Genomic DNA, 144,179 nt, shown 5'->3' with positions numbered 1-144,179 from the left:
GAGCAATTTAATTGATGCTAACATGTATATGTGGCCATGCCCACAACATACACACAAACATACATGTGTTAGGGCAATGTAGTTGTATCTTACATATGTCTGTTTTACTTTTTTAAATTTTATTTAACTTCTTTTCAATGTGTAGTTTAAGAAAAAATACTAATTATCCCACATATCCACTATACTGATTAACATTTCAATTAGTGGGAATTAATAAGGATGCTCTTAGGCATCAGGCATCAGAGACATCAAATTGTAATAGCCTTTTGAAATGGTCTCCACTGCTGTGGATGCACAATGATTTGATGAAATGCTAGCAAGTGTCTGAAATAACCATGCCCGGATAATCCATGTGTTTTTATAAATCAGCTTGTCTCCTTAACTTTGTTTCGTGTCTCAAGTCTGGCTCCCCACAAGCTGACCTTGAGATGGGGATTCATAGATTGATTTAGGAAGTGAAGAAAACTGTGAGAGAAAGGATGAAACCAAGAAAACCAAGCAGGGTACAATCCTAGGCAGAGGTCCAGGCAAGGTGGGGGATCTTAGTCTGATTCTGCTGGAGAGCTGGGAGTGTCAGTCACAGCTGAGCTGTTCCCATTGTAGGCAAGGGACTTGGGGCTGTTGTATTCCTGCTCATCAGCCACTGGTATATAAATGCTGTGCGAAGACAAAGGCATTCTTTAGCCTCAGGTTAACCAATGAAAAGCCTAACTCTGTTGGAAGCAAAAGCACATCGAGGAAGGAGAGGATTCAGAAATAGTACAAAGGAATACATAGACCAGCCACACTGTTCTACTTCCAGGGACTCTTTGCAGGTTTTTATCAATTCATACTTGAAGTCATATGGAGAGAACGTCACCCGGACTTTTCAATTATTGTTCTTGGTTTTCTATAATCAGTTTAATGTCTATTCTTCATCAATTCTAAAAAGTTTGTTTTGCAAACTCGCCAAAATTTGTCAGTTGGCCTTCAGAAATTAAAAAAAAAAATCTTAAAGGAAAAAAAAAAGAATTCCTTGCTCCTTGGGCTATATAGGTCAGGAAATCTAAAAAGCTATATGAAGTCCTCCTGGTTCCTTGGTTTCAATCCACAGACTGCTTGGTGGCCTTAGAAGGTTCCCACCTATCGTATGAACAGGGAATATTTCTCTCTGTATTATCAACCTTCAATCCTGATATATATATAAATATAACTGTCATATGATAATCATCTACATTCAATGAATTTTTATTGACTGGGTGATTTATCTAGTTTTTCAGCTTTCTCAAGACATAACATTTAAATATTGGTTCTTTCTTACATTCTCTCTAGTTACTCCCAAGTACTAGTACACGACAAACCTGTCATAACACTTCAATGTCAGGGAATAATAGGTAGGCATTCCTCCACTACCAGAACAACAAAAAATGCTAATAAAAAAGCAGTGCTTGTGAACAATAAGAAGCCCAGGCTGCTCACCTTCTCGCAAAAGTCAGTTTTCCAGATTTCTTGATTCTTTTAGTACTCATTCACCCCTCCTTCTTAACCTTGTAACTCCACCCCAATACTGACCAACAGGTTTTTCAGAACTCAGAAGAAATTTTAAATGTTTTTCTCACTGTTCTGTTGTATTAAAAAAAAAATGCACATTAACATAATTTTCTGTTAAAATTACAATACATACATATTGCACATTATTATACATTAATAAAACTATAGGTAATATTAAATTTATTAAAAGCATAAATAATATTATAAATTATAATGTATAAAATTATAAATATAATCGTAACATAATTTTATATTCAAGTGTATTATTTTATGTTTTCATAAATATTTTATATACATCCCTCTGGTTGCTGACCAACACAAAATGTCACTAGGCTTACATGTGTTTTCCTGGTACAAACTAGAATGACCAGCAGATTTCAATTGCACCTAAGCATTTAGGAGCTGTTCTGAGCAGGGTGCTGAATTGTTTCCATCACTGAAGGAACTACATTCATTCCTCAAAATGTGGAGACATTACAATGTGCTCCTCAAGCTAAAAGCTGTCAGGATGCTCTATGAGTGTCCTCTAAAACCACATCCACAAGAACATAATTTGCCAGTCAAACTGTGGCAGAATACAAATCTCAGGAAAACATGCATCTGGTTGATTATTAGGTTCAATGCCAGAAGCAAGGAAACCCAAACTCCATGGAACTTTGGATCCTATCCTACTCTGCTCTCTGAAACCAGGTATTTTTGACAAAGCATACTAGCTTGATGCAAATGCTGCCATCCACTATGATTGACTTATTACTTTAATCATAAGAATGTGCTTGTTATTGACTTCCACACCTTACAATTTTCTTCCAAGGGTGGAAACTATAGAATAAGTTAAAAGATACAAAAAGAAGTTCAGAGAGTGCACATTTATCACATCAGACCTTAAGCCATTGTTCAGTTGGCCTATTAATTTCACCTGTGCTACCTAAACTAGTTGAGTCAGTCATAAAGAAAAATAAGTTACAGTTTGTTACATGAGAGGTAGTGTGTTTGCATGTGTGCCTTTTAATCTTAGGCACAATTTATCACCAAATATGCCCTAGTCCTTTCATAAGTACTCAATGCCTAAACTAAATATGTAATGATTATCCCTTCTTTTGTAAAAGTAACCACGTCAAATATGACCTATTTATACTTTTCATAATTTTAAATGCTTAATTAGTGTCAAGTCATTTCAACACCAAAAGATAATATTTACGAATTTCAGGTTAATAATTATTTCATCCAACTTTCTTTTGGATCAACATAGACAATTCTATGTCATTATTTGAGTAATAGTTTTCCCTATTTACACAGCCCCTTTAAGAAGTATAAAGGGGAAAACTCATTTGCCAACATATATTTTAGGTAATGACACCTAATCCTCCTGTTAACATTCTCAGGTCCGGATCCTTGATACAAAAAGTACTTTTTCCATCTGTCTTGTTAAATTCAAGGCATTGGTCCAACATGTCTGTGCTTAGCCAAAGAAGACTCTTTTCCTCCTGGTTATGTACATCTGTATCCTGAGTTTTAAGTGCTGCATCTTTCAAGTCCATTTCACATCCTTCCTTGGGGCTCTCAGACTTGTGCTTCCCTGATGCTATAACTCTTGTTTACTGGTTTTATGCTTGACTCCTAGAATTTATGGTCTTGCAAGAGTTGCCAGCTAAGATCCAATCCACTCTCAACTCACTTTCAATGAAGAACCAAAAAGCCATTCAGAAATACCACATCTCATCTGGTCTCTTGAAAGCATTTTCTAAACGTACTGAGGGTAAATAGTAGAGAAAGAAGTGACCCAGCCTAGAAATCTTCATGACTTGCCTATTTTCACTTTATTAAGGATCTACATGGATACAAAAGATCAAATAACTGCAATATTTACTTACCAGCTTGTTCACTAAAAATAAGTCATGTTACTCAGAAAATGAGTTTCCAGTGCTCAAAACTTATGAATATTGAAATGAATGCATTGATCTTTAGGGATCAAATTGGGCTCATGTAAATATCTTTGGTGTGTGCTATTTTTTTAATGAAGTAAATTCTGAGTGAAAATATGCTGCTTAAATTTGAATGCCAGTTTTAACCCAGTTTGGGCATTCATAAATGTTTGATTAATTAATGTCAAGAGTGTATCTTCAAAAAGACTTCTCCTGCCTCTGTCCAAATCCCCACACTGTGATTTCACCTTGATCGCCCTTAACCACACACACTGCATTAATTGACTCTGAGACTTTCAAAAGCAGTATAGACAGACCACAGGTAAAATTGAGTGGACCTGGTATTTCAGTACACTGTCCAGTGTTGAAAATAACCAAATTAAAGAAAAAATGGAGCTAAAGTCATCACTTCCATAGCAGTGAGGGGAGAAAACATAATTGGGCCACCAGTTACTAATTAACTATTTTTTTTCATTTACTGTTCTTGAATTTCCTTACTTGTGAAAGGGATTTGTCATTAAAGATTTGCTGCTTTATTTAATTAGTGTGATGAGAAAGCTTCAGAAGGGAGGTAAACTGGATTGCCTGATTATTCCAATTATACTAAATAGCACCACGTGGTAAAGTCCCTTCCCCCTTGACACCCTTCAATTCACATTCTCTCCAATTAGCACTTTCTTTCAGCTCCAAAATCCTCATGAAGGGAAATCTCAAATGCCCAAATATAGTCTTTTTCAGTTATGCTCTCTTAGCTTGACCTCTAGAGGGCGATCCTTCCTAATTTTAATAGGATCTGATTCTGCAGAAAAGAGCTGGGGAGTTACCTGAATCCCAAACTAGAAAGAAATCTCTTGCAAAGATACGGGGGAAGAGAAAACTAGTATTACTGCTTCCAAGTTCCCTGTGACTTGCCATCGATCAAATCTTCGTTTCTGGCACTAGGACTTTTTCTTTTTATTTCTTCATCCATAAAATGATGAATCACCTTAAATTATCTTGGTTAAGTAATCTCTGAAAGTCCCTTCCAGCTAAATATGGAATCCTACTACGTTCTTTATATGATTTTGTTTCCCAGAACCAGAATAGTAAATGCTGTTTGCTCTCTATTAAAAATTAACTAATTAGGGGCTGGAGTTGTGACTTAGCGGTAGAGCGCACGCCTAGCACATGTGAGGCCCTGGGTTCCATCTTCAGCAGCACCACATAAAAATAAATAAATAAAGGTATTGTGTCCAACTACAACTGAAATATATACATATATATTTTAATAATGAATTAGGTGTCTCATCTCTAGCTTCCTCTTCCTGGTTTTGTTGTTTTGTTTTGTTCTATTGTTTTTAAACACAGGGGTTTTGCTGCATGGAACAACAACAACAACAACAAAATGTTACTAGTAAGAAATGTGCTAACTAATAAATTATACAGGTAGCCATATGTTGTGGACTTCTACAGTTTATAATATCTGTCCTTTATAAAAGAATTTGCAAAATCTCAAATCATTTTTCCCAAGGGCCACCTTAATTCCCCTTGGCAGAGACAGAATTTAATCTCACAGTTTTAAAATGTTTATCAGAGATTGGCTTGCTAATCCTCCACCTTTATAATTCCACCACTAGGCTCCCTAAACACACACACACACACACACACAGTTACTAAGCACTTTCTACAGACCAGGCCCTAGGAGGTACTTTACCCAAAATACATCCTCTGATCCTTACAACGTCTCAAAGATGTGTTATTGACATGTTAAGTAATTTGCTCAATATCACTCAGCTAGCAGGTTTAGTAAACACAAAACCTGTTTTCTTATCTACTGCTACTTCATTACCCTATGAAGACTGCCCTAAAATATCCCCAAACCTCTAAATTTGTAGGTATGTATTGTCCTTTCTTTCAAGGATAATAAGGAAATTCAAAGAAATCTCAGGAAAAACAAGGATTACATTTATTTCAATATCCCCCCTGGAAAAATGGATTCAGATGACTTAGAAAAATTCTAAATTCTGATTTCAGTCTATACTAACTACAGTCTAGTTTAAGTTACAGGTTGTGCAGCTAGATCACCTGGATTAAAATTTCAGTTCTTCACTTGCCTGCTGAATTACTTTGCAGGTGAGATTTGTATAAATAGCTATATGTGAAGTGCTTACAACACATTGGTAAGTACTTGGTAAATACAAATTCTTTGTATTTTTTTGTTGAGGTCAAAGGAGAGAGAGTTTTAATAACCAGAACTTCAAGAGTGGGACACCCAACTTGGGGGAAAAAAAGGTTATGTACATCAATCAATCTCACAATTAAGACTCTTTAAAGATCTCATGTCAATATTCTAGTCTGTTTTGGTTTCTGCTGGGGTCTTCTAAGTGATATGACTTCCATGGGTATACAATGGGATAGTTTCTAGACACAGAAAAAAGTCTACTTCATTTATTAGGCTATGTGCAGATGTCATTCAGAAGCCAGGCTCCACTCCTGTCTCCTTGTAGTGAAACCAAAATGCCCATTCCTTTAAAAATACTTTAGAAAAACCCAAACTGTCTTTGTGGAAAAAGAAAGAAATCTATCCACCTACCTTGCTTCCTTCCTCTTAAACATTTCATGAAATCCAGAATTTCATTTCAATAGCTCTGATTCCCAGGCTCTTTCAGTCACCCTCCATCCTTAGCAGCTTAATCTGAACTTCAGGGTAAAGCCTCTCCTTTGGAAATAATGACCCACATCTTCAGTTCAGGGGGACCTCCCAGCAAACAGTATCCTTGACACACACAGAGTCCACAACACACTACTACAGGATGTAATTGGTGGGTCCACTTGGAAGGATGAGGGACTCTTGGTTTTGCTCTTCAAGTTCTACCTATTTGTATGATTATTGCTTTGTGTGTATCACCACATTAGCCTTTTGAAGAGGGGCTTCCATGCACATCTCTAAAAATCCCCTTTGTAATGAAAATAGATTTTTTGAGAGGGAGGGGGAAGAAATGGGGGATTGAACCCTGGGGTGTTTAACCACTGAGCCATATCCCCATCTCTTTTTCGTATTTTATTTTGAGACAGGATCTTGCTGATTTTCTTAAGGCCTTGCTAAGTTGCTGAGGCTGGCTTTGAACTCATGATCCTCCTGAGTCACTGGGATTATGGCTGTACATCCCCGCATGTAGCTACTGAAAATAGATTCTTGATATAAGAGCCAGGTGGGTTGCTTTCTGCCTGCATAATTCGTTTGATCCAGCTAAAATTTCCTACATGGATGGTAGTTTCCTATAATCACACATATACAGACCTGTAACCTAGTACATGGCAGTCTTTAATTTATGCCCCTCATTTCATTTCTAAAGTTATCTTCTTATATTGACACTCATATGTGATTTTAATCTTTCAAACTACAGTGGGTTTCTCAGCCTTGCCATTGTTGGCATATCAGACCTGTAATTCTTGGGTGGAGGGATGTCTTGAAGCATCCCTGGCCAAACATTACTAAATGTCCTCTGGCAGGACAAAACAGTCCCCTAATAAGAACTACTCATTGCTGGGTGTGATTGCAGAGCACACGTTTGTAATCCCAGCAGGTTGGGAGAACTGTGAATTCAAAGCCAGCCTCAGCAACGGGGAGGCACTAAACAACTCAGTGAGACCCTGTCTCTCTATAAAATACAAAATAGAGCTGGGGATGTGGCTCAGTGGTTCAACTGATATTGTCCTAAAACTTGTAGAGAACATTCAATGTGTGGGTCTCATTTTAATATTAGCAAAAGAATATTAAGCTTTCTCTCTCTCTCTCTCTCTCTCTCTCTCTCTCTCTCTCTCTCTCTCTCCTTTGCTTTTTCTCTGCCAGTGGATGGAAGACTATTATATAAATATCATAAAGCCTTAATTAGGCCTTGTTGAGCTATGCAAACTATAAACAAAGAGCTGTGTGATAAGCCAGGTGGTCCATTAAGGGGCCACAGCATCGTCTCTGCACCTGTTCTGTCATTCAGTTCCACTTACTGGCTCCCATTACCTGGCTCTGGTGAAGTCTTCCTGCTTACACTCCTGAACTTCAAAATGCCTGCATCAGGTAAGCCCCTAGGAGACCGCAGACAAAAGCAAGCAGTTACCTAACTGTGGATGATGCCATAGCTGCGCACAGCAGGTGCAGTTCAGGCCCCAGGAAGCAGTGGGAATTGAACAATGCTGCCTCTGTGTAACTGGATTACCCAGGAAGTGTAAACAACCTGTATATTCAAGGTGCAGACATCTGTGACACTGGGGCCAGCCCTAGATTGGGTTGTGAAGTATGCCCTGGTCACCGTGGGTCATATGCTTCACCTTCAATGCCTTCCTCACTCCCAAGTCCAGTTTTTCTCCTGCACCAGAGCAGGTTCTGAGCACCACCTCCCTGGTCCTATCTGCCCTAGGGCACCTGGTGCTTAAACCATCCTTCCATTTATACTGACCTTTCCTGGATCCCATTTCTGACTGATCTCACAAGAATCTAGATCAGCATTTCTAAACTGGTGGTCCAGGGTCACCTCCCTAAAATATGCATTTCATTAGAGGCAAAGGGTTTTAAAGTCTTTGGTTTAAATGCTGATATTTATAACCCCAGAAAGTGTATCTAGAAATTCCAGATTTCCAGCTTCTCTTGAAGAATTTGTATGTGCCACTGTTGGCATGAAACTGGGCGCTGTGGCTGAGACTCAGTGACCTGGCAGATCAGACTGTGTGCTCCCTGGCTTAGCCCAGGGCTGCTTCCCTGCTCTATTTAAGTGACCTGCCTAACCCCAGTAGGCATCTGAGTTTGTGATCTCTCATTTGGATCCCAGCAATTCACATGCTAAAGTAGTAATTACTTCTGGAAAACAAAATCAGCATAGATAATGGAGGATGTAATAAAATTTTAAATGATAACTAACTTTTTAATGGTATTACAGCACTTTTCATAGACATCATTTTTCTTATTAGATATGCATCAAGTGCCTCTAATCTGGTGTTGTTTTTGAGTACCATAGTCAAATGCCAGGTAGAGTCTGAAGCACTTTCCATGCATTATTTTATCTAATTCTCACAATAACTCTATGAAGTAGGAACCATTATTATCCTTCCATTATTATGGAATCTGGGTACAGAGAGGTTAAGAAATGTGTTCCAATGTCCCACAACCAAATATTCAGATTTTAAGGAAAGCCAGGGAGCTGACTCCAGACTGGAAGCCAACTTCCCTGGGTTCTTAACTGCCTTTCAAATTAAGTCATAATAACTCTGAGTAGCAATTATTACTACTATCCCCATCTTATGGATGAGGAAACTGAAGAACAGAGAAGTTAAGAAATTCTTCTAAAAGTACCTGTCAATGCATTGCAGGTAAGACACTGTCTACACAAAGTTGTACCAGCTTCCCACAAAATCAGCCCAAAGCAGCAGGGCTGGGCTTTCAGTACCATGAACCACCTGGGCTGCAGTTTTGTTTACCCCAACACCCAAAACTAAAAGAGGCATAAGCAGGGCCTGCTCTGCTCCTGCTCCCAAGCCTTGTTTTCGTGTTCAGGATCAGCACACGAGGAAGGCACTGTGTACTCACCAAGCCAGGAAAAGGGCTTGGGATGTGGCTCAGTGATAGAGTGCTTACTTAGCATGCTGAGGCCCTGAGTTCAATCCCCAGCACTACAAAACAAACAAATAAACAGAGGAGCACTAGCGAGAGTCCTAGATTTTCCTACCAACAAATGCTCAGCCCAAAACTCCCCAGAGTCTTCTTTGCCTTATCAGCTTCTCTTCCAAACATATCTCAAATTGGTTCTCTTTATCTCAGCAGCTAAAACACTTGGCCAAACCACAATCATCTCACCTGCATGACTGCAGTAGGCTCCTGACTCTTCCTCTACACTCTCCCTTGCCACTTTAGGGCCTCAATCTATTTTCCAAACAGCAGAATGAATATATCTTATAAAACATAAATCAAATCTCAATATTCCAACGATTCAAAACCCTCCCGGTGAATTTGGAATAAAGCCCCAATATCCTGCCATGTCCTGAAAACCGTAATTTCTATCTGGTGTCCCATACCCTCCCTTTTGTTTGCTAAGTACTGGGAACTCAGCAAACTGAATTCTGCTCCTCAGAATTCAGGTTCGTTTCAGCTGTGCACCTTCTGTCTGGACCTCTTTTCCTACATATTTCTACAACTGCTTCTTCTCTCCCTTCCCATTTCCTATCTAATGCCACTGTTTTAGAGGCTGCTTCCTGGACTCTTGTTTATAAAACAGCCCTATTCATCATCTCCCCTGCCTCATCCAGCTGTGTGTCTTCTCACACTGCCTTGTTTCACCTTCTCCAACCCTGGCTGCCAGCTCCTCTTAGCACTTACCAGTATCTGAAATTCACTAGTAAATGCATTCACTTACAGTTTCTTGTTAGTCTCCTTCTGCTAGAATATAATCTCCGCTAGAACACAGTCCTGTTCGGGGTTTTATCCTCAGAAACTAGAACTCTGCCTGGCATATGGTAGCTATTCGATAAATATGTGATGAATAAAAGCATGAAGTTGTAAGCTCACCATTCTATTTTTAGCTTTGGGAAGATAACAAGACAGTAAGAAGAGAAGACAAAGAGAAATTAGGAAGGGGGAAGAGAACATAATAACACTTCTTAAATGCCTACAGAAAACTGAGCCCAGCCCTTCATGTGTTATAAGCCCGGAAAAATGGTAGCTGTGATTGTTGATATTATGTGTCTATTGATTCCCATGAACAATTGTATTTAATACTCCATGGGTCCCAGGAGGTAGCCAGTAGTATTCACGTTTTACAAAAAATGAAGCTGAGGCTGAGAGGTACTGAGTCATATGGTCCAGTCACATGGCTAGAAAGTGGCAGAACTGATTCTGAGGCCAGAGAAATTTTCCCTCCTAACACTTTGTGACCTCCACTGCTGACTCTGAGATTCACTGGGTGACTTTACATCTTTGCACATCTCCTTTAAAAAGTGGAAACTGAAGGGGCCAGGGTTGTGGCTCAGTGGTAGAGCACTTGTCTAGAATGCGTGAGGCACTGGGTTAAATCCCTGGCACCACATTAAAAAAAATAAAGAAAGAAATAAAATAAAGGTATTGTGTCCATCTACAACTAGGTCATAAATAGAAGAGACAATAGAAAGGCTAATGATTTCTTTTCCTCTTAAATGTATAGTGAGTCCAGAGATAGATGTGCCCTGCAAGAAATGAAGCTGAAGTTTTCACATTTCTCCCTCTTCAAGGACTTCGCTATATGCTCATTGATCAAGTGTTTTGGAAAAAAATTGTTAAAATTTGTAAAAATAAAATACTTGTTTAAGTTTTCTTATACCAGGACTCCAAGACTGTATATCTTTGTAAACTGTGGGCTTTTGAGCTCCACGATATTGAGAACTACCTCCATTTTTGTGCAATTATATGACAATTTCATTCCAATTTCCAAGAAATATTTTTTTTTAAATGGAACAGAGAGCTTGTCTCCTGAATCTTAGGAATGTAGCAGAAGCAAAAAACTTGTTTCAGCATTTTGGAAGACAAGTGCCCTCTAACAACACAGTGGCTCATGGTTATCTAGACTGCCAGAAGGGGTGGGGTCGGTGCTTATAAAGTGGGCAACAACGGGAAGCTGCTGGCTGAGGTGTCCACTCCTGCTTGCATCCATCCAACACAGCTTCCCTGTTTGCTGGTCTATAGGTGGACCTTGATCTCAGATTCCCCATTGATCATGATGTCTGGCAAACGGACCATGATGTTGTCAGGATGCTTACAAATATATTCACAAATAGGCATTTCCCATTTGAAGAATCTTATCAAGAATCATTTTCCACACACACTAAGGTGGGAAGGGAAGAATAGAAGTTCACTGAATTAGACAAATGGGAATGAAGGGAAGGGAGGAAGGATGGGAACAGGAGAGCAGAATGAATCGGACCTAATGTTCCTTTGTTCATATATGAATACACAACTAGCAAAGCTTCCATCATTTACAACCACAAGAATGAGAAGTTACACTCCATGTATGTATAATATGTCAGATTACACTCTACTGTTATGTATTTCTAAAAAGAACAAACAAACAACAACAACAACAAAAAAGAACTGCATGTCACTGAAGACATTGTTGCTGTCATTCTTTTGAGCAAAACGTTTTATTTTAGGTCAACTAAGAATGAGAAAAAATTTTTTTTTAAATTTTATTTTGCTCCCAAATATACATTTAAAAAAAATTTAAAAACCTATCAAGAATACTTGGGGTGGGGGGTGGGGGAAAAGAATCAGTTTCTAAAGGAACTACTCTATTTTTCAAATTTAAAAAATTGCACACTGGGAATCTAAAGTGACACTGCCACTCTGAAAAAGTTGGGTAGTTTCTTATAAAAGACTAAGCACATTTAACCATATTATCTAGCAATTGCATTTATTCCAGGAAAAAAAAAAACCCTAAATGTATGTCCACATAAACCTGTACATGATTTTTCTTAGCAATTTTATTTGAAATAGCCAACAAACCATGGTACATCCTTATCATGAAACAGTACTCAGCCACAAAAAGGAATGAAAAGATGATATAACATGATGGATCTCAAGGGCATTATGGAGAGTATAAATCCAATCTCACAAGGTCACATAGAATACAAATCCATTTATATCACTATCTCAAAATGACAACTGGAGAGAAATGGAAGACAGGATAGTGGTCGCCAGAGTTTCAGAATGGTGGTGTGCAGGACCAGTAGCCAGAGGGCAATTTTTGTGGTGCTGGAATGGTTCTGCATCTTAATTGCAGAGATGGTTACCTGGGTCTGCAAATGCGGTAAGGGACAAAAAACCATCCACACACTTTATACCGTGCTCAGTTTCCTGGTTTTGATGTTGTTCTATAGTTATGTAAGATGTATCCATTGGAGGGAACAAAGGGACTCTCTGTTCTATATTTGCAACCTCTTGTGGGTCTTTAATAATTTCAAAACAAAATGTTCTCTAAAATACTATGCTTAAGGGTTGGGGTTGTGGCTGGATGGTAGAGTGTTTGCCTGGTATGTGTGGGGCACTGGGTTCAATTCTCGACACCACATATAAATAAATGAATAAAATAAAGGTCATCAACAACTAAAAAAATACATGTTTTTTAAAAAATACTATGCTTAAGAGGCTGGGGATTTAGCCTAGGGATAGCATACTTGCCCAGCATGCTCAAAGCCCTGGCTTCTCTCCCTAGCACCATAAAACACAACAATAACAAATGTTTGACTCACTTTGGACATCTAAGAAACCATTGGAATAAAGCAGATCACTTATCAAACCAGAATAACTAAAGTTCATATGTCATAAGGATCTATGACATTTTTCCCAAAGTTTTTCATCTTCAGAAATGACCATATTTCCTAAATCACTAACTTACAACATTGGTCTTTGTTTTTCAGAGGTTCTCAATATTAATGCCCACTTGTTAGGCAAGGGCTGGTACAACATGCCTTAGAAAGTACCTGCACACATCACTGGCTAAACAAGAGCTGGCTGAGTTGTATAAATAGATATAAAATTATTAAGAGTAAGAATATAGGGCTGGGGTTATGGCTCAGCGCTCAGTGGTAGAGTGCTCACCTAGCATGTGTGAGGCCCTGGGTTCGATCCTCAGCACCACATAAAAACAAATAAACAAAAATAAAGGTATTGTATACCTTAAAAAGTTTTTTTAAAAAGAGTAAGAATGTAATCATATAAGAAGAAAAAACACCAGGGAAAACTGCCTGGGAAATCTGGAGAGCAAATTAATAAATAAAACCAATTATATTGTTGGAGAGTAAAGATCTAAGTATGGTAGAGGAGAGCATTTCTCACTTAGAAGTAGAGTGTTTTAAGCACATACTGAAAACTTTTCTTTCCCACAAATCTGACATTCCAATAGAAACAACTGAGATGAAGTAAAGTTTTAGGGTAGTCCCGGGAAACTCCATTGAGTGCCAAGTCATGCCAAGGTCTTAGTTCTGTGTAGTCAGAGGTAACCATAACCAAGCCTCGAGGGTCCTTCCAACACTAGTTTCACCACAGTTCTGGAAGCAGTGATTGAAAATGCCCATGACTGCATTTATCCTCGGATGTCGAAAAAGTCTCTTTTACTTTATACTTTGCCCTGCTCAAACTAAATAAGCTCAGCCTCTAATCCCCTTTCCTCCTGCGGCTGATGCTGGGTGGTGAGGCCAATGCCCACAGGTACCGGGCAGGTAATGGGAATGTGAGAGTCAGATAGGGGGTAGTGAGCCTCACCTGAAGCCTTTCACATTTAAACATAAAAAGCAAACAAAACACATTGTGCCAACCCAACAGAACTCTCTCATCTGCCAACTGGGCCTCCAGTTAGACCACGAGGGCCCAGACTCACCTTTTGCAGGTGTACAGTGACTGAGGTGGAGGCCAGGCATGTTTGTTTTCTTTTGAATCAGGGTGAGGAGGCAGTCATAATAAGGAAGTGGGTGACCTTGCAAGAACCAGGGCTCCTCCCAAGACACCCACTTGTTGAACTGTTTACATTATAAAGAGTTTGGTAGAGAACTTCATGTATCACCAGTGAAATGAAATAGGCTACAGTGCTGAAAAATCATAGCAGTAGGCCCAGCACATTGATATCTAAAGGCTGTCACAAGGTATTCATTAACAACCCCCAACTCACAGTAATCGAATGCTGGGAATTTATATTATCGAAATTGTCCTGAGGAGATTGTGAGAAAAGAAGAAGAAAACCTGCACTAACAGAGAGTAGCTCCTTAAGGCTGGTGTCAGTTGCTTTCTATAGAGTTCTGTTGAGCACAATAGCGCTAAATCCCAATAATCATAAAATACCTGCAAACCACCGACCTCAGGGTCTACTTCCCCATCTCCGAGCAAAATAATTACAACTCTATTATTAATGTAGGCTGAACATCTAGAAACTTCCTTTATATGAAATTTGGAAGCTCATTTGATTCAGGATCCAAACTGTTTATTTTAAAATGTGGCATTTATATCTGTTTACTGTCATATGTTATCAAATAAATGGTTGATATCTGGTATATTATAAAATTCTATCTGAGTCCTGATTATATTATTGGATCTTCTTCTGTATTTTCCAGGGAGGATGCTTTTACAAATGCTTTCCTGTTGAATTTCAGGAAACCAGTAATTACTTAGACTTTTTTTTTTCTTTATAACTATAGGACAAATATAGATCAGACTTGCTACCTTTCTGGGTATTCGCTTATTATTTATTTATTTAATGGTATTTATTGAAAAACCACTAAGTACCATCCAACAAGATAGATACCAGAAATAAAACAATAAGCATGAAAAACATGATACACATCCTCAGCAAAATCCAGCAGAAATAGAGTACGTGGACATTAGCTACCTATCTAGCACTTCCCCACTTGGGCCTTCCAAACAGAACTTAGGGCTGCAAGGTAAATCATTCCTCTTATTAGAGATTGGGCAGGTGAAAATTGTTGCCAATGAATCATAAGAAGAAGTATTCCAGGAGCTCCTCCCTTACTCTTCAGAAGTTTTTGTCTTCCTCCAGATGATAATGGTCATGGATTATGAGTTCTGCAACCACCACTTCCAATTCACCATCAGCCTGAGAATGGAGCTGACACATTGAGAAGTATAGAGTTAGCTGAAAGAACCGCAGAGAAATGAAGCCAGACTAAATGGATTAAGATAACTGAAAATCTACCCTATGTTTGGGCTTCTGATTATGGGAGCCGATGAATATTTACAAAGAACTTAAGGCAATTTCACTTGGGTTTCCCTGAACTTGTAAACAAATGTATCTGATATACCTGCACCAATAGTTGACCCGTCGGGATGGTTTGCACCAATTGTTTTGCATGGTGTGCACCAATTGTTTTCTCAAAGATGATAGTGGCATGCAATATCACAACATTTCATAGCAATTGTTAACTGTGCTTCTTGGTGAAGACATTTGAGGTGACTGGACACTTTCTCTTCTCTCTCTTCTTTCTCCTCTCCCTCTCCTCTCTCCCCCTCCTCTCCTCTCCTCTCCTCTCCTCTCCTCTCCTCTCCTCTCCTCTCCTCTCCTCTCCTCTCCTCTCCTCTCCTCTCCTCTCCTCTCCTCTCCTCTCCTCTCCTCCTCTCCTCTCCTCTCCTCTCCTCTCCTCTCCTCTCCTCTCCTCCTCCTCTCCTCTCCTCTCCTCTCCTCTCCTCTCCTCTCCTCTCCTCTCCCTCTCCTCTCCTCTCCTCTCCTCTCCTCTCCTCTTCTCTCTCTCTCTCTCTCTCTCTCTCTCTCTCTCTCTCTCTCTCTCTCTTTCTGTCAAAATGTTCCTTCCCTTATTCCCACCTGACTCAAGTCAAACTACAACATGAAAAACTACAAGTTAGGCATAGGAAAATTTCTCAAGATATGTTTCTGCACTCCTATTTTCAGCCATGAAAACTTTTTTTAATAAAAAATGTCTTTTGAAATAGCTCTTGTTATATTCATCTGGCATGGTTTAAGGGTAGTTGAGCTCTTAACCACATCAACAGGGGTCAAAAGGAAGCATCTTGCCCTGACCTCTTCACTTCCAGCAGGATCAAAAAGGAGGCCCAGGTACAACTGTTCAGCAACCCCTGACATTCAAAGGCTCACCACCAGAGCCTTGAATGCCCCAGGAAAATCTCATTAGGACCCATGTATTTATGCATGTCAACCACGTTAAAAAGACCCGGAATCTCAGCTGGAAACTTCCTCACTCTCACTGCCGTCAAGTTCCACGTGGCCTCTATTCAGCCCCATCTTCTACTCCGTCCCACCTTTGGGGCCCCTTTTCCATCCTTTATAAAATCCTGATATCCTGGAGCTGTCTCTAAATGTCCCCTTCTTTTTCTTGCTCTAAGTGTAACCTGGCTGCTCCCTGGGGACACTGTTTCCCCTGCAGCCTCTCAGCCAATGGTCTTTTTTTCTGCCACAGTCTTGTATCACTTGGTGCCTAGAAGACACCTCAACTGTAACGTGTCTGAATGCACTCCTGAACTTCCTTGCTCAGACTCCTTCACCACAGACTTCCCTATTTTATTAGCGGCCGCTCCATCCTTCTAATTTCTGCTCAGGTCAGAAAACTTGGAGTCATCCTTGATCCCCTTTTTCTCTCACACTCTACATTCAATCTGTAAAGAAATCCTGTTGGTTCTACTTTAAAAATATATCTAGAATCCAGTTTCTTGTTCCTGGCATCTCACCCCATTGGCTCACTTCCATCCAGGCCTGGATGACCACAATGGTATCTTTAAGTCTCCCTGCTTCTACAAGAGTCTTTTCTACCTGACTGCTGGGTCTATTCTCCACCCAGCAGTCAGAGTGATTTTTGATTACATAAATTAGCCCATGTCACCACTCAGGCAAATCTTCCAAACACTCCCTGTTGGAACAGAGTAATTCAGGCCAAAGTCCTTACAATGGCCTGCCAGGCTCTATGTGATCTTGCCCCTTGGCCCACAGATGCTTTTTTTTTACTCTCCCTGGTATTCTCTCCTTGCCACCACATTCCCCTGTGTTCCCGGGAGGATCTAGAATGCATTGTCAGGCTCAGAGCATCTCAGCTGACAGTGTCCTCTGCTTAAAACATATTTTGTCCAAAAACCTCCCACCCCAACCCTCCTGAGCCCCTCCCGCGGCCCTGTGCTTTCTCCTAGTTTCTACCCCTTCTGACATTTATTTACTTTTCTCATGCATTACATTTTTGTCCTCACCCTCCACAAGAATATAATGGCAGGACTTCGATCTTTCTTTATTTTGTTCACTAAAATGTCCCAAGTATCTCTCCAGAGCAGAGTGACTGCTTCCTGATCACTTCCCACAACCTGTCCACCACAGATCCTCCCATCTCATTCAACAGCAACTCCACCCTTCTAGTGTCCCCAAACACTGTTGGCATCCCTAACTCCTTATCTCTTACACCTACATCCAATCAGGAAGTCCTATTGGCTCCACCTTCAAAATAATTGTTCAATAATTTTATGTCGAAGGAAGGACTGATGGATCCATGTGAGGTTAGCTAATAACATGACCCAATCTCACTACCTCTAATTCTTTTACAAATTCTTTTATGGTCACCCCATTAATCACATGCATATGTATTGGAAGTCTTGCTTAATATTAATATTAAATCTACATTTGTCTAGCTTGACTTCCACTTTGTTTAGAATTCATTAACTTCCTAAGTACTAGGACTATGTACAAAATAGTGTACACATCTTTCAGGTCCAGTCTAGTCCTTTTAGTTCTGAGGGCTCAGTAAGTGTTGGCTGATGGTAATGCAGAGAGTGATTTCACAATCAGCAAAGTCAGAACTCAGAGTTCCTGAGATCCTATTCAAAAAATCAGTCCACATTTATTGTACAATGACACTAGGAATTCTACTGGAGACTGGAGATGAACCAAATACACAAGTCTCAAGATATTCATCATCTAACAGAGGACACACACCTTTAAAATTGTGTAATAAATGGAATATAAGTATTGATACACAGTGAGAGCAATTAACTCTGCCAATCAGCAAAGGGTCAGGACAAGTCAGAGTTCATAGAGAGTATAACCTGGGGGAAAGACATTCCCAGCAGGGAAAAACTGGAGAAATCTTTTTTTATTATTGTTAAACTTCTGTCTTTTGATATGTAATACTGCTGTTGGCCCTAAGAGGGAACGTGAAGAGGGAATATTCAATTTATGGCCCAAAGTACACACACTATGTGAGAATTTGGGTTAAACCATTTCCAAAACCCCCTGTAAAATGTTGATGCGTGATGACTCAAATGATCAAAAACAAGGACTGTATTAATTTAGCCGAGTTTTGACTCAGAATGGTTTGGCAAGGTTTGCGTGAATAATACTATTTCATGTGTCCAATGCCAAAACTGAAATATTAATAGACTGTGTTAAGATTTAAATCTAGTCATACACATGTCTCCAAGATGCATGCTAATTAGGAGAAAAAAATAATCTGAAGCCATTTCTTTCTGCGAGGCATTAGAACTGTGAACAGCGACAATCTGTCCTTGCATTTTCCTTGAAAGTAAAGTCATCAAACAACAAAGAACAAAAATGCCTGTTCCTATGCAACAGTCCAGGAATAATTCTGTTTTAACTCTGTTTTAGGAAATTTTGACCACTTGTTATGGCAACATTTTCTTTTGGTATCTGTAAATTAGTCTAGACACTGCTTTTCTAACAGTCATGGGCAAATGTATTCACATTTAAAAACCAAAAATATACAAGCAATTTCACCTTTTCTTAGGGAGGAATTGTGTACTCGTTTTGACTTTCTTTAGGCCATTTTAAAAAATAGAACTGGATTAGGGTGCTGATTCTAGCAGGAATCAGGCAATTATGTCTAGGAGCCCATTCTCCTCCCTGTAAAATGGAATAGGAAGACTTGTCTTATCTCAAAAAATATTCATGAGACCCAATGAGACATCAGGTCTGAAAGTACATTCCAAATATTAAAATATCATATGGAAACAACAACTTGTATATTAATGTTTTCGGCAGCATTATTCATCATAGTCAAAAAGTAGAAATAACTCAAATGTCCATCAATGGATGAACGGATAAGCAAAATGTGTTATAGCCATACAAAGGAATAATATCTGACTAGGAAAAAAAAAGAAGAAGAATGAAGTATTGATACACATTATCATGTGGTGAAGCCTGAAAACATGGTGCTAAGCAAAAGAACCAGACCCCAAAAGCCACATTCATGTAATTCCATTTACATCAACTGCTCAAAGTGGGATAATCCATACAAAAGGGAAGTAGTTTAAGGGTTGTCAGGGGCTGGTGGGATGATCAGAAAGTGACTACCAATGGGGGTCAGGGGATAGAAAGGTTTTAAAATGAGACAGTGATGTGGCTGCACAACTCTATGACTCTACCAGACACCACTGAGCTGTACCCGTTAAGGAATCAACTATAGTATATGACATGTCTCAATTTTAAATTTATGTGATACAAATACAGTATACAAATATTTTATTATTGCTGTTATGATTTATGAGTTTTGACTTCTAGCTTTGAGGTTTTTTTCCTGAGAATATGATACAGTTCTTCTGTTTTCAAAGAGAAAAAAAAATCTCTTTTTAAATACTTGGAGATTCCACACCAGGCTATTCACAAACTATTTTTAAACAAAAGGGAACATAATTTTATTTAGTTGGGTCAATTGGAAGAACAAATAAACAATATCGATCAATCCAAAAATATATTTGGTAAAAATTACAACGTGAGTTTTTAATAGAGAATTAAGTTGTTATTGAAGTAATAAATGAATAAAGAACTTTTTAAAGTGAAATTAGCTGAAGCATATTTAATAACAGATATAAAAGTGAAAACAGGTTAAAAAGCAACAAACACTTATGATACATTTCTGTTTTTAATATGAAAACAGGAAAAGAAGAAGCTGTGGAGGATAATTTATAGGTGTCTGTAAAATAGTGGGTGATGGGCCATCTTAGCTGTGTAGACTCATCTTTGTCTGGGGACTGTCTTGCAAAAAGGATCTTTTTACAATCAGAAAAAAAAAAGTTGATTGCAAATAAGAACACTGTCATTGTTACCTCAAACTTATTAAAAAAAAGTTTGTTAAATTGTTTATACTGTTTGACTAGAGTTTTTCCTTTTTCAGCTTTTTAGTTTTCATTAGGGACTCAGCCTAAATTACTGAATGCTTTTAGAGAAACACTTTTTTCATTTTATAATGAGATTTCAAAAATAATTTGTAATTAGGACATTGCTTGCAAACAGCAGATGACTTCAAGTTTTTTTTTTCCTTAAGAAAGTAGAATCTTTTTGTTTACACAATTATTTGCATTAGGAAAATCTATTCTCATAGAAAGCACAAAAGTAAAAAAGTGCAGTTTGCCATGTGTGCAAATATAGTAACTGCATCTGATTCTTACCTATATCAAGCCAATCCTCCCTGGAGTAAAAAAGAATTTCTCCTACCTGGAAGGCTTTGAACTTGCACGTAAGATTTCTTCCTGCATTTTGGACTCAAACTGAAACATCGACTCTTCTTGGTCTCCAGTCTCCAGGTCTTCAGACTTACATTGCAACATTGCTTTTCCTGGGTCTCCAACTGTGGACTCACCCTGCAGATCTTAGAACTTCTCAGCCTCCATGACCATGTGAGCCAATTCCTCATAACAAATCTCTTCAGGGGTGTGTGTATGTGTGTGTGTGTGTGTGTGTGTGTATGTGTGTGCGCGCGCACCCGTATGTGGGCATGTGCGGGTGTGTACTGTTGGTTCTATTTCTCTGGAGAACCCTAATATACAGAGGAGTCAAGGAAATATGATCCCAGCCGAGCTGGAACCCCAGATCATGCTATTATTATCCATTCTTAGAAGTAAACCACTCCTGACAAGTGTATCAAGGCTGGGAAAATCATTTAGACATACTCTCCCCACCTTAACATTACTCAAGAAATCTGACTCTGCTAGCTTTTCCTCTTTGTTTTGCATATTCTTAAGTGAACCTCCAATTTGTCATGGAAAACAGCAGCTAGTCTTTACTGGATTTCCTTCCCTTCGGTGTATACGGATATATGTGAATTGTATACAAAGGACTGCTTATCAGTAAGCAGATCTGCTAGATCATGTGAAGAGATGGATTTTTGCATATCTTTCTAGCTTTGCAGTATCTGTAACCATGATGCATTATGAATGCATCCTGCAGGTAAGTGGCAGATAACTGCAGTTGGGGTAGATGTTTCAGGCCTGGGAATTGTTTTTGCTTAATTCAATTGCAATTGAGAAAGGAAGGATTTTAATAAGCCTCAGAATGTATATGTGCTCTTGACTTCTGAGTAAGAAAACAGAAGGATATTAACAAAAATAATCTTATCACTTATGAGGGAAATAAAAGACATCATAAAATATCTGGGAAATAAGCAATTTTTTGAAGAGAACATTAAGAGTTGAACTTAAACTTGCAGGGAAGAAACAATTTGGCAATAAATTCTAAAGGGAATATATGCAGACAGAGTACATAGGCTAATAAATGGACAATGGAAATGTAAAAAAAAATCATAACAATGCTTTCATATATGCAGCCTCATTTGATTAGTAAAACATCTGAACGACAGTAATGGTCCTGTTTTACAAACAAGAAATGTTAGGGGCTTGGAGGCTTCATTAATTTTAGAATATAAGACTACAAATCAGGGCAAATGCTTCCTTTTATCCACATTTCTTGTGTGTTCTGCTTTTCTTGTGTTCATTGCTCTCTACACAGTTCCAAGACAATAGAAATTGTGGTTTTCCCAATATAAGTGAATTGTTATGTGACCTGTGGAATGAACTTGTCCTCTCTTTTTGTCCCATGAGGTATTCGTTGTCCGCAAGGTGCTTCTTCTGGACTTCAGGAGCACCTGGTGAGGGCCCCATGTGGGTAGGAAGCAGCTAGGGAAGAATCGGGAGCTGTGTCTCTGCCTCATATAGACACTTTCTGGGGCCCTATGGCTGAAGGGGCCATACATAGGACTACTTGAAAGGCCAAGCAAAGCTTGCAACCAAAACTAAAGGTATTCCAAATCATCTGGTAGGAAAAGCAACTTTTTCTTTTTCCTTTTCTTTCCTTCTATTTTTTTTTTTATTTTGAGTCTTTAGGTACATACAATTGGATGCCTCTGACATTTGAGATAATTCTAGCGCCTCTAAAGGCATTTCAATCTGTAGCTCCAGAAACAGGTCTGTACCACCAGAGGGTAGGTTATTCCAAAGCTGCACTGAATGGAGGTGGAGGGACACGGGGTGAGGGGGCAGGAAGGAAGATCAAACACTGCATCCAAGGGCTCAGTTCTCATCACTTCACTATGGTTAAGATTTCGGGTCTCACTTTCCCAGGAGGGAAGCTTTCAGAGGGTGCCCTGCCTGTTTTCTTATGTCCTCTCTCACTCCCTTTAACCCCTTCCACTACAATATCCCATTCCCTAAACTTTCCCCAGGATTTTGCACCCCTCCCTAAAGCAATAGCCAATTCTACAATCCTAGATACAGACTGCCAATGACAATGACAACCATTTGCATGGATAGGGTTTATACTGTGTGCCAGGCACCATGTGCTAAGTCCTTCAGTACGTTGTCTGATGCTCAGGGGAATTATTCACTCTGTTTTATGTAAGAAAAAGTTGAAGTTCCCGGCACAGAATGACATTATTGGTGCCACCAGGCTATGGGATTCCAATCCAGACCTCTTGTCATGTCCCAGGATCTCACCCACAGCACTACCTCTACCCGATGTCCTTCTTTTGAGGAAAGAGGGCTGGACTCTGAGGCAAGCTAGGGAAGTCTTTTTCAAGGAAGGAAGAATCAGGGAGGAGAACAGACAGAGGATGGGGAGGCAAGGGTCTGTCTTCCAGGATAAAACCCCTCTACCTACTTCTCCACATCTCCTCTGCAAAACCAAATACATCAGTAACATAAAGGCTCATTTCCTTCCAAAACTCGGTCTGATGGTCTAGCATGGAAATTCATGTTCTTCCCATTATCAAAAACTTGACTTTTTCCTACAAATTCATACTCTAGTCTTCTGCCTTGAGAACATTGCCCTGACTTTTCCTGTGGATTACATTATGAAGTGTCCCATAATACAAGGCCCAAATCACCTTTCCCAACAAAGAATGTAGAGAAAGGGAAAACAGAAGGAGGGAGTAGTCTCAATGTTCCCTTTAATAGTTTAAATGTATGATACATTTTGATTAACCTTTTATGTCTTTATAATATTATGTCTTTACATCTCTACATATAAGAGGGAAAGACACCTAAAAAAAAGGGAAATGCATCTTGAAATAAAATCCTGGCAATCCAGAAATACACAGACATCTCAAAGCTGGCTCCACTCCTGTGCATTACAGGATGTTGGCCTGTGTTCACAGAGGTGAAGATGTGTGGAGGGCTGTTGTGGGCCACCAGAGAGTGGCCTGATAATGATTCGAACCTCCCGTGCTCTGAAAGTCATCCATGTGGTAGTGACTACAATGGCTTATAAAAGTTAAGTAAAGAAATAAGAAAAATAAACTAGGCATACACGCATTCATAGATTTATAATGTATTCAGGGTGGAAATCCATTCAATGCTAATTGCTAAGCAAATTAACAGACTAACTGAATTGCCAAGAAATTGTTATTTAGTTATGGGTAACATAATGCAGTGTGTTAAATACAAACTATTGCTGACCCTAGAGGAACTTTTATTTAGGAAGAGGGAGAAATTAAGCCTTAAAGCATTCACTTTTTAAGCTCTCTGCCATCTGTTTGGGTGAAAGACTATATAAAGGCCGGTAATCACCATTATCACTAATTATCTGTCACTAGAAATCTTTTTCAGTTTACCATTAGCATTAAATTTGAAGCAAGAGGAAGGCTTATTAAATCCTAGAGTGGATTTTTATTCTCCTCAGAGACATGTAGTTTACAAAACACTTTGATATTCTAATGTGGACTCTCAGGCCAAAAATACATTCTCCAAGTCAACTGCACCTCTGTATATAGCTCTGCAGGTCTAGTCCTCAGGCTCAGAGGGCTGTGTCATCTGGAATCTGCTAAGATCTAGGTGGATGGCTAGTTACCTGGAAGACTCTGATAACTGCTAGGAGTCTAACATGGAAGTTTAGGGGGTACTCTGACCCAGACTGAGTGGCAGAAGAATAGAGACTTTAAGGCTGAGCTTATTTAGGTTAAGGAAGGAAAAGTATAGAGTAAAAGACTTTTTCATCATCCTCGGACAAATGTAGTCATGAGCATGTTCAATCATTGCTTCCAGAACTGTGACAAAACAGTGTTGGAAAGACCCTTGAGGCTTGCTATGATTACATCTGTCAGATAGAACTGAGATTTTGGCATGAGTTGAGACTCAGAGGAGTTTCCTGAGACTACCCTAAAACTTTGTGATGCTACCTCATTATGATCCACCTGCTTTCCTATTTTTTTTTTGAGCAGAAAAACTCTATTTTTTTACAATGAATTGTCACACAGAATTCCAATAAGAAGAAAGAAGGAAAAAAGGCAATACTGAAAATAATTCTTCCATGAACATTAAAATCAAACAAAATTGTATCTGAAACACCTCCTCTTACCCCCTACTGGGTGATCATATTAATGAAGGAGAAAATGTGTAATCTTAAAATCGAAGCACAAAAATTCATTCTCAAAATGTAAGAAACAAGAAAGGATATCCCCATGATCATAGCCTTCAATCAACACAGTTCAGGAGAGACTAATTTGTTTCTTATCTCCAAAGATGAGAAACAAATATCAACTTTCTTCAATATCTATTATGAAGTATAACAAATAATACAAGAGAATTATTTTAAAATATTAAATTTAAGAGATAAATAATAGAGACTTCCAAAATCTTACTTCCTAGAGATAACCGCTATTGAACTTCATGTATTTTACCTCATTTTTAATTTTAATTTTTCTAAATTACATTAATAAGTACATTGTAAAAACTATAGATTCTAACAATACATTGAGAAAAAGGGTAAAAATCCCTCTTGCTCCTACCTACCATTACTTACCCTGTGTATGCATTCACAATGTTATATGCATTCTTCCAAAACTCTTCTGCATTTTATATATATGCAAGTACAATATTTCTTAAATATATTCAATCAAATGTGATCTTCCTATTCTTATGGTCTTGTAGTCCCTGCCTTACATAGAGACTTAATAGCCTGCTAGCCATAGAGCAGTGGTTCTCAGCCTGGAGCGATTCTGCCTCCAAGGCATATTTGGCAATGTCTGTTGTCACAGTCAGATGATGGAGATGTGCTACTCACATGTAGTGGGTAGAGATCAGGATTGCCACAAAACATCCTACACTGCACAACAGAGAAGTATCCAGCACCAAATGACCATACTGCAAAAGTCAAGAAATCCTATTAGAGTACTAGACAAATGACCTTGAGCAAGTTGTTTAACTTTATGCTTCAGAATCTCCTTCCATAAAAATATAGGCATATTTCCCCTAGGGATGTCATAGTACTTGTAGTGTCTGTATAGCTTTTAGTACTCTGCCATAATTGTTAGCACAATGGAAAAAATAACTTGTTGAACTACTGTGCTGTTATGGAACTATTCTTTCCTTATTTTAGCTATATCTTAGGATTGAAAAAAAATATTTTGAGACACAATCTTGCTAAATTGCCCACATTGGCCTCAAACTTGGGATTCTGCTGCCTGAGCATCCCAAGTTGCTAGGATTACAGGGGCTGTGCCATCATGCCCAGCTGAAAATATTCTTGACAGTGATGTATTACGTGTTTTCTAATCTAAAGTTTCAGGATTCTGAAGGCTTTGATCACATCCACTTGAATTTTTAAATCATTTTTAAATGAAATATTTTATTGTTATAAAATACACATAACATAAAAGTTGCCATCTTCGTGATATCTAAATGTACAGTTCAGTGGTATTAAGAGCATTTATATTATTGAGCACCCATCACCACCATCCACCTCCAGAATTAGCCTCATCTTGCAAAACTGAAGCTCTACGCTCCCTATTTCCTGCCCTCCCAGACTCCTGGTAATCAATTGTATTTTCTGTCTATATGAATTTGACCTAGTACTCACATACACAGAATCATGTAGCATTTGTCCTGTTGTGACTGGCTTATTTGACGTATTAGAAGAATGTCCTCAAGGTTCATTGACGTTGCAACATATGTCAGAATTTCCTTCCTTTTTACAGCTGAGTATTATTTCATGATTTCATACGAATAACATTTTGTTCATCCATTCACCTGCAATGGATGCTTGGTTACTTCCATGTTTTAGCCATTGTGAATAATGGTTCCAGCAACATGGATGTACAAACATCTCTTCAAGACTCTGCTTTCAATTCTTTAGGGTACATCCTCAAAAGTGCAATTGCTGGATCATATTGTAATTCTATTTTTAATTTTTTGAGGAACAGTTGGTATGTCATTTTACATTCCTATAAACAATGCACAAGGGCTCCAACTTTTTCATATCCTCTCCAATAGTTGTTATTTTCTGTTTTGTTTGTTTATCGTAGCCATCCTAATGGGAATGAAATGATTATCTGCCTGTGGTTTTGGGTTTTTGCATTTCCCTGGGGACTACTGATGTTGAACATCTTTTTCTGTGCTCATTGGCCATTTGTTTATCTGTCTGTTCAAGTCCTTTGCTTATTTTTTAATTAGGTTGTTTGATTTTTTGGTTGTTGAGTTTTAAGAGTTCTCCACATATTTTGGATATTAATCTTTTATCAACTATATGGGTTGCATTGAACTTGCAATTGAACCCTGTTGAGAATGTCTTTTGATGCACAAATGTTTTCCATAAAGTCTAGTTTGTCTACTCATTGCCAAATCAATATTGTGATGTTTTCATCCTTTGTTTTCATCTGAGAGTTTAATAATTCATTCTCATTCTCCTCTTGATTTGTTTTAGAGCTTTAATTTTTGAGATAAAGTCTGCAGCTTAAACATGCCCTGGGTAAAAATATCCACAGATATATTATATGTTGACAAAACCCAAAGGCAGTGATTGTGTATGTAGGTGTGTGTGCACACAGTGTGCACTCTTATGTACACATGTGCATGTTTTAGGGTATCACTTGCTACCAGAAAAAGCTTTTAATAGCAGTATAGAGAAATACAGGTATATTATATTGGCTAGACTAATTTAAAAACCTAAAAATATATAGTGGTTCAAACAAAAAAAAGTTATTTCTTGCTTGATGTCCAAAATGAATAGTAATAGGCTGTTCTCAAACACTGATTTAGAGACACACATCTTTCTCTCTGTGCTATCTTTATCACAGGGCTTTAAAGGATGCCATGTCTTTTCCCACAAGCTGGTGGAAGGGACTAGGGAGAGTAGAGAAGTTGTATCTACTTCTTCACCACCTGGTTTTGGAAGTGACACACATAGCTTCCACTCCCAAATCTTTGGTAATAACTAGCCACCTCGCCATTCCTAGATGCAAAACAGACAGGAAATGTGGTCCCTGAAAGCATGGTTGTTTTCCAATGACTGCTCTTTCCCTGTACTGTGCAATATGGTAGCTACTAGCCACAGGTGGCTGTTGAGCAGTTGGAATGTGCCTTGTCCCAAATAAGATGCATTGTAAGTATAAAACATACTGCAGAATGTAATGACTTAGCATATAAAAATAAGAATGCAAATGTCTCATTGATAATTTTTATATTGATTACATGTCGAAACAGCAATACTATGGATGTATTGAACTAAGTGAAATATATTGCAATTTATTTCATCTATTTCTTTTTTTTAAGGTGATTACTAGAAAATTTTAAATTACATATACTGCTATGGAAGTTAACCTTCTCTGTTATACAGAATATCTATCACACAGGTAGAAAGTGCATCTAGGCCACTCACAGACCTGGAAGAAAAAATAGGGAAGCTCTTTGGAATCAAGATATGTGTTCTCTCTTTTTCTTTCTTCCTCCCTCACTGGAGTCACATGGTCACTGTTTTCTGTCTTGCTACATATTGGCTTCGTTTTGCCTTCCTTTTCTCTATCTCTCTGTCTCTTTCTTGTCTGTCTCTTGTCTCTCTTTCTTCTCTATTCCAATCAGCTGTGGTCAGAAGGGTAGGGTCATATGGCTTGCTATCCATTCACCAGAAACAATGGGAACAGGTTCTCAAGAAGGGAGCAAGGGCAGGTCAGACAAACTGACTGACATATTTGCTCAGCATGTAAAACTTGTAAACACTGTATGGGTTTGGCCGCTGTCAACATTCCCCAGCTTTTACACTTAATAATCTATATTTGCTTTCAGTTCTTGTGTAAGAACTTTGTGTCAAATAGATGATATATTTAATCTGAAGTTATATTATTTAACTCATGTCATCATAAAAGAAAACATGCAACTAATCTTTCTTTTTGTGGCTTGTACCAGTGCCCAGAAATAATCAATGTCACTGACACGCCTTGACTTTCCAACCCTGCACGTTGGGTTCAATGCAACTCATATAACATCAGATTCGACCCATAGGACAGGGTTCATCAAACCACATGCATCAATTATAAAAAGTAAATAAGTGGGTAGTGTACCCTCAAATCTGACTGTCTTGATGGTTTGAAGCTTTTACATTTTATTGCTATTCTTTGTAGTTTAAGAAATGAGTCAAAGTAGCCCCAGTTAGAATGTATTTAAGTGTCCTAGGGATCACCAGATGTTTTATATTCTCGGGAAGAATTATGTGGTAGACGTGTTGTGCTAAATCTATTATCACAATTAATTGTTTATCATAAATAAATCATTCTGAGGTATTGGGGATCAAACTGGGAGCACATTCCTTCTGAACTACTTCCCCAGCACATTTTAAATTTTATTTTGAGACAGGAGCTCACTAAGTTATCTAGGCTGGCCTTGAACTTGCCATCCTTCTGCCTCAGTCCCCTGAACAGCTGGATTACAGACATGCTCTACCATCCTAGCTAGAAATAGATATTTTGTTATCTTTCACCCCAAGAAAAGACAAAACAAAAATGGGGTCCATAAGGAATGGAATAAAAGGTAGTAACTTTTGTTGAAAGAAAGGATTTGGTTTGTTATAGACTATGTCTAGGAAAGATAAGCTTTAGTGGAAACTTACAGTAAAATATAGGACAATTAGGATCTGGACTGGAACGCTTGGTATTTGGGAGGGATATGAGGTAAGGAATGTTGCATTAAAAGGAGAACTTGAGTCTTGACAGTGATACTGTTCTCTGCTAGTCCAGTTTCATAACCCTGCCTTGAGGCTTTGGTCTTCAAGTCATTAGGAGACTCCAAAGGTCCTAAGGTTCTTTTGGGCTGACCTCATCAAATGAATGATCTTCTAGAAATGAGCTGACAATGAGGAAAGAGACAGAATTCAATCAGTTATTACTGATACGTTATTTTTATAATTACATAAATACATAAAAGACTATTTAAAATATTTTAAAACAGTAAAATGTTTCTTAATAACCATAAATTTGTAATTCAATTTGAACTTATTTTAAAATCTTGATTTATTACATGTTTTATTTATAAAAGCATAGGTTAAAATATGCTGAATTTTGCTTGTTTTCTTCTCTAATACCTAAATAGGGCTGGGGATGTAGCTCAGTGGTAGAGCACTTGCCTAGCAAGTATGAGGCCCTGGGTTCAATCTCCAATACTGCAATAACAACAAGCCTAACAGCCTGAATATTCTAAGACAAAATCATTTAATTCATCATTATCTAAATATACATGTGTATATATATATATATATATATATATATATATATATATATATTCATGTGTGTGTATCAATCATACGCTTAAAATATGTTTTATTAAACTGATATTCAGCATGGAGGGAAATTGTAAGAAATAAAATTAGTGTCATATGGATAAAAATTGTAGAAAACTATCCTACCTTCTACTTAGAAAACTTATATAGGTCAATAAGACATCAAAAGTTTGAAAAGAAAGTTGACTAATGGATGGAAAGAAACTTTACAGGTTTTCCAACTCTTCTTAGTCTGTAATAAAAATCAAGCACTATTTAATAGAGTTCAAATGTAAGACATTTAATATAGAAAAAATAGTAGCTAGAAAGAAATGTTTGTTAAAACTGTCAGATTTTTAGTGTGGAAAATTATGGATAAATTGCTTTTAGCCTGTATTCTTATAAAATATTTATAAAAAGATTATTCTCTTCTTTACCTTCTCATTTATGTCTGTATATTATATATATATATATATATATATATATATATATATATATATAATATATGAGGGGCACTCAACCACTGAGCCACATCTCCAGCCCTATTTTGTATTTTATTTAGAGACAGGGTCTCACTCAGTTGCTTAGAGTCTCGATTTTGCTGAGGCTGACTTTGAACTGAGATCCTCCAACCTCAGCCTGCCGAGCTGCTGAAATTACAGATGTGCACCACTGCACCCGTCCTAACTGACATCTTTATGTTAGGGGTCAAGAGGCAAGGCAGAGCAAGCCAGGAAAGGCTGTTGGGTTATTAAAATTAAAGAAAAGAAAAGGAGGGGAGGGAATAGAAGGGATGTTATTAGGGTGGGAAACAGGCAAACTTATATGCCTCTGTAGAGTTAGTTTCCATAATACAGGTCTTGCTAGTAGGTTGTGGTTTTCTACTGATGTTTGTTTAACAGAGGAATTTTATCTAAATCAAAAGTGAACTAGGGGGATGCAGTTATGGCTCAGTGGAAGAGTACTTGCCTCATATGGGTGAGGCGCTGGGTTCAATTCTCAGCACCACATACAAATAAATAAAATAAACGTCTAACAACTAAAAACTATTTTTTAAAAAAAGTGAAATAGGCTTACTAGAATTTTTGATGGTGAATCCCATTGTTACCATGATGTTGATTCAGAGGAGTCTGACACAGATGATACATAATGTTAGAAAATTTAGTTTAAAACACCCTTCTCTTTTATATTCTCATTCCCATAATAGAAGAACAAAAAACTAAATCTAATGCTGCTGTGTTAGTGACACTTCAAATAAGATTTAATTAGTTTCTCTGACAGAGCAGTAAATCTTTAAATTAAAGAGTTCAGGAGTGCTTAGCCCCATAAATTCTCTAAGGAAATTTAAATAGGAATAAGTTTTAAATACATCTTTCTTGATGCTTCCCGTGTGGCACCAATGTTGTCCCTTGACAAATGTCAGATATAAATACACCTTGAATACACCTTGAATATATGAGATCATCCCAGGCATTTAGTAAAATAAAACTTCACAATGTTAAGGAAATATCAACCAACGAATAAGCTTTATGTTCTTCTAGAACAATAGCTGACATTTACTAAGTGCTTATGAATTGCTGTGATCTGTTTTAAGTGTTGTGCATGGACTGAATCTTTAATCCTTCTACCAACCCTATATCATTGGTGGTAGTGCTGCTGCTGCTGCTGCTGTTATTATTATTCATTTGTGGCACTGGGGATTGAACCCAGGGCTTAGCACATTCTAAGTAAGTGCTCTGCCACTGAACTACATCTCCAGTGGTTTTCTTTTCTTTTTTTCTTTTTCTTTTCTGTCTTTTTTTTTTTTTTTTTGAGACAGGGTCTCCCAAAATTGTCTAGGCTGTCCTCAAACTTGTTATTCTCCTGTTCCAGCTTCCTGAATAGTTGGGATTACAAACATGTACCACCACATCTGGTAACTGGTACAATTTTTGTTCCCATTTTACAGATGAAGAAACAGAGGGAAAAGCCAGGTTTGAGTCACTTGATAGGAATATACTCCTGGAGGGTGTCTGAAACAAAGGCTATGTGTGTGCCAACTATATTCCCTTGGGACTTAACAATGCCAGGTACAACCAGACCTCATTTCAAACTGCCAGAGCCTATTGCAGCCAACTTCCGCATGAAGGACAGGCCAGAAATTCCAGGACCTGAATCAGCACCTGCCCCACCCCAGGAACCCTCAACAAATGACAGATGGCATTTGGGGTATAGTATCCTAACTCCCTACCCACTCAGGTAGGATAACTCTGAGGCTCACATTCCCTATTGGCTGCCAACAGTTCCCGGGTAGAATTAAACTTTAAATGCCCACAGTCATAACTTACTTGAAAATCCATCATTTATTGTCTACTTTCCCTTTTCTGTCTCACTTTCTCATTCTCTACCAATGAGTGCTAAGATCTCTTCACTCCTATCCTTGTCTCAGGGGAATCCAAACTAAAAGAGACCTCTAGCCAGAAGAACCTAGAGAGCCTGGCTGCAGAATGTAGGTGCTTAATTACTAAAATATACTGCCCATTCTCCCCAAAAGCTGATGAAGATTTTCCAAAAATTGTCTCAAGAAATAATAGGAGGAAGGATCTTTGTCTCCATATTATATCTGAATTTCTTGTAAAGAACTGTGAGGAGTAGAGTTTTTACTTCTTGGCAGGTTAACAAATTAGCCTGGTGCAGTTCAATAAAGGCTGTTAGAAGACATGAGACTCCTGTGACAGAGACAAAAGGTTTTGTCACACTCTGTAGTTGAAGTATCAGCATTTGCACTGGTATTCCAAGGCCCATTTCCCATAGAGTGATGCAGAGGGGGTCAGATAGATAGCTGCACGTACAATGGCTTGTGTTTAGTAGAGAAACCCTGAGTTAGGGAACCCAAATCTTTTAAACAGACAATAGCATATCTGCTCTTTGCTCCAGAGAAAGACCCTACCTCTATCATTCAAGGCTATTCTTATCCAAAAATCCTTGAAAAGATAGTCCATAATAAAAATAATGGGTGCCTCACAAGCTCATGGAAAATTGTCTTCCAATCCATCTATGTTCTGAAATCAAGAAAGATGTTGTTCATAATATCATTACACATTAAAACTATATCACTGTGCTTGACAGAAAATGGTAAAGATAAACATATGTTAAGATTTTAAGTGTTTGTTGTATTGGTTCTTACTTTTTATGCTTTTATTTTTTGTTTTCAAAACAAAAACATATTTGCCTGTGATGTTCATGATAAACCTACTGTTAACTATGCTATCAGGTCAGAACTTTATAGTTGATGGGAAAATTGCTCAGAAATGCTCTTTTTATTCTTTAATGCTCAACTTTCCTTTCCTCTACCCATGTGGTTTTTTTTTAATATTTTCAGTTGTAGATGGACGCAATACCTTTATTCTGTTTAGTTTTTTTTAATGTAGTGCTCAGAATTGAACCCAGTGCCTCATGCATGGTAGGCTAACACTCTAACACTGAGCCACAACCCTAGCCCCCTTGTGTTTAAGGTGGTTTGTACCATGTAAGTCAGTCACTACTAAAATTAAACAACAATGAAAAGTCACAGGACTGTAATTGAGCTATGAAAAAAAATTCAGAATTATCTGAATTATAATATTTTCACTCAAATGAGTATAATATGTATTTATTTCAGCATTTCATGCATTTTTTTCCAGTAGGAAAATGCGCACAATGAGTGCATTTGAAAGCATAAGCTACTGTTACACTTATGGACCTACTGTTTATAGCATCAGGGTGCCCACATTTGTGGCATATTTCATACCTTAAAAAAGAATATAGATCAAATTCTATATTCTATTAAAGTGCTTTATGGAAATGATTTGCTTAAAAGAATCCTAAAGTAAATTCATTTTCTAAAAACAACTTTACTTAAAGAAACACCATGATTAGTGGGAAGAGTCTTGGTCAGAATAGAAATCCAGGATTCTATTGCTACTGAAACTTTATGTCATTTGTAGTAAGAGTTGGGGAAACGGAACCAGAAAAATCTCTTAAGTTCCCTAATTCAAATTTCTCTTTTGTAGAGTGCGGTGGCTAACAGTATTGGCTATACACTAAGAATGGTATGGTTTCAATCTCAGGTGTGTCTCTTGGTGCACACCATCCTGCAAATTATGTAACCTTTTTATGCTCATTTCCAAACTAATAAAATAAGGAAAATAATACTTCAGGTGATACTTGTATTAACTTAAATTAGATAACACTTACGTACAGTTTCTGGCATACCCTGGATGCTGGATAAATTGTAGCTAATTCTATATTTTAATGTACTGATTTCATTTAATGTGATATTTTTTATAATATAAGCATATTCTGAACTCTTAAAATCTGACTCTAAGCAATTTACTTAGGTATTCATGTTTTCTCTAGCATAGTACTGAAGAATTTCAAATCTACCCATAAAATTAAGAGAACTGTTCAATGAACACTCATATACCCACCACAAAGATTCTGTTATTTACATTTTTACCTATTTGTGTTAGCTCATTTGTCTACCCATTCTTATATCCACCCAATAATCCTCCTTTCTCTGATGCAATTCATGTTTAGTTGAATAGGTCAGTGCACTTCACTGTGCATTATTAAATAGATTTCACAATTTTTGTGGCTTTTTTTTTTTTGCCTTTGGAGCTAAAATCTAATATACAATAAAATAGTGCATTTATTTTTGCATTTTGGAATTTATTTAAATATTAAAAATGTAATCAAAATTATATTTAATATAACAATGCATTGGAATACTTTTAAGATTCTGATGTTGAAGGACAATCTTACTCTACTAGGTCAGTGGAGGCCGACCTGTCATTTGCAATAAGGGTTGGGAAAACTGAACCAGAAACTCTCTTAAGGTCCCCAGTTCAAATTTCTCTTTTCTAGAGTGCAGTGGCTAACAGAATTGGCTGTATACTCTGACCGATACGGTATCAATCTCAGGTGTGTCTCTCGGTGCACACCATCCTGCAAATTATGTAACCGAGGCCTTATTACAAATGTCAGCCGAGAGAGAACATCAAGTTCCTTCCTCTTTGATGGTTGTCCAATTTGAGCATGTGCAATTTTACCCAGAGTATATCCAAATCCATAAATAATAAAATTTAATAAAAATAATAAATTGTGGTACAAAAGAAGCTCTGCTATAGTTACTGAAGATTAGTTAATTTTAGCTGGGACATTCAGATATGTTTAAATTGTCTGACAAATTAAGGAAATGTATTTTTCTCCAAAACTTATGTTGAAAGTTTAGTTCCTCTCTCTAAAATAGTAAGAATACATTCAACAAAACTGAATCTTTCTTTGCTAACTTATGTCTTTTTTTTTTTTTTTTTTTTTTTTTTTTTGGTACCAGGGATTGAATTCAGGGGCACTCAACCACTGAGCCACATCCCCAGCCCTATTTTGTATTTTATTTAGAGACAGGGTCTCATTGAGTTGCTTAGTGCCTCACTGTTGCTGAGGCTGGCTTTGAGCCTGCAACTCTCCTGTCTCACCCTCTAGAGCCGCTGGTGTGACAGGCATGTGCTACCACGCCAGGCTAACTTATGTCTTAAACTACAAAAAAAAGGGTCTTCATTAGTAAAGATGATGTAATGTGGGTAGAAATAAAGAAGCTGCAGATGGCATGAAAATTGACTGACTACAAGACCCCTGCCCCAACCCAAATCAAGCCCTCAAACGTATTACTGTTTTCAGTCCATCACTCAAAATTGTAGGCAAGTTTGTTAGGATCTTAAACATAGATATCCCATTTGTTGTTCATTCAGTTAACAACCACTTAGTGATTTGTAGGTGCAGAACACTAAAAATGACACCAAAAAAAATTTTTTTGATACCCACTTTTAGGAGCTTCATTCCATTGTCTTGTATAATTGGAATACGGTGTCTGGAATGGATGACTGAAATGAAAAATGACATAATTGTGAAACATACAGACTCTAGAATTGGAAGACCCAACATTAAATAAAAGGGTTCAAATCCCTCTTAGATAGAGATCTTCAGCAATATACTTAACCTTTCTCAGTTATGTTTTTTAATGTGTCTGAGGTGATTTTGGTGTGTATAAAATGAAGATAATAATGAAACAAGAGTAGACGTTTGCTAAGTGCCTAGTATTTGCGAGGTGCTGATCTAAGAGCACATAATGTTTCTTGGCTCATATAATCCTCACAACTATCTCACAAGATGGGTATTGTTATTATCTCTTTTTCTGTAGGCACATCCAGGGTCATTCAGCTAATTAGTAACAGAATCTAGCTTGAACACAATGCTGTTCATCATGATGCTAGCAATATTTAGTTGCTCAGGATCATGTGAGGAAGAAGGTGATGATGTCATGGTGAAGACAGGCATGGAAACTTCTCTAAAGATACTTTTGTACATAACTTTGATTTTTGAAGTATGTATGCATTTTGCCTGTTTAAAAAGTAAATAAAAAATAAGCCTAACTCTCCATAGACAAAAATGGCTAAGAAAATTGTCACAAAGTTGGGCTGAAGCCTAGATGTAACATGCCTGGATCCTATCTTAACTCTGTGCTTCTTGTTATTTGAGATAATACATTTGATTACTGCTAATTCCAATTGTATTTGCGTTTTTTGTTACCTGCAGTGAAAAGCAATTTGGCTGATTTGGATGCACCATAATTTTGAGGCCAAACTTAAATGTTAATGGTCATCAAATTTCTTTTATATTTCTCCAGTCATTCAGCTACCCTATGGCTTTGATATAACTCTATAATAATTGCTAATATTCTTTAAATTCAAAGAATGCCAGTATTGATATAGAAGAAAGTCTCATAGCTTGTTTTAAAAAGCAATATTTCCTGTATTCAATTAATTCGTAATCCTTCCCTATCCTTACCCATGGCAACTCCTTACGATGCAGCACTGTAATTAGGTGGTAGCTGTGGAATTTCACCAAAAACAATGGTGAATAAATTGACCAAACAAGAGTGACATGGATTGTTCTATTAATTACTTCTAAAAGCTTCCCTCTCAATAGAGATGAAAAACATCATACTTTTGATCAAATTCTTAAAGAATTTAATTTGCCATGTACTTAACATTTGAGGTGAGACTTGTAACTTTTCTGTTCTTGTCATGATAGGAAGCCCAGCTTTGTTGGCCTCTTGTGCATGATAAAAGTGCCATTACAGCGGGGACAGAAATGCAGGAGCACTAATGACCATGCATTGTATCACGTATAATATACATACCCCAAAGTTTATAGTTTTTATGTTTAGGGAAGAATAAAAGAATAATCATGGTAAGCAACAGTTTGAGTTCCAACTATGTGTCAGGTGTTGGGCTAAAAACTTTATCTACATTATTTTATTTAATCTTCACACTAGCCTTGTGAAGCTGGTACTATTATTAACTTGGTTTTAACTGATGAGAATAAATGGGGTTCATTCAATACATTGAGGAGTCTAGGTTAGAACCCAGGCCAGGGTGTGATGTCACATACCTGTAATCCCAGAAGCTCGGGAGAATGAGGCAGTAGAATTGCAAGTTTAAAGCCAGCCTCAGCAATTTCGTGAGGTGCTAAGCATCTTAGCGAGATCTGTCTCAAAACAAAATGTAAAAAGAGGGATGTGGCTCAGTTGTTAAGCACCCCTGGTTCAATTCCTGGCACCAAAAAAATAAAAATAAAAATAAAATAAAATAAAAAACCAAAAACAAAACCCAAGCTATATGACTTCAGGACTGACCCTCTAAACCATGGTGCTATAGTATTTTGTAGTTTAAAATAATAGTGTGCTGGCCACTAATATTAGTTGTGCACAGCTACTGTCAGTTTATATGGTGGCTTTGTGCAAATTAGAAAAAGATTCCCTCCACCCAAACAAATGCAGCCCTGCAGCATATAACACAGTTGGCATCTTTGATCAAGGAAATAGGAACTCCTTCCTATGTGTGACAATAGCACTTGCAGGGCACATGCCTTGAGCAACAGCCTCTGCTCTCCTAGTTACCTCCTAGCTAGACACCTTATTATACTGCACAGACCCTACAACTGTATGAGGGCTTTAAAAGAATTTATACATTTGTGTGCATATGTGTGTGCACGGGTATACACACATACACACACATTTTTATCAGTCAAAGGTCTTGTTTGCAAGCACTCTACTTGGATAATCCTTGCTATCCTCTTAGGATCTAGTCTCCACCCTTCTCCACCCAATGCCCTGCTTGGGTTTTTATGGCCTCCATCAATGACTCCCTCACCCTTTAATTCATCCAGTGAGAGGCATCAGCCAGAGGTCCAAAGGAAGAAGGAATGTGAGTTCAAGGTATTTTGTTCCTGCCTGTCTTCCTACTTCCACAGAGCTTGTCAGTAAGTTCTCTCCTAAGGCCTCAGATTGTCAGGCAGCCCTCTTGTCTGGAGACAGCAAGAATTTCTGGCGGTCACTCTTCTCCTTAGTCCCTGGAGCCTAGATGTGTCCTGCTATTGCTAGTCCTGAGATGCTTCATCATCCCTTGATCACTGCCTAACTCTGCTGCTTTTTCTGTAGATAGTCCCTTAATTACACTGCCCTCAATGTCCCTCTTACAGTGAACCATCTGTTTCCTGCCAGGACCCTGACAGATACACAGCACAAACAAACTTTGACTATTTTTAAGCAAAAATAGAATTTGGGGAAGAAACATTGGGGGTCCCAGAAACAAGGGGAGAAGGGAAGGCAATGGGTGGAAAACAAACAGGGATTAGAGGACAGTTTACAGGCTGAGGAGGAGCAGTGAAAATCATTCAGTGCAAAGAGTCTAGGCCACCTACTGCCACTGCCTCTGAATGCTCAACTGACCCAGATCCATCACCTCCTCAAGTCAGTTTCTAGACAATTTGATTGCCTGTGTTTCCACTATACATCTACTCACAGAGCAAGCTGAGAAGTGGAGAGAGAGGATCAGGCCCCCTTGAGTATGTGCTTGGAAGTAGAAACCAAGACCTCACTCAGTGGGGGACTCTGAAAATAAGGGTCAGGGTGCTAATAGGAAACACTTCTCTACCTCTAAAAGGACAAGCACTGCTCTAATAAAAAAATGTGAAAATGCCTTAACAATCCAAGCACCTAAATTAGTTGTTTGAAAAAAATGAAGATTCATATGGAGATAGGCGATACTTAATAAGAATTTCAGTAACAGAGAAATACTATTTCTAATAGTTTCACAAATTAAAAAAATTTAAGAAGTTTTTAACTGGGTTAAATTTAAAGTTGCCAGTTTCATCTTCACAAAGTGTTCATGGTGCTACTGTCTAAGAACTTACCATTTAAATTTATTGCTCAATAGCCAACCATGTAAGAATTAGAGGATTCAGAAAATAGTGACTAAGAATCAACTTATCTCTAGAACTTTAATTCATCATATCAATTTGTGGCTAGAAATAGGTCCTAACAATTTTTATATCTTTTGTCATCTTAAAGATTATTCTTGTCTTTTATCAGAGTTCCTTTATCTTTCAAGATTATGATGTCTACCATTTCAAGATCTAAGAATTAAATATAAGGTTTTATTATGAACTCAAGACAAACAGCTTATTGAAGAAGTTTAAGCATAATACTATTTTATTACATTTGTTGATGGTTGTAGTTATAATTCATACAATTACTAAATTTCTTATAAAATTTAAACCATTTACTTTTATGACTCTTTGATCCCATGCTTTATTTCAACTCCAAAATTAACTTAATTCACAAAGACAGAGTTGGTGAATTACAAATTTCAATGTATACTTTACTTGTCACGAATGAAAGCGGTACATATTCATAATTGTCCCCTGGAGGCTTCTTGATACAGTTAGTGTTATAATGCTATGAATAAAGGGAAATTCTTTTCCTTGAAAATAAAATTACATGCAACAATGCCTATAATTTTTAATTGAGAATTTATATTCTGTTAAGCTAGTTGGTTGTGTATATATATATTTTTTATTTTCAAAATATTTAATTTAATGAGTACATGTGGAATAAACAGAACTACCCAAGTCAACTGGGAAGTGTCAAGAGCTGTCAGTGAGATGATTTTATTTGTCATGGTAGTTGATGAAAAATTGAAAGGAGGAATCTATGATATAATCAGACATTTAAGATTTTTAAAGATGGAACTGTCTCATACACTTCATATGCTTTTTTTTGAGAGGGAATTTTTTTAATATTTATTTTTTATTGGTGGACACAACATCTTTATTTTAGATTTATGTGGTGCTGAGGATCGAATCCAGTGCCCCGCGCACGCCAGGCGAGCGTGCTACCGCTTGAGCCACATCCCCAGCCCCTCATATGTTTTTGTTCTCAGTGACATAAGGAAATGGCAAGAACAAAGTAGAAACAGCACACAGAAAAGGCCTAAAGTTTTCATATGTTTAAGTGTTTATAGTTAAGTTCTCAATGGTCCACTTACTTTCCTCAAATAACATCATCTTATAGTGCATATATGTGTCCTACTACCCCACACATATATAATTCCACATCTAATGTCCTATAATATTTACCAGTTGCCTGGTGGGAACAATAAAGAAAATAGTAGATCCAGTCTTTCCATTCAAGGAGCTGGTAATATCACTACATTTTTTGTCTTCCATCTGAAAAACAGCCAGTTTTCCCTAACACAGTCTTGATCTATTCAAAACTATTGAACAAGTCTTTCTAATTGAATTGGTAGGCTGTGAGCTGATTTAATAACTAATATCTTCACAATCAAATCGGTGGGTCTGAAACAGTGATTAAAGTGGCTTGGTATCCTGGATACCTAGAAATTCATGGCCAAGAAGAGGCTATTATTCCCTTTTGCAGTCTCCTCATACCTCATAGTGCCCCCTTTACAGAAGGGATAGAAGGAAAGAACACCACCCGACCTGTCTGACTGCACGTGCTCCATGTAGATAAATGAAAATGGGGCCACCGTTTTCCTGTGTCAGGACAATGTCAGCATGAGTAGGAATACCAACTGTCAGGCATGCAAGATCTAGTGAGTTCCTATTCCAGGGCTGCTTTCTCTGCTGGATCAGTTGGCAGTCTGCAGAGAAGCTAACATTCTGAAAGTTCATTTGTTGTTTGCAAGTCAGGGAAAACCACTGGGCATAGAAAAATAGGTTCACCTCTGCTTTAGAGGGTAATTTCATGTACATTTGAGAATGATGCTTCTCTAGAATGGAAAATTCCTGGTTTCTGGACAGAAATATATGAAAAATTGTTTGCTAACTCTATTGTGGTTTCCAAATTTTGAGATGTAAAAAAGGACTACATGTTCTGTGATGGCAGGTCTCATCTGCCTTATTCACCCTAGTGTCTCACACATGTAGTGACATTCAGTAAATGTTTCTTGAATATATGAATAATTAAGTGAAAAGTAGATTTTGAATGAAGAATTCATCTTGAAGCATTTTCCTACTTCTTTTTTTGTTAAAAGCATAGAAAATAAACAGTTGATAGTGATTCTTTTAAATGCAGCCAAATTTTGCTTAGACAACACAAACATGAAAATGTGTGCTTGTAAAACAAAATGAATTAAATGGTGATTATACTGATTTACAATTAAAAAGAAACATACCTAAATGTAGTGGGTTCTTAAATGCTGGTCCAGGGTGTCTTCTTAGGTTCATAGTGAAACAAGAATAATCAGTGCAATGTGTTGTTTATCATAAGGCTGAATTATCAATTTAAAGAACTGCCCTTTATTAAAAATATACTTTTGAGGTTGACATATTAATTTTTCTTTCATGAAATGATGGGGATGATCTACAATGCTTTTTTTTTTTTTCCCTTCCTTTTCTCATTACTGGGGAAGTAACATGGAGTTACATGCCTGAACTACATACCTGGCCCTTTTTATTTATTTATTTATTTATTTTTAAATTTTTGAGACAGGGTCTCCCTAAATTTCCCAGGCTGCTCTTGACTTGCAATCCTCCTGCCTCAGTCTCTCCAGAAGCTGAGATCACAAGAATGTACCACCACACAGCCCCCCCTTCATTTTTAATTTTTTTGAGATGCGCAGGGCCTTGGGCATGTGAGGCAAGTATACCACCACCAAGACACATCCCCAATCCCTCCTTATTCTTCTTTAATGTCCTTACTTGCCAAAGTAAAATTATCAACTCTCTATTGACTCCCTAGCTTATCTTCTTTGCTTTGTAAAATTCAAATGGAGACTGGCTTTCAGATATAATCCATTTTATGTAAGTATATAAATACTTCTTTTAGAAATCTACATATTGAGTAAAGGACAATAGTATAACTTTGACCTAATGCCCCATAATCCTCATCAGAGGTTGAGTGGATGCTCTATGCTGAGCATTGCTCTAAGGGCTTTTAAAATATATTCTCTCATTTAAATTTCACAGTCATCCAAGGAGAAGTTATTCCTATTGTCTCTATTTCACCTTTGAAGAACTCTGTGGACAGTCAGGTGTTTGGCCCAAAGAAATATAACACAGCTAGTAAAGCAGTAAGGCTGAGATTCAAACCAATGGTTCTATAACATAGATTCTTACATTACAAAGAAATTGAGTTAAAAGTCAAGAGGACCAATGAAAAAAACACCATTATGATATTCTAATGATTATGCAAATAAATGTTCGATTAGCATACATATTATAAACTCCCATCCCAGACTTATTCTTATATACAAGTCAGAGTCCCTCCCAATTTTACATTATCAACCTATTGTTGATGACCTATTTTTAGCTTCAGTATTTACAGATATTGCCTTAAATAACATTCTCCTTAAATTCCTGTTTTGATTAGCAAATACACAGCAGGAAAAAATAAATTCCACGGGGCATTTTTACCAAAAGGGACTGAAAGCACCATCATAATAATGGTGTTTTTTCATTGGTTTTTCCTGTCACATAGCTGAATTTCTTTATAATATAAAAAGCTTAGACATCAGGATTCAGTTAATTTAGGGCAAATTCAACCTGATAGTCACTAATAAAAAGTACCCCTCAGTTTACTTATTAAAGTTTGCTATTAAAAAACATATCAAAAGTCCAGTTTTTAAACGTAGATATTTACCCAAACAACAGCTTCTTACTTAAAATGGGAAAATCAGAAACTTTAGTAGGAACTCACACATTCTCCAGCAGACTTGAAAACCCAAGTATAGCAGCAGTTGCGCAAGCAGGTAAATCGGGAAGCAAAATGCATAATAAATGAAAGTCAAACAAACTGGACATTTTGACTATATGATGATTAAAAAAAATAAAAAATTCTTCCAAATTCACAGCAAACTGAATCCAACAGTTACTTTGGTTTTAAATATCTACCGTGCTCTTGATAATGGTAAAAATGACTTATTTGGCAGGTTATGGATAGATTCTATTTAACATAATTTACCAAATATTGCACTACATTAAGGAAGCTGTCATTTTATTTCAATGGAAACAAAAATCAGATTTCAATAGTAAGCCCTGGGTTCCTCATAAAATATCAGTGAATCAAGAGGTCCTGGTGCTTCTCCAATTTAAGGAAACTCTGTAGATTAACATCTCCACCCCTCAGACCTGAGAGCTGAGGTGGAATTCTTGTCAAGAATACGAGACACTAATTTCCAACAGTTCAGGTAACTCTTCTTTCGAGTCTCTGGCTTCTGCTCAAGTGCCCATCCCTAGTCCAAGATGCCCTAGAAAAACACAGGAACCAGTTCTAGGACGTAGTGAGCCTTCTAGCACCCCACGCTCATTGCAGGTCTACCCTCCGCCCGCTGTAGCCCAGCCCAGTCCAGCCAATCCGGCCCACTACACAGTCTTACTCTGGCCCTGCGAACTTCCCCCGCCCACTGTCCACGTGACCAGAATCCCTCAACCCCACTTCGCGCTCCACCAATCAGCAACCATTTCTGCTCAGAACCGAGTCTTCGACGCTCCTCTTTCAAAAAAGCTTTTACTCCTTCTGCCTTCAGCCCCGCCCCTTTCCCTCCTCCCCGCCCCGTCGGCCCCTCCCACTTCCTCTCTTTCCCTCCTGCTCCCCAGTTTCGCCCCACCCAGCCCGGGGCTACGAGCTCGCCCTCTTCTCGCGAGATCTGAGCGTCCCCGCCGCGGCCGCCCGCCTCCCCTCCCGTCCTCCCACCCCCCCTCCCCCCAATCTCTCCACTCTCCGGCTCTCCTCCCTCCCTCCTCCCCCCTCCACCCTCTGGGCCGGATCTCGTCTCGCTGAGGCGGAGGAGGAGAAGGAGGAGGAGGAGGACGTTCGGCCTGCGCAGTGAGATGTTTGTCCGTCGCCGTCGCCGCCGCCATCGCGGAGGAGCGCGATAAAGGGAGCCGAGCCGGGCGTGAGGGGGACCCTGCGGAGCCGCCGCGCCAGCGCAGCCCCCAGCCGAGTCCGAGTCGCCGGAGCCCGAGCCGTCGCCGTCGCCGTCGCGGCCGCCCAGGGGCCGGCCCGCTCTCCAGCCCAGCCCGGGGGCCGCGCCGCCGCCGCCCCCAGCGTCGCCCCTCGTCCGCCCGCCCGCCTTAAATGTGACACCGGCGCCTCGGAGTGCGACCCGAAGCCGCCGCCGGGTAGGGGACGAGCACCATGTCGAATCTGAGCAAAGGCACGGGCAGCCGGAAGGACACCAAGATGCGGATCCGGGCCTTTCCGGTGAGTCCCTCCTCGGCGCCCGGGACCCCGGGGCCGGGGCCCCGGCCGAGAGCCGCACGCGAGGCCCGGGCTGAACTCCCCCAACAGGCCGCAGGCCCGCCTCCCCTCCCCCACGCCGCCGGCCGCGGGGCGCGAGCCTTCCCGGCAACGGGGCTGCGCGGGGCCCGGCGCGGCCGCCCTCCCGGGCCGTTCCCCGCGCCCGGCCCCCGCCGCCCCGGGCGTCGCTGCTCGGGGCCCGCGCCGCCTGGCCCTCCCTGCGTCTGTGGGGTGTAGGCCCGGGCCCCCGCGTTTCTCCTGCCGCCCGGCTCAAGCACTCCAGCCCTCGGGGATGGAGACCGACCGGAGTCCTCGGTGTGGGGCGTGTGTGTAACTTTTCACGTGTGGTCTAGCTGCGGCTTAAAACATGACCCAGCCTCGCTTTACTGCGACCAAGGGGGCTGTGCCCGCCTTCTCCCCCCTCCTCGGCAAGGGTTGTGCCACCAACCTGTCCCCGACGCAGTGACAGTGGTTCCACGAAATGCTCAGTGGCAATATACTCATAACATGAAGCGTATTTATAGCATCTTTCATCCCACAAGCCTCCTAAGCACTTCACAAACTCTGGTTCAGGAACTGTCTGGCCACTCGTAGGAGGGCCGGCGGGAAGGAAGCGAGACCCAACAAATTGGACAATTAGTTTTCCGTTTCTTAGCCTTGGAAGTCTGAAAGAACGAGTCTGGTCACCACGCAGAGCTGCTTTACTTTTCTGCTGTCACTTTTAGCGACAACAAACGTATTCTGTTTAAAAACGTTCTCTTTTGTCATTACATGGAGTCATACACTCTTTAGTGTATAGGGTATAACTCTGGATGTCACACTTGATTCAAACAGCCAGTGGCAAGCAATTAAAATATATTGTTGTAACAGAAACTGGACGTACTTGCTCACGTTGCTACAGTAACAGGTATAAGTCAAGATAGACAAACTAGCAATCAAACAAGTTTTTGGAAGTAGAACTAGAGAAATATTTTAATTTTGCCTTAGATTCATAAATACATTATATCAGGTGTGAAATGGCGGGTTTGTATTCACTTTTTAAAGCATACTTTTTCTGAAGTTTAGTTGTGATGAGGAGAGTGACCCACCTTTTAATGGAATTGTCCTAGTTGAGTGAGTAGCTTGGTCCTAGAGAACTGAGGATCACTTTAAATTCATAAAATTTAAAACAAAAGAATATACTTGGTGAAGAATTTTGAAATTGCCTGCACATAAGTACTAATTAGTGTCAATGTGTGGAAACTTCCGGCTTTATGTAGATAAGTAGGATATGTATTTTTACGTTATATTAAGGAGGGTTGGATGCGCGAAATATTTTCTAAATATTTGTGACAAACTACATCAGAAACTGAGAAGTACTGACAAAAGAGCATTAATAAGTTCACTAGCACATTTTTCTTTGTAATTGGGCAAAGAACTGGGTTTATGAATTTGCGACCTAAATCGTCCAGTTGACTATCAAATCCATTTTTTTTTTTTGCAGAAGTGAGATTATTCACAATTTTGTCAAGTCACTAGTTTTATATAACAGGTTATGTTCACTGTCTTATACAGTTCATTCAGGTTTTTTTGCTAAAATATGGAACAATTCATATTTGACCTCAACACACTTAGGTTGTTATTATTGCCATTAATCAATTCTATCATTGTTTGTGATCAATTCTTTGATAGTTTTAGGTTTGTCTGCTCTTAACCTGTTCTCTACTCCCAGTCATTTGTTTGTTCAAGAAATACTGAGGACTAGTACCAGGCACTGATCTAGGAGTTTGGGATTTGTCAGTATACCTTAAAAGACCAAGATTACTGCTTTCTGGAACTAGAGAAGCAGCAGGAGAGAATTTCATTATTCTTTTAGCTTAAGAGTAAAATATTTTATGATAGGTAAATACACCATACTGGAACTAATTTTTTTTTTCCAAGTAGCATTATGGCTGTGAGCTAGTTTAGATCCTTTCTGACTATAACTTGTTGCTCAAAGCTTTTCCAGAATTCTTAGTAAAGTCTGTAAGTAACCTGATGTTTTCATATTCAATGTTTAATACCTGCTTGCTTTTAAATACCCAATAATTTTTCATTACTATTTCATAACATCTTTGACAAGTAGTCAAGTTGCTTCAGTCTTCATTAAGGATAGGTGTATGCCTTAGTGATAACAACATTTCACTGACTTAGCCTTTGGTAAATGTATGAGTATTTACAGACCTTCAGAATCCTTTCCTTCAAGTTATCAGCCTTGTACATTACCATAGTCTGTGTGTCTTGCTAGTCAAAAGTCATAAATGTGTAGTATTCCATAAAGAAATAGATATTATTTCTGATTGTACATATATGTATATTTAGAACTGTTGTATTTTATGTATATCATTTGGATATATAGTCATAATTTGTGGGAAACTGTAGTTTAACCAAAAATTTCAAGTGTTTATTTCAGATTGCCTTTTACAAAAATTGGTATGTAAAAAAGCATGAAAATGTGTTTTGTGATTGTTTTGTTTTTATTGAAGAATAGTGGTAAGTGAACTTAAAGAATATTATGTAAGACTACTTCAGATATAGTCCCATCTAGTAAAATCAGATTCTTTTTTAGTGTTTTGAGTGCATATTTTAAGTATGCCTTTAATCATTGTTAAGCAAGAGTTATACCACACCATAGTTTAATGCACAATTTACGTTTTTTAAGTAGAACTTTTCAAAGAGATTCTTTTTAAGATGGAAAACAATAAGGAACTTTATGTACTTATAAATTGTTGCCAGAGGAAAGTTTATTCCAATTTTTAGGCTTTCCTGCATTGCACAAAATACCATCTCATGTCACATCTTTTTGTCAATAATGTTTTACTTGTATTTTCTTTTTTTTTTTGGTTCACAAAGTAGCAGTGTCTGTCTTTCTTTCTTTCTTTCTTTCTTCTTTTTTTTTTTTAATTTTTAAAGAAAGGAGGCTATCCTTAATGAAACTCTTGGACACATGGGTTTGGATGAAATAATTTCTCTCTTCCTTGCGTTTGCCATGTGTCTTGTGTCTGTTTTTGTTGCACTATGTGGGATTAATTGCTGTCAGGTAAACTTTTGTCCTTATCTTTGAAAAGCCATTCCTTATCATCTCTAATGTCCAGGGTTTTGTCTGTGTAAGCTTGTTAAGCATGATTGAAATTGGAGGGGAAATAATTTGTAAATGCTGTCCTCTTCTTTGCCTTTCCTGGATTTTAGCCTTCAGAGTTTAGGAGACCTATTGTAAAAGTGACCTTCTCTAATATATGATCTGATCTCTACCTGAAATAACTAGTTATTAGTTTATGAAGCATACTACATCAAGGGAAGATAGATTTTCTGGATGTAATGTTCACTCCATGATTCTAGATGAATTCTGCCTGTGTAGCATGGATCACAAGTGATGTACAGAGGTGAAACCCACATAGTTACTGACACTAGAGAATGAGATGAGTTTTAAGATCGTTTTTGATGTACTTAAGAGCACAGAGATAAGGACAAATAGGGAGTTGATGATTTTTCCCTTTCCTTTCCCCTCCCAGATTGGGGAAACAACTTTGATCTTCATAATAGTTTTCGCTTTCTTAAGGAAGATAATTATTGCATAGAAGTACTTGAAATGTATATGTGGCAATTGAGTAATAGCTTTGCAAATCACATAGAGTTGGAATTTAGCCATAAATTTGTTTTTCATTCTTTGTATTTTTCTTACAGAAATTATGGAGTAAGGTGTAATTTGTGAAAGTGTTGCTTACACTTAGACTGATTCTCTTTCTGTTTAGTAAGTTTTGGGATAGTCATCTGTGTTATAGGCATTAGTTCCTTTTGGGAATCAGAAGTTAGAAAAATAAAAAGCATGAAGTTGTTATCAATAAAGTGTTTATTTTGGTAACATTTCAGAGGAATTTGGAAAATGGTTAGTACTAATGTTGAATTTCAAACTATTTTAGTAGTATTGGACATAATGTGAAAATATGATCTTTTGTACAGTAATTACAACATTGATTCATACAATATAAAGTGTTATTTGTTTGCATGTCATTTATTCATTAAATGTAGTTAAGTAGGAACAACATTGTCTAGTTAGGAAGATTATATGATTAAGACTTGAAGAAGTAGTATGCCTTCTCTTTGTGTTACATCTTGGGAGACCTTGGAGGTAATATCTTGTTATTTTCATTCCAGATTGTATGGATGATCTTCAGCAGTTTTGTTAGATTTATATATCAGTTACTGGATGATTTGTAGTTTTATATAATGCAACTTTTCAAAATAATTCATGTTCATCCATTGTAAAGTCATCCAAAAAGTAAAGGTGTTACCAGAGAAAAGTATGAGATAAAATATGAATTGCAGTTATTGTCAGTCTGTCAAAGGAAAGAATTCACTTATAAGCTAAAAAAAAAAAAAGGGAAAAAAATTTGTAATCCTAACACTTGGAAATAAATTATATTAACATTTTGATGTTTCTTTTCATCTTTAATATGCATGTGTGAATAAGTAAAATTGAAATTTTAAAATAGTTTTGAAAACATGACCTTTAATGGCTTTTTGATTACTTTACAATACCCGAATTTGCTTACCCATTCCTCTACTGCTAAGTATTTTGATTGATTCTAGAGAGTCCTTATTTTCTCTTGCATACAGAATACAGCTGTGACATTATCCTGTTGTTTGAGCCCATTTATGATTATGAAATTATTGAGCTTAAAGTAGTTGCTATAAATTCTCTAATCCATGTTCAGAAAGATAGAATTAATATCTAAAACTTATTGAATGCTTATCATGTGCCAGACACTGTTCTCTGTGCTTTGCATGTCTAAACTTATTTAGTTCACACAACTCTCTAGAATACTAATGTCGTCTGTTTTACAAATGAGGCCTTGAGAGGTTAAATAATTTGCTTAAAGTTATTTTTCAGTGCAAGTGGCAGAACTAGGACTGTAATCTAGGCAATTTGGCTCTACAAGGTTTTTTAAAATTAAACGTGCCAAAATTTGTATCAGTTTAACTTCTTAGTAGCAAAATCTTAGCCAATATATCTTTAATGTTATAGGTAAAAAAATAGTATTTTAATTTGCATTTCTTTAACTTTTTAAGAAGAAAACTGTGGTATCCACAGGAATTTTTTTATTCAGTTTTTGCACTTGAGTTTTCAATGTGTCTATTAGAAGTATGACTAAAAGGTAAGGAGACTGAAAACATAATAGTTAAAGAGTGGGTTCTGTACTGTCAGGGTTTGAATACAGCTCTACCTCTTTGTAGCTATACTGTATTTAGCAAATTATTTATTTTAAATTTTTTTTTTAGTTGTAGATGGACAACAATACCTTTATTTATATTTAGTGGTGCTGAGGAACAAACTTCACACATACTAGGCAAGTGCTCTACCACTGAGCCACAACCCCAGCCCATTATCTTTATCTTTTTCATCTTCTCTAGCCTTAGTTGTTTCCTATGCAAAATGAGAATACTGAAAGGACTTACCTTACAGGATTGTCATGCAATAAAGAAAATAAAGCTTCAGAATTGTATCTAGCACAGTTAGTTGTTATGTCAACTTTGAGGCATGAATATGCTGAAATTTAAATATTAAAATTGGATGTTTTTGCAAGTAGTTGTATTGAAATGCTGTGTACTTATTTTAATGATGCTACTTTTTTGGAGAGGGGTACAGATTCTAGAATTAGTGTTTTGAAAGCCACAGAATCCATTTGTGAACCACTCCAAGAATTAGTCCTGAAAGATATACATATGGTACCTCTGTGGCACTGTAAAGGAATGCTGCTGGCTTTGGGAGGATGTCTTCAAGTAAGAATTTCCAGTAACTCTCATGTAAATATATGTGATAAGCATTCAATAAGTGTTAGCTATTATTTTACTTTTGTGGACATCTGTTTGCTATGTACATCCTAATATGTACATTGAATATTCATCTAAAAAACACATTTTGTTTTTCTTATTTTCTTCCTTCTCCCCCGCACTCCCCCCCTTAATATCACTTCTGAACTAGGTTGTGGTTTCTGCCCAAAGCTTAATACTGCACACCCTTTTGAACCACAGAATACTTAGCATAGTGTGGGTGGTTAGTGGATGATTGATTTAATGAGAAACTAGTTCTCTAAGCCAAGCCATAGTAATTGATTAAGTCAATGCAAGTGGTGCTCTGAAGTACTTAAACTATTTTTGTGGCTATAGTGAGTTAATTTTTTAGATGTAGTAGCAGGTCATTAATGATCTTATGCATTTTTCTTAGGAGGGTAGTCTCTTTAGTCTCTGGAACAATAATGGCCTGAAAGTAAATGTAGTATGTTATGTTGGCATTAACCCTGGATTAAACATGAGACAACTTAATCTCTGGTCCAGTCCTTTCTGTATACTAGCAGTTCTCAGCATTTCACTTCTTCCACCGTGACTCTTCGCATCTCATCCCTTCTTTCTTGCTACACTTTACACTCTGATCCCTACTTCCACTGCAGATTCCACTCCTATATACAGGCTCATCTCCTTTAGTTGAGTTTCTTATTTTCCTTATAATTCTTTAGTCGTTGAGCCCAGATGCCATGTATTGCCACATCCATCATTTATCCTTTGTTGCTCAACTCTTGAATTCTTTCTGTTGTCTAACTTCTTACATTGCCTTAGTCATTGAAGATTTTAGTACATTGAATGTTTTCTTCACAAACATTACCTCTAGTCTGGATCTTAATTTTATTCATTGTATGTGAGAGTAGATATTTATTTATTTAATTTAAAATGTGTTTATTGTGTGTTCCTATTGTGAATCTAGCATGTTCCTACAATGCTGATCAAATAGTCTAGGATTCTTATATATATTAGAATGATCTTCACTGTGTCTTGGAGCATGTCATCCCATTACTTTGGAAATCTTAAAGACTCCAATTCCTGACTCCTCCATTTTTAAGATACAGAACTTTGAGCAAATCACTTAGTTTTTCCTGTTTCTCTTTTGTAAGAAGGAGAAAACAATAGTACCTACCTTTCAGACTGTTTTAAAAGTAGCTGATGCGCATAAAACTTTCAGAAGAGCACATAATATGCATTGTAAATAAATGCAACCTGTTATTATTTAGTTGTTCTATCCTACTTGTTGTTTGCTTCCTACTCATATTAATGTGTTAGTGGATCTCAAGAAAAGACTATTTCCATTCTCTTGAGCCATGGTGATTTGCGTCTTCCTATGTTAGCAGTTGCCTCTTTCCCTACCTCTCCAGAACAAGGCCACAAGTATCAACAAAAATCATCAAAAAGTATTTTGCTTTTAAGGCTCATATTTTCTAGACCATTATGGACTCCTAGAGAAAATTGTAAGACAGTGGTTCTTAATTTAGCTAGACTCTCAATGCCTCAGGGCAGTTGTGTGTATGTATTCCTGGTAAATTCCCTCTCCCATTTTCTGCCTAGTAATTCCAGACTTTAATCACTGTCCTGAAGCTGTTTATTGAGAATTCTCTTATCTCTAGAAACCTAACTACAGCTTCATCATGAAAACTAATGTTAGCAGATGAAAGTTCTTCAGTGATCTTTTCTTTGAATTATATTCTTTAGTCTGTGATTTTTACATACTCCCAGTTCTCTCTTTGGTCTCCTCAGGAAGGTTTTCTTTTTCTTATCATCCTCATTATAGTCACTGTCATAATATCTCCCTTCACAGCCAAGATTCCTGAGACAATAGTCTCTGTCTGCTTTTTAAAAACATATTTGTATTTGGGGTAAAAATGGGAGTTCAAAACCCAATTGAGTCAAATGTATGAAAGATGATATATCATGAGCTCTGTAATGTTTTGAACAATCAATAAAAAAAACCAAAACATAATTTTCTTTATAGAGGAGACATTGAATCTCTCTTGTATTGATCTTAATCAATGCAACGTAATAGTATTCATATAGTATGCAATGTTCAGTGACTAAACTAATGTAATATGATACCATAAGTTTGTTTCTTCATCTTTAAAATGGGAACTGTAGCAGTCAGGGGTGCTTAACCACTGGGCCACATTCCCAGCCTACTTATTTATTTTTGAGATGGGTCTCATTAAGTTGTTTAGGACCTTGCTGGCAAGGCTGGCTTTGAACTTTCAATCCTCCTGCCTCAGCCTCCTGAATTGCCAGATTACATGGGTGCACCATCACACCTAGCTCTTGTGGATAATTTTCTGTAAAAGCAAGCCATCATTGCTAAGAGGAGTTAGCAATGCTTACAAATTATTCTTACCTAAAACAGTTCTTAACTGAGCAATGCTTAGCCTTTTCTGTTTGCTTATCTTCTTCAAAGTAATGATGAAAATTCCTTTTTTGGGGGCTGGGGATGTGGCTCAGCGGTAGCGCGCTCGCCTGGCATGTGTGCGGCCCGGGTTCGATCCTCAGCACCACATACCAACAAAGATGTTGTGTCCGCCGAGAACTAAAAAATAAATATTAAAAATTCTCTCTCTCTCTCTCTCTCTCTCTCTCTTTAAAAAAAAATTCCTTTTTCATTTTCAACAAAGAGTTGTTGCTTTATAAGTTTAGTAATTACAGCTTATTGAGGTTTTTGCCTTGTGTTATGTTCTGTTTGATTAATTATCTTAAATCTTTAAAACGATTGTGAGTTGAGATGTTGTCGTTCCTGTTTTAAATTTAGCTGGTGCTCAGAGACACCTAGTAAAATGTATGTAATCACAAATATACACTTAGGAAAGAGCAGAGCTGGGATTCAGATTCCACCTAGGACTGACTTAAAAATCCACATTCTTTCCATTACATCATACTACCTAATTATATTGTTAACCATTTTCTGAAATTTGAAATATTTGCTTTCTTAATAGGAATTAGAAAATTCATTGTTAGTCAAGGGTTCTAGGCTTAGACGGTGCAGTATATAGTACTCTCTTTGCAGAAAGAAATCAAGGTTGTTGTGGCATCTGCCTATAATCCCAGTTACTTTGGAGGCTTAGGTTGGAGGATGGAAGGTTTAAGCCCAGCCTAGGTAAAATAGTAAGATCCCTGTCTTTGGAGGGAAAAAATAAGTTATAGGACCTGGAAGGAAGTTTTGCAGGCTTGAACTTCACAGGTTTCAAGGAAAATTGGCTGCTTTTTTTTTTTAATATTTATTTTTTAGTTGTTGGACACAATACCTTTATTTTATTTATTCATTTTTATGTGGTGCTGAGGAATGAACCCAGGGCCTCACACTCTACCACTGAGCCACAACCTCAGCCTCATGAATTGGCTTCTTTTTTTTTTTTTTTTTAATATGTTTTTAGGTGTAGATGGACACAGTACCTTTGTTTTATTTTTATGTGGTGCTGAGGAAGGAACCCAGTGCCTTCCACATGCGAGGCAAGCACTCTACCACTGAGCTACAACCCCAGCCCTGAATGGCCTTAGTATAAGGGGATGAAAGTTCTAAAAACTTTTAACCAGTTGAAATATATATTGTTCAGGAATATTTGTGTGTGTGTGTATATGTGTATGTATGTGTGTATATGTATGTATGTATATATATATATATATATATATATATATATATGGGCTTAAGAAGGCATTAGTGTGATTGACTTGAATAAAGCAGTCAAATGCAAACCTGTAAGAAAAGACATTGACATTATTTGTGAAATAACACATTTCTATTTTAAATTATAAGGCTGACAGCACAAATTTTAAGCTTTTTTTTTTTCAGATTTTAAGTGTATATTTAGAGAAAAGTTTCCTTGACATAAGGTTTAAATCTTTAGTTTTGAATTTCTTTAAGAATATATTAAAACAGAAAATAAATAATAAAATGAATTAAAGCACAAAAGATTAGATACTTCAAATTAATGGTACTCATGGTAAAAATAAGACATGATGGAAGTATTTTTTTTTAATGTATATCATCTCTAGCCAAATAAACTCATTTGCTCCTAATTTTTAATAGCTAAATAGGACTATCTTGGTCTGCTATAACAGAATACCACAGATGGGGGAATTTATAAAGAACAGAAATTTATTTTCTCACCTTTATGAAGGATGGGGAGTCCATGATCCTGGGTGCATACAGGTGCTGCTGTTTGTTGGGGGCTGTTCTCTACTACAGGATGGTGCTTTGATGCTGTGGGCTCTGGAGGGAGGAATGCTGAGTCCTCATGTGGCAGAATGCTGAGAGCAAAGAGGGATGTACTTCCTTCATGAAGCCCTTTTATAAGGCCACCAGATCCCATTCATGATGGCTTCTACCTAGTGGCTTAATCACCTCCTGGAGGCCCCACCTCTTAATACTGATACATTGGTGGTTATTTTCAACATGGGTTTTGAAAGATACACAGATATTCAAACCCTAACAGGTACTTGAGAAAGAATCTGTTCCTTTTTAACAGATGAGGAAATGGAGGACCACATAGGGTAATTTAACGAAGTGGGATGTGTACCTGATGTGAATTTATGGAAGAACTACAATTAAAGCCACATTTCTGGTTAAAAACACTTCTCAACTGGACTGAAATAAGTCTATAGACATAGTAACTTCATGTTAACACTGGTCTTTTTAATTATAGGGTAATTTCTCAATATTGAGCATTTTGATGTTTGGGGTTCATGTGGTAAAATGGAAGGGCACTTGGCTTCAGACATTTGAACTTTAGTGCTCTATCTTGCTGTGTGATCTTGATAAATTACTTACTCTCTTTTGTAAAATGAGGAGCTTTTAATTTGGGTGTGCTATAGGGTCATTCTAGCTCTAAAAATGTTTGTGAAAAGCAGTGTAGTTATACGTAAGTCTAGGAACTGAATCTGGTGTGTTGTTCTTGGCCTTTATGTGATGCTGCAAAAATGACTTAGCTTTTCAGTCTTAGATTATCTTTAAAATGGCAATGATCTATTTCAGTGATGATGGTTAAATCCTAATAAGAAACAGTGGGAAAGTTAGTTGTGTTTTCATGTTTTTGGTAAATTATTAGTTTCAGAGAAGTTTTAAGCAGACTTGATGGTATATTTTTATAATTTTATATATGGGCCTTTTGCTCTCATCACATTTTATTGCAGTTGCATTTATTCAAAGACAAATTAACTATGGCAGTTTACCCTGTTTTATGTTTTTTTTTTTTTTTTTCCTTACTGGGTTATGTGTAATTGATTTGGGTGTGACACAGTTTGGTGTTGTCTTACAGTTTACTGCTTTGTTTCTGATTAGAACATTACCATTCCCTTTTTTATAATTTTTTTTAAAAAAGAAAAGCTGATAAATTGACTCATTAAAAAAACTTAAGTGACTTGAGCTAAAGACAGTAATAATAGTAATATTATTAAAATTAATTTTAGAATATAGACTAGCATTATGGAATTGAATTATGCACTTAAATATAGAGTATTTTTAAAAAAATACTACAGACTGCTTTGAAATACAAAGTACGTGATTTCTGCTTTTTCATTGTGTCTATCTGCCAGATAAGCATTTAAAAGAGTAGTTTTACATTCATAGCCCTTTAATAGTAGTGTTTTGGATTTAAGACTATGTTGGGAAGTACAGCAGATTTTGGTATTTGACATCATAAATATGATAGCTAATTTTCTTGATAGGGAAGATCTGAAAAGAATAGTGTTTGAACATTTCCATAAAGTTCTAGTAAAGATATCCTCTCTAGCCAGATAAACTCATTTGCTCACAGTGTGTTTCAGGGAGCCTACTAATAACATCTCTTTTTTTCATCAGTGATGAAAACAGCACCAATAGTAGAACAGTGACAGGACACTGTGCCTGAATAGGAGTATAGTCTGACCAACCTACAGTGGATCAAAAATATTTGGGGAAAAAATTGCATCTATTTTGAGCATGTACAGACTTTTTGCCTTGACATTCCCTAAACAATACAACAACTATTTATATAACATTTATACTGCATTAGATACCATAAGTAATCCAGAGATGATTTAAATTATATGGAAGTATGTGGGTGGGTTATATGTAAATATTATACTATTTTATGTAAAGGACTTGAGCATTTTTGGATTTTGGTATTCATGGGTATCCTGGAAGCAATCCCCTGCAGATACTGAGTAATGACTGTACTTATTTGATTGCCTTTTTTTGTTATGGTCATCATCAGATTAAGAAGTGTTATGTGTATATATATATTTTCATATTTTATTCATATAAAAATCCTTCACAGAATATAGTTGAAGTAGAGTTGCTAGTACTCTTAATTGTTCTGTGTCTTAAATGGATCTTAAAAGATTATCCTAGAAGCTTGACTTTGTGTATTTGAAAAAAGTTCCAAATTTACAAATTGATTTTTGGATATTCTTCTTGTGTTGAGGACTGAAATGCAGATTATAATTGAACTTTCTGTTGATGATTTCACTTTCTTATTAGGAATGTTACTGTCCTGTAATGGTATTAGAGGTCAAGTTAATGTAGATCAGGTTTAGTTTGTGATTTCATGGAATTATCCCAGACTGCTGTGCTTTTCTAATTGATAATCTTTTTCTCCCTTTTCTTGACAAATTTTTTTTCCCCTTGGGCAGCATACTTCCATTCCACTAACCAGTTAACCAAACATCAGTATTCTTTCATTCTCTTTTAAGTCATTTAGAGGCTCTTCTGTGGAAAAAAAGGAACAAGTATATATTAACTAAGCAAATATATGTCAGATGCTTCCATAAACTTTCTTGATTGCCACACAGTCCACACCTTCCATTTTTCAGGCTATGAATAAATGAGGAAAATGAAGTTTGGAAAGTTTAATAACTGAAAGTTTGTTTGAATGTGCCCCATTGGGCTGTTTGCCTCATACATCATCTGGATCTTTGGCTATATCTTTGATGATTGACATTGCTTAAGGAATCGCTGATAGATAAATGGGAGTATTGCAGATATCATACCTACATCATTGCATAGTCATTTGTCATCAAGATTTCTTATTGTTAACTGTAAGTGGATTATATTCAAATAATAATTTTGAATGTAATGTATGCATCAACTGTGTATTACATTGTATGAAGGAAGAGAGATCGTCTCTATTCTGAAGTGCCTATAGTTTGGAAGGGAGCTTTTTAATATAACCACTGGTAGTTATGTTTGATTAGAATACTGCCATTTCTCAGATGTTTGCATCACAGAAGCTATTTTGAAGCTGTTTTTTAAAAATAAGATCCAGCATTTTTCCTTGTTTATTTTTTTCTAGCTGTGTCATTCTGAATTGCCTGGAATTTCAAAGTCGCACCCTTTTCCCCCACCCACCCTGTTTCAGATTTCTTCCTGTAGATTATTCACAGGGGACTGAAGACTTCTTGTCCTTTGTATATAATGGATGTGAAACGTATAGTTCTCTTCGTTTTAGTTTTAATTTATCTCATGATGTAGTTCTGTTCAGCTTTTAATAATACAGAACATTCAAGATGTGTAAGTATATAATTGACTCATCCTTTCAAATTCAGGCATTTTGAAGGTTATGTTGTTATTTGAAGTGATGAACAATTAGATGTTTTTGAAAGAACAAAGTGTGTTAGAGTTATTTTTGTTATTAATACTATCTTGGATTGGGGGAGGTAAGGGGCAAAGGCCACTTCTAAAAATTAGAAGTCTTGAAAGAGCTCTTGTTTTTTTTTTTTTTTTTCCTGTTATGACTTGTTTACTGATGATCACTTTGTAACTTAAGCTTCTTTAGGAACTATACTGTACGCATCTCATATCACATAGTAAACATTAAAAGTTTTGTGTGAATGTATGTGCATTTCATTTCATTTTTTATTGTTTTGCTTAAGCCTTGTTTACCAGATTCCTTCCTTAGTGCATTTGCATTTATTACAACCTAAGTAAATCAGAGTCATGAATGGGATTAAAGTCCTGCTTGATTTAGATTGGCACTTTGAAAGAATGTTATTACTCTTTTAAAAATATACATAAATTTAGAACCTCTAGATTTTATCATTCCCTGAATGTACTGACTGATGGTTTTATATTTAATGTATTGATGAGTTTGAGAGTTGAACATTTAGTCCGTTTAAAATAAAGTTTCCATGGTGCTTAATATTGTTTATATATCAAGGAGATACACACACGAGCGCTCTCGCGCGCACACACACACACACTAAGCAGCCTCTGAGTTCCTTAGTAAGGTAAATGGAGAAAAATCTGAAAAACACTACTTGATAAAAAAAATGTGAGAGTCTTGCTTGTATATTTTATTTGAAAAAATATGTGGTTATTGTAAATTTAGATTAGTTACTGCAGACCAACACAAGCACATGTTTTTCAGTATCGTACTTGATTATTAAAATGTTCACATTTTAAATTATGTTGGTATATGTAGGTAAAATAGTATTCATTCAACAGACATTTGTTTTTTGCCATCTAAGTGGCATTGAAAAAAATGCATAATCCTTTGAGAGAATCTCACGATCTCTTAGAAGAAGAAACATAAACTGATAGTTATGAAGCAGTAGGAGAACATGGTAATAATTATAACTTGAACATTATGGAAGAGCTGAGGAACATTAACTTTGAGGAGGTCTAGTAAGCATTTCTGGAGAATATGTCACCTGAGCTATGTTCAGAGGAAATGTAAAGAATTGGATAAAACTGGGTGTGGTGTTGCACACCTGCCTGTAATCGAAGCAGCTCTGGAGGCTGAGACAGCAGGATTGCAAGTTCAAGCCAGCCTCAGCAAAAAGCAAGGCACTAAGCAACTAAGTTAGACCCTGTCTCTAAATAAAATACAAAATAGGGCTGGGGATGTCTCTGTAAAATGCAGGGAGTTTTTTTTTTTTTAACTGTTTATTTTTTCTATTTTTTAAAATTGGGGCATTATAGTTGTACTAATGTTGCTATTAATTGTTACATATCCATGCATACAATATGACAATATAATTTTGCCAATATCATTCCCCAGTATTTCCCCCTTTCTTTCCCTTGGTTTCTTTCCTCTACTGATCTCCCTTTAGTTTTTATGAGATCCCCTCCCTCACCTTTTTCTTTTTCTTTCTCTCTAGCTTCCACATATGAGAAAAAACATATGACCCTTGACTTTGAGTCTGGCTTATTCACTTAACATGATTCTCTCCAGTTCCATCCATGTCCTGCAAATGACATAATTTTATTCTTCTTTATGGCTGAATAAAACTCCAGTGTTTGTATACACATATATACACATACCACATTTTCTGTATTGATTCATCCACTGATGGACATCTAGATTGGTTCCATAGTTAAGATCTTGTGAATTGTGCTGCTCTGAACATGGGTATGCATGTGTTGCTCTGGATATGGTGACTTGAAGTCTTTAGGATAAGTATGAGGAGTAGTATAGTTGGGTCATATGTTGGTTCCATGTCTAGTCTTTTGAGGAACCTGCACGCAGATTTCCATAATGGTTGTACTAATTTACAATACCAACAATATAAGAGTGTTCTTTTTCTAACATCTTGAGGGGTTTGTTTTCCTTTAAGGTGCTCCTCCCCATCCCTTTAGAAGACTTTTCAAGGATGAAAGAATGTAAGTTAATGCTTTTGGTTTGTAAAATTAAGTGATCTGTATTCCTATGACTGAATAAGAGAATACAGGAGAAAGGTTTGAGCAGGTTTGAATAATGAGGACAAGTTGAGTTTGATCTGTGTCAAGAGCATTGATTTGGAAATAACACAGCAGGGTGTTCAATAGAGGAGTTTAGGCAAATATCTGGGCTGGCAATATATATTTGGAAGCCATTAACATAAAGCCAGTAATGATGTTTCTTCTTTAAGATGTGAGCTAAACTTTTTGGGAAATCTAAATTTCCAGAAAAGAAATACACATATTTGCAAAAAATTGTGAATAGTTTTAGGAACTTCTAGAATTTCTTGCAAACTGTATAGTGTTTCTTTAGTTGTAGAATCCTACATGTATGAATAGTAGTTGTAACTTTGATCTTGAATGAAAATACACCAGGGACTCAGAGTAGTATGAAAAAAGTCATAGAGTTATTGGGCTGAGAATGATTTAAATGGCTCTGGAAAAGTTAGGAGACATAAGGTATGAGGAATAATATTTCTGAAAGAAAGCTACATTAATGACTTATTTTGATTTGTATTTGTCATAGTTGTGCTCTTGATGTGCTTTTGTTTTAACATATTTGTTTATTTGTAAAGCTTGAAAACCTGTCTGTCTTTATGTTGTTTGTTGAGTTTATCTTGAGTTCAAGAGATTGTATCTGTGTGTAAGGGGATTGATTATATTGTGCCCTGGACTAGGCTAGGCTGTTCACTGACATTCTCATTTAATTTCCATGACAGTATTTTGAGATAGAGTTATTAAACACACCTTGCAAGTGAGGAACTCAGACGACTTACAGGAGTTAAATAATTTGCTCAAGGTCACCTGGTTTGTAAGAAACATAATACATTTCCATGCCTGACAAAACATATATTCTCTAATGTACATACTATGTTTACCCAGATAATCAGTGACTCACACTTTGATAATTAGCATAGTGAAATATGAGTTATTATTATTATTATTTCATATTAGCATAGTGAAATATGAGTCCAGTGGTTTGGATTTTGGGATACTTGAATTTTAGATCTAGCTCCAATTTTGAGTAAGTCATTTAATCTCTTTGGATCTATTTTCTTCTCATTCATTTGAATATATTTTTACCTTAGCAATCACACAGCAGGAACATAAGTTGTCTTCTGGCCCCATTAGTGTTCTATTTGTAAGGCATAAACAGTGCAAAAAATACTACGTAAGTCTTGAATTATAAAGCACCTCTTATAGGTGAAAAATAGTTCTTGTATTATAACATAATTGTATAATATTTGAAGCCTCTTGGCTTATATATTTAAAATTCTTTATTTTCTGATAGAAATTGGTAGAGACATTTAAATACTTTTTCTAGCTAATATTGGATCTTTTCAATAATTTTGAAAAGATTATTTGATGTCTTGCTCAACTGTTAGCAACACACATTGTCTCCGGAGTTGATGCTTCACATTCACTTTAGTCTTTCATTGAAATTATATTGAATATTCAGTGTTATATGATGTCACAAGACAATTTTTTTGTTTGCTTTGTTATAACCTCAACATATGCTTCATCAAACTAAAACCACATTGCACACAAAGGAGTTGAGGCCATCATTTATGACTTGGGCTGATATCTTTTATGTGTAAAAACTTATTTAGAATATATTATCCATGTAACTTTTTTCCTATGGATGACATTTTAGTATCAAGATATTTGATAAAACTAGAAAGCAGTGTAGGCATAGGGATAGATTCTCTTAAAGTCATTTGATAGAAGTCTCTGATAGACCTAAGATTTGAATAGAATTTGGGTAAAAGCAAAGAAAATGGCTCTGTTAAAATATTCCTTTTTTAAACTCTCCAAAAAAGATTGAAGTAAGATTCATTTTGAGTCATCTGCTTAAGGAGCATCTTGATATAGGGTTGAACTTGTATTTTACAGCTAGGCTGACTGAATGATCTGTCTTGCCTACTCTTTCCTTTTTCATACTTACATCCATCATATGTGACTTGGAAAGGATTCCACTAACTAATTTTTATCTAGTTCAGGTCAAAAGTATGTGTGACAGTGACTCATGTTACCTAGGTTGTAAAAATGCAGAACTGGGTAGATTTTTGTGGCATAAAGATGGTTCCTTAATTAAATAATTGTACAAAATCATTAACAACAACAACAAAATCCCTGCCTTCATGGAGCTGACATTTGGCTGAGGGATGAGAAATCAAAGCAAGAAATAAAGAATGTGGGGTTGAATTTAGGGTCAGTAGTTAGGGGAGTCTGTTACTATAAATAGAATGGCCATTTAAAACTCCATTGTTGACAGTTGAGCAGAGATTTGAGCTGTGCAGATAGATACCTGAGGGAAGAACATTATAGACAGAAAGTAGCAAATACAAAGACATTGAAATGAGCTGATTTATGTATTCCAGCTAAGGAGGCTAGTCTGCATGGAGTAGAGTGAGCAATATAGAAAAAGATGAAGTTGAGAGGTTATCAGATCAAAGACTGTAGGGAAGCTGGGGGTGGGGGCTTAGAAGGTTGAGACTTTGAAGATGCCTGCTAGGCTTAGATGCCTCATAGGCATTCAAGTAGTCAGATAAATGACTTGGGTATGCAAGGGAGAGGGCTAAATAGGATATATAACTTCCGAGATTGATTGGAAGTGAGGAGAATAGATGATCAACACTTAGAAACTTAATGTGGATAGACAAGCAGTCTAGAACCAGAGCCTTTTGGTATGGAGATTTGGTGATGAGTAAGCAAGTAAAGAAGACTGACAGCTAGGAACCAGTAAAATAGGAAGCAAGATGAGATTATGGTGCTTGGAAGGTATAAGAAAAATCAGTTTCAAGAAGTGGGTCTGTTTAGTGCTGCCAGATTAGTCAAGTAAGAGGAGATCTAAGATGTTAACCATTAGATATAGCAATGTAGAAATCAGTGGGGAGTAGTTTTAAGTGAAATGGTAAAGATGAAAGCTTTGTTGGAGTGGGTTCAAGATATAATGGAAAAAATAGGACTTGGGAACAGTAAAGGTAGAAATCTCTCTCTCCCTGCCTGTGATTTCACTGTACCTGGTAAGAAATTAGGTGGTACTTGAGTAATAGAGGGATTGTGAGGATTTTTTTTTTTTTTAAGACGTGAAACTGCTGACATGTGAATGTGAATTCTTTGGTAGAGAAAAAAATTGATGGTATTAAGGGTGATTTCCAAAAAAGGGGTCTTCGAATAGGTGATTTGGGATGGAAGTACTTCATCAGATTTTATTGTATATTATGTATCACCTAGAGTTTTTATTCAAATGTAGGCTCTTGTTTTTGTCTGAAATTCTTTGTTTCCAACAAGTTCTTATATGAATTGTGTATTTCTGATTCCTGTAATTGTGAGTGAAAGAACTCAGTACTTTGAGCACAAGAACTAGCAGATTGTATTTGCACAAAGTGCAGTGGATATGGTCAGTTAACGCAGTATCTCTTCAGATTGTTTCTGTTTTCTGAGTGGAACAAGAAATAGTCATTTTAGATTGAGGATATAGGAGGTGATTTAAAAACATCTAGGAGAGTAAAATCAGACTAGAAAAAAGCAGGGTTGTGGTGTTGCAGGAGGGGGTTACACTTGTAGTTTATGGCTAAGAACCTAAATGGAGGTGAATCAGTGTTGGTAGATGTATGTTATCCTCCATTTATTTTCAAACTACATAGGTTCTTGTCAGGAATAGGTTGGCTGTTGGGATACTCCATGACAAGTGTTTTGGAAGAAGGGGGGGAGAGGGGAGGGTTAAGTGATTGCTGGATATATAAATCATTATGATTTTATTTAAAGTGGAGAATTCTGCCATAGGTTAAGAATGTAGAGGCATGTCTTAAAGGATTAAAAAAAAATTACGTTTTTCAGTTCCAGAGACTTTTTAAAAATGTATTCCTTTATTTCTGTTAAGACAGGTTAACATCCTTGTAAATCATGCAGATTTATAATCATAGTCATATAATAAAATAATTTACTGTATGGACAAATACAGAAGAAAGATTTTCAACCATTGGTTTTTTTTTGTCTCTTCTCTTTCTTGGATATTACAGATGACCATGGATGAAAAATACGTAAACAGCATTTGGGACCTTCTGAAAAATGCAATTCAAGAAATCCAGCGTAAGAATAACAGTGGTCTTAGTTTTGAGGAGCTCTATAGAAATGCATATACAATGGTTTTGCATAAACATGGAGAAAAGCTCTACACTGGACTAAGAGAAGTTGTTACCGAACATCTCATAAATAAGGTATCCGACTTTAAAGGACTGTTGCTAATGCAGTATTGAATGTAGAGAATCTTTTATACCATATTGTACTTTGATCAGAAGTATTCTTTTTAAAGGCTCCAGAAAGCCTATAGAAATTTTTAATTCATATATTACAAAAGCCTCATTCAAAAGTTGTAATCAGCTAACTCAGGATTTTTGATAATTGAGAGAAGTTGAAGTTTGTGAACTTATAAGTATGTTCTCTATAATCGTAACTAATGAAACAAAGACTTAGTAGTTGGCAAATATTTATTTACTATTAGAGATAATATTTTTTTCTGAAAATGCTTTAATCACCCCATTTTAGCTTTTTCCTTTTTCCTGTATATTTGAAAATAATAAAATTATATTGTTTAAAAATATTCTCCAAGACTTTTCACTAATTGTAATTAATCTTACACATTTTAATTGAGTTGTGGTAGACGGGAATTTTTTTAAAAACAATGGTGTGCTAACAATATAAAATGGTTCTGTGATTCCAAAAAGCTATATATGTTTTAGAACAAGTGTTTTAACAGAAACACACTGCAAATAAAATGTAATCTTCTTTGTGAAATAACTTCACCACAATGTCTTGCTTTAAGATTTTTCAACAAAACATAAAATATCACAGATTCATAAAACACTTTCCATATTTTTTTGTATGACACGAAGGTATTCATTTTTAAAATTTTACTTTGGGAAAAAAAAGCCATAAAAATTTCATAAATGTGGTACAATGAATTCCTGTGTACCTTTTACCAGTTGTTAGCATTTTGTAAATCTTTCTATTGATACTTGTTATTTACTGCTATTATTATCAATATTTTTATTACTGAACAATTAGAAAATAGGTTTTAGATTTTATTTACCCTAAAATACCTAGTAATGTTTCTTCCAAGAATGAGGAAATTCTCTTACGTAACCAAAGAACTTTGATCAAAATTAGGCAGTTTAACAACAACGAAATATGTTATACAGTTCATACTGATATATCACCAATTGTCCTGTCCTGTGTACAAGTGATGTCCTCTAAATAATTTGTTTTATGATCGAAGATCCAATCTAGAATCATATATTCAAGTTCCTCACCCTGTACTTATCTTTTGACACATTGACGTTTTTGAAGAGTATAGGTCAGTTGTTTTTTAGACTTCCCCACAGTTTTTGATTTTTCTGATTGTTTCCTCATGACTAGTTTCAGGTTATGCATTTTTGGCAGGAATAATACATAAGTGATGTTGTGTCCTCAGTTCATCACTTCAGGAGGCACATGATGTCAGTTTAACCCATTATTGGTGATGTTAACTTTGATCCCTTGGTGTCCGCCAGATTTCTCCACTGTGAAGGTACCATTTTTTTCCCTTTGTAATTCATAAGTAATCTGTTCAGTTATATTTTGAGACTGTGTAAATATCTGTTTCACCAGAAACGTCCATGTGATGGTTTTTGCGTTCATTTATGATTCTTGAGTGAATCATTAATTACTATGGTGGTGGCAAATTAGCACCTTTCTATTTCTGTTCTTCCTTTTATACTTACTTTGAAGAAGATTACACGAGTGAGGTAGTTTATTATTTCATGAAGGTGATCGTGTTCTTCATACAATCAACAGTTTTTGTTAGGTTCCTCCTGTGCACAGCTTACAATGAAGATATAGTAAATGTGAAGAGACATTATATTGTCCCTTTTAGGGGTTGTTTTTACTCTGATGTGAGAAATGAAATATATTTAAATAACAGTATGAAGCCCTAGATAATTGAGTGGCAAGTGAGTGATAAATAGCTTAGGAACGCAAATGAAGAAGAGATTATCCTGGACTATAAGATTTCATGGGAAGGGGTGAAATTTAACTGAGACTTTAAAAAATCAGAGATACATATGAAAATGTGGAATGCACTGCAGGGTGGCAAAATAGCATGTGATTATAAAGAGTTGATCTGATTACATTTAGGTGGCAAGTGAAGTTTGATTGAGATTTATAATAGTTGTGGGAATTAGTTTAATTACAGTGTTTGAAAGTTTATATAGGAACTGATTATAGAAAAATTTGAATGTGAGACTAAGGGATTTGGACCAAACAGTTCAGAGTTTAGGTAGTTTTAAAAATGGGTGATAAGGTGATAAACTGTTTGAAGGTTAGTATAAGAAAGATGTAAACGTAGAATTTCGAGGACTTTCACTAGAATCAGGAGATGACCTGGAAAAGTCTGGGTAAAATCATAGACTGGAAATTAATGTAGTTCCTAGGCCAGAAATTTTTAAGTAAGATTAGGCATAATTTGCTTATTGGGAGGACTTATGGTGCCACAAATAGGAATGTTATGAAGTTATAGTGGAAATCTGACTTGGAATGAGGAAAGGGTAGGTTTTGTTTTAGATTAAATTGACAATTTTTGTAGTTGGTAAGTACCTTAAGAATCAGTGTGAGGTCATAAATTGCTCAAGTAAAAAAATGTATATTTGTAGATATGTTTAGAACTAAGGCAAGAACTTAAAACTAGATAAGGGGATTTGGCACTTGATAGCATATACTGGTGAGTAAGTTAGATTTAGAAAATGAAGAGCCAAGGGATAAATGTTCAGTAGCAAACTATAGTTAAGTTGTTGTGGGTAAAAAAAAGATTAATCTAAGAAGTTTGGCATCAAAACAAAGAAGGAAAGGAGAGTGGAAGACTTGTTTAGTAAAACTACTGAAGGGTGGAAGATTGGAGTGTTTGATATGGTTAAGAGTATGAGATTAAGAATAAAGAAGTAGCATGGTAGCACCTACCTGTAATCCCAGCCACTAGGCAGGCCGAATCAGAAGGATCACAAGTTTGAATCCAGCTAGGGCAACTTAGCCAGACAATGTCTCAAAATAAAAAGGGTTGGGTATATAGCTTAGGGATAGAGTGTTTGCCAGCTATACCCTGCATTCAACCCCCAGTAATGCCATATGGATAAATAAGAAGAATAATGGAAAATCAAATTACAGGCATGCTCACATTTGCCAGAATGTTACTAACATTTACTGTATGTTAATCTCAATTCTAGTGCTATTATGTTTATTAATTTAACTGATGGCCTCAAGCCAATGGATCAGATAATATCTGTTTTACAAAGGAAGAAACTGAGGCACAGAGGATTGGTAATTTGCTCATATACATGTAGTGAGTAATCAGTCTAGCTGGAACTGAATTCAGGCAGTCTGGCTTCAGGCTGACCCCTTAACTCTGTAGATCTGCTTTTGAGGCAGAATGGATTGATCAGAATGCACTAAATATGCTAAAATTGAGGTGATTAAGAAGCTTCAAATTAGTTGAGTCACTTCATACAGCTACAGTTCTTTCAGTTATAAATTCCACTTATGTAAAAGGAGGGAGTTGGATGTAATATCTGAAATTCTTTATTTTTAAAACCATTATGAATCTAGTAATCAAACCATCCATCTTCTGAAAATGAGATGAAGAAACGTGGAGTAGCTCTTATACGGTATATACTAAGGAACTGACAAGTGAAGAAAATGATGGTTTAGTAGGGGTTGATCTGAATGTGATTTTTTTTTTTTTTTTTTAAGCAGTGTTTTGTAGCTTCGGCATAGATGCAGGAAAAGCATCTTTATACTCATGTGTTGTGGTTGAAAATTGGCTCTTAGAAAAGTGAGGAGCAGAGGGGAGGCCATAATGTGAAGTCAAGTGTTTTAAGTGAATGATTTTTGGACTCTAAAACATGGTCAGATGGTAAAAACTCTACTTTCATTGAGGATTAGAACTTCCACATGAATTCAAGGGTGATATAAATGTTCAGTCCACAGCAACTGTTGTTTCAAAATATAAAGCTGTTTCTTCTAGTACATTTCCTAAATGTGCATTCAAGTTGATTATACTAAATAAATGAAAAAGCATATATGCTGAATGAATTTTTTTCTCTTATGCATGATCATTAATAATATGTCTTTAATTTTTTTTCCTTTTTTTCCCACAAAAACCATTGGACCAGTTTTTGTCTAGGAAATGTATCAATTTCAGCATATCTGATTGTTGATAGACGTATGGTAATTAAGTTCTTGAAACTTCTGCCTGTATCCATACTTTCATTTTTATCTTTTTTTGAGGGAGGCGTACTGAGACTTGAACCCAGGGGCACTTAACCACTGAGCCTCGTTCCCAGCCCTGTTTTGTATTTTATTTAGAGACAGGGTCTCACTGAGTTTCTTTGGACCTCTCTAAGTGTGGAGACTAGTTTTGAACTTGTGATCCTCCTGCCTCGGCTCCCAAGCCACTGGGATTACAGACATGTGCCACCACACCCAGCTTCTTTTCCATTTTTCTTACTTCACCTTATTTTATGAAAAACTTTGTAATAGCCATACAAATACAGTTCTGGTACCAAAAGAGAACTGTTAACTGATAGGGCCAATATAAAGTAGCTCTAAATGTTTGCCTCCTAATGTAGAAAATGTCAGTGTTTTACTAAATAAATTTAGGGATGCCAAGTATAATATAATGAGCAAAAATATAGTTTGCGTGAACATCCATATTACCTCCTGCATTTCCCATTTTGATTTGAAGGTAAGGGAATGGCTTAGGGTTCTGTGGTATAAATTACCTATCTTTAATGTCACAGTAGGTACCCATTTTTGTGGTTCTGCAGCATTACTGTTTTGTCACTTTTTTGTTCATTATGTTTTTAGCAATTAGCTGAGCTACTTTTTTAATATTAACATTTAAAATTTTTTCCTAATTAGTTATACATGATACCAGGATGCATTTTGTTTCATTGTACACAAATGGAGCACAACTTTTCATTCCTCTGGTTGTACATGATGTAGAGTTGTACCGTTTGTACAATCATACATGTACCTAGCTAGGGTATCCATCTCATTCCACCATCTATCTTACCCCGTACCCTTCCCCCTGCCCTTTGCCTAATCCAAAGTGTCTCCATTCTTCCCATGTCCCCTCCCCCCATTATGGATCAGCATCTGTTTACCATACCATTCAGTCTTTGGTTTTTTGGGATTGACTTACTTCGCTTAGTATGATATTTTCCATCTCCATCCATTTACCTACAAATGCCATAATTTTATACTTGGTCTATACCTAAAGGACTTAATATCAGCATACTATAGTGACACAGTCAAATCAATGTTTATAGCAGTTCAATTCACAATAGCTAAATTGTGGAATCAATGTAGATGCCCTTCAGTAAATGAATGGATAAAGAAACTGTGGTATATATACATGGTGGAATATTACTTGGCATTAAAAGAGAATACAATTATGGCATTTGCAGATAAATGGAAGGAGTTGAGCTACATGTTTTTTTTTTTATATCCACATATATATGTTTTTAGTTCTGTGGTATAGATAGCTATGACCCATCCTTTCACATTGAAGAATTGAAGGGAAATACAGTTTTTGCATGGAATTACATAGGGCTGGTGTGTGTGTGTGTGTGTGTGTGTGTGTGTTATTTTAGTTGTAGTTGGGCGCTTATTTATTTATTTTTATGTGGTAATGAGGATCAAACCCAGTGTCTCGCATGTGCTTTACTGCTCAGCCCCAACCCCTGAGCCACAACCCCAGTCCTGGGCTGGTGTTTTTGTTTTTAATACTTTTTAGTTGTCAATGGACTTTAATTTTATTTACATATGCAGTGCTAAGAATTGAACCCAGTGCTTCACACATGGTAGGCAAGGACTCTACCACTGAACCACAACCCTAGCTCCTGAGCTGTTTTTTTAAAATGGAGTTTGTTGTTACTTTGATTTCAAGGAGAGAATAGTGAATATTTTGACAAATGTTTTTGGTAAAATAGAGCAGTACAAATGACCAAAAGGCAAATGAGGGGAAGTTACAGAGAGATACATCTTGAGGATGAAAGGAGCTTATTTTTGGCTTTGGAAATAAGTTCCCCAAATTGAATCAGGACAGAAAATGTGCTAGTCCTCTGGTTCACTTTTGGTAGTGCAATTTTTTTTCTATCCTAGAAGAATGTCTCCTTTGAGGAAACTTAGGTTCAAAAGAATTCAGTGAAATTCTCAAGACCACAAAGCAAAATATAGGATGTGATATGACCTTTGTACCTTTCCATGAACAAATCGTGTCTTGTTTAGTAAGTATGAAAATATTTCAGTTTTCATAGAAATGTTTCCCCCCCATAACTTTTGTCTTAAAAAAATAAATAAATAACAGAGGGAGCATCTAAGTTAATACTAGAAGAAAAACGTTCTGCAACCCTTTAGATTTAAGGACTCATAAAATTTTGTCAGTCTCAAGGCTGTCGTTATAAGGCTTCTCATCACAGAATTCAGCATTCAGAAGTATTTTTCAGGCTTTGAGTTAGGGTAAAGGAATGTATTAGTAAATAGAGCACATCTGATCCCTGCACTTGTGAAACAGATACTAGATGTTTAGTTATAAAATATAATGAAAATAGGAGACAATAATAGAGAAAGGAATGATGGGAAGTAACTACATAGGTCAAGAATCTTGCATTTGAGGTGTTGATGCTTAGACTGAGTCTGAGGAATGAGAGGTTGCTAATAAAAGAGGGTTGTAGGGCCATTCCAGACAGAGGGAATGGCTATACAACATATTTCTCTGTAAAGGACCAGATGGGTACTATTTTTTTTTTTTTTTAACTTGTATTGTACCTCCTCAGCTTTGCTGCCACAGCACAGAAGCAGCAGTAACCCGTACGTAAATGAACATGGCAGGATTCTAGTAAAACCTTATTTTACAAAGGCAGCAAGCCATCCTTTGTCAATTCCTGGAGTAGAGACATTGACATGAAGCCCACTGTGAATGGAAAATTCAGTTGGTAATGGGGAGGAATGGGACAAAGTAAGATTGGAGAAAGAACCAGAAGCCATTGAGCCCAACTTTCAAAGTCATGACAGGGGGTTCTGTACTTAGTTGTATGTATATTAGGAAGCCACTCAATGATTTGAAGCATGACAATGACAAACTGCAGTATAGGTTTTTAAAATATGACTTTGTCTGCTGTGTGGAAAATAAATTAGAGGGCTTAAGTGTTGAGGGGACTGGAAAGAATTAATCCAGTAATGGGTGGTAATAATGATTTATACTGGTTTAGTGACATTGGTAATTGAGAAGAATTTTCAAATTCAAGATTCATTTCACATGTACAAAGAATGTTGCCTGCTGACTGATTATAGTGAATAAAAGAAAAATTAAGGTGATTTCTAGGTTTTTGGCTTTTGAAAGATAATTGAGGTGATTCTACTTTCTGATGTAGATATTTTTTAAATTTTTTTAATTGGTTGTTCAAAACATTACAAAGCTCTTGTCATATCATATTTCATACATTTGATTCAAGTGGGTTATGAACTCCCATTTTTTACCCCTTATACAGATTGCAGAATCACTTCGGTTACACATCCACATTTTTACATATTGCCATACTAGTGACTGTTGTATTCTGCTATCTTTCCTATCCTCTACTAGCCCCCCCTCCCCTCCCCTCCCATTTTCTCTCTCTACCCCATCTACTGTAATTCATTTCTGTCCCTTTTTTTCCCCCTTTCCCCTCACATCCTCTTATATGTAATTTTGTATAACAATGAGGGTCTCCTTCCATTTCCATGCAATTTCCCTTCTCTCTCCCTTTCCGTCCCACCTCTCATGCCTGTTTAATGTTAATCTTTTTCTCATGCTCTTCCTCCCTGCTCTGTTTTTAGTTGCTCTCCTTATATCAGAGAAGACATTTGGCATTTGTTTTTTAGGGATTGGCTAGCTTCACTTAGCATAATCTGCTCTAATGCCATCCATTTCCCTGCAGATTCCATGATTTTGTCATTTTTTAGTGCTGAGTAATACTCCATTTTGTATAAATGCCACATTTTTTTTATCCATTCATCTATTGAAGGGCATCTGGGTTGGTTCCACAGTCTAGCTATTGTGAATTGTGCTGCTGTGAACATCGATGTAGCAGTATCCCTATAGTCCGCTCTTTTAAGGTCTTCAGGGAATAGTCCGAGAAGGGCAATAGCTGGGTCAAATGGTGGTTCCATTCCCAGCTTTCCCAGGAATCTCCATACTGCTTTCCAAATTGGCCGCACCAATTTGCAGTCCCACCAGCAATGGAGTGTACCCTTTTCCCCACATCCTCGCCAGCACTTGTTGTTGTTTGACTTCATGATGTAGATCTTAAGTAGGAAATGGTGCTCCATTTGAACAGGTTAGTTTCTAGATACCTCTGAAATTGAATATGATATATAAATCTAGTTGTCTGAAAAATTTGGACTAGAAATGTAATTTGGGGGATATGAGCATAGGTAGATTATATTTAAAGTACTAGAAGTAGATGAAATCACAGAGAGAAGGGGGTCTAATGTCAAACCCTGAGAAATTTAAACATTTAGTGTTCCTGACAAATTCAAGATTGTATTGGAAACTAAAAATTACCAGAGAGTTGGTAGTACTTTAAGAATTAGCTCTAATCTTAATTATCAAATAATTTGGACATTTATTTAGCCAGGATTTTGGTTTTTCATAGCTGGTGTGCTTGTGTGTGTGTGTGTGTGTGTGTGCGTGCACGTGCACGCACACGCATGCTCGTATATATCTTTTGAATGTTAGAAGACAGTTTTCTTATGCGCAGGGTAAAGGTAGAGCCGTCTCTCTTCATTCTTCTTTCATAAGATTCTTACTTGGGGGATGTGAGCATAGGTAGACAGACAAGTGTCTGAAGTCATCTTACAGTAATCAAAGCTTTGTCTTGTCTTCTCCCTCATGTTAGACACTCCATATTTAAAAGTAAGCAAAAGATGACACTTCAGTGGGAAAAGTACTAGGTAGAAAATAAGAACTTAAAGAACTGAGCTTTAAGAGTAATTCTTTCACTATCAGTCTTGAACAAAATGACTAGGCCTTTCTGGATTTTTCAGATTATTAATCAATAAAAATTAGATTTTTTTAAAAAAGAATTTTAACATTATATAGTAATAATATGATACATTTGGGTTATTTAGACTTAAGAATGTTCTAGTGTTTTGAACTTTACTATTATTGTGCCATAATATGTGTTTAGAATAAAACCATTTCAATTTTACATTGTTTTAAGTCAGAGGAGAAACTTTTAATGTAGCAAGAGCTTTATTAACTCAATTTGCTAATGTCTCAGAGGTTTCTTACATTTTCCTTACGCCTAATTTCTCATTCAAATTCATATTCTTAGTAATGATTGAATAGCGTGGTAGTCTTATAAATGAGCCTTGTACTTGGAAATTTTGTTTTCCTCTTAGAAAAATAACTGAACAAAAGATGTTAACTTTTAAAATCTAGAAACAACTCAGTGTTACTTAGAAGATGGTTTATTTCAGTGGTTTACAAAGTCATCTATATATTCTGTTATGCAAGTAATATTTTATTTTTAAAAGGTGGCAGAATAAGAGGAGCTTCATCCTGCTCATTTTCTATTCATTCAGAATGCTTCCTGTTGAGGATGTTTCATGCCAGGCACTGGACAGGTATTTGCAGTATATTGAAGATCACTATCTTTGTGGAACTTTAGTTTTTTTACTTACCTCCCCAGATCTGTGCTTTGCAATCCTGATCTAAGTGTTTGGTTTACAGATAGAGAAATTGAAACTTTTGAAGGAGATATAGTATAGTTTCAATTTTTAAGTGACTTTCTTTTTTTTTTTTCTTAAACTGGAAAAGCTTTATTTATATAACTACACCTTTCTGTTTATTTTGTGTATGTAGGGTGTCATTTGCTGCAAATGAAGTCTCTATCTAAACTACTTTTTCAGCATACTGTTTTTCTGTTTATTCTTTGGATGGGGAAGGAGAAGAGCCAGTGTTTTAAATTTTATATTTATTTGTAGGTAAATTAAGATCTTTATGTGAGGGTACTATAAAGTCTGAGTATATTAGTTGCCTATGAGATTGAAGTTGATAAGGTAAGTTCTGTATCAGTTACTTAAGCAGATTAGACTTTAATTTATATTAAAGTTTTTTGAGTGCTTTTTCCCTTTTTCCTAGGCAAATGTGGTGAATGTAGAGAGGTATTTTAATGGCTTGTATGCATAAAATAAAAGTAAATGGTAGCAGTAAATTAAGAATATTAAGGGAAGCAGTTAAGAATAAGACTTTTGTTAGCAAAGACAGATTCTGTTCAGAGGCCCACAGGTACCGAGTTTCTCCTGTGTTTCAGCCACCCCAGAATAAGTAAGGCATGATATCTGCCAGCAGGAAACTCATAGCTTTAGTGAGATAATCAGATTTGAAAGGACATTATTTTTGCCTGAGCATTTCAGGGTGAGGTACAAAGAAGAGGTCACTTTCAAGACCTTTAAAGGATTTTTAAAGATTCATCATGTGAACAAAGGCAAGAGAGTGTTAATAGGAAAATTGCATGAGAAAAAAGGCTAAGTTAGTATGATTTCAGTGAGGTGGATCCGGTGCAGTTGGGACATAAAGGATCTTCAGGTACCTGGGTAGGAAACGGAAATGGTAAAGCGAGTTGGATTAGATTTTGAAAAGTTTTGTGTGGGTGGTCTTATTCTGTTGGTGGGGGAAGCCATTGCTTTTAATCTATAAAAAGAGGCTGACTGTGATGGAGAAAATGGAGTGAAATATTTAATATAAGTGCCATTTTCAGTGTTTAATTGATGATTTAATTCTGCTATTTTGTCTTGTGCTTTTTTCCTAACTTAAAGTAATTGGAAGATAGTGGGAATGTATTATGTTAAATATTGCAGTTGCTTCGTATGATGATAGGAGTCAGAAAGCAGAGAAAGAAAGGCTGAATATGGGGTGATTGTCCTAAATGTGAAAAGGATAATCTCAAAAGTAGAGACTTGGGATAAGATAAGGAAAAGGAATTATTAAAAAGTCAGGAAGATAGTAACCATGAGATATGAGAGACTAGGAAGATGATGACTTCTACTTTGAAAGGGTTGGAGAGAGATGATGTTGCCAGGAGAGCCAGGGTTTAAATGTTTACTGATACTGAATACTAGCTGTTATGCAAGTTGTTAAGTAGATTGCAAGCTCTATGAGGGCAGTTATCTTCTCTTAACTTGTTTTTATATTTTTTTGGTGATACTCTTTTCATATTATTAAATATGTGAAGGAATGAGCCAGGGCCTTTCATTCATCTTTGTGTCTCTTGTTGCTTGTTTGTGGTTTGCATTCATTTTTCTTCTAGAATGAATCTCTAGCATCTGGGGCAATAAAAATGGAAAACATCATAGTATATAGCCACAGATTGCTGAGATCTATTTTGTCTTTTATCTTCTTCCTGTACCTGCCTAAGTTATTTATTAAATCTAACCATCATTTTAAACACAGTGTGATTTGGCTGTATACATCTGTTTGTTTGAAAGCAGTATATTAGTTTATTGGAAATCAGATTGTGATTTTGTGAAATGATTTTTTTTTTTTATCTTAACCATTGGAAATGGATAATTCATAGTGGAATCTTTCTGTGGTGTAAAATACCTTTTGTTCTAGGTTCATTCCTTTCCACCTAATAAATAAAAAGCTACAGTTTTTGTGTGTATGATGATTATTTTGTACTCAGAGAAATCCTCATTTTCTAAGGTATGTTATTTTTAAAAGTATAAAAGAATATTATGTTTAAGAAAACTTCTACCACTGAGCAACATCACCAGACCTTTCTTTTTATTTTTTAGTTTGTGACTGGTACTTGCTGAGTTGCAGAGGGTGACCTCGAACTTGAAATCCTCCTGCCTCAGCCTCCCAGAAGTAACTGGTATTACAGGTGTGTGCCACCACACCCTGGGAAGAATGCATTTTTAAAAATGATATCAAAATTAGTTGATTCCTCCTTGTCCTCATATGTAGTGAATTATGAAAATGTGTTATCCTAACACCATTTTTGTGCCTCTGTTTTCAATCTCATCCTATTTTTGAGGTCATATGAATGCTAATACTAGGATCCCCCTATTCCTGGTAAAGGAGATAAAGTGGTTAAATGCCTCTTGTATCCTCCATAGTGCCTAGCACTTAGAGCAAACAGTGAAAGTGGGGAATATTTGTTTTTGAAATTCAAAATTGTGTACTTTGGTAAAAGTCCTTAAAAATTATATTGCTGTGTACATCAGTGAAATTACTTAAATAAAAAAAAAAACTTCTGACAGCAGTTAGGGAAAAAATATTTTTCCTTGTAGTAGCTCTTACTGTTTTATTATGGATACTAGTATGATTTCTTTGATTACCACCCTTATTCTTTTTTAAAATATTTTTAGTTGGACACAATATATTTAATTTATTCATTTTTATGTGGTGCTGAGGATTGAACCCAGGGCTTCACACATGCTAGGTTACTGCTCTACTTCTGAGCCACAACCTCAGTCCCCCACCCTATTCTTAAAGCTAGTGAAAAGTAATGGGAATAATATTGTTAATCTAGCAAATACCAGTAAAATTTATATCATTCATGAATCTCGCCATTAGTAAATGCTTGGAAAGTTTAAAATATTAACAAAACACAGGAAGAAACTTGCTTTGTAATATAGAAATCTAAAAGTAGTAATGTAGTATGAGAGTGACAGTATTTACCACATTTATATTGAATATACAAATAATTGAAAGTTGGCTACGTTAAGAACTTTCAGAGTATGAAGTAGAAGAGTTCCTTCCAGTCATGTATAAATTTCTGTTCTTTAACATTTTACAAGCATTCATTATCCTGTATTGCCATTATTCACAATGTGTGAATATTGATATAAACATATATGCTATATTCTATAAGTAGCAAAACATTACAACACTCTTTTCAACTTTTTAAATCAAGAATTCTTAGGGAGAGGGGAAGGGCTGTGGACCTGTTTTCAAACTGTGTCAGATTGGAATAGATGGCCTCTATACTCCATGACTTGACTCCCATTAAGATTCACTTCTATAGTAAGTCATTTTAATTGTTAGGTTGGTGTCATACCACCCTGGAGTGATAAAGTGAATAACTTTTTGAGATCTACTAGAATTATTAATAGCATTCCTTGAAAAAATAAGATATGCATAGCTAGCAGAACTTGTGAAGGTGACAAAACCCTGTACCACATAATTAACACAGGACTCAAATGTAAATGTAAGTAGAAACAAATACTCTTTTGAAAGATCATGGTAAATGTTGCATATTTGGGGCGGGGTTATAGCCCAATGGTGGAGTACTTGCCTAGCACATATGAGGCACTGGGTTTGATCCTTAGCACCACATAAAAATAAATAAAATATAAAGATATCAAGTCAATCTGTAACTAAATTTTTCTTCTTAAAAAGATGGCATATTTGTGTTTTAAACTGACTTCATATGTGAAACAGGCAACATGTTTTAGAAGCCAGGTCCAGAAAGGTACTTAACAGGCATCCAGTGTCTCACTTATTTTAAAACGGCAGAAACCCCCCTTTTAAATTTCTTATTATGAAACCAATATAAGTCATTTAATCAGGAGAAACAGCCTTCCCTGTGGTCTGTTAAAAGAGGCATCTCAGTGGAACGTGATGTGAAATGAACATCATTGATCTGATCAAACACAATCATATTACAGGTAAAAATTACTATAGATAAGATAGGTTTAAGTGACTTTGTCTTGGTTAGTAATTGCCCTGGTTGCAGTTTTCTGCAGATACTGATATTGATTTTTCTAGCTTTTAGGTGAATGTTAAAGCATTGTATGTTTCTAGAAGGACACATCTCTTGGAATTATGGTAACTCTTTGTACTTTTCTTTCTTTATGATTTTTTTTTTTTTTTAAATGCTGGGGATGAAACACAGGACCTTGGGTATGCTAGCCAAGCATTCTACCACTAAGATATCTATCTCCCAACCCCTGTTGTACTTTCTAATGATGTTCTCTGTATAATGAGCACGTGCTTTATGTTATTAATGCCCCATTTTATGTTTTTAATACATGGTTTATATTTTTCAGTGCAACATTATGATAAGTATGAAGTACTGTATTTTAGTGCCTGATGATGGATCTATATTTTCACTATTGTCTTCAGTTTTGAGTCTTTTTAAGGAGAAATTCCTCAGTTTTCAGTATTCCACATCATCATTGGTTTTATGACTCTTCTAGTTTTAGTAAACTTTAGAATAAAAGTCTTTATAATTCATTTTAGGTAATTAGTTTTTCATCTTACCTCAACATTTTATTAGAATTCACTGAGATTTTGCTCTAGGCACTGAAACTTAAAGTGTTAAAATGTTTCTGTTAATGGTGAAAGTTGTTTTGGAAGGTAGGATGTATGGTGCATGTTATTATGTCCTTCAGCTTTGCAACTATCCTAAGGCTGCAGGTGCAGGGTCAGCTTCAGTCTATGGATATGCTTGGATGTGAAAACTCAAGATCGAAGACTGGGAACCTATAGTTCCAGGTCATGCTCATGCCTGCTGTCCTCCCTCTACTTTCATCCTTCTTGCTAACCCTCATTCTCTTCCCTTTACCAGTAGTTTGTTTTGAGGATGTGGGTCTTATAGCTTGGGCTTTAATTTATCAGTGGACAAGATTTTATTATGCCATAAAAAATAAAAATTTTCTTTTGATTTAATAATTTCACTTTAATGTTTGCTAAGCACCTAATTTTGAAAATGCAAGAAAAGCAATATTCACAGAAGTGAAGAATGTAGTATGCAAATTTGAACTGTTGCAGAGTAGTTCATAGAGTTGATACTCTTAAATTACTTAATTCTGTCGTTGACATTCAAGTTTCTTTTATGAACAAATCATGTGGCATCATAGTTTAATGATTATGATAATAACAAAGCAGGGCCCAACTTGAATCATAATTACTGAAAGTTTTAAAAAAATTAATCCTTTATTTTCATGAATAGTTCTTTTGAGTTTTAGCTTGTATATTGATTCATGTAACCACAATCACACTGAATATGGATCATTTCCTTCATCTCACTTCCCTGTGATATCTTTCCATTGTTCCTGGCAGCTTCTGCTCTATTCTTTGTCATAAAAGTTTTGTATTTTCCAGAACATCATATAAGTAGAATCATAGTTTTTTAACCGTTAGAGACTGGCTTCTTTCATTCAGCTTAATTACCTTGAGATTAAGTTGTATCACTAGTTTTTTTTTCTTTTTATGGCTGAATGACATTCTGTTGTATGAACGTACCACAGTTTTCTTATCATTTTTTATATATGTAGCTTTTTGTGATTGTGGATAGATCTGATATAAATATTTGTTTACATGTTTTTGTGTGAATATAAGTTGTTTCTACAGAGTAAATACATAGAAGTAGAATGTTGGGTCATAGGTTAAGTGTATATATTCAATTTCATAAGAACTATCAAACTTTTCTCATAAGACTGTACCAGTTTTTGCTTACATCAGCAACACAGGGTGGTTTTTTTTTTCTTCAAATCATTGCCAACACTTCATGTTGTTTAGCTTACTTTATTGTAGCCTTTCTAATGGGTGTACTAGTAGTGTCTCATCATGTTTTTAATTTGCATTTTCCTGATGGCTAATGTTTTTGAACCATCTGTTCATGTACAAAATTGCCTTTTTCTATATCCTCTTTGGTGAAGTGTCTGTTAAAATCTTTTACCCATTTTTAATTGTTTCCTTTTTTTACTGAGTTTTAAGACTTAAAAATACTCTGAATACAAGTGAGTTGATTTTTCACCCAGTCTGTAGCTTCTCTTTTTTAGTATGCACATTGTCTGTTGAACAAAAGATTGTAGTTTTGATGAAGTCCAATTTATCCCATCTGTAGCTTTACTTTTTCTGTGTCGACAGTGTCTGTAGACCAAAAGTTTTTGATTTTTGATAGTCTATGTCACCAGTTTATTTTACAAATCGTGCTTTTCTAGTCAGGTTGGCAGTTGCTTAAAATTTTTAGATGATTTGTTTTTTTCACTATAACATAACCATTGTCTTTGAATTGTTATGGTGCTTTGAAAATATGATACAACTAGGTATTATTCTCCTAAAGCAAATTTTAGTGGATGAATGTTATCAGTGGCTTAAAAATAATCAGGAATCAGCATTGCATAGTATAGTAGTTAATGATGTGTACTGTGAAGAGAAATGAAGTGTAGGATAAAGAAGTATATAGGGGTTATTTGAAAAAGAGCATCCAGGGAAGAGACCATCCTGAGAGATAGCCATGCAAATTGAGGCAGAAAAAAATGTCAAACCACACAGTTGCTATTTGTAGTTTATGTTTATTGATTGTTTACTGAATGCTAGAACTGTGCTGAATACATTACTAGCATCAATTAAATCCATATAACAATCCTACAAAAAGGATACTGTTTCACATATAAGGAAACCAGGGTCCAGGGATTAAATAATTTATCCAAAATTACACAACTTGTCAGAGCTAAAATTAGAAGTCAGATGGTTTGATTTCCAAAATCAGTACTCTTAGCTATTATTCAGATGTGGCGGATGAGAAAGTATAGTAGGAAATTTAGTTGGAACCAGCTCTAGGGCCTTGTATTGTAGTTCATGGTAAGAATTTAGGATTTTATTCTGACCATGTAAGCCTTTGTGAATTGAGAAATTCCCAGAGGTTGCTTCTGGAAGTCAAGAGAGAAAGTGGGAGTCTACATACACACTCGATAATCATCTCTGTATAGGTGATAGTATAAAATATTTCTACTGGCCTATAACATATTTCTTTGGTTTAAAATTAAGAATTATATTCCATTATTAACAAATATATGTGCGTGTTTATGAGAATCTGTGTGTGTGTACATAAACAAACTGATGAACTATTCTGTTAATAGGTGCGAGAAGATGTACTAAATTCATTGAATAACAACTTTCTTCAAACACTAAATCAAGCTTGGAATGATCATCAAACAGCTATGGTGATGATTAGAGACATACTAATGTATATGGTAAGGACAGCTTTTTTGTTATTCTTTAAGAAAACATTTCAGAATAGTGATTTTGTTAAATTTTAGTGTGAATGGTACATCTCAGTGTAGAAGGTTTTTTTTGTTGTTGTTGTTTCTTAATTAGTATTTCTTTTGTAAGGACCAATCTTAGCCTTTTGAGTGAAAAATCTTAAATTTTCACAGTTACTGAATTGTTAAAATGGAAAACTGAAGGAGAATGACTTAAACTTTTTTTCATAATATTTAGCACTTGTGAAAAACAAAGCAAAAAATATAACATCTCTTAAGAATGGTTAAATGATGAATATTCTTCTGTAAGTTTTTAAAACCCAAGTATATGTCTTCAGTGACACAAATGTCATATTAATGTAAATATTTTTCAGAATAAATCTAGATTCTTTTAGTTTAATTATTATATTACTGCAGAATTAATAACTCCAATAACTTTTCTCATTATTCAGTGTTTATATTTGGAATTTGAACACAATGAAGTTCTTATAAGGTTTTACTCTCTTTTTATTTTCAGTTTTTTTTAATTTTGATTTTTAGTTGCAATGTAGAAATAAGTGCTTGTTCTAGTTTCTTTTACTTAATAAAATAAAGCAGTGTTTTGGAAAGAATTTCTAATGAGAATCAGTAGCTGTGACATTTTTTGGTCTGCTGAGTGAATTCAGTCAAGCCATTTACCAGTGGTTTAGTAAGGGCTTAGTGGCAAGGGGTCAGTGAGAGGCCACTGTATTTTTCAGGAATGTAATAAAAGGTATAACAAATTACTTAGCTTTTCTGAGGATTTCTTTGCTTGTCAAGTTATGGTTTCACTTTGTTATCATTTCGAGGATAATTGAGATAGCATGTAAAAACATACTGACTGGCATATAAATGTGAAATAAATAAGTTGACTTGCTGCTGTTTTCATCTTGAAATTTTTGATTTGGTAAGTCTTTAAATTCCATATCAACCATCAAACACTAAGATAAACTATTTGTGATTTCATGGTCTATTGCTCTATTGATATTGATGAAGAATTTTAAGATTTTTATTATATATATTCATGTTTTTAAAAATCTCTTTTCAGTTCCTTTTTGTGCAGTGAAACCTCAAAACCTTAAGTCCTGGTTCTACCTCTTTTTGACCATGGTTAAGCAATTAATTAGTTCATGCCTCAGCTTTCTCATTTATAAAATGAAAAAAAAAATTGTGCCAATTGGGGATAGGGTAATGATGGGTCTTAAATAAGCCATTCATGTAAAACACTTAAAAGGATTGACCTATGGTAACAAGCTCAATACAAATTAACTAATGGCAATATTTTTTGTTCCATCATTTTTTTTAATCAAACCATTGTGGTAATTCCATAGCACTGGATAAACCTAGTGACTTGCCTATGTCTCTTCTGGAATATAGGCCAGTGCTACTGTTGGCCCATTGTACAGATCTGCAGTGAACCCTCCACACTGCCCAGCAGTTTCACATTTTCTCTGGTTACCTTGCTAACCAGTTATTTTTCTGCAAACCTCTAGCTCCCCTCAATGATCTTGCCTTCTGCCTCTAAGAGAAAACAGAGTTCTTTGTTTATTTCATGACACTAAATCTACAACTTTACATGTATTTTCTCCCCTCTTGTGTTTCTCTTTTTCTTCCTGTGTTAGTACAGGATGTTTTCTCCTTTCCTGTCAAAGGTCAGTTGTTTACCTGTTTTTGTGTCATTTGGAATCTTTTAAGTATTTGGGGGTTCTGTCTTTTTTACTTTATCTTATTCATCAGCATTGGACATGATCAAGCCATTCATACCCTCAGAATAAAATTCCACTTAATTTTCAGATGAACTGCCATCTCCCAAGGACATTCATCTATCATTCACAGCTTAATGTTTCATGACAAATGTTGACACTTGGCTATCTTTCTTTTCTCATCTTTCTTCAGACTTAATCCTAGATTTTCTTCTCACATTGCACAGTCTTCACCTCATTCGATACCGTAGATTCTTATGCCTCTGCAGATGATTCCCAAATTATTTTTATAGTATCACTTTCTGAGATTCAGATTCATAAATTCATCTATCTAGTTGATAATTCCCTTCATTGTTTTCTAGGTTACTTTGGACTTGGCATGTCCAAATCATAATTACTATCATTTCAATTGTTCATTGCAGAACCCAGGAATTATTTTCTTATCAGTTACTTCAGCCTCTATATCTATATCATCTCTTGCTAGGGTCTACAATTTTTCCTTGGTTTCATAAGTCTATTAGCTAAGACCAATTCACCTTCATTTCTGTCTTGTTGGAGTTTTCAGTATAAATAGTCTTAACATTCATTGGACTCTATAGCTTTCCATATTTATCTCAGTTATTTTTATTATTTTAAGATTTTTTTTCTTGCAAATGGACATGGCACACTTATTTATTTATTTGTTTGTTTGTTTATTTTATGTGATGCCAAGGATAGAACTCAGTGCCTCACACATGCCAGGCAAGCACTCTACCACTGAGCCACAACCCCAGCACCCCAGTTATTATTTTAAAGCACAAATGTGATCATGTAACTACCCTGCTTAAATCCTTGTTTGCCCTGCTTAAATCTTATTTCTCATCTTGGAATCCTCACACATGTCATTTGTTTTAAAATATTCCTAAAATGTTTTCCTTTCTTCATCTCACTTGCTCACTTTTGTCCTATAAATCTTAAATTTCTTGTCAGCTTTCACTGACCACAGACTACTCACTGACTGCACTAGCTTTCATTGTGCCTGGTACTATTCCTTTCCAGCATTTGTAACAATTGTTAAAGTTGTTCCCTCTCCCCCTTTATCACTACTCTTGCAGTTTGGGGCCATTAAGTAAAATAAGGATTACTGGAACACAAGCACTGTAGTAATGTGACCTCTTGATCTCATAACCGAGACAACTACTAATGACGGGATTGGGTGGGATTAACACAGCATTGAAATGCTGGACAAAGGGTTGATTCACATAAGGCATGTCAGGGTGGGACTGTACAAGACTTCATCTTGCTATTTAGAACAGTATATAATTTTAAACTTATGAATTGTTTATTTCTGACATTTTCTGTTATTTTTGGACCATAATTGTAGCACAGCTCCTTGTAGGAACTATCTTGTGTGAATTGATACAGGTGTTATATATTTATTGTGTGTTCTTTTTTAATAGACCATACTTTTTCAGAATGCTTGTTTAAACTTACTATTTTAGATTCAGAAAGAAAAAATTGATAATCTTCACATGTTACTTTTGAACCATAATTGTAGCACAGCTCCTTGTAGGAACTATCTTGTGTGAATTGATACAGGTGTTATATATATTGTGTATGTGTGTGGGGTTTTTTTTTGTTGTTTTTTTATTTTTAGTAAACCATACTCTTTCAGAATGGTTGTGTAAACGCTATTGTAGATTCAGAAAGAAAAAAAATTGATATCTTCACATTCCATAAGATAAAATTTTAAAAATTTCATATCCTCAGTTCTCTTATTTTGCCTTTTTAATGTATATTGTTTTGATCTTAATTATGATATATCCAAAAGTCAATATTTCAACCAAAGGAAAAATTTATATACATTGGAATTAACTAAGGTGTACAAAATGATTTTTGAAAAATGTGTGCACTTCTGTAACCAGTACCTCAGTCAAGATAAGTAACATGGCTTTTCGTTTCCCAAAAAATCAAAAAATATTTTTCTGTTGGTGTGTGCATTATTTTCTTTGAAGATTTTTACGTCATACTAAACATCTCAGGTCATGTTTCCTAGCCAAGTATTTCAAGTTATATCCACGTAGAACCCATATCATTTTCTTCTGTGAATCCCCTGCTCTGCCTTTTGGAATTTTAGATCTCAAGCTGAGAGGAGAAGAAGAAGGTGAAGTTTTACTATTTATCTCCCTGTTACCCACTCAGCTGACTTTTTTACTCTTACCAAGGAGGTGTATCTAAAATGTCATGCATGAACCTCAGTGTATGTATCATATACCAATGGATATATTAACTCTGGGAATTAAATGGAAGCAGGCATGGGTCAGAATTTATCCCATGTGACTTTGTTATTTGGCAAGCTCATTATTTTCAGAAAGAAAAATATACAGGTCTCTGGATGGAACATGTGACCTAGTTTCTGCCACTCTACCCTTCCTAATGTTTGAGACTTGAACCACTTGTTTAGACCCTGAAGGCATTAAGTTTGTAATCTCTGCTTTACTTAATTTAAAGGAAAAAAATCATTGATTTCTTAAAGAAATGATTACATGTTCAGCTTTTAAGATAGTTTGGGTTTAGTTATTAAAAGTTTCATTGTCAGTTTTAATTTTTCAAAATAGTAATGATTAGGAAAAGATTTTTGAGTATTTTGTAGAGACAGTGTCATAATAACATTAGTTATTGATATAATTTGTATTTATTTATTTTACCCTTAAATTGTGAAAATGAATACAATATTAAAGGAAAATTAAGTTTATGGATAGTACTCTGTAGGCCAACTTGAGCAACTAGAATTAATGCCAAAGGAGAAGAAATATAATTTTTTTATCTTGGCATATAGGGTTAATAAAAGACTTAATAGAGACATTTTCTACATAAAATTTTCTTGTGAATTTCAAAGTTTTTTTTGTGTGTGCTTTTACTTGACTTTATATTTCCAGTGTTTTTACAAACAACAAAAGTAGGAGTGGTACTGCCCGTCATCTTTAAAGAAAATTTAGAGGGGATAAATTCACAGGGAAGAGAGTAACATAGGAAAGGAGGGCCACTTCTTATTTGGCCTGTTTGGAAGTTACCAAGGATGGATAAAGAGGTAAAGAGGAGATAAGCTGAGGAACTCTCTACTGATGCTTAGCCTGCTTATAAAGAAGATGATGAGAGTGTTAGTTTAGAGAGACAGAGCATGTGAGTTGTTGGGAGACTGCAGAAGGTAGTAAGTTGAATAATGACCTCCATCACTAATATGTCCATGACTAATCTCTGGAACCTGGGAGTGATAATCTTATATATCAAAAGAAATTTTGCAGGCATATTTCAGGATCTTGAGATGAGATTATTCATAACCATTCTCTTAGGCCTGATGTAATCATAGTGATCCTCACAAGAGGAATGCAGGAGGAATCAATAGTTGAAAGTAAAGGTAGTATCATGAGTGGAGAGATAACCTCTTTGAAGATGGGCAGTGGGTCTCTAGCCAGGGAATACAACAAATGGCCACTAGAAGCTGAAAAAGGCGTGGAAGTAGATTTCCCCTTTGGATTCTCCTGAAAGAATCATCCCTGCCAGCACTTTGCTTTAGCCTACTGATCTGATTTCAGTTTTCTGAACTCTAGAATTTTAAGAGAGTAATAAGCAAATACATTTGTGATAAATTTTTACAGCAGCAATAAGAATTTAATAAAAGAACAGAGTTTGGAAGACCTGCTGTCCAGGGTCAACTACATGTAAATAAATGGGTAATCTGTAGTTGTGAGGGTATAATCAGGTGTGTTTGGCACATATTTTGTAGAGTAGACTCAATCAGTAGTCTGTACTTTTTTTAGGAGTATGTAGCAGCCTCAGAAGAATGCTCAAAATAAGGAAAACCAGTTGATAGATTGTTCCATATTGGGGTTGGGGGAGAATTCTAAGGTAGCATAGTCGAAATGGTGATCATGAGTTCATGATGTTTAAGGAGGCAAGTGAATCATAAGGTTCCAGGAAATAGAAATATTAGATCCATTGAGGATGAGAACATTCATTTAAATGTAACTAAGTAGCAGGAGTGGGAAGAAAAAAGATGATCTTCTGTGCCAGAGTTATTTGATATCTTCTGGGGGTAAGATTCAGGGTTTGCTTACTACATGAATGACTGAAAGGAGTCTTGATAAGATGGGGGATGAAAATTTAGGAGTGAGTGAGATTGCTTGTTAGTATGAATGTTGTAATTACGAAAGATAGTACATAGCAAGGAGCTGAACTGTAAGCTGTTGTTGAAGCTACCAAGGAGGAATAAGGTCAAAAGATAGGATGAGAATATGGAAATGATGAAACTGTGGGTCTGTATTTTCTCCTGTAGATTTTGGTGCTTTTTGTTCCCCAAAAAACCTTTTTTCATAATATTCAGATTGCACATTTTGGAGAAGTTTGATAATAGCTATAGAGACTTTCCTGACACCTTTTTTGCATTCAAAATGACATCTTTGGACTACTAAGCTTCAAGCATGTTGAACATTTTTTGCCAACTTGCCTTTTGCAGGAAGGATCTATTTTAACACAGGCTTTTCTTATAAATGCTCTAATTTTTCTGTGACTGATGATATCCAAGACCATAGCATTTTTTATAGTTAAGTCAAAAACTTCGATTTTGACTACTTGCCTTTATGTGAAATAAAACCAGGACAATGTTTCCTTTTTGTTTTATTTTGGTTTTGTTATGCATAGTTATTTTATTTTTCCCATTTGTTTATTGTTACTGGATATTTTTTAGCTCCTGTATGAAATAAATTAATGGAGCCATAAACACCACATTCCCTGTGGTCTGTGAACTAGTTTCTTGCGTGTGCAGTGATAGTCGGACAGTTCATAATGTTAAGTTTAGGGAGACAAGTGTTCGGTGTTTACACTGTCCAGCATGAAGTAGACCCTCTTACATAGTCAGAAATAGAGCGCACATATCTTGATGGAGTAAATGGAATGAAACTTTTGTACATAAAGTGGATTGCTACCAGTATATATGGGAAATTTGGAGTAGTGATAAAAATCTTTAATAATGAATTAAGAGACTCATGGCTTTAGTTCCTATTTTGTCATTAATTTGCTGAAGTCATTTAACCTCCCTGGTTAAGATTCTTGCTTTCCTTAGCAATAAAGCAAATTCATTGGTTAAGAACTCAAGTTGTTATCTTTTTGAGAGTCATAGATATCTTGTGAGTGGTCAGGATATGTTGACTCTAGTAGGTATTTTTACATCTACATATCACCCAACCATACTTTTATTTTCAGTTTCAAGAGGATTTGGGGGTATTTAAGGATTTGTTGATTAGATTATTTTAGATCTTTAGCGACCTTTCAGCTTTAAAGCGTTTTGTTTGTTTTGGTTTTTTGGTACTAGCGGTTGAACCTACGGGCGCTTAACCACTGAGCCACATCTTCAGCCAGCCCTTTTTATTTTTTTGAGACAGGGTTTTTCTAAGTTGCTTAGGGTCTAAGTTGCTGAGGCTGGCTTTGAACTGTGATCCTCCTGCCTCAGCCTCTTGAGTTGCTGTGAATTCAGGCATGTGCCACCATGTCTAGGGGCTCTAAAGCTTTAAACCATTTTAACATTGAAAGTGAATAGCTAGATGTCATGTCACAGTTTCTTTGAGAACTCTTCAAATGGGTTGATACATCCTTGATTGACTATGAGTCTATGCAGTGCTATTATAATAGCAGGTAACACTTAACTCCTTATTGTGTTTGAGACACTACTTTAAGCACTTTTAGTGTATGAATTTATTTAGCCCTTACAATATCAGTTTTGTTATTATCTTTAAGCAGTAGTGTAGGAAAGTGATAAAATTATTATTGTGCTTCTTTGAAAAGTTACAATTCTGAGTCTGCAGCAGCAGGTATCTCTGTCACAAAGCTGTATCACTGCATTGTTTTAAACACCCGATTTTCAAGTTGGTCACGGTAATTTCCATTTTGTAGATGAAGAAATTTAGATTAGAAAAATAACAACTAAGGTTAGCGCAATTAACTAACTTGCCAAAGATCATACAGTTACTGTTTAAGCAGAGGGAATTGAATCCAGTCTTAAATTTTTAATTCAAAGCCTATGGTCTTCACCACTTTGTTGTACCACCTCAGTGCAGAAGAATTAAATTAATTGACTCTGTTTGATAGAATTTATGATAAACCCAGAGTTAACATTCACCTTAATGCCATAAGTAAATTCAGCAAGCATTTACTGAGTATGTATTGTATATCAAACACTGTTCTAAATGACTATGATTCCATTTTCTAAAATCTTCTTTCATTGGCAATTTGATAATGTAGAAATTCTTTTGGGAAGATAAAACTGATTTCCTATATTTAACTTGAAAATAATGACTTTATCTATGATCCTATTTCAAGCTCTTAAAGCATATAGAAAGTCCTTAGTTTTTTCCTCACTTTTGATTTTGAACCTGATACTGCAATTCTCACTGAAGAAGTGACTTTCTTAGAATAATTGTCATTAGAAGTTATTAGCTCCATTGTTGGAATACTTAGAAACTCGCCGGAAACCTTAAATACTACTTGATAATCCTCTAATGCTATGCCAATTTAAAAATCCTTTTAATAGTTTTGGAAAACTCTTTTGCTGTATAACAGAAATGCACACATAGTTTGCCCATTTTTAAAAAATCGGATGTATCTGTTTTTGTAATTTCTTTGAGTTTCTTTATTCTAGATAAAGTTTTTTGTTACGTACACAAATTGCAAGAAAATTGTCTTTCATTCTGGCTTTTTTCTCTTTTTTAATGGTATCTTTAATGAAAAGTTTAATTGAAGTTAAATTTTGTAGCCTATAGTTGTTGGATTGAGTATTGTCAGTTTGATCAGTTATGTTAACCAGGTCGGCATGTTGTTCACATGATCCATATCATTACTAAATCTTTTTGTCTGTTTATCCTGTCAGCTATTGAGAAGTATTAAAATCTTCTTATTGCAATGTGGACTTATCTGTTTCTGCTTTTAATTTGTGTATTTTGAGGTTGTATTAAAATGAGTATATGGGCTGGGGATATAGCTCAGTTGGTAGAGTACTTGCCTTACATGCACAAGGGTTCATGGGTTCAATCCCCAGCACTCCACACACAATCATATACAAAAGTATAAGCTTAGTATTTTTTTTAATCTTCCTGTTGAATTTGACTCTTCTATTTTTATGGAATATCCCTCTTTTTTTTTTTTTTGTGGTGCTGGGGTTTGAACCCAGGGTCTTGTGCATACTAGGCAAGCACTCTACCAACTGAGCTGTATCCCCAGCCCAGAATATCCCTCTTGATCTCTAACAGTACTTCTTTCCATAAAGTCTATTGTTTGATATTACTATATTAGCTTTCCTTGGTTGATATTTTGCATAGCAAATTTTTTCCTATCCTTTCAGTTCAAACTTTGTTATTTCATTTGAGGTGTGTCATATGTGTAACATAGTAATATGCTTTTTTTTTTAAGAGAGAATTTTTTTTAATATTTATTTTTTAGTTTTCGGTGGACACAACATCTTTATTTTATTTTTATGTGGTGCTGAGGATGGAACCCATTGCCCCCCACATGCCAGGAGAGCGCACTACCCCTTGAGCCACATCCCTAGCCCAGTAATATGCTTTTAAACCCCATCTAACAATCTTTGTGTTTTTTTTAAATTGAATCATTTATTTTATTTATATTTAATGTAATTATTGATACATTTGGGTTTAAATTGAGTATCCTATTTTTCTGTTCTTTATTGCTTTTTCCACTTGTTTGCCTTTGTTTTCCCATCCCCCTCTCATTGGCTAACCATTTATATATTATTATTTTAGTGGTTACTTTATAGAGCTTAGAAATTAAAATGAACTTCCTTGTACATTATCAGTTTTTAACAAACCCCCTTTCCCTTTTTTTTTAATACCAAGGTCTGGATAGCATAAGGATCTTAGAACATTTCAACTTTCTGGGATTCCACTTGCCCCTCCCCTCTTAAATTTTTTAGGTATTTAATCCTGAGTTGGTTTTTGTTTTGCTTAAAGGGGAGGGAGGCAAGCCTAGGAATTTTGGGTTGAGTGTCAGTGTTACCTGTGAAAAAGTGGAGGCACTGGATAATACTTCCTCCAAATAAAATTTTAATTTTGTTCTAGCAGACATGTAAAGTATGGAAAGAGCTTTGTGATCTAGATGAAGCTGTTTTTAGGCTTTGTAATTTATTGTTGGTCTGTTTTCACTTTACATTTATTTCTAGAGCATACCTTTAGGCAAGGTGCCTAGCCCCAGCTGAAAGCCTAAGGTGTTAACCAGGTTACTTTATGCAGTACTGTGCCTTGAATTTTTACTTCTCTCTTTCCTGTAAGTCTGCCAGTAATCTCTTGTCAGTTTATAAGCCTCATGATAATCTTGGGGGCTGGGGAGGGTTTTGTTTTATTTGGTTTTTGATGTTTTAGTAAACATTCACAGTGGAAAGTTGTTTGTAGACTTTCTGGTTTTTCTTGTATAAGTCCCAGCCAGCTTCATATCCAGCCCCTTCTGAGACTTTGTGCTTGGCCTTATTTTCATTCTTCCAAATAAAGACAGCAGCTGACTTAGGGCAATAAGCAAAGGAAAGTGTGGGACTATTCTCAATATACTGTATTAACATTTTCTTCAGAATTTTGGCCCCACTAGTCCAAGTTGATTTTGTTACTTTTTTGATGCCTTTAAACAGTTGGCTTTTGGGCCTTGTTGTTGTCTTTTAAATTGTGGTGAAATATACATAGCAAACTATCTTAATCATTTTTATTTAATTGTTTAATTCAATGCTATTAAACACATTGACATTGTTGTACAGCTATCACCACTTCCATCTCCGGAACCCATTATCTTAGAAAACAGAAATTCTGTACCCATTAAACAATGACTTCTTATTTCCCCCTGCCTGCCACCATTCTACCTTGTGTCTATGAATTCGACCTCTGTAAGTACTTCATAAGTGAAATCATAGAGTACTTTTCTTTTTGAGACTTGCTCATTTCACTTAGCATACATAGGCTTATTCATGTTATGGAGTATGTCAAAATTTTTCTCCTTTTTAAGGCTAAATAATATTCCATTGTATGTGTATACCACAATTAGTGAATTTATTTATTCACCAGTTGACACCTGGAGTGTTTCCATCTTTTGGCTGTTCTGAATAATGGTACTGTGAATTAGGTTATACAAATAGCTCTCCAAGTCCCTGCTTTCAGTTCTTTTCAGCATATACTCTGAAGTAGAATTGGTGGATCATGAGGTAATTCTCTCTTTTTTTTTTAAAGTTATAGTTGTCAATACCTTTATTTTATTTATTTATTTTTATGTGGTGCTGAGAATTGACCCCAGGGCCTCGCATGTTCTAGGTGAGTGCTCTACCACTGAACCACAACCCCAGTCCTGGTAATTCTGTCTTGAATGTTTTGAGGAACTGTCCATACTGTTTTATCCACAGCATTTGGACTTATAAACATGCCTCCCCCTTTTCTTTTTTGTGTTACTGGGGATTGCCAGGCTCTTGAATAGTTGCACAAGTGCTATACCATGCAATGCACTGCTACTGAGATGTTTTAGTAAACATCTACATCTCCAGCTTAGTAAACATCTACATCTCCAGCTTGTTTTTAATTTTTATTTTGAGACAGAGTCTCCCTGAATTGCTGGCTGACCTCCAACTTGTGATCCTTCTGCCTCAACCTCCCAAGTAGCTGGGATGGTACACAGGCGTGTACTAGCCAAAAGGTCTCCTTTGACTATAAGTGAAATATATGAAATAACATTTTGAGGTAGATGTTATTTTACAGATGAGGAAACTTGAGAAACAAATATGAAAATCAAACCTATTAAATGGCAAAGACAGGATTGAAATAGAGGAAGCTGGGTAGGTCTTGAATTAGTGATCTTAATCATTGAATTATTTTGCTTTTTAATATATATGTCTTGTATTCTAAAAGATAGTCTTCTAAGTTGACTGCTCCAAGTTTTCGAGGGCAGTTACTCCTATGGTTCTAATAGAGACTATTTTCTAGTGTTTCTTTTTTTCCACTCAGTCTTAAATTATGAAATTTTGGAATAGAGAACAATGTTTTTATCTTAAGATTTGGTACAATTTGTACAGCTTTGGAGAAACATGTCTAGGGTTTTGATTTGTCTTGTATCTTAGTAAATGGTTCTTAAGTAGAATCCCCCGCCCCGTTTTCAGTACTAGAATTTTAACCCAGAGTCTTGAACATGCTAGGCAAGCACTAAACTAACATACCCACCCTTGTTATAATTTTATTTTGAAACTGGGTCTTGCTCAGTTGCTGAGGCTGGCCTCCAACTTGTGCTCCTCCTGCTTCAGCCTCCTGAGTAGCTGGGATAAGGGGCATGTACCACCATGCTTGGTGCTGGAAATTATTTTTTAAATACAATTTTTTTTTACAACTAATTTTTTGTTTGTTTGTTAAAAAGCACCTTAATAGCTATGAGAGATTTTGAGCCTGTTTTATAGTGGTAAAACTATGACTCTGAGCTTAAGTCAGTTGAAATCTTCATATTGTATCCTGTGCTTTTCTCCTTTAAATTTATCAGTTATATTGTAAAACCCAGAAATTTTAATCTGTCTGAACAGTTTACTGTTTCATATCTTACTGGTGTTCTTTAAAAAAAATGTAGTCAGGCACTAGCATTGTGGAATTGGGCCAGTTCTTTAAACTTTCATTTATTTAACTCCCACTCCAGTGTGATTCTGTAGTAGAAACTTTTTGGTACTTTTCTGGCTTCTCTGTTTCTGGCTTGTGTTAATCCTTCCTTCACCTATATTTATTTTGTGACTTGAAAGCAAACCCTGTTTGAAAATATTTCATTACTTGTGGATAGAAAAGATTGCCTGGTGATTAAGCTTGAGAAGGCAGGTTCAAACATGTTTTAGCAGGCTTGCTAGAGTTGCTTGTTTGTTTTTGATGTGACTTTAACTTTTCAGGATTATTTCTAGCTCATTAGGAGGACAAATACTTATATTTGTAAAGACTTTTGAATCTGTGTACCTCTTTTCTTGTCCTTTTGTGGGGAAAATGAATGAAAACATGGTTAAAATTCTCTTTACTGTGAGGAATTATTAATCTGATTTGTAAGAAAGACTGTATCTCTTTCCACCTCAACTCTTAGAGACCTACCTGTCCTTATTGTTTTTATATAGGTAGTTTTTTTTTGTTTTGTTTTTTAATCTAGACTTTATAGTTGTTTTGGCAGGGAAATTGGTCTTAAGAGCTATTCTTTCAAGACTAGAAGAACATTGTAAAATATTATGTTGCATGTGATGTGCTTAGGAGTTGGTGTATTGAAATAATTGTATGAATGATAGTAGATGAGCATTCTGATTTCTGCCTAGCTCTAGGAAAAGGTGGACATAATATGGTCCCTTTATCTTTGGTTCATAGCTTGTTACCTCTCTGTGAAGGGTCCACCTATCTGTGAAGGTTCTTGCCCTCTATAGGCTTGATTGAATAAGAGAGAACTATAAATAGAGACTTAAATTCTCATATCACTTTATGTAAATCTTTCAGAAATGCTTTTCAGAACATTTTATATTTTAAATATCTGTATTTTGGCATTAAAAATGCAAATAGAAGCAGCCTCCAACTCTGCTGAGCTCTCTGCAGTACATAAGTGACTAATGTTGAACTCACACAAAACTACATTTTGGTCTAAACCTGAGATTAGAATATTTCAGAGTTCAGTCTTTCATATATTTTCTTTTTAGATGATTTCTTAATCTTGTCAACTCTTTAAGACAGTATTCTCTTAGCTAGTTAGAAGTTAAGTAGAGCTGGGACTTTAAAAAAGTGATTTTTTAAAAAAAATATTAACAGAAAGACAAAAGTAAAAACCTCATGGTACTCTAATTGATTAGAGCTAAATTAATATGGTATTACATAAAATGAACCACTTTTTTTTTTAAACAAAGGAAGGTTTTTTTTGTTTTTTAACAAAGGAAGGTTTGTGTTAAAATCTGAAAATGCTATTGTATACCTCCAGGCTGAATTCCTTTTGATAGTGCAGATAACTAATAAACAGATTTAGTATGCTCAGTCAGCAAATATTTTAATGTATATTATTAGAGGTATACTTAGATCACAAATTTACTGCACATGTGTGCATACATTTTTGTTTAACATGCTCACACAAAAATTTGAGTTAATGCGTATTTTAGCCTTTATTTGACTTGATGGTAATTAGTCATAAAACATTTAATGTAAATATATGTTTATTTTATGTGATCACACTTAAGTTTCTGGATTTTTTTCCCTTCATTTATTAGCTCTGGTATCTTTGATCACATTTCAGATTTAAGTTTTTCTTACTATATGTCATTTAGTTATAATCATTATATACACCTTGATAATATCAAGTTGGAAGACAAAATGGTTTGGCTCTGATACTATAGTATCTGTATTTCCCCTAGTCTTTGGCTTAAAGTGTTCTGTGTTTTGTCCATACCCCCAATTATATTCTGTCATCATGCGTAACTTTCTATACTGACGCATCCTCCCTGTAACACCCGCACTCCCCTGCCCTCCTCCCCCAGTGTACACAGTGTACTGAAGGAATGTACCAGCTGTGCCTGTTCCTTTCTGCCTTCTTGCTCAGGCTTGAGATAGCAAATATTGTAGGCCTTAAAGTTATAGATTCAGTCTACTTCACTAGTGAAAGCATTACATTGTGCTTAGGTGTTGGAAGACCCAGGCCTGGGTTGACAGAAAATAAATACAAAAGGAAAAAGTAGTAGCGAAATACATCTTGATCCCCATGTACATTAACTTTTGGTCAGAGGATTAAGCTTTATAGGAAATTATATTAAAATTTTAGAGATTCCATTCCTTTTGTTTTACTGGGGGCCAGAATGTTAAATGACTTACTCAGGGTAACATAATAGTTAATAATAGAGTCAGAATTGTACTCTGCATCTACTATTCTTACCATTATTGTAATTTTTATATCCAAATTTGTCAATATGTAAATTCCATACCTGTAATGAAATACTGTTTAGCACTAAAAATAAGTAAATATTGATATATCTTATATTATTAGTGAACTGTAAAGTTTATACTTAGTGATAAAAGTGATCAGGGACAAAGATTATATATGATAATTGTGAAAAGTCCAGAGAAGGGAATTTATAAAGACAGAAAGCCAGAGATGCTAGGAGTGGGCATGAGTATTGACTCTAAACAACTAAAGGGATTGTTTTGGGTGGTGGAAATATTCTGTAGCTGGATTATTGAAATAGTTGCACAGCTTTAGAAATTTACTGTAAATTATTCAGCTATCCACTCAGTTAGGTTGGCATATAAATTATACAGCAATAAGACAGTATAAAAAGAAAATATAGAAACACTATTTCACTCTGCAGATTGCGTTGTTTAGATGTTTTTTCTATAATTCTTGAAGGTAGTTCTTTTCTCCAAAAAGTAATATAATCTGGTTGAAGTATTGGATGATTCTCTTAGCCTTTCTTGAGAAAGGGGTTAGACAATGGAATATTACTCAGCCACAAAGAAGAGTGAAATTATGGCATTTGCCAATGAAATAAGCCAATCCCCAAAAACCAAAGACCAAAAAGCAGATGCTAATTTACAGTAAGGGGGCATGGTTAGGGAAGAATACAAGTACTTTGGATTAGACAGAGGGAATGAACCGAGAGGATGGGAATAGGAAAGATAGGACAGTAATGCTTGATTCATTCCACTATGTGCATGTATGATTACATGACCAATGTAATTGTTGTACATCATGTGTAACCAGAGAAGGAGAAGTTGTACTTCTTACATGTATAACATGTCAAAATACATTCTACTATCGTGTAACTAATTAGAACAAGTTTTTAAAAATTTAAATTACAGCATCTGACATTGCAAAAAAGAAAGGGGTAATTTTAATAGGCATACATTAAACTTGGTAATATAGTGTTTACACACTCACACACACAGGTATTTTTTCTCCCTACAAGATTTACCTAATGTCCACTAGGCCTGTTGTGTAGTTGAAACTTACAAGACTTGCCACAATTCAGTTCTTTCTTCTCTAGCTATAAAACATCCTCACTGATAAAAAGTGCTTTCATGGATATTGAGGTAACTTTGTAAGTTTTTCAGTTCTACTCCTTCCAGTTGAGATTTGTGCTTTACTGAATATCGCTTGTATTTGTTTTTAAACCTGTTTTTTTCTTGTTATTACATAATTTAATATATAAATTGATGCATCAGTGTGGAATTTTTTTCTTTGGCAAACTAAATTGAATGATTTTGAAAGACTTGATAAAGACAAAGGCTACAATATTGATGTGGATTTGGTGTGGATAATTTTAAACATTGGAATAGAAATTGTAAAAAAAAAAATCTAGGATTTTATATTCACAAATTCCTCTAGTGTTATGCTCCACCTTTATGAAACTAAAACTAGGAATGTTGGACAATTTATTACGGATAATTGCATGTAAGAAAGGCAGTGTTCAAAGAAAGTCGTAATCTCTAGAGGGTTGGAATATAGCTCAGTGGAAGAATGAATATATGTGCTTAACATGTGCAAGTACTTGGGTTTTGATCCCTAGGACTGAAAAAAAAATCTGAATGAGCATTTATGTGTTTAATTAAAATGTTTAAGATAAAATGTGTGTATGTTTAATAGTTTCCCAGTTTTACTACCAGTCTTTAAATTTAAACTGTTTTTTTTTAATTATTAAATAGGGTAGAACACATTTTCTCCATTTTCATGTGTATAATGCTTTTTTCTACCATAGAAATTTGTATTTGGAACTATGAAAATCAAATTTACAGGCTGGGATTGTGGCTTAGTGGTAGAGCCCTCACCTAGCACATGTGAGGTCCTGGGTTCGATCCTCAGCACCACATAAAAATAAGTAAAATAAAGGTATTGTGTCCAACTGCAACTAAAACATAATATTTTAAAAAAGGATACTTGTTGCTTTTTAATCATTAGAGTTATGCCAGTTTTTACTGTTTATGTGTTATTTTATTGCTAAAAACCAAGTCAAAATCAGGATAATAGTAGGGAAGGGTTGGACCTGGAGGTCACAGAGGGAATAAGAAGCCAGTTTGGTGGGTAGGAGCCATGAAAAGAAAGGAAGAATAGAGTCAGAGGGAAGCTTGGAATTTAAGACCTCCATGATGGAAATGTGAAGTCCAAGAACTTAGAGAAGTTATCAGTGAAATTTTGACCTCCCTAAAGTTGATGTCAAGATTGGAAAAACATGACCTAATGATAAGATTATGTAGAATATACAAAAATGAGTACTGAATATGTTGATAAAAGAAATGGTTTTCTTTTGGCTAATAGGTATCTACCATTGTATAAAAAAACAAAAGGAGAGGTTGGAAGAATTAAGGTACATTAACTGAGGGCTGCACGTAGAGAATTCAATTAAAATTGTTTGGAAGGTTGATCATTACCATTCAGGTTATATTGTTAATAATAAAACTCTGTTCATGTTCACCTTTTGGTTCTGGTTATATTGGTTTTCAAAAGTTCAGTTTGTTTTATTAGTTCTTCACTGTTTTTTTTTTTAATTAATTAATTACAGGTGCCTCTAAGAATCTGGTGAAAGCTTTGGGCTCTTTCCCCAAAGTAATACTTAATGGTATTTTTTAATATGCATTGGAGCTTTTTAATTTCTACCAGTAACAGTCAACTTAAGTCATATCAGTCTGTGTTTGATTCAGTTCTGAGATTTATTTCAGAGAATATGATCTTCCAGTACGGAATTTAAGGAAGAACTTTGTTGGAGCGTGGTATAGCTTTCTACCTTTTCTCCTTAGCTCTCTCCTTACCTACTTCTCTGGATATAATACTTGCTTTCTCCCCTTTATTTTCTTAGAGTAAAGGGGCGGTCATCTATGGCCATTATTTGTTTTAGTAACCATTATAAATTAAAGACAGTTTTATATAACTTGGGAAGTATGAGGAAATTGCATAATGCTTAAGTTAGTTTGAAATGTTTCTCACCTGAAAAATGACTGCTTTTGGAATTTTATTTACATATTTTTTATTGTAGGTCATGGTAATTGTTTTGATGACTATAAGAATTGTGCTTATATTTACATGATTTTATTTTGACTCCAGGACCGTGTATACGTACAACAAAATAACGTAGAGAATGTCTACAATTTGGGATTAATTATTTTTCGAGATCAAGTTGTACGATATGGGTGTATTAGAGATCATCTTCGGCAAACTCTATTGGATATGATTGCAAGAGAGCGGAAAGGAGAAGTTGTAGACAGGTATATCATGTATCTTTTCCTCTTGTGCTCCCCCCACCCCATGTGCTTTGGGGTTTTAGTGCTTGTGTTTTCAGAAGTGACTCACTTTCATATTAAAATCTTTAAAATACTATCACAGCTACTTAGAATTTCAACATACATCTATATTTTTAAAAGAGACCATACTAGGCTTTGAAAAAAAAAAAAAAAAGAACAAACACGATTTTTCGAAACAAATTAGCCACTGGTGTTTTGGTTTTTCATATATTTTTCATGCTGGCATTTTGTTTCTCTGTCCCTGTTTCTCTCTGTTTTTTTTCCCTCTCTTCCTCCCTTCCTAGAATTTTTATTTCTTCTCCAGGCTCAAGTGATCTTCCTGTCTAAACCTCCTGAATAGCTGGGACTATAGGCACATGCTACTACTGCACCCAGCTGGGCTTTTGTCTAACCTTCATTTTTAATATTTTTGAAAGAACTGTTTAACATACTCTAAATTAACTAAGAACTACTAGGTTATCTGTTCTGTTCCCTTTCCTGATATGAGTGTAATACCACTTTTGTGGTGGTACTGCTAGAGTGGTTTGAATTATGTAAGAGCAGCTCTTTGCTGAAAACTTGTGAAGTTGTCAGCTTTGATGCTTGCTTAGGATTACCCAAATGCCATTTACTACAAAAAACTATTTTGCCTAGGAGTAGCTGTGTTCAAATCTGGTAGTATAACCTTATTCGCCTGTCTGCCTTCCTTCCTGCTTCCACAGCCTATGTTTTTAAGTACCGTGGAAATATTTAAGCATTTTTTCTTTAAAAATTTTAAGTTAGAAAAAGGTAAGAACAACTTAAGTAACTGTGGAATCAGGATGTTTTTCAATTAAAGTTACTCTAAATTTCTGTTATAAAGGACTAACTTATTAGAGATTGGTCAATTTGATAAAAAGTAAATGTTCCTGAAAATATTTCTAACTATTGTTTAGAATCTTTATGAATCTCTAATGTACTTGGATTATCAAGTGATGTAAACTCTTTTGACAGAGGCGCAATAAGGAATGCTTGCCAGATGTTAATGATTTTAGGTCTCGAAGGAAGATCTGTCTATGAAGAAGATTTTGAAGCTCCTTTTTTGGAAATGTCTGCAGAATTTTTTCAGGTAATCAGTGAAAATGTAAATAAATGATCTTAAAATGTTTTTAACATGATTGAATGTAGTTAGTTATTAGTTTTAACATTTTGAACTTTTTTTTTTTTTTGACATTTTGGTCCATTGGAGAAGGGGATAGTGCAAACAACTGCCACAAAGCACAACTACTCCACATTCTCATATTCCAGTAAAGGAGTTCATGGATAAAAAAGTTGAAGAATTTAAACCTGTACACATATAAACTTAGAAATATCCTTAATATTTTATATCGTATTTATGTGTTACAGATTTTTATAAGTACCGTAAATTCACAGGCTACATATCACCAATGGATTCTTGCCACATAGGCTGTTAGTAATATCAATTACTAGTGAAATAAACATGGGGATATGCAGAATCCTAAACTGCATATTTGCTCTAAAGGTTATTGATCAGGAAATTATAGGCCAACCCCAAACCAACTAAATTGTTAATGGTGAAGCTAAACTAATACTAATTTGTAATGATATCATGGTAATAACAATAATTGAGCACTGATAAACGTGAAAATGTTTGTAAGGTAACGTTAACAAACATCCTACCTAAATGTTGCAACTGAGTATTTGTAGAAATTTTGTAATATTGCCAAAAAGGATGCCTTAGTGGAATATTGATTGAAAGTTTTTACTCCATTAAGCAAATGAATACAAAATTATAATACCTTTTAATAATTCAGCAGTTCATTTATAAGAGCATTAGATGTATACATAGAAAAGAATTGAGTGAATTTTCCGTTCATTTACCCATAAAGAAACAAAAGAATAGACTTCCTGTTTTCTTTTTTCCAAATCCATTTGTTGTCCTTCAGGAATACTGTTGTGGCCACACTGGTGAGCTCAGACAATGCTTTATGAACTATTGACTTAAAATGTAGAAAGCAGTCTTTATTTTCTAGTAGTATGTCCACTAATTCTATGTATTTTTTACTTTTTCATAGTTTTAATTTCCTTCATTACCAAAATTTACTACAGGGGTACATGTGTAAATGTGTATAAATATTAATATGTACTGTTTTCAATAGTAAGTGGAGATAGTCTTACTAAGATTTTTGTTCAGTGTTTTAATGTTTGTTCTAAGGATTTGATTGTTTTTAAGAATTAGAACTACTTTTTTGTAAAGAAAGTGGGAAATGTTATTAAATTTTGTACTTAAAGTTTATGTCAGTGTGTCTTCTATTATGTAATTCTTAGATGCACATACATTAATGCTAGTATCAAATCAGTTAAAATTAATTGGGATACCATTTATAATTTAGTGGAACTTATGTAAGGCTAATGTTAGCAGGTCAAGATCAATAGTTATTTAAAAGCTCTGTTTCTTAAACTTTATATTCCTTTGAACCTGGGAATGGAGTGGCAGGAAAACTTTAGTATGCCAGCAAAGCTTATGATAAACATGATTAATCTTTGTAGTTATAATTTTATAACAAACACATCAAAGAAGATTCAATTCCCATTGAGGGTGAGAGGCTTCCATTTGGAGTTGACTGGCAAAGTTTAAAGAACCGTGTTTACAGATAATGTATTAATTTAGGTTTACTTAAATAAATGCTTTTGAAGACTATAATTCAGACTATATGAATATGTAATGAGGAAATGTTAATGGTCCTTATTTATAAACAGTGTCGAAACCAAGTTAAAAGCAGAAACATGTTTTCCTTCTATATTTAAATACATTTTAAAAATATATATATACATATATATCTATATATATCAATATCATGCTTTTTAATTGCAGATGGAAAGCCAGAAATTTTTAGCAGAAAACAGTGCTTCAGTATATATAAAGAAAGTAGAAGCTAGAATTAATGAAGAAATAGAACGGGTGATGCACTGCCTTGACAAATCAACCGAAGAGCCCATTGTAAAGGTAGTTGAGAGAGAACTTATTTCCAAGCACATGAAGACTATAGTAGAAATGGAGAATTCTGGGCTAGTACATATGTTAAAAAATGGAAAGACAGAAGGTGAGCATTACCACTTGAAAAATAATTAAATCCTTTTTCTACGTTATTGCTAATAATTTTTTAATTTGTGTATGTGATTTATCACTTCTCGTTTTAATGGGATTTAATGATAATACTTTACAATGTTTAGTAAATGAAGATTTGGGGTATTTTCAGTGAATTGAGTCTTTTTTCCCCCTGGTAAGAAAAGAGTAAAGTTTTTTTAAAAGGAGAATTATAAAGACACAAGGATGTAAGAGAAGAGGGGGAAGAAAGGTTTGTCCATCCTCATCTGATAGAATCCTTCCTTTTGTGTTTATGTGAGAAGGTAATGGAAAGTTGATTATAAATTTGTTCTTTTAAACCAGAGACATTCCCATTTAAAAAAATTTTTTTTAGTACTTTTATTTTATAATGTGGTGCTGGGGATTGAACCCAGTGCATCATGCGTGCTAGGCAAGTGCTCTACCACTGAGCTACAACCTCATTCCGAGAAATTTCCTTTTTTAAGTATTTTTCTGGCCAACCTGTTTTTGATAAAACCAAATAACAAAACATATTGTCATGTTTTCTAAAATGAGATACTCTTGGATAATTGTTTGTATCAGGGGTTGGCAAACTTTTTTGTAAAGGTCCAAATGGCACATATTTTATGGGCTATATAGTCAACTGCTCATCTCTGCTGTCCTAGTGAGAAAGTAGCCATAAACAGTAACACAAAGGAAAAGGCCTGTGTTCTTAGAAGCTTTATTTGTGGACTCTGAAATTTTAACTTTATGTAATTTTCACATCACTAAATATATATATTTTTTCATTCTCCCTCCCCCCCAACTTATAAAAAGTGTGAAAACTATTCTTAGTTTATGAGTTGGACAAAAAAACAGATAGCAGGATGTATTTGGCCCATGAGCTTTGAGTCTTGATCTAAATGGCCCCTGCAGACTAAAGTGGAGATTAGGGACTGGAAAATGTTTGAAGTTTCTAGATGTGCTTGAAATACAGCATTTCTGTATCCTGCATGGAGACATGTGTTGAAGGTATTTATTAGATTTGCCCAACAAGACAAGTACTTAATAAATATATGACTAAAGCAATAGCATAATAGTTATTTACTAGTTTTTCCTGTTATATTTCAATGTTTTCATCAAGTAGTTGATTGTAAATTATTGTTATTTTTGTGTGTGTGTGTCTGTGTCTGTCTGTCTGTCTGTCTGTCTGTAGGGGGATTGTGGCAGCTGAACCCAGGGGTGCTCTACCACTAAGCTGTATCCCAGCCCTTCCTTTTTTTTTTTTTTTTTTAGTTTTGAGCTAGGGTCTTGTTAGGTTGCCGAGGCTGCCCTTGAACTTACGATCCTCCTACCTCTGCCTCTTGAGTCACTTGACTACCGTTTTTCCTGACCTACCACGAGAAACCTAATTGCAAAATGTCTCAGTTGTGGTAGGCCCTGCTCTTGAGCAGTTTATTGAGAATATGTCAGAGTCACATTCACCATTATGAAGCCAAATTCTCATGAATCAGAAAGTGAAAAACAATTTTCTCTATGAATGGAGGATAAAGTTTCTTTGGTTATTAGATGCACCATAGCTGTATGAAATTGCTTAAATGTTATTTCATTTTTATTGTTTTATTAGGTATGTGAAGAACTAATGATATTTAATTTTTTGAATGCCACTAGTTTTCATTTACTCTTTCATTCACTACTATATCAAGACAGTTAAATACAATGAACATATATTAGTTTACATACCATTAAATATATAATATATCTAAGCAAAACTTATAATAACATAGGAACAGATTAGACAACTCAAGAATAATTTTGCTAGAGGTATTTGATGTACCAAATTTGTTATAGTTTGGGTATATAAATTGCTGTTACATTTTAAAATACCTGTTTTTGATGTGGGAAATTTGTGATGATATATGCCAAATATATGGAAAGCTATAAGATAGGTCTTTTATAAGATTTGCTTCTAAGTTTTTAAAAAATACATTTAACTTTAGTTTTAGAGGCAAATTATGGCTTGTCTGCCAAATCTGGCCCAACACCTATTTGAAGAAACATCAAATATTTCATTACACATGAAAATTTATATGAATTTTCGGTGCCCATAAAGTTTGTTTTGAAACAGTTGTAGTATCTGTAGCTGCCTTCTTGTTACAGTAGCAAAACTGAGTAGTAGCATCTGAGACTAGATGACCTACAGGCCTAAAACATTTAGTATCTGGTGCTGTACAGAAAAAAAAAAAAAATTGGCCAACCCTTGATCTAGAAACTGCAGTTCTAAAACTATTTTGAAACATTACTGATAGTAAAAATTCTTAGGACATAAATTTCTGACATCATAGTCTCCCAGTAAGTTGTTATCTCATAGAAATACTTCACCCATGAAAAAAACGGTATTTCAAGTCTACATTATAGGTTTGTGAAAAATGATGGAGACCAGAGTTTCCATTCTAAATTAAAAAAATATATACAGTCAGGCTAATTTGTAAAATATAGATGTTTGCTTAGGATACCACTGGGAGATATTAAGAATAGCTGTGAGGAGAATACTAAAGAATAGATTTTTATATCATAAATTTAAACTTAACATGTAATGAAGTAAATCCTATTGCACTTCACTTTATTTATTGTAATCCTTGTCAATTGAGTGATAAAATTTTAATTGGTTTTTAAAGTTTTTTCTTTATGAAGTATCTGCCAGCTATACCATAATTAGAATTATCCTTTGGTGCATGTTTATAGATTCTATGTTAGAGTTACATATGATAAATTATGTTGAAAGTTTTCATTTTTTAAAATATTTTTTTTAGTTGTAGGATGGACACAATACCTTTATTTTATTTGTTTTTATTTTTATCTGGTGCCAGGGATTGAACCCAGTGCCTCATGCATGCCAGGCATGTGCTCTACCACTAAGCCACAACCCAGGCCCCCAAAAGTTTTCATTTTTAATGACATTTTTTTACTATGCTGTGAGGGCAGCTTCTATTCCATGTAAATTAAAATTAAAGTTTCCTAAGATATTTTATTGATGCTTTCAAAGCATCTCATTTAAAAGCTGTTCATAAATCATAATAACAACTAGGCTTTTTAATTTTTTTTTTATTTTGCTATTTATTTTTAAATGCCTTCATTTCACTCATTTTTATGTGGTGCTGAGGATAGAACCCAGGGTCCCACACATGTGAGGTGAGTGCTCTACCACCGAGCCACAACCCCAGCCCCCTGATTTTGCTGTTCTTTAATAGTCCTAGTGGTCAGCAGATGGTGGTAATGGAAAAATAAACTTCTCTTAAACACAGACTCACATTTTTTCTATAATTTTTAATGTAGCCAATTTGTGTTTTCTTTCTAATTGCAGACCTTGCTTGTATGTACAAGTTATTTAGTCGTGTGCCAAATGGTTTGAAGACAATGTGTGAATGTATGAGTTCTTATTTACGGGAGCAAGGTAAAGCCCTTGTTTCTGAGGAGGGAGAAGGAAAGAATCCAGTTGACTATATTCAAGTGAGTTACAGAAGACTCTCTTCAAGTTTTTATAAAGTCATTTGACAAGTGCTAAAAAAGATCACTTTTATTAATGTGTAATTATCCTAAACTTTAGAATTTTGCAGATTTTACATATTTATATCAGGGAGCCAGACTCTTCATTTGTTGTGCAACTCTTCATTCGTTAACCTGATCAAGACCTTGTTTAAATAGTCTCAATAATGAATATGAATTCTATTTTATGTATGCTTTAATGTGTTGGAGGGAAAAACATTTTTTAAGTTAAATACTTTTTTGTTCCAAAATGTTTTGCTTGCAAGCAGAATTGTTAAGTAAATTATACTCCAGATTGTTCATGTTTTAATATAATCCCCTCTTCTTCATGCATTTTTAAGCTTCTCTCTGGCTAACCTGGTAGGTCAAAGCAGTGAGGCAGATCATTGATTCATCTCTAATATAGTATATGTATGTGGAAGATAACATGCTTTCTCATCACTGACATTTTGAATACGGGCTACATACAGACTTGAAAATTATATAGATCCTATAAGTTTAACTGTGAATGTATTCATTTATTACCAACAAAGTTAAGATAAACATAAATGATCGTAAGTATATTTGTACAAAATTTTTATAATGTGTCCTAAATTTGTTTTTATTTATAAGGGCTTATTGGACCTGAAGAGTAGATTTGATCGCTTCCTTCAGGAATCATTCAATAATGACCGGCTCTTTAAACAGACTATTGCTGGTGATTTTGAGTATTTCCTTAACCTCAACTCCAGGTCTCCTGAATACCTCTCATTATTTATTGATGATAAGCTGAAAAAGGGAGTCAAAGGGGTAAGTCGTCATGCATTTTCAAATATATTAAAATGTATTTGTTGATGTAAGGTTAGAAAATAAAGTATAAAGTTAATAAATTTTATAGATAGAAAAATTAAGCCAAACCGCTGTACTTAAATGTGCTGTGATCTATTAAAAAGTATTGTTTAAAATATTTCACATGATCATAATTTCTTTGACATTTCACTTACTTTACTCTACAATTGGCATTAAAAACTGGCATACTCTCCAGTAGTACAGTGTTGCTTTCTTTTATCTGGTTCTGGATTGTATTATCAGACAGTAGTTGAATTCTGGGAACATATAGAAAGTAAGTTTGAAAATCTAACTGCAACTCACTTTCAAGCCTTTGTAATATATCTGGGGCCTTAGGAGTTCTCTTGAGAACATAGAAAGTAAAATCAAGCATGTTTGAGGGGGGTTTTTTGTTCTTGTTGTTGTTACTTTTTGATACCAGGGATTAAGGCACTCCCCCAGCCCTTTGTTATATTTTATTTAGAGATAGGGTCTGAGTTGCTTTAGGGCCTCACTAAGTTGCTGAGGATGACTTTGAACTTTTGGTCCTCCTACCTGAGCCTCCTGAGCTCCTGAGATTTCAGGTGTGCACCATTGTGCACAGAAAGCGTGTTTGATCACACTTGATGAAATAGTCATCTTGGAATTTTTGAGCCAAAAGGAAAAGTAACAAGTAGCCACTGGTTTATACAGGCAATAACTATAGTAAGAAAATGATATTACTAAGAATGCACAGAAATCATGTATCTTTTCATTTTAAAATACATAAGCTTAATCCATACAGTCTGTCACAGTATCATCTTGCCTTTATTTTAGAGATAAGGGCAAGGAGTCTTTATTATCTGGAGTATAACAAATTTTTACCCTTCTGTGCAAAATTTAGGCTTGAATGTGCTTAAGTGAAAAGGTCTATCTTTTGGGTATGTAAGTTTCTGTCTAATTATTATGTAGAGGTTTCTGAAATATTCTTTAAGTTTTATTTCTGCTGAACTTAGTCATCCCTTAATTCAACCTTGTGGTTCCCTCACATTTCCATTTCAGTGGTAGTCCTATTGGAAATGGAATTCTACTCTAATACCTCAGTAAGGCTGTAATGATTGTTGTGTAATGATTGTTCTGCTATATGAAGCAGAAGGCACTTTGTCAAACTTCATCCCTTCTGTCCCCTAGATATTTGTGTTTGTTTTCAAACAATGTTTTAAAACTGTAGATGAGCTATGGTGTGCTATTTTTGTATAACTCAAATTTTATAGTAGTTGTCTTTTAATTTAATTTTGCAGCTAACAGAACAAGAAGTAGAAACAATATTGGATAAGGCAATGGTCCTTTTTAGGTTTATGCAAGAAAAAGATGTATTTGAACGTTATTATAAACAACACCTGGCAAGGAGACTTCTCACGAATAAAAGTGTTTCTGATGACTCTGAAAAAAATATGATATCTAAATTAAAGGTAAGTTGTAAGTTAGTTGGAGTGGAGTATATCTAAGTGTAATGCTTGTCGTGATAGAGCACCAGTAACATGTGATTGGAAATTATTCATTTGGTTTTAAATGTGTGCTTAAGATATTGTTAAAGGTAGATTATTCATGAGAGTGGCAGTCTATCCTTACATTTGTTCAAGTTGTAGGACATTATGGTATGGTAGGATACATTCACAGAGGCTTATGAGAAGATTAATTAATAAGGAAATAATAAAGAAATATCACCATGTAATTCTGTTTCATGAAGAGATATTCATAAAGTACCTGTAAGTGAATTACCTGAGGTCCTTTTAAAAAATGCAGAGTTTTGGGCCCTGTGTATTCCATGGAGTACATAGGAATCGCTCAAAGAGTCTGGAAATTTGCATTTTTAAAACAAAATGCTTGGGGTTATTCTTAAAACCCTAACATTTGGTAACGAGGCATATAACAACTCATAGAAAAATTTACAGAGATTATCAGCAGTGCCAATAACATAGAATAACTTGTTTCTATATTTTCTCATAGAAAAATCCATCATTTATTTGTATATACTTGTGTTTTTCCTCCATAGACTGAATGCGGATGTCAGTTTACTTCAAAACTGGAAGGAATGTTTAGGGATATGAGCATCTCAAACACAACGATGGATGAATTCAGGCAACATCTACAGGCAACTGGGGTAAGGTTCTTCTTGGATTTCTACTTTTATATATTTTTGTAAAGTCTTTCATAATGAGGATTTTCATCTATATAACAGTTAACTGATCTGGTGTCATTTCTTTAAATTAGCGACACTCTGTTATCTGTGGGTATGTAAAAACTAATTTAACTGTGTTTCCATGAAAATATGTATTTAATTTTTATTTTTTCCCCACTTGAAGGAATGCACTGAAAATTAATAGAATTACTTTTTATAAAACCATTATAGAGTATAGAAAAATACAGAGCTTAGTAAAGTTTACTAGAGTTTTAATATTCTTCACTTTATCCTAGACTTTTTTTTACTTTCAGATAGTTACCTGACCTCCTTTACTTCAGTATTTTCATTCTCAAAGACAATCTCCCATTCCAAGAAAAGGTGGGGTGGGGGAGTAAACAAACTATACAAATGCAGAATTTAATGTATTATGTGATTTTTGTTTTTTATTTTTTATTTAACTTTTTTTTTTAGTTGTAGATGGACACAAGATCTTTATTTTATTATTTTTATGTGGTGCTAAGGATTGAACTCAGTGCCTCACACATGCTAGGCAGGTGCTGTACCACTGAACTACACCCAGCTTGTGTTCTGTGTTTTGTGTTGTGACTCCCAAAGACACTAAGCTGGCACTTAAGTTACTTGAGGATTTAAAGTTTTTTTAAGTGAACCCCCGGGCATTTAACAATTGAGCCACATCCCTAGCCCCCCACTTTTAAAAAAATTTTATTTTGTAGACAGGGTCTCATTAAGTCCTTAGGGTCTGCCTAAATTTGAATTTGTGATTTTCCTGCCTCAGCCTCCAAAGTTTCTGGGATTACAATTGTATGCCACTGCTCCTGGCTTAAATATCTTGTTTGTCGTAGAGAAAGGCCAGTAAGACAGTGCAAGTCTGTGATAAATAAAAGTCTTGAGTCAGCAGGAACTGAATGATGAGATTATCCAAGATGGTATAATTTAGATTGCTTAGTGATTTATTATCTCAAATGTACAAGGGGCTGATGTATCCTCAGTTTCTTCTATGGTGTTATCTTCTATGCATCATCAAAGATATCTAGTTTGAGTTTCTTTCAAGTAGAGTAACTTTTGAAGAAATCCGAGCCTGTATTGCATCTTCATATTTATAAACCCAACCACCCCTTTAAATATCTGTAACATCAAATCATACAGATTAGTTTAAAAATGGAATAATGGTTTGTAACAAGATGTATTAGTAGTATAGATAATAGTTTGTCCTTAAAAGTACCTATTGATATTCTTTAAAATTTTGTTTGAAAAAAAAATCTAATGGTAACGATTATGTTTATATTTTGTAAAAGTTGTTAACCATTGTATATATGTATTTGGAGGGCACCTGCTCTGTAGCATGATATCTACGGTGTCTAATGCATAGTTTGTTAGAATGTAAACTATACATTAAATCATGAAAGTTTTGATTAATGTAGTTGAAATGTAGGTAGGAAATTAGGAACATGTTATTTACACTAAGATGGTAAAAATATTTAAAAACAGATTAACGATACCAGAAGTCTCCTCTAAAATGATATTGATATGACCTCTTGACATTTTATCTTTTTAAAAAATTTTAAGTCCAAAACTACAGTTCTCAATAATATGGGTAAGACTTTGTTACATGCTAAGAATTAACATTTTAGGCAGTAATTTGATTATTTGCCACAGTTGTTAAACTTTGTAAAACATTAGGCAGACCTAACCTTTCAGAACATCTGTTTTGTTTACCAGATATAAGACATAAAGATAGCTACTTTTATACAACTACTTTGATAATTGTAATGGAGTGTCTAAATGGAACTGATAATGTTAGGAGACATTTTCTGTTTTATACAGGTATCTTTAGGTGGTGTTGATCTCACAGTCCGGGTGCTCACGACTGGATATTGGCCCACTCAGTCAGCCACACCAAAGTGCAACATCCCACCAGCACCAAGACATGCTTTTGAAATATTTAGAAGGTAAACCTAAGTCAGACTTTGTATTTCTAAGTACAAATAATTGTCCAAAATTAAAATAAATTTTGGCATTAATGATGTCCCCAGTTAAGGATGAATATATTCCATTTTATCCTCATGTTGTAAAGGAGAATTTATCCCTTATCCTTTTAATATTTAAGAATTAGTTGCATAAAACTTTTTGCAAAGGAATATTCACTTCCTTTCTTCAGCATTTGTACAGTATATTTTATACAGTTGATGTCTGTCACTAGGATAAATCAATTATTGGGTTACTGGGGAGAAAAGTTAGTCTTATAAATAGCAGGAGCTCAGCAACAAGTTGAGGCAACATGTATAGTAGCATTATTATTTAGTGTGCCATCTTTATCATTTAATTTTTAGCTAAGTTGTTGAGACCTCATATTCCCCCATTTCATTTCCTCTTCTGTGAAGAATTGAAACAAAAAGTAATTTCCAAGATGTCTTTTAACTTTTAAGGTCTCCCTTACATGTATATTTGTTCAGGATTGTTCCCCTGTAGTATGTAGTTTAATATGCAAGTTGTATGATTCTCTAAAACCTAGTTTGGTTTGCTGAAGGTTCTACCTAGCCAAACACAGTGGTCGACAGCTCACACTCCAGCATCATATGGGTTCTGCAGATCTCAATGCCACTTTTTATGGTCCAGTTAAAAAGGTAAATGTTCACAGTTTGAACGTTCTAAGTAACTTAAAAATTTTGTTTATATAACTGACCTGGGTAAACAATTTGTTTTATTGTTAAACCTGCCTTAAATATAAAAAAGTTTAAATATTCAATTTCATTTATAAGATTAAACTTGAGATAATGTAAATAAATATAAAGAAACTTGAGGTAATAATGGGAAAATGTAAGTTGATTTGAGGGCATACAGAGCTGTGAGCCCCTTTTAAAAATTCTGTCTTTTATAATCCCTATTGCTAATCAAAACCAGTAAAATTAGGACTTGAGATTTAAGAAACACACATTAGCAAAGTCATTAAAAAATCAATAATGCATCAGTGATTCATCTTCCTCTTAAAAAAGTAGTTGACTTTTTAATATCTAAAATCGTTAGTTTTAAGAGTAATAATTTGTTTTCATTAGTTTTAATCAAATCAGGGTCATTTGCCATAAAACTGAAAATCAATAAAAGACTTAGAAAACATTAAATAAAAATATTTAAGTTGTTATCTGGGCAGCAAATATGGTTTTGTAGTTGTCAGTAAGTGTGTGTGTGTGTGTGTGTGTGTGTGTGTGTGTATTTATTTATTTATATGCAGTGCTAAGAATTGAACCCAGTGCTTCACACATGCTAGGCAAGCATTCCACCACTGAGCTATAACCCAGTCCTAGTAAATATGTTTTATTTCAGATTTTAATTAGAATCTTCTAATTTTCCACAAGTTATGAGTCACTATAACACCAAAGTATTTTTTTAGTGTGTAAGTACTTTGGTTTTTATATTAAAATGTGTAATAGTCCTTGGATAATATTTATCACTATTATATATTTAAGTGGAAGAGAATACGTCAAAGATAACTACAGAACAACTTTTGATTATTGCTTGTTTTCATAGAGCAGCTTCTTTCATATAGCATAGTATTTTTGTATAGTGCCAGTAAATCATTCCTTTTTATTGCTGAGAAATATTTTATCTGAGCAGTGCTACTAGATCAATAGACTTTTAAAGCATAGTGTATATACTAATTATTGAAGACATAGAACAGGTTCAGATTTTGTGAATGGAAGTTTTCCCCTCTGCTGCTGGTTTTGGTTTTGTTTTAATGTTTTACTTTTTTTTTTTTTTTTTTTTTAGTGAGAGAGGAGAGAGAGAGAATTTTTTTTTAATATTTATTTTTTAGTTCTTGGCGGACACAACATCTTTTGTTGGTATGTGGTGCTGAGGATCGAACCCGGGCCGCACACATGCCAAGCGAGCACGCTACCGTTTGAGCCACATCCCCAGCCCTTAATGTTTTACTTTGATTGTATCATATGAAAAATTTTTTTAATATTTATTTTTTAGTTATAGGTGGACACAATGTCTTTATTCTGTTTTTTATGTGATCGAATCCAGTGCCTCACACATGTGAGGCAAGCGCTCTTCCTCTGAGCCACAATCCCAGCCCCATCATGAAAAGAAATTTAACCCTGCTACTTTGGGTGGTAGTGTGTCTGCAGTGTCATTTATAAGGGTGGTATTATCATCCAATTTTACAGTGTTAAAATAACTTCAGCTTTAAATTTAGGGAACTCTTGGTTAGTTATATGCTCAGGTAGCCACCTGAAAATATTCACAGTGGTGGGGGTGTGGGGGATAGTCCTAAGTAAAGACTGTGTGTGTAAATAGATTTCTTTTTACATGGGAATAAGTTTTAGTGAGGGAGTGGAGATTACAGGACTTATTTCTAAAATATATTGTTACAGATACTAGGAGATAATTATCTTTATTCATATTTTTTAAAACATCAAACAGGAAGATGGATCTGAAGTTGGTGTTGGAGGTGCACAAGTAACTGGCTCAAATACACGGAAGCATATATTGCAAGTTTCCACTTTCCAGATGACCATATTAATGCTCTTTAATAATAGAGAAAAATACACATTTGAGGTATGGGTTGTTGTTATATATGTTTCTAACCACTTATATTGTTTCTTCCATTTATTATCTGAGTCTTTCTTATGTGAGAAACTTAGAGAATCTCTTTGAATACCTTAACAGAATACTGCATAAAATTGGGCCATGGAACTATAAGAATATCATGCATTATTGGATCATTTTGTTGCTGCTTTTTTAAGGTGCTGTTTTTTAAATCGGCATTATTGAAGTACAATTTTCATATAAAAATTTCATATAATTTCACATTTTGAGTTTTAAACAAGCACCTATGTAACTTCCACCTCGGACCTAAGTATTATTTCCATATTTTTTGGTAACCCTTTTGTAGTCATTTTCATCCTGTCACCCCTCGCCTCAGGCAGCCATTTATCTGTTCTGTATTACTGTAGATGAGTTCTGCCTTTTCTATACTTTCATACAAGTGAAATCTCATCATATAGGTTATTTGTATCCCATTTCTTCCTTACATAGCATAGTATTTTTGAGATTCAACCTATTATATAATATCAGCAGTTCATTTCTTTTTACTGATGAGTGATATTTTATTATGTGTACATGCTCCATTTTCTTGATTTCTATTTGTTGATGGGCTTCTTTGGGTTGTTACCATATTTGGATTGACATGAATAGAATTGTATGTTTGTTTTCTTTGCTTTGTTTTTAAGAAACCACCAAACTGTATGATTTTACATTCCTACCAGCAGTGAAAGAGAGAGCCAGTTGTTCCACATCCTCTGCAGTCTTCCTAGTTGTAGCCTTTTCAATTATATAATTGTCTCTCCTGGATTTGATTTGATTTTCTTTGATGACTAATGATATTGAGGATCTTTTATGTGTTTGTAAGCCCCTTATATATATAGTTTGTGAAGTATCTGTTCACAAACTATATATAATAGTTTGTATTTAATATTATATGTTAAATATAATATGTATTTAATAGTTTTATATAATAGTTTGTATGCTAATAGGACTATTTTTCTATTAAATTATAAAAGTTCTTTATCCTGGATACAAGTGCTGGTAAATGTGTTATGAATATTTCTTAATTCTGTCGCTTGTCTTTTCATTTTTTAATGGTAACCTTTGAAGAGAATTTTTTAATACTAACAGTTTTTTATTATCACATTTTTTCTTTTATAATTTGTTTTTGATGTCCTAAGAAATTATTACCTACCCTGAAATTGCAAAGATTTTCTTCCATTTTTTTAAGCAGTTTTTAACTTTAATTTTTACATTTACTTCCTCACATGGACAGTTGATCGTTCCAGTATCATTTGTTAAAAGCACATCTCTTTTTTCCCTATTTAATTACCTTGGCACTTTTACAAAAAAAAAAAAAAAAATTAACCATATATGGGTCTATATATTTCTTCACTGTGTAATCTGTTTGTTTGCCTGTCCTTTACACTATCCTGATAGCATAGTCAAATTTCTTTTTTTTTTGCTTTAGAAAATTATTATTATATGCTTTTCAATTCCTTTTTAATTTTCCCTTTCTTTCTCTGCAGTAAATTATCATTTGATTACATTAAAATCATGTAATTTTTTCCTATGCCTTTAAAAGGGTCTCTTGGAGTTGAAATCAAGATCATATGGTTCTTAATATAGTTTAAACTTGAGATAGTGAATGACTATTGTATGAGGCTTGAAAATTGGTGCTATATTTGTACTTAATTGAAAGCCAGTTTTCAGATAGAGGTGAACACAGGAAGAACAAAAGTGTGAGTTTGAATATTTTAGTATTCATCTCCATGGCTCCCATTTATGTGGGAAACATAAAAGATGACCATTTTTGTGTGATACACTTAAAATTTTTTAAATATATGTGTCATAAAGTGGCTAAGTCAAGAGGGTTCCCCCCCCTATATATTTAACAGGTGGATCTTGCCTAGAGCATAACCTTAATTTTTATACACAAGTATGTGTGATTGGGAGTCCTAAGAATATCAATTACATTATACCTTACTCAGACATTGTAAGGCTTTTCAAACAGTTGGAATTATATTATTTCTAACATGTTTTGCATAGATATTTTAATCTGCAGCTTTCATAGATCATATGTACTCTAAGCAAAATATACTGCTTGATAAATAGCTTGATTTTCAAAGGTCTGTTTTTTAAAGAACTGGTAAAAATAATGGAATAAGCAAAAATATAAATTTGTTTTCTGAAGCCATTATTAGTATCGCTATAATAGTGATTCAAGCTTACTCTTTCCATTCTCCAGTTGGGTTGAGATCATTGGTGCTAATGAGCAGTTATTAAGTAGAAGATAAAATTATCTAATATTCCCCATTTTAGCTAAGTCACAAATCTGAAACCTGATCTTAGGGTACCTAGAATTCCATGCAGTGCCTCCCTGTGGCTCCAAAGCCTGCTTGCTCACACCTCAAATCCAGTACATAGTGAGAAGACATGAAATTTATTTTTACTTGTGCCATGTGTTTCTCTATACTCTGCTGCTTATAGGAGATAGTTGAAAGTGTTTAAAAATTTTAAAGGGAACTCATCTTTATCTTTGTATATTCTTGACTTTAGTAAGATGATGTGTTATATAATACTACATACCAAATCTCAAAACTGAATGATTTTAAAACAAAATTTAACAATTTATAATCATATTTTCTATGGGTTAGGGATTCAGGAGGAGTTTGAGGTCTTTCATGAGGTTGCATTTAGATGTCATCTGGGGCTTTAGTCATCTAATGGTTTGATTAGGGCTGGAGAATATACTTCCAAGGTGGATCAGATGGCTGGAAAGTTTGTTTTGGCTACTGTTAAACAGCATTAGTTTCTCTCCATGGGCCTTTCTACTTAACTGATTGTTCTCAAATCCTGGTGGCTGACTTTTCCCAGAATGGGCAATCCAGGAACCCATACAGTGCCTTTATGACTGAGCCAGCCGCGAAAGTTGCATACTGTCCCTTCTCATTTTCTTGGTTTCCCAAATCACTTGTAGAACAGTGAGAGGACCGTACAATGTTAAAACATACCAAGATTATTAATGAGCTATCTGGAAGCTAGGTACAACAGGTGGTGTCAATTTGCAGTGTCACATTTAATCCATAGTAGGATGCTGTAGTCTTTTCTTTTTTTATGTTTTGCATGAATAAAAATTTTTTGTGTTTAGAATACCTAAAAGGAGGATGTATGCAGATATATATATAGTAATCTTATACCTTGGATTTTATAACTAGCATTTGGTTTTCAAGAAGTATGGAAAATAATACATATTTTTCTTAATATTGTTATACTTTTAAAATATTTTCTAAGAATAAATTTCAGTTATAAGGACTTATTATGGACATTAATGGGAAACAATTGAAATAGAGAAATGTAAACAAGAGACTGAGAAATGGACGATATATATATATTTTTTTTTTTTTTCCTAATTTTCCAAATCTTTGTCCTTGCCCCTGTGAGACCCAAGTTTACCATCTTCCCTTGGAGACTATCAGTTACTTCGTCTAATAAATTGCCTTGTTGGAATGGGTTTCTATTCTTTACAATTAATATGAGGCTAAGAGAACTGAATATACTATGTACACAACCAGAGATATGAAAAATTGTGCTCTATATATGTAATAAGAATTTGCATTCTGCTGTCATATAAATAAAAATTTACATAAAAAAAGAATTGGTAACAATCATTAGTGATATGACTTCACGATATGTAAAGGAAAATGGTTGAAAATATAAGGAGAGATAGACAGTTTCACTATCATAGAAATCACAGGTTTACTTGTAAACAGAAAAAAGGAGGGATGTAGATTTGAACAGCACAGAGAATTTCGGATTCAAAAAGCAAAATACACTCTTGGGAAATAAACAAATCTGACATAGCCTTGTTATCAAAACTGAACAAAGAAAATACTAAACAGAGAAAGTAATAGGTTATTTAACATAAATGCATAAATTTTAAGTATTAATAAATTATATTCAGCAAGGTATTGAAGGACTAATGCACTGTGTTCAAACAAGATCTATTAAGTCCATCCACACTCCTTATTTCTGGAATGTGGCACCCTTAGCCACCTAAGAATGGAGTGAAATGTTCTTAATATTATAAAGTTGTAGTTAAGAGAAAATTGAAGCACAACAATAAGTAATAATAAAATACTAGATACGTTCCTATTGAAGTTAGGAACAAGGTAGAATGCTTACCTTTCATAGTACCTTTACACCTTGCTCTGCAGGATCTAGCTAATAAACTAAGAAAAAGGAGTGAAATTTATAAATATTAGGAATTTAAAATTTTTTAAATCTTTGAACATTAGATTGTCAGCTTGGCAAACGTGTGATAATTAACTTGAGAGAAAGCATTCTCTGAGTTCTGTTTGTTAAAATCACCTTTTCTGTAAATCAGCATTAATTAGGAAATGACATGAGAGAAAAAGGGTATTTTATCAAGAATGATAATCTTCCTAGTAATGGTTCTGCAAGATAAATCATTCGTTTGAATAAACAGTCCAGAAGCAAATTGATATATATTCGTGCATGTTTGAGGTGTGATAAATTTATCATTTTAAATCAACCTAACTTAAAATAACTGGTGGTTCATTTGAGGTAGAAGGGAGAGGGGTAATAATGGGACCTAATTCCACTTATCATATCATATACAAAGTTAAATTTTAAGGTAGATGTGAAAATATATGCATAAGCATAAATCTGTAAAAATAATATAAGAGAATATAGAATATGTTAATAACCATGGCAGGAGATACATTTTTATAAAATCTATTACAAAAAGGAAAAGACTCATACATTTAAACAGTTCTGTTCCTGTGTGAATATACATACCACAGTGAATTTCACCAGTATGTGTATTTATAAAGCACCAATTTAAAAAATCGTAAATAGGGCTGGGGATGTGGCTCAAACGGTAGCGTGCTCGCCTGGCATGTGTGCGGCCCGGGTTCGATCCTCAGCACCACATACCAACAAAGATATTTTGTCTGCCGAAAACTAAAAAATAAATATTAAAAATTCTCTCTCTCTCTCTCTCTCAAAATAAAAATAAAAAATAGTAAATAGAACGAAGATCAGTAGAGCAGAGGGAAGGAGGAAGACAGGAAAAGAGGAAGGTACTGGGGACTGAAATGAAGCAGATTATATTCCATGCATGTATAATTATGTCACAATGAACCCCTCTATCATGTACAACTATACTATAATAATAAAAACATTCTAAAACTAATAAAAACCTCTATATGATGAAATCTCATAAATTAAAAGTCTAGGCAAAATTAACAGAATTGAAAACTAATATATAAAGAGCATCAAAAATCAATGTGGAAACATACAATTTAGTAGAAAAACATGTAAGGAATGTGGCTAAACAAAGCACAGAGGAAAAGTTACAGATATCCTGTAAATATAAAAAGACTTTTTTTATCCCAGTGATCATGAGACATACAGGTTAAAAAGAGAACATTTAAAGTCCAACCATTGTCAAAGAAAAAGAAAACTAGTATTGAAGATGTGAGGGAATGGATACTCAGGCATATTGTTAACAGGGCTTAATATTTTAAGCAACTTGAAAGACAGTTTGTCAGTGTCCATCAAATATAAAATATTTATCACTTTGAGAATCCAGATACCTTTCTAGAAGTCTACTTCAGAATACCTGGCTATTTGTGCTCAAAATCAGAAATGCATCACAAAATTTAATTACAGTTTCATTTTCCTTCTGTATGATGATAAAACAGTATAATGGAATGCCTTGTGGCTTTAATCTGTCTTAACATGGGAAATCTGAAAATCAATAGAAAAAAACATTATGGCCAGGCGTGGTGGCGCACACCTATAATCCCAGCAGCTCAGGAAGCTGAGACGGGAGGATCGCAAATTCAAAGCCAGCCTCAGCAAAGCTTAGGCACTAAGCAACTCGGTGAGACCCTGTCTCTAAAATACAAAATAAGGCTGGGGATGTGGCTTAGTGGCCAAGTGCCCCTGGGTTCAATCCCTGGTACTGCCCCCACCCCCCAGCAAAACCAAAAAACATCCTGTTGTGGTTCCATGTATGTTTAACACTAATACTGGTAGTTAAGTGGATATTTTCGTGTACAAACATGTGTATGTCTGCATTTGTATTCATGTATTTATAGATGAATGGTAAAAGGCATCAGTTGTTACATAATGAATTGTAATAGTTACTTCTGGAAATAATCTGCAATTTCAAGATATTGCCTAAGAAGTTGTTTCCAGTTTTTTTTTTTTTTTTTTTAGTTGTAGTTGGACATAGTACCTTTATTTTACTCATTTTTACATGGTGCTGAGGATCGAACCCAGGGCCTTGCACATGCTAGGCAAGCACTCTACCACTGAACCATAACCCCAGCCCCTGTTTCCAATTCTTTGATTAAACAGTAACTAAAATAGTTCATTTTATCATATGCATAATTACCATCTCCATTTTAATAGTACCTATTTTATTTGGGGGAATGATAAGTGTGTACAATATTTGAAATGTGTAAAGTTTAATGAATGTTTAATAAAGTCAAACAGATAAATATATAGCAAAAGATTATTTGAAGCAAAGGAATATTTAGAATCAGGAATTCACATTTCTTTGAATCCTTGTACTCAATTAAATGTCCCTGTTGTCTTATGAGGAGTAATTAATATCCGTGTACAATTTCTTTGCTGTCTGATAAGACATAAGAATAATGAATTTAAAATATTTTATTTTTTCCTCAGCTGCTTTTTAAAATTTTTTTGTTGTATTCATGCCATAATATGTAGCAAAGTTATTATCTGAACTTCCAAATGTCAATGTATTTCTTACTAATACTAATATTTAACGTTAATTTCCAGGTATTTAAACTTTTCATTTGTTACACAGGCAGTAAATATTGTCAATTGGATTCTAAGTTTTGATTTTGATTTTGTTAGCCTGAAGTCAGTATTACTTTGTTTCTTTATATAAAAGACATTGCTAAGAAAATCTGATTAGCAGTTATATGTGGTTAACAGTTTATTTGTATCTAAACATTAAAGCAGGTTCCTAACAATCTCTGTGGAATGATATTTTTAAAGTAATCCTATCCTCTGAAGCAAAAATGTACATGTGTTCTTAATATTTTATAACTTCAATCACCCTTTAGTTTGTTCAAATGAGATTTTAATGATGAGCCAATAATATTCTTTGTTATAAACTATTTCTTGATCGGAATTACCTCTTTCTAACCACTGCTTGATCATTTTCTTCTCTAATTAACTAATCTCCTTTAATCTTTCAAAAATTCTAATTTTGTCAATCTGGTGAAATTTCAGGAAATTCAACAAGAAACAGATATCCCTGAAAGAGAGCTGGTTAGAGCCCTACAGTCCCTCGCCTGTGGTAAACCAACACAGCGGGTTCTTACGAAAGAACCAAAGTCAAAGGAAATAGAAAATGGTCACATATTTACAGTTAATGATCAGTTCACATCCAAACTACACAGAGTCAAGATTCAGACAGGTATCTGGTAATTATATATTTCCTCTAGAAAAATTCTCATCTGCTAAATTTCTTCCTTAAAAAAAAGGAAATTAATGCTTTTTTTTAACAAAATGTTCATAGTGCTATATGACTGACACTTGGCATAAGAAAAACAGCAGGTTCTATTAATAATATGTTCATATCAATATATGGTTGAATCCAAGTACAGTAATAAACCTTTTAAAAAGTAATTGTAGTGTGGAAAAGTACTTCTTTCTATATGTTTTTCAACAAATGAACCATGATTTAACTTATGGTTTATATATAATTTAAATTTCAGAATCTTAAAACCAATATTAATTTAAAAACATGCAATGTTTTTATGACAGTCAAGTTTTACAGCCTTTCAGGTTGATAGTGAAAATACTATATTATATATTTAACATAATGTAAGATGTGGGTTTTTTTTTTAATGTATTTAAGCAGAAAAAAGGACACTTAATTCTTCCTGATATTTGAAAGTAAAGCAGCTTGCTACCTCATTTCAAAACTAGCATTTAGATAAGCCTTCTACTGCTAATTCATCTATTACGGTGGATAAAACAGTGTTTTAAAATAAGATAAATATCATTTTTAAATGACTATAATTTTTAAAAATGTATTTATATCATACATTAATAAAGATAATATAAAATTCTTTGTGTTAAATATACAGTTGATTACTAAAGTAGATTGACACAAAAACTTTTGGTTTCCTTTTTGACTTTTTGTAAAGCAGAGTGATATTTTGGTTAAAGTTTTGATTCCTATGTGTGATAGTCGCAAACTGTATCATTGTAATTTTCATTAGCCAAAATTAGCTATATCTTTGTGACATACTGTTTGATAAAAACAAAACTGTCTAATTATGAGCATCATGAAATAAAATTTCTTTTTCTCTAAATGCAAAACATGTATTTGGGGTAGAAATAGGTTTTATATTTCAGGGCTTGTTTGTATTCTGGATCTGGAGAACATATAGGAATATGTATCTGAATCACCTGGCTTCATCTTACTTTACCCTAAATAAAAAATTGCTTTTATAATTCCAGGTTATGATGTCCAGCATAGTATTATCTAAAAATAATCTTCACTTCATGGATTTTTTAGTTTGGAGTGTTAAGTGTGCGTATGCATGCATGTCTGTGTGGGATTTTAGATGTAATGAAAGTAGGAATGTAGTCTATATAAGGAAGGATTTGACTGGTAGATACCTCTTTTAAGTTTTTTTCAGTGATGAAATTCTGTAAAAATGTTTTTCATTTGGAGATGGTTTTTAGGTGATCTTGGTTCTTATATTTTTAGTGAAAATTTTTTCTTCAGTGATAAATATTATGACCACATCAGTTTTCTTAAATTGTTAAAAGCTCAATAATGTAATCAAGGACTTTAGCCTAATCTGTTTATACTGTTTTTATTATAGCCAATAATAGAAACTTTAGCAAAAAAAAAAATTTTTTTAATTTAAAAAATTTTATTCATTTGTTTATTTATTTTTTTTTAATTTTGGAAAGAATTTAGAGTCCTCATAATCAGCAACAGTTTCCATAATTGACAGTCTGCTCCAACTACCCATCTGTAGGTACATAAAGGTACAGATACATGTGTAGGCATCACCTTCAGTTACTCTTCTTAAGTGTTAGGCTCCTGGGAGTGGCTCCTGTACTTAATATTTAAAAAAAAAAAAAAAAGAAAAATTGTAATTCAGGATGTATCACCCTAGTCTTCCCATTTATCTTTTTTTGTAGGAATTTAAGGAGTATACCCAGATCCACATGAACCAAATCACTTTTTTTAAAATAATTTTTTCCTAATTTTTTATTTGAAATAATTTCAGATCCACAAAAAAATTGAAAAATACTGTAATGGACATCAGTATGTCTATAACCTGTGTTTACCTAAACAAACCTAAATTACCTTAATTAAAATTTTGTCATACTGACTTTCTCTTTTCTGTCCCCCTTATATCTCTTTTAATTGTTTTTAACCTAAAAGAATCTCTCTTTGTGTTTGTGTACGTGACATTGACTTTTTTCAGGAAAAACTTTATTCTTTCTTTGTAGACTACATCATCTGATCTCTCTCTTTTTTTTTTGCCAAGATGATATGATGTCTTAGCAAATGATGCTGGATGCTCTATTCTTTACCAAGGGATTCTAATTAGAAACAGCTGAATGGATATGCACGCTAGAATGATCTTCTTAATTGTACTATCTCCTGCCCATGCCCAAATCAGCAGTGTTCCTTGCACTTCTGTGTAATTGTCCAGTCCCTTCTTCCAGAAACTTTACATCTATGTCCTTTTAATGACCAAAAACTGACTTGTCTTCTTTGCTGCTTCAATAAGAGCAGAGTTGTGCAAGAAAGAAAATGCTGTATTTAACCACTTAGCAGTTGCTTTGAAGACCTATAGGAAGTACAGAGTGAGATTCTCCTAAAAACTGAAATATGGTTTGGTAATAAGGTCACAATGAGAAATTGTTAGATAATAGGAGATTTTTAGCAGGTATAAATGAGTTGTTTCACTGTTAAGAAGTTTCTTTTACTGACATTTTAGTGGTGGTTTTTAATTGATGATTTAGCTGCCAGAATCTTGACTCCACATACTCTTTTCTTCCCTTAATGTCTTTTAAGAGATTATTGCTATATTCTAAGGAGGAAACAATAAGTATTTGCCTGTGTAAAATATGTTTGGTGAAGTATAACTTGAAGCCATGGTGTGGTAAAATATTAGTTGAGCCCTGGAAGTCACAAGTAGTGAAAATTGTTTCTGCTGAAGAATAGCCAGCTACCATTTTCCTTCCAGAAAAGGACTTGTGTTTTATAAAAATGAAATTGATTTTGTTATCTCTGTATAGTTCCTAATTTATGGAAAGAATAATTTAGAATTGAACATTGAATGTTTACTTTTTGATATTTTCTTAAGTTAATAAATGTGTGTGTGTACTTGAAGGTTGAAATTAATTTTTCTCTGAGGATAGAAATAAATTATAAGTATGCTTGTAAACCAAATTTTTCATTACATTTATGGAAAATATCTGTTTCTATTTTAGTTGCTGCCAAACAAGGTGAATCAGACCCAGAAAGGAAAGAAACAAGGCAGAAAGTAGACGATGACAGAAAACATGAGATAGAAGCTGCTATAGTGCGAATAATGAAATCTAGAAAGAAGATGCAACACAATGTTTTAGTAGCAGAGGTAAGGATACTTCAATACTTGATGAATAGAGAAAGCAGAATAACATTATTAACAAATTAAGGAAGTACTGTTTAATTGAAACTCTTTGTGTATCACTTCTCATTGAAAACAAGACATTTGACAAAACGTACACACTGGAGGAACTAATGTATTTAAGATGAAAGGATAATAATGGCACAAGAAGAAGAATTATTGCTATTTTAATATCTTTATGTAAACAAACTACCTGTATTGCTGAAAATTAATAACAGTTGCCATTTATTGAGGGTTTGTATTTCACACATTGGGAAAACTAAAAAGGGGGAAATCCATCGAAAGACTATTGAAATAGTAAGATGACTAGGGCCTTGGTAAAGTATTAATAAATAGTGAATCAGGATGGTTGAGAGGTAAATTTGACAGGATCTGTTCTCCGATAATGAGTGAGGAGTTGAACCTCTTAGGTTTCTGGCTTGAGAGGTTGTTCCCTTTAACTGAAAAATGAAGAATAATGTGCTGATGTGTTCCAGATGTTAGTTAATATTATTTTGCACAAGTTTGCTCTATTGTATTTTATTAGGGGCATATCCATAGGCCAATTGGAAGTCAGAAGAAAGGTAAGAACTAGAATTCACTATATGGGAATATAGTTAAAACCACAGATTTTCCCAGGAATAACATGGAGGGCAGGAAGAGAAACAACAATAGGGTAGTCCCCCTTTCTTACCATATAAAGAGCAATGATATGTGCCAACCAAGGCATGACATAAGAATGGATAAATGTGCATATAAGAGGTGAGAATTTGTGGGATTTCAAACAAATGGTCTCTTTTGTACAGTGCTTAGTTGAATAACTTAAAGAGGAACTTGTCCGAAATTTCTTTTGAAGAATGGTGCTCAAGAATTTGCTGAATGTGAATCTATAAATTTATATTGGCATACATTTTGTAAATGGCCAGTTGTAGCATGAAAGCATCTGTAGACAATACATAAACAAGTTGGCTATATTTCAGTGAAGTTTTATATAAATAAGCAACAGGCTGTATTTGGCCTGTGATCCACTTTGTTGGCTCCTGTCCTGTGAATACACGGTATAAAAACTGCAGTTTGACTCAGCAGGGAGCTGTAGTAGATGGAAAGTGAAGTAGTAGATGTAGAATGTAGGTTTGATCAAAGGGTATTTATGGAATAGGACCAGAGAACCAGTCAGAGTTGTAGGCACTGTTGATAGTGTAGCTAAAGTGATTTTGAATGTAGTCCAGGCTCTGCAAGGAAGGAAGAAATGTCAAAAGAAGCTATTCATAACCTGAAAGACAAAGTGGGTCAAAGAATTGGAGATCTCAGGTGGGTTGAGAGCAAATTTGCTGATACTGGAGTGATAATCCTGGAAGTATGACAGATTTTAGTTACAGAGTGAAGTACTGAAGTTTCATATTTCAAAGAATTGATCAATCCATTGTGACTTTGAGAAATGAACTGATCAAGAGTAAAAGAAAAGATGGCTTATGAATGAGTGGATGATCTGCAAGAGAGGCAGGATGACTTTTTGGAAAGAGCATCAACTTTGAGGTCAGAAAGGTTTAGATTCATCTCTCCTGGCTCTGTTACTTACTACTTATTCACGTCAGTTTTTTCTGTGGCATATTTCCCTCCTTTATAAAATAAGACAGCCCCCTTTTCAGTGTAAAGAGCATTTAAATACATTAATGTGTGCAAAATGATTGACAAATAGTGCATAGCAGGTTGTGGCTGCTGCTATACTTACTGATGACACAATACTTAGGTTCTTGACCACACGTGGAGAAACAAATAACAACAGTAGTACTTAGTATGGATGGACATTATTCTAAGACATTGCATGTATTAACTCAATTAATGTATATAACTTCTTAAGGATCCAAAGCTAGTAAGTGATAGAGTTGGGATTTGAACCAGGCAGTCTGGGTTCAGAATTTGTGCTCTTAAGTATATTATGCTATCCAAGTTCTATGAAACAGGAGAGTATAACCCAAAAGTCAACCATTAGTAAACAGCAAAATGATTAAACTGTAGGGTAGTATATATTCATACTAATATAATCCAACTAATTCAACTGCTTATTCATTTTAACATTCACATTCAAATAGAATTGCATTCTAATCATGCATTTTCAAATAAAACCCTTTTGAAATTTTCTGTACTTTCAACTTTTTTTTTGAATCTTAAAATGATACAACAGTTCTATTCAAAGATAGAAATTTTTGTGTTTTTAAATGAAAATGTTAATTTTTCTGGTAGAATTAATCTTTATCCCTTTTTTTTTTTTTTAGGTAACTCAGCAGTTGAAGGCACGATTCTTACCAAGTCCAGTTGTTATTAAGAAACGTATTGAAGGACTTATTGAGAGAGAATATTTGGCACGAACACCTGAGGATCGCAAAGTATACACATATGTAGCATAAAATGTGTTCAGAAATTTGATTTATTCTTGGACTGTATTCTTCGCATGGACTGGGAAGTTCTTTTAAATCATTAATATTAAGACGACCATCTCTTCTATTAAATTACAGTACGTGTTCTAGACCATTCAGATCAAGCCTTTACTCCCTTTGAGAGTTTTCAACATCAAATTGATTGAGCTTCAGGCTTTACGACGTTTATCCCTGTAGAGATCATCTTTACAGTTCCTCGGGAAAATGTGAATGTGCCGCGTTTTGTTTTCAATACTGTATGAAAACAGGAAAAAATAAAACAAAACTTTAGAAAATACAGCTCATTAAAATAAAATTGTTGGATTTCACTTCCCCAGGTCTTCAGTGTTGATGTAAATGTGTTTCTGTAGTGTTGCTTATTAGCACTTTGCTCATTGTGTAAGTTGGGTAACAAAAATGGCAAAAGAAATGCAAAATTCCCAGTTATCTTGCTCTGCTTAAAACATTTCTTTAGCTAGTCTTATTTAATTTAAAGATTTGATAACTACACAAAGACCCGAGCATAGAATTTGAGCATGCTTCATCCTACCACTTGCACTTACTAATCTCATAGCCTTATGACCAAGAACCTTTGTTTTGGGCTCAATACATACCCTGATTTGTTTTTTCTCTATTGTAATTTGAGATTATCCAAAGTCTTATAATGATTAGGTTTTGTTCTGAGTTATTTCTAGAGAAAGAAAATATTTTAGTATGTATAAATTGTACAATAATTTTTTTGCTGTTGTACTCACTGCTAATAGTGGATTGTATAGGGTGGTGTTTTTCTTTCATTTATTGTGGACAAAAATAAATGAATTTAGTATACACATGCCCACTAATTCAAGTATGTCAGAGCACAAAGTTGGCAGCTGGTTATATTTAATTCGTCCCCTTTGAAAAGCACATGCAGTCTATATTTTGTTTATAAATACCTTAGGTTCCCTCCATACACACACTTTAAATATATATTTTGGTGAAGCTGTAGTACACTTAATTTTCTGTCTTGAAATGCAGTCTAATGATGCAATAAATATCACCTTGATAGTTTTAACAAAATCTTTAGTTCCTTACAGCTATGTTTTGGAAAGTGATTAAGCAATATTTTAAAAACCTGGTGATTCTTGGATATTTAATAGCTATTATCCTGAAGAGTCATCATTTCATGTTTTCAAAGGTGTGCTTTGTGCTGAAGATTCATGTCAGTTATCCTGTGCTTCCAACCATCACCAATGTTTTTTACCAAATTGATCTGCCAAGGATTATAGTTTGCTTTATTTTAACGTCAGAATATTTTTATGGTCAGTTTTATTTAATTTTTTTCTCATAAGACAATGGTTCAGATATGTAATTGGGGAGAACCACTATAGATTTCCTATGGATAGAATAATGAAATGTTGTAAGTTCAAATAACCAACCCTCCATTGAGTATCCATACTGTTGATACATTTATTAGGCTGTATGTCTCAGAAGACAGTTTCTGTTTAAATTGATGATAAAGTTACAACAACTGAATTCTAATATGGATTAAAAACTACACATAAATATTTTTCCCCATGTGTCTTGGGTTATAATTTTCTTTTTAGATTTGCATATGTTTTTATAGCATTCAGTTTTGTCTCCATTGAACTGTAGAATTATAAACCTTATGCTCTTAATCTCTACATTTTCCACTTTTACATGATGCAATTAAGATGCCAATGAAAAATATGAACATTTTCCTCAGGACAACTTTCACCATACTTGAGCGGTGATGAGTCAGATGCTACTACCTTCAAACACTGAAGAATTTCACGTCCTGATTTGTTTGAAATTTTCTAGGAAAGGTGTTTGTCTACGGGAAGGTATTAGTATTTCAAGTTTTGTGTTTTTTATTGGTCTTAATTCCCAATTAGATGATCTATAACACCTTGAAAAATAGAACAGCTCAAATTGTTAAGTTAATAAACCTAGTTATTCAAAGTCTAAATTGAGACATTAAAAGGAAATGTTAAGTGTTTAAAAATCATTAAATTTATGTCATTGTCTCAAGTGTGGCTGTACAAACCAGGTCTAGAATTTAGAGACATACAGGTTTGATGTTTATGCTTAGAAATGCTTGCTAATACATTGAATCACTTTTCTGAATTGCAGTAGAGTTAAGTGGTTGGGGAATATTAGTGATGCTACCTTGAAAAACAAAGCTCACCTAAAAAGTTAATATGTTTTAGTTCCTAAGTATTATTTCAGTTCCTAAGATATATTTTGATATTTGTTTTCAACAAGAGATGGTTGATGGTACTTTTCTCCACTTAATGTTTTAAATTTGAAAGAATAATGCATCCTAACCAGTCATGTTAGTGTGAATAAATTTTGGTGACTTACTTGAAGTTTTAAAAAGGGTGACTACATAGTTTTCCAACTGAAAAAATGATGTAATCTCTGTTCAGCAATTGTAAAATTGTAATACTCTTCTATCATTTTTAATCTAGAACAGTGTTTACTTTGAATTGTTACATTTAAAGGTTGAGAGTTCACTGCAGTGAGCGAACACACAGCCTCACAAAATAAAAGGTGGTTGTGATTGCAAGGATTCTTTATTTCAGTGAATTTTAATGGAATGGGGGAAGGGATGTACGCTTCTCTATAAGATATACTTGGGTGACCTGTATGGAGTGGTAACAGGCATGTGTCACTCCCCAAACCTCAGGATACTGCTCAGTAATAATGAAGTCCCATTGTTCTCTTTTTATCAGGTTGCAGGCAAGGTTTAGGTAGGAGCCCCTTGTCTTAAGAAAATGCTGATATTTCCAGAAGCCTAGGACACTGGGCATCATCTCAGACTTCTAAATTTGATTTAGTTCCACAGTTTGATGAAAAATAATTTTAATCTTTAATTCAGATAATGCTGTTTTTATTCACCATTTTGAATATTAATTTTGACTGACTAGTATTAACTGTAACTTGAGAATTTTTATAGCCTAATTTTTCATAAATTATGTATGCTATTAGGTGGTCTCAATCTTAGAAGGAAAGCTGTTACGTATCAGTTTTAGGTGGTGCATTATACTGTATGGCATATAGACAGTCAATAAGAATTTTGTGTTTTTTGATGAAAGTGTTGAAACATTTCAGGTTAGCAAAATTATTATAAATCTAGTCCCAAGAGCAGAAATAACTAGAAACATTAGACCATATTAGCAATTAAGCACTTACCATGTCCCAGACACTACTCTGAATCTGTTCATTTAGTTGTATTTGGTAAGAATCATGAGACTGATGGTGCCCCAGATTACTGCCAAGAAGTGGCAAAGCCAGATTTAATTCTGGATTCTGACTCCTGACCCTATCTACTACATTTCATGTTGCAAATAGAGATGATTTTACATTTTAAGAATCCACTTTGTACCTTATTCACATGAATAAGAATGTGAAAACTAAAGTTAAAGATAATATATGAACACCTCAATATGGAATTTTGCATGGTTTTTTATTGGCTTTACATTGCTGATAACTTGGCAGGGAGGAAAGCAGGGATTTGTGATGGCTGCTATTCTGAAGTGTGACCATTCAAAAGAAAAGATGCTCCCTTTCCCCTACAATCTTAGTGAAAGTTTTACTTAATTAAGTGGGTCACATGGAGAGATGCTTAATTTAAAGTCAGATACACAAAGTTTCTTTCCCTTATTGCATGCTTTTCCTCTACCAAATCAATTATTTAGCCAGAAGGCATAGGAAACCTAAGAGTGACAAGACGATAATGATTCAGTGATTGGTCATGAAGCCAGCCCTCAGGAGAATGAACACCTAAAATGTCTTGAAACCTCATTTAATAATTTTAGAAATGGCAAATTTATAAACAGGTCATTTGATCCTCAATATTATAAGTTAATCTTGAGTGAGCCATGAAAAAAATAGCTTTAAATTTATACATGAGGAGCTCAAAGTAAATGTGTTGTATATTTTTAGTAACAATGAAGTTGTCAAGTTTACTATTCTAATAACAGTACCGTTCATGTAATATATAAAACTTTAATGCATATAAGAATTCTTGCAGTGTGGAAAAATTAAAATTCTAAGTCTCCAGATTCTTTTGCAGTTGTGATTCTTGAGTAAATGCCTCAGCACAATATCTGGTATGTGGTGGGTGTAGGCACTCAGTAAATCTCAGATGAATGTGTTTAGTGATCAGTGTCTGGAAGGTCTTAAAATAACTTATTAAAAACTTCAAAAATAAAATATGTACTGCATCATTGGGATTATGACTATTCATGGCTATCAGGATTATATTTTTTGCTTTTATAAATGAAAATTATTTGGGCTTTGATTTTCACCTAGGTAAAAAGTGGAAAATGTAAAACAGCCACTGCATTTTTTAAATGGCATGGAATACTGATTTTAAAGTCCACTCAATGTACCATCATGGTGATAATAAGCACTTTGCCAATATTAGTTTCTTTGATCCTCCCCAGGTCCTGCAAAAAATGTAAGCATAATGACAAAAACTCATACAAGATCCCACCAATAATGGGGTGCAGCAATTTGGGCCCATGTCTCATTCTAAACCATATGAACCATATGCTCTCAATCACTCTTGATATGTCCCAATAACTGGTGTTTGGATAGACTAACTTTATAAATTAAATTTGAATCATAAGGTTTTCTTGGCAGATATTTTAGTAAAGGTTTGTGTGTATTAGTGTTTTTGATACTGTGAAATTTTTATAGGCCTACATTAAAAAATAGATAATGTTAGCTGTACATATTGGTGTATTTGGTATATGCAGACTATTTGCAAATTTATAGAACTGGTGTTAGATATCAATACTTACAGGACTGGACTTTTATTTTCTATATAATGCTATCTGTACTTAAAAATAATGACTTGGGTGATTTTTTTTTTTTTAACATGGAATTGTAGACCTAATGAGAGAGAAATTTATCTACAATCAAGTGGGAAAACAGATGAAATCTTTTGTTCAAATGCATCTTTGGCCATATTTAAACAGTATATGAATTTAACTACAAAATAGGAAGATTCAAAAAACTTTATGCATCTAAATGAAGGGGAAGAGGCTCGGGGAGGTTGCCCTTTTAAGCAAAAAGTAATTACATATTCTGTTCATGCATCACATTTTAGAAATTCCCCTCATTAGGTTGCCTGCAGAATCATCTTGCAATCCTCTGTAGAAAATATTTTTTTCCACCAAAATTGTTATTATACAAATTATTATACAGGTTTATAATAAGACATTGATATTCACCACACTTGAGTTGAACTCATTTTAAAAGAATGCAGTTCATTTGAGAATGAAATGGTTTATACTCATCAAGGTTGTAGAAGAGTGCTCCAGACTTAAAAGCAATTCCAAGAAGAGAGTAGCAAGTAATTTGGTATTTTCCAACCTAATTGTACACCAGAATTGCCTAGGGAAGCTTTTTAAAAAATAATAATGCCTCTTGTGGAGGTTATAATTTAAATAGTCTGAGATGGTTTAGGGGCAGCTAAATTTGGGAATGTTTGTTTTACATTATCATGTTATAATGAAGTATATAAGTTGCCAGTTTCATTAGATGAGAACATTTTATTTAGTAAGATGCAGTTTGTACATTTTTTTTTTTAAAAACGTATCTTCCATGCACTTACTCAGCTGGTTGAAGCAACATGTTGCTCAAGTCAAGGAGTTTGAATACATGTGAGCCAGTTAATTTCTAGCTACTGATGGTCATAGATGAGACTATTAATCATCCAACCAATTAAATTGTCATTACTCATTGGGGGAGAAACCAGTAATAGTTATTCATAGCTAAATGACTACCTGTGATCTTACTATATTAATGAGGCATTTTCACTAGGAGGAATAAAATCAAGAATTTCTTACCAAGTGTTCACAGCTCAGTGACTTTTGTTCCTTAGTAGAAGTTTAAATAGCAACACTCAAGAGTGATTCTAACTAAAAAGCAGGTGCCTACTGAACAGGTTTGAAATTTTACCCCATAAGAACCATTGTTGTGAAGCAATTTAGTGAGGGTGACAAAAATTGGAATGTTTGTGCTGCCAACATCTGTTTAGAAGTGTAAACCATAGTCTTGGCTGCTGTCTGTGTAATCCAGATGGTACAGTTTTCTTGTGAGATTAAGACTTTGGTGTGACCATACATCTAATCTGTCATGTGGTGACTCCCTGGAGAAAGTGAGACTCCATTCCTTAATACACAAATATAATTTTTGCATCATCTTGGTAATGAGCTTTCATAGACCTGTCCATGTTCTCTTGAACCAGTAATTAAGCAAAATGCTTGTTTTTAAAGCTTTCTTTCATTCTTGGAAACAAAAAAATGAAATAAGACTCCCTCAGACTGCCGCTGCATAGGTTAAATAAGGTGTAAATGTGTATCAAAACCTATTGGCAAAATCATACTTCTAATTCTTAGGGTTGGTGGAGTAGGGAAAGCCCCCCACACTCAGCCCCACTTTGAGGCTTGTACTGTAGCCCTTTAAGATGCATCTTCCCCTTTAGAGAGTGCTCACTAATTATTGCTGTTCTCATGGCCCTGGCCACAGTAATTGCAACTTCAGCCTCTGTGTGGATACACGACCTATTAATGTTTACTATTCTACATAACTTTTCATTCTCCACAGGACTTAACTGTGAATCCAGTGGCAGAGGTGATTGATAGGTGGTGTTGCCATTGTGAAAGATTTTTCCCACAGGAGCCTCTTCTGGAAGATCGGAACATAAATTTACTGAAGGAGCAGCTGATGGCTGCCATCACTGTAACAGCTCTGAGCATGCCTTTACCAGTAAGTTTTCAGTAACTGCTAACTGGATTCTGACCTGTCAATGATAATAGCATTCATACATCAGCTGTTAAATAGGTGGGGTTGAGTATTACCAATTCTATGAAGTTAATGGCCTGCATGTGAACGAAAGCTGCCCATTAGTCTTAGTGTTCTATTCAACTGACTGCCGAAAAACTCTGATCTACAAACTAAACCAGATTAAAGTATTTACCTTTCCTTTAAAAAAATGTTTTTTTCAGTTGTAGATGGACATAATACCTTTACTTTGTTTTTTTGGAAGGGGATTCATTGTGATATTTTTATTATTGCTTATAACACATATTGATTATATCCATTCATGTTTCTTCTATCCCCCCACCTCTCAGATATTAGCGCACTTCCCAGTACCTAGAAATCAGTATTCTTTTTTTTTTTTTTAGTTTAGCTTTTTCAGTTTCTAAATATGTCTTTCTGTGTCTGGATCATTTTACTGAACATAATGTTCCTCAGTTCCATCCATTTTACTGCAAATGACAGGATTTTGATCTTCTTTGTGACTGAATAATAGTGTGTGTGTGTATGTGTATATATATATAATATGTATATGTGTGTGTGTGTGTGTACACACACACACACACACACACCATATTTTCTATTTCCATTCATCTGTTGTTGGGCTCTTAGGCTGATTCCATTACTTAGCTATGTTGAGTTCTGCAGTAAGTGTGTGCACGTATGCCTTTGGTATGCTGATTTCATTCCTTTGAATAGATACAACCAGTATTATGGGATTGCTAGATGATACAATGGTTTTATTTATTTATTTTGGTACTGGGGATTGAACCCAGGAGCACTTAATCACTGAGCTATATCCCCAACCCTTTTTTTGGGTCTCACTGATTTGCTTAGGGCCTTGCTAAATTGCTGAGGCTGGCTTTGAACGCACGATCCTCTTTCCTCAGCCTGCCAAGCCGCAGAGATTGCCAGCATACACCACCATGCCTAGCTTCTTAGTTTTAGTTTTTTGAGGAAATTCCATATGATTTTACATAGTAGCTACATATATTTATTTACATTCCCACAAGCCATGTATAAGTGTTCCCTTTTCTTCACATCCTTGCTAGCATTTATTATTATTATTATTATTTATAATAACCATTCTAACTGAGGTGAGAAAGTATCTCACTGTAGTTTTCATTCATATTTCCTTGATGATATCAAACATTTTTTCATATGTATATATATGTGCGCGTGTGTGTGTGTGTGTGTGTGTGTGTATTTATTGATTGATTGATTTGCCATTTGTGTTTCTTCTTTTTAGAAGTGTCTATTCAGATCATTTGCCCATTTTAAAAACTGGATTGGTTTTGTTATTTTAAGTTTTTTGAGACATAATACCTTTATTTAGTTTCTTTTTTTTTTTTTTTTAATATGGTCCTGGGGTTCAAACCCAGTGCCTCACATGTGCTAGGCAAGCACTCTACCACTGAGCAACAACCCCAGCCCTTCCCTGTCCTTTTTGAGGTACTATAACTTCCTGAAATATACCTAGTTATCAACTGTGAACTTTTGTAGTGCTTCCTTAGAAAACCCAATTTCCCTCAGTTATTTTTTCCAATCTGTAGGACCAAAATACAGATTATTGAAAGTTATGAAACAATTATATTGTGGAAACCATTTCATGCAAATGTTTTTGCACATGTTTATTCATTCACTGTAAATTACTACATATACACTTCATCAAATGCCATGTCACATAGTAATCAAATTAGTTTAAATCCCAGTTTTGCTTAATTACCTTTGCAAAGAAACAGCATATTAAATATCAATATAATTCTATTAGGCAAAAAATGTACCCATACATATAAACTCACATTCCTAAAATGTTAGGAAATTCTGTTTGCTAAGAAATAAAACTCAGTTTATAGGCTATTGTTAAATTTCAATATCAGATATTGTGAATACTTTCCTTCTTTGGTAAAACAAATAGTTTTACTAGGAATCTATAAATGTATCAAGATGTTTACATATGTACAAAAATGTTACATTTATCAGTACTGCCAAAGATTCATGTGATTTGTATATGTGTCATAATTTCTGATGTCAGTTTTTGGCAACTATGTAACTGTACAACTTAAAATTGTCTTTTCATATTGAATTCTAATCCTTCAAGATAAGTTTCAAGACAGGTTTTTTAGGAAAAACTCTTTTAAAAAGGAGTGAAGAAGTTGAAAGGGAATCAGGGAGGGTTGGGTTCACTTCCAAATCCCCCAAAGATTTCAAGCTCATTCTCTGAATTACTTGAAACAATGAGCAGACAACTCTATGCAATGGGTACTTTTGAAAGTTCCATATGTGCTGGTAGTGTGAAACTTCTGTCCATCCCACAGATGGAACCAGGCTGTGCAAAATGAACATTCCCAATATGTAACCTGATTCATGTATTGTACATGACCTGATTTTAAAGAATGTGAATGTAATGAAATATTTTTAAACTATACTGGCTAGCATTTTGTTTTTCATAGGATTCATTTTACCATATTCATCAAGCACCCTCTATGTGCCAGACAGAGCAGTGGAGACTCAGCAATAGACAAAATAGACAAAAAGCCTTATGCAAGAAGATATACTGGAGAGAGCAGCCAAATCATTTCAGTTATGTGCAGAATGCAGAATTGCTATGAGAGTGAGTGGCATGATGGAAAGAGTTGATATATTAATTTTAGATCATTATAGGCCTTATTTAGGTGATGTTTTTAATTAGCCCTTGAGGGAGGAAGTAACATCCTACTTATTGGGAAAGAATGTTCCCAGACAGCGAAAGAAGATAGTCCAAACCCCTGCTTGGAGTGTTCAAGGGAAGAGAGGGATATGATATCATTGATATCATTGAGTTGAAGAGAGAGAAGTGGTAAATGCCATAAAGAAGAGGGAACCAGGGGATACAGGGATTTGCAGGCCATGGAGAAGCCTCTTGCTTTGACTCTGGAATGAAGAATCATTGCAGGGGGGGTAAGCAGAGAACAGCATGATCTAACTCGTTTTTCAGATTACGGTTGTTGATGTGTCATTTGGTTATTGCAGCAATTGCAAAGCAAAATATGATACAAGGCTGGGTGGAATTGGTGAAAAGTGATTTGATCCTGCATGTATTTTGAAAGTAGACTCTGATAGCATGTGAAGTGTTAGACAAAGGCATTTGGTCTGAGACGCTGTAAAGATAGAGTTGCCATTAACAAGGGGAGATGATGAATAGAGTAGTTTTGTTACATTTTTTTTTCTTTTTTTGGTTTTGGGCTTTTTATGAGACTTTTCTGCAGCAGCTTCAAATAAATATACAGCAAAACTGACACACATTTGGGGTTTAAGGTAGGGAATCGGCTGGAAATACAATCTTAGGCGATGTCAGTATGTAGGTGGTATTAAAGCCCTGAGGAGAAACTTCTCGGGGCATTGTGCTAATCAGAGCATTGCTTCTCCACTCAAAAAGCACTCTTCTGGGAAAAGGGATGTGGATCTTTTTATTTAAAGTGTTTCTTTAGACAGTTCAGCTCTGCCAATAGAAGGTTCTAATGAGATACTACAGGAGGAAGGGGCCGGCTGTCCCAGTTCTGGTGTTTTGCCCACCACCTTTCTGTGGAGTGCTCTTTTCCTGGGCATCCAGTTCTCCACTTAGGTGGTTCATCCAGTCTTAGGTGCTTGCAAAGCATACCTCTTTCCAGCATGGGACTTTCTTAAGCCCTTGGCCCAGATTCAGTAACTTAACTGAGACACTCAGTGTGTCCTAAGCTCCAGTCAAGATTGCTACTCTCCCACCCTCTCCCACCCTCTCCTTAAGCATGCTTGAAGGCCAAGTAAACTAGCCACCTTGCAATATTCAGGAACCACCTGGATCAGGGTATGCACAGAAACCCATTAGGTCTAGCAGAATGAGGCATCTGGTTGTGCATACCCAGTACCTTCTTCTGACTCATCCACAGGCTCGGCTGTCTCATACCCTGAGGGTTTGTTCCCATACCTTCCCAGCATGGACACCAGTGTGTCCAGGGCCATGCCCACACAGTGGCAGCCCATCTCCTACACACATACTCATCAGCCTTGGCTTACCTGCTTCCTAGAGGAGTGTTTCTGCTTGCCTATGATGAGTATCCAGCAGATCTCCATCCAGTGAACTATAGCCATACCTTCTTCACTAAGGTCTGAACCCCCTTCCAAGTTCTTTTTTGAGTACTCTGTCTCAGTTCTAGGGTAGCCAGTGGGCTTCTTGCCATTTTCATGGTTATTCTCCCATAACAGCTTAATAATTTCTTATTTTAAAGACTATAGTAATGCTTTAATATCTGTCTCTTGATTAGACCCAGGCTGATATAGAAGTTGAGAGTAAAGAAAAAAAGACAGGGGACCCTGAGGCACCTCACTGATAGGAAATTGGGAAGATCATCCAGTAAGAGATACTAAAAAGCATATGGCCAGTGAAGGAGGATAAACTAAAATAATGTGGCATTATAGCATAGAAACTAAGTAACATGTTTATAAAGAAGGAAGTGATCAACCATATTGAAAGCTACTAGTAAGTTGAATATAAGGATAACTGAGGATTAAATGCAATATTTAGCAATGTAGAGATCATCAGTAGCATTCACGAAAGCAGAAGAGAATTTAGAAGGAAAATGGAGATTTGTCTACCAACCTCCTACCCAAAGCAATAATACTGCTTTCCCGGGCTCCTGTAACAGATCTTCCACCACCTATATGAACACCCAAACTAGCTTGGGATATTACTAGTTGTCATTTGTTAACTTTAGGGCCTTATGTGGGTTTTAAACAATTATAAGCATCAGTTATTACAGAGCTAGAAAACAGAATTTAGGGATATGTCTTCCAGCATTTCTTCATATGAATTAATATTTATTGAATATTTATTATGTCAGGCATTGGTCTAAGAAATGGGATAGGGAAGTAAAATAGAGAAGCAAAGAGCTTGTCATGAAACTTGCAGTTTGGAGAGAGAAACAGATAATAAACTAGTAAAGAAATGTATAAACTGGTGAGGTTTTGGAGTGATTAGTGCAATGAAGAAAATAAAATTGAGTAATAGGAATTGCAGGTCAAAATTACATCAGGAGTTAAAAAAGTCCTCTCTCAGAGAACACTGGAACTAGGATCCAGATTTGGAGAGAGATGCAAAAAATCTGGGGGGAAAAGAGTTTTAGGCAGTATGTGGCAAATAAAAAGGAGTTGTTTTGTAGATTTAGTGAACAAAATGAGGAAATCACAGAAGTATGATGTGAAATCTGGGAAAGAAGTGTAAGATAGGTAAAAAGAGGCACTTCCAGTTTCAGCTAAGATGGAATAACAGGAGTAAGGTTAACCCTATTGCATTAATTAGAAAACTGGACCTCTGAAGAGGTTCCTGTTTTGCCCATTCCCACACATATATCTGGCTTTAACTTTTCCAAACAGCTTCCTTCCAGGGCTGGGAAGCTCTTTCCACCCTGTGAGGACCCAACATGTTGGTGCCATCCATGAAGTAGCAAGCAAAGCCCTCTTTGGACCCCAAATCTGCCTGTGCCTTGATCTTGCTTGCCCCAACCTCTTATAAACATAAATTTCTGTTTATAAGCCACCCAGTTTGTGGCATTTTGTTATAGCAGCTGGAACAGACTTAAGACAGAGTCTTACCATATAGAAAAGAACTTGGGACATGCCCACATTCTGAAGGGCAAAATTGCCAAATGCAACCTCCTGGTTCCAGTCCACAAAACCTGACTCCTTAGCCAATTTCCATCCATTCTCTAAATAGCATTTTCTTTTAAAAATTTGAACCTACAGGTCCAACCATAATGGTCCATGCCTGTAATCCCACTTATTTGAGAGACTGAGGCAGGAAGACTGCAAGTTTGAGGCCAGTTTGTGCAACACAAGGAGACCCTATTAACACCCACACACGTCAAATTCTGACCTACAAATAGTCACATATGCATTTTTTTGATTAATGGTAATCCAGCTATTCTAAGTCAAATTCTTATGGTTAGATCTGAGTTATTTCCTGATGTAGTATTCAAATCCCCTAAATATCTGCTTCCCAAATAGACATTCAATTTCCTGGAGTCCCTGGATTGACCAGGCATATTTTCAGCTCCCTGACTCCTCAAGCCATTTTGTTGCTTTTAAAAATTTTATTATTATTTTTGGAATTTGAATCTATCCCAGAATAGAAGCTATGGTTTAATGGAATGTCTTTACCTGAGTTTATAATGTTTCCTATTGTTGCTATAATAAATCACAAATTTAGCAGCTTACATTTATTCCATTGCAGTTCTAGAAGTTAGGAATACAAAGTCAGTCTCAAAGCCAAGGTACCAGCTGGGTTGGCTCCTCTTGTGGGCACTAGAGCAGAATCCATGTCTTTACCTTCACCAGCTTCAAGAGGCTGTCCACACACATCTCAATTTATGGCCTCTTGCCAGCAGGGTAGCATCTTCAAATCTGTCTCCTGCTACTTCTCTGATCCCTCCTATGTCCCTTTTAAAGAACTCTGATTATCTCAGGCCTACCTGGACTACCCAGGATAATCTCCCTGCTCTCAATTTTAACTTAATCACATCTGCCAAATCCTTTTTGCCATATTATATGTCTGGAGATGGGCATATAGACATCTTGGGGGAGCCACCATTCAGCCTACTATACCAAGCAAACATTTTATTTTTTTTTTCAAAATCATTAGGTTAAGATTTATTTTCTTTATGGGTAGATGCCTGAAGAATTTAATAATCTCTGCATACTAATGTAATAAGAGCTGGTTAATGCAAGTTCAAGAGATGACATTTTGAGATCAGCATGTAAATTTTTTTGTTTTTTCTAACATTGACCATTTTCTTTCCTCTTGCTACTTTACAGCACAGAACATTGTACCCGAATTATATCAACTCTTTGATATGGTTGTACAGTTCATTTGAAGAAGACTGCCTAACTAATGTAAAGTTATGATCAACAGTGGTAATTTTATTATATCTTAATTTATTTTCATGATGATGGTAATATATTTGACAATATCTTGTGTTTGAAATACCAAAGATAATTTGAAGAATTGGTGTAGAATTAAGTTGTAGCTAGTAGCTATCAGGATTCACTACATACAAGATCATCTTAGAAAATATACCACCTGGGAACAAAAAACACAAGATTATAATAAAAGCAAAGGCAGTTTTATTCGGACATAGAATAGATTCACAAACTGGGAGGCATTGGTCAAGTTAGAAAACCAACACGTGTTCCTTCCACCTAAAGAGAGAAGTTAGGGTTTTTATAGCAAGTAAAGGGGACAGAGGTACATGCAACTCAGCATTCTGTGTGAAGATTAGTAAGACTGAGCAGGTCTACTATTAGAGATCTGGTGCAAATGAGGGCAAGAAGTCACAAGATTTAGAAATTCGTTGAAATATCCAGGCCAGCACTGAGGTTGAATGGTTGCTAGGCAGATGTCTGTCTCTGTGAAGTACTTGTACAAGATTACAATGGAATTTTTTGGTTGCAGTCTTTGGTAATAGTTATTATCAGGCAGTGAGGTCTAAGAACCCTTCTTTCATAGTAACCTCCCAGTTTTATTTATTAATATTTTGTTAAGGTTGACACAAGGGATGTAATTTGCATATCCAAATCATATAAGTACACAGCAATGTGGAAGTACAGGTGCTGTTGAGGAAAGAACCAATAAATCCATCAAAACTTTTAATTATTATTTTTCCAAAAATTTTAATTAATATGCTTAATTTTTAAGAGCAGTTTTAGGTTTACAGATAAGTTAGCATGATTACATTTAGTTCCCATATGCCCCTTCTTGCTCCTGTGATGGGTTTTGACAAATGCACAATATCATGTATTTTGTGGTGTTATACAGAATATGAAAGTCCCCTGTGTTCCGTCTTTTTATACCTTTCCTCTTTCCTTCCAATAACCACTGGTCTTTTTACTGCTTATAGTTTCCATAGTTTTGCCTTTTCCAAAAGTCATATTGTTAGACCCATATAGCTTGCAGCTTCTCAGTCTAGCTTTGTTTACTTAGCAAGGTGCATTTTAAGCTCCTCCATGTCTTTTTGTGCTTCATAGCTTGCTCCTTTTTCATCACTGAATAGTGCTGTATCCCAGTGTATGGATATATACCAGCTTGTTTATCCACTCACCAATTAAGTCATCTTACTTGCTTCATTATGAATAAAGCTGCTATAAATACTAGTGTGCAGGTTTCATGTGGGCAAAAGTTTTCAACTTCATAAGAAATTATCACACTGCCTTCACCAAGTGACTTCCCACCAGCAATGAATGAGTTTTCTCCTTGCCCCATGTCTTAGTTAGCATTTCTTATCAGTTCTGTGGATTGATCCATTCTATAGGCATGTAATGGTATCTCATTTTTAATCTGCAGTTCCCTATTGGCATATGATATTGAGCGATATTATTATTATTATGTTATTATTATATATAATAATATATATTATTATATTATTGTTATATTATTATAAGTAGTTGAGGCACTGACTACCAGCTGATGATAAGTGATGTGCTTATTTGCCAACTGTATGTTGCCTTTGGTAAGTTATCTGCTCAGATATTTCGCCCATTTAAAAACTGGGTTATTATTGTTGAGTTTTAAGATTGCTTCATATATTTTGGATATAAGTTCTTTTTGTAAGATACATGATCTGCAAATATTTCCTCGCAAACTGTGGCTTATTTTTTCATTCTTTTGACAGTGTATTTTACAGAGCAGAAGTTTTAAATTAGAGTGAAGTCCAACTTTTATTTCCCTCATGAATCATGGTTTTGGTTTTGAATCTAAAAACTCATTGCCCAACTCAAAGCCACATAGTTTTTTTTTCCAAATGATTTTCTAAAAGCTTTATAGTTTTTCATTTTAAACTTACACATATAATCCATTTGAGCTAATTTTTTTTTGAAAGATGCAAGGTCTTTCTACTAGGTTCTGTTTCTTTCTTGTTTTTTTGCATGTGGTTAGTCCAGTTCAAACACCATTTCTTAAAAAGATCACCCCCTTTCCATTGAACTGTTCTTTGTTCCTTTGTCAAAGATGGAGTGTATTTGTGTGAGTGTATTTCTGGGTTATTGTGTCCTGTTGATGTATTTGTCTATTCTTTATCCATAGTATGCTGTCTTGATTATTATAATTTTATAATAAGTCTTGAAGTCAAGTAGTGTCAGGGCTATAACTTGAAAATCTTATTTTCAACACACCCATTCTACTTTCCCATGAAAAATGAAGGTTTAGATGAAGGTTTTTCCTGAACATTAAAAACCTTTTCTACAGGGGCTGGGGCTGTGGCTCAGTGGTAGAACACTTGCCTAGCATGTGTGAGGTACTGGGTTTGATTTTCAGCGCCACATTTAAATAAATAAAATAAAGGTCCATCAACAACTAAAGAATATTTTTTTAAAACCCCACTTTTTCTTCATAGTGAATATAATCTTGTTATATTTTGTTATAGTTCCAAATTCTAGGAGACTTTTTTCCAACTCATTCACAGGTGGAACAATTTGTTATAAGTGGCCTTTAATAGGAAAGGATTATTACCTAGAAAGAGAACAAAGTAATCCTCTTTGTAACCTACCATCATGTGCATGAAGTGGGTTTTATGCTGAAGGTAGAAGCTTAAACCCCTCCTACCCCCAATCATAACTTATCAGGCATCTGGGACCATAAGTGCATTCTAAGAACATGCCATCCCCATTTCCATTCCTCTCTTCATTTCATACCCAGGAATTTCAGCTAATGTGGATAGAAAATGCTCTCTCACTACTAAAAACTAAAGATGGATACCAACTACAAACCTGGTGCCAAGACATCAACTGGAATGGTACTGATATTTGCCATCATTATTATGCAGAGGAAAGCTCACTTAGCAAGTAATTTACCTCAGGCCAACATGAGTAAAGAATAGGTCCACCAGCTTCCTAAACTCAGGACAACTCATCTCTAAATTACAAAAGATTAAACTGCTCCAACATATTTTCTGGCCTGGAATAATACATAAGCTGGGGCTGGCTGCAGTCACACCAACATGAACAGTGATGGAACCCACATCTACAGCAATAAAATTAAGCTATCCAAACAGGAAAGGATGGACTGAGCAGGATCAGCCTCTTCAAAATATGGTGCCAAAGTACATACAGTTAATGGCCCAGGAAGACAGAATTAACATACAATGCAGAAAATAATTTCATAATATTTAAATGTGTGTCTCCACTCTGATTTGGGGAGTATTGTAACAATAAACTGATATTGTCAGGAGAGAGCTGTAACTACAAAATATGAAAAAGTTTTTGTCAAAAAAAACTTTACTCACTAGACACATTGAATGGGAAGACCATTCCACAAAATGAAAATAAAGATTTGAAGGGTAAAGAAATCTTCCAGAGTGCAGAGCCAAACAACTATAAAAGAGAATTCATAAAAGAAAAGATGAAGCACAACAAATAAATCAGAGACCCCACAGTTATGAAATAGCAGTGCCAGGAAAGACAAGCAACAAACAAAACTTCCCCAAATTTAAGACTGACATGAACTCCAACTCCAACTCACAATGCCTCACAAATGTTTGGCAAGATTATTGAAAAAAACAAATTGAAAATCATGCATTTGATTTCTTGGGATAGAATGAGTGTTTTGCAAACTAACAAGCACAATGCACAGTCTTCCTACAAAGGAGAGGGAATTGGACTGACATCAGAATTATCATTTGCAATACCAAATGCCAAGTGCAACATAGAGCAATGATGGCAAAATTCTGAGGAAGAAAAAATGTTTTCTAAGAATTCTATACCAGACAAACTGGGTCATGGCCAAAGACAAAAGACAAAAAAAAAAAAAAAAAAAAGATGTCTTCAGACCAGCCATATAACTTTCTAAAAAGTATGACTGAAGTTCTCCATCCAGAGACAAATTTGAATCCAAATTTGAATTTTAAAAATGTGAGCAAGTGAAAGACAAAATATCACAGTGATAATGAGCAAGGAAACTCGTGCTTCATCCCAGAACTACTGAATCAGAATCTTTAACAAGATTCCTAAGTGAGAAGTTCTGTTTTTAATTCTGAACTCATGTAAAACCCCTATCTGCTGAGTTGTGGGAAATTTTTAAATTTTTTATCTGGTTAGTTTTATGCCAATATGATTTAAAACAATAACTTATACAGTTTCTAGACTTAGC

At 35.1% G+C, this 144,179-nt stretch overlaps 1 protein-coding gene across 1 annotated transcript; it reads left to right on the top strand.

The window, feature by feature from the left end:
• The first annotated feature begins 43,807 nt into the window (after positions 1 to 43,807).
• On the top strand, positions 43,808 to 127,743 carry Cul3 (cullin 3). Its single transcript, XM_077790972.1, has 16 exons — positions 43,808 to 44,297; positions 63,873 to 64,070; positions 80,800 to 80,913; positions 98,733 to 98,893; positions 99,902 to 100,016; positions 101,784 to 102,012; positions 105,361 to 105,506; positions 106,155 to 106,331; positions 107,630 to 107,800; positions 108,385 to 108,492; positions 110,359 to 110,483; positions 111,062 to 111,158; positions 112,960 to 113,094; positions 120,379 to 120,565; positions 123,619 to 123,764; positions 126,053 to 127,743. Exons 1-16 carry the CDS (start codon positions 44,232 to 44,234, stop codon positions 126,182 to 126,184), a joined length of 2,307 nt encoding a protein of 768 aa, XP_077647098.1. The 5' UTR covers positions 43,808 to 44,231; the 3' UTR covers positions 126,185 to 127,743.
• Positions 127,744 to 144,179: the final 16,436 nt, after the last annotated feature.

The sequence above is a fragment of the Urocitellus parryii genome, chromosome 1 (genome assembly GCF_045843805.1).
Source record: "Urocitellus parryii isolate mUroPar1 chromosome 1, mUroPar1.hap1, whole genome shotgun sequence".
In the NCBI taxonomy this organism is placed as follows: Eukaryota; Metazoa; Chordata; class Mammalia; order Rodentia; family Sciuridae; genus Urocitellus; species Urocitellus parryii.
This window is presented reverse-complemented; position numbering and strand designations above follow the sequence as displayed.

What these genes read in the sequence shown, in the direction of transcription:
- Cul3 (XM_077790972.1), top strand. Translation starts at nt 44,232, where the DNA reads ATGTCGAATCTGAGCAAAGGCACGGGCAGCCGGAAGGACACCAAGATG. An exon ending in TGCGGATCCGGGCCTTTCCG is followed by an intron (nt 44,298 to 63,872) that starts GTGAGTCCCTCC and finishes TGGATATTACAG; the next exon opens with ATGACCATGGATGAAAAATA. An exon ending in TTTATGGTCCAGTTAAAAAG is followed by an intron (nt 111,159 to 112,959) that starts GTAAATGTTCAC and finishes AACATCAAACAG; the next exon opens with GAAGATGGATCTGAAGTTGG.